Below are 114,156 nucleotides of genomic sequence, written 5' to 3'. Positions count from 1 at the left end.
TTTAAATTACTAACTTATCTTTTTAATAATATATTTCATTTTTCGTTTGATCCTAAGTACGCCCATGTCCAATATTTATAGTATTATATTATAATATTATTCTCGTCCCATGACACATGCCTTCATAGTTAGTTTAATCAATTTATATAATATTTTTTTATTAATGACTTAAAACGCCATTACTATATTATGTATAAACAAAAACAAATTCTATAAAATTACTTAATACTATTTAAATCCAATAATAAGAGTAATAAGACTATATGATTTGTGTCTTGAAATACGGCGATCAATTTAAATAATAACTAGTTATTCACCGTTCATAATAAATCGTAATAAACATATTTACTAATTCAAATTATTACAATAATATGTTTACTTATGAAATCTAAAACGCACAATGTAGGTACTATAAATCGTTGAATAAAAGAAAACCCTAACCTCATTTAAAAGCAACTTCATCGACGTTAATGTAAGTAAAATCACATACTAGTATTTATTAATGTACACTTACTTCAACGCCTTCAACCAAATAGTATACATATTTTCATCGCTACTTTATTTAAACTACACAATCTAAAATTGTCTATAATAATAATATAAATTTAGTTGTACAGCTAGTTGAAAAAACTAAGCAATAAAAATATTAAATTTAAAAAAAAAACGGAATATTCTTACATTGCACAAGTATTCATGTAAGTACCTATCGGTAATCACAATAATTGTTGAAGTTTAATAAAGACTTTAATATGAAAAATAATTTACCTCATTTGTCAGCGATTCATTTAGAACACGTGCAAGAACATACTGTGAACCTAACCTAAACTATGCTTCGAAGGATAAAAGAAAAATAGAATTCTTTTTTTGAATTTTCTTTTTTGAAGTATTATAGTTTTTTATTAATATTATTTTATAATTTTATCTAAGTTTCAAAAGTTAATTTGATTTTAATTTTTTTTTTTTTTTTTGTTATAAAATATATAAATAGCTTATGTTTAAGTTTAAAATAGAAAGAAAGTAGATAACTGCTCTACTACATAATAGTTGTCGATTACATCGCATTATTAGGCGAGTTACTGTAATCTATATGTTAAATCTGAATTAAAATAATAAATTATTGTATACAATAAAACTATTCTGAGCAAAGATGATCTGTCAACCTATATTATTAAGTATATTTTATGTTATAATTATAAATATTAAAGTAATTTATTTTACTATTAATAAGACAAGTTCGATAAGTTAAATTAATTTTTAAAAACATTACATTTACATTTAAATATATCATTGTGTGTATAAAATATCATACAATACCAATATACGTTAAAATGTCAAGTACTCCCAAAGAATATTTTTGAATAAGATAATTATAACAAAATAACTAAAATGGTGATTTTTTTATGTATTTAATTTTTTTTAAATCTTAACTTAAAATTTTTATTAAAAAAACTATGTTTTTGAATCACAAAAAAATAAAAATAAGTATGAGTAAAAACTTGAAACTTTAAACATTCATAAAAAAATATTTGCTGAATTACGCTCAATTTACTTTTTTAATTTTAATAATAACAGCTTATGAAAAACATTATACTAACTTTTCAAACCTTATGTATGGGTATTAAAAATGATATGCGTTTGTAACAACAAAATGATTTGCAATATCTTAACAATCTTAACTAACTTATTTGTTTTTTCTAGTTATTAACTCCAACTAGATCTATAGAAAAAATTTTTTTAAATTTAACCATTTTTAATGGCCCAAAGGATGATAACTGATAGAAAAAAATACATCATTGAATCCTTTTCTCTTACACATTTAGATAAGTTTCCTAATCATAAATTGCAACAACATATAACTACGTATAATAGTGATGTCGCTAATATTAACAGGGAATATTCTTATGCAATAGCGGCGTGACAAAGGCTCTATGAGACCAGGGTTTCATGACTGAGTGGTTGTCATTAGATGCCGTCTTACAGTCGGTACACAATATATATTTACACTCTACAGTTATATTATTAACATTATTATAAATCTAGTATACTCGTAAACTATTAATAATCAAAAATATTAGGGATGCGTATAACTATTTTTAATACTTTAACATTTTAAACGACAATTTTGGGGGTAGGCTGTCCCTAAAATTGTTTTTGTCTCATGAATGAAAAATGTTCACGCCACCACTGTTCTCATGGAGATTATTAGGTACTGAAAAGTATATTTTTATAATCTTAAAAGTAAACTAATTGTTTTATTTTGTTTATAGATTATTATAAATATATATTCATAATTTACACATAACTTATACGAAAATATTACATATTAAGTCTGCAATTTATTAAATTACAATTATAAACCAAACTCTAATAAAAAATATAAGTATAGTATAGGTTTAATTATTATTTTATAAGTTTATAGAAAACGCACGAGGAATGGTGATATAAATAAGATATAAATGACGAAAAATGTATAATATAATCATGTATAACTTATACATTTTTAATTCCAATACTGACAGATTTTTTTCTGATTGTTTTTTTAAAAATCATTATAATCAAAAATTGAAATATAATTTATGAGTAATAAAAAAACGTAGATATGTCTCATATTATTGTAAAATTAAAAAAAAAACCATTTTAGCTCTTGATAAATAATATGATTACAGTTTATAATTGTCATGAACTTTAAAAACATTTTCTTTTTATTATCATTATAAAATGTATTTTAATGTTGTACGCCAAGCTTAGAAGATACTGGAAACATAAAATCATGACAAAGATATAGTTAAATTGCCTATCTAGAACGCCGTGTAATCATAACATCAATATTTATAGAAATAAAACTAAGATAAATTGAATATTTCCAAGGACTATAAATATTAAATAACTCAAAAAGTGTCAAAATATATTGTTAATTTTATCATATCTAAAAAATTACAATTTAAACATTTGATAAAATTTTTAAGTATTTATATCGTTCTTTGTTTTGAAATTACAAAAAAAAAAAAATAGATTTTTCAAATACTAGTTTTTTTATAATAATTCCTGTTTTTCTCGGTTATTTTTTATAGGTAGTACTGTGAATCGTGAACACAAGCGCAATTTAAGGGAGACTCGGGGGACTATTCCCCCTCAAAATAAATTATTGTCCCCCTAATGGTTTGTATAATATTCCATTCTACCTTTATATATCTCAGGGAGCATACACACAGTAGTACAGTAAATACATGATACACACAAATTATAATAGCCTATTTGCTTTAACCGCATTTACCGCAGAATAGGTAAAATAGTGCTTTAATTATAGATGTTTTTCTCGCTGCTTTGCTTTTCTTTATTTCAGTTAGACATGTTAGAATGTAATGCACCCGTTGAAGTTGGACCAACAAATGATATAGGTTTCTTTATAAATCGAAGCTTGTCTGATATTGAAAAAAACATAGTGAGTGCATTTGTCACTGATAAGTTTAATCACATATTATTTTCAAATTTTTTTATTTAAAAAAATTTAATTAATTAAAAATCTGTGTAACTTAATTTAAGTTACTTAATGTACATAACATTTTTTAAGGTTTTAAATAACTTATAGACACCACCAGTAAATTATGATTCTCCAATATTAAAAATGAACTCTAAAAGAAACTTGAAATCTGTTAAATTATTTTAGAGCCGTCTTAATGCAAGATCTATAAAGAAGATCTTTATAGATCTTGGTCTTAATGGACTCATAATGCTATCAATCCATGGAGATGTGCCTCTAACAGCTGAGGAAGTGGTGGACGATCTGGCAAAAAAGCCTAGAAAATTAGACTTTTTATTATAATTTGATGCTAATAAATATATAATTTTTTTAAATAGTACAAAATTTATAATTAGTATGACTACGAGGGGTGTGGGCCTCTCACTTTTGTATTCTAGTAAATTTCCAGAGCCCCCCTCCCCCCATTGAAAATTCCTGAGAACGCCACTGATTTCATGCATATATTAATATTTAATATGTACATAATTTTAATTAACAAACTGCCAATATAAAATAAAATTGTTTTTATGTGTCTATACCTAGATTAGATTGAAAAAAATATTCTATTTTCTATGTCGTTAATAGGTTTTGAAATAATAATATTTGATACATTCGATACAAGAATCAAACATAATATAGTGTACTACAAAATTACAAATACGATAATGAATCGTTTTTGATGCATCCTTGCACATTGCACAATAAAATATGCATACAAATAATAAATAATAATATAGGTAATATTCACAGCGAATTATCTACTCATTCGACATAATCTATATTCTGAAATGTAATACTTTTTATCGGGCACTATCGATATAATATAATTATTAATTATTATTTATTACGCATCGCCAAGCTTTAAACGGCATGGCGTAATCATATGATTTACAAAAAACGAATGATAATATATTATACTATTATATACTAATCAATGATTGATATTTTACTATTGTAGTATTAGCAACAAATAATGCAATAATGAGTAAAATAATTTTCTGTCTTGTTTACAAATACGTATTTTTTAAACTCGTTTAACAGTATACAATTATTTCATTATAAGTAATAACTATAAGACGTTTCTATGTTAATTTAAATCGACCACAGCTAAACTCTAAACATATATGTGGCAGTAAGTACCTATAATCATTATGTTTGTTGTATATGCATTAAACACATACACATCGCCCATACGTTACAATACTCTTTATTAACATTATCTATTATTATCAATATGATTCTAATTATTTGTTTATATTGTAATTGAAGTTAAATATAATAGGTATTCGTAATTATTTACCGACGAACAGCCAAGAGTTCTAATTCCGAACTTCACAGCTCACAGTAATATTATATAAACGTCGTGGAAGTAGAGTAATTACTAATTAGTCAATAACAGCTAGAATACCGTGGATACATTTGTACTTTATTATATGTTAAAAATCTATGTGCAGCTTGTCAATAGCTATAATCTCTCTTTGTGGGCATGCTCGAACTGGCTTTATAATTAAAATTGTATGGCCTCTTAATTTCTATTCCTAGGTATACGTAATAGAATTGCGAGACAGTGCGATAACTACTAAACACATTTTTCGTTGCATAATAGTTACTGTATCAATTTGAATGATCGAGTGATAAAAATGCGAATTACAACAATACATCATGTTGGTAAATATTTATTTACTGGCTACTTCAAACAAATCTTAGAACACTGCAGGTACAACATTAGATAATACGTTTTGGCTTTTGAACTGGCCTAGAATTTAGGATTACCTATATTAACAACTACAACTGATTAATTTATTACAAACGTTTGATCATGAATCGTGATATATTAATTATGAACGTAGGTACTATATTCTATTTGGTATTTCAAATCAAAACCACTGATGCAATAATTGTAAGTCAAACGTTTTCTAAACAACAAATTAATTAATTTTAAATTATAATCTACATAATTAAATATCCATATACTTACTCGTTACATAACACAATTTCATGTTAATAATTCAAACCGTAATTAATTATCCCATATATCATGACTATTGCCTACTAGTTAAAATTTATATTTTTATATTATACCAAAAGTGTATAGAATAATTCGTTAAAAACATACTCAACCATTTTTTCCTTTATTAATAAATATTTTATCCAAATTTAAATTTAGATAAATGCTTCCTTAAAGACCGTAATATTTTCAAATATACTTATATAATATACATCTTGATCTCTAAGTATCTATAAAATATATTAGGTAAGGAAAATGGAAAATATCAAATGTATTAACACTGAAATAAATGCTAATGTATTTTTAGAAAAAGAGCACATAATTCTGTTAAAATAAACTATGAAGTATGCATGATACATCATACATGAGTACATGTACAATATTACTATAATATATGTTTTTTTTATTCTTATGACGTGGTAAAAAAATAATTCAATGAATATAATATATAATAGGCGAGTGCATATACTGCTATATGTTCTATAATCCCTCTCGTCTACAACGACTACAACTGATTTGAGCATATTAAAAATATGCTAGAATATTATAGAATTATAAAATTAACCGCTCCATTCGTTTGGAAAATAATATAAATACATTGCGTTCTTCTTTTAAGTATGCAAAATATTATTTTCCTATTACCGGAATTATTTAGCTGTATTTATCATTTAGTAATACAAAATTATTTTTGCCTGCTAATTATATATATATTTTTTTTAAAAAGATAAACTTTGGCGTGTATAACTATAAGGAAAATATGATCCAAAATGTATAAATTCATATTCTCATAATCGGTGACTTATTATAAAATAAATCCATATTAGCTTTAAAAAATGTTCTCATTTTCAATCTCCAATTTAATTTTGATTCCAATTTGTATTTGTATGTTGTACATTATTTTTTTTTTTTTTTTTTTTTTTTTTTTTTTTTTAATCTTGGTTTGGTCGAATACAAATGAGTAGTTTATAATATTATTACATGAGTATCTCGTAAAAATAAGCTTAAACATTTTTTTCGATTTGATATATATTTATCACCAGAATAAAAAATGATACTGTATTTTCCAAATTTAATAGCTAAAATTGATGATCCAACTGAAGTAATACATGACTTCTATGATTATGTTTTTTCAACATATATTTTATATTTTTACCTAATTTAAACTTCAACCCATCGCTAGGAACTAGAAAACCAAATAATAAACAATCAAATACAGCGAATGGAGCTGAAAATTTTCATTACGATTTTAATATTGAGAATGTATATTGTGTATAATATTATTAATATGTACCTAATGAGTTGTTGTTCGAGTTGTGATATAGTTTTAATTTTATTAAAATTGCGCAAAATAGCCCCCCTCCCCCAAAAAGATAAATAAATAAATAAAATATACTTATATATAGGTACACACGCATCCATGTGGACATGTGAAAATTCGACAATAAATACACATTGTCGCCAGTCCGAAAATTTGATAACTATATAATCTATAACTACGCTTATAGCCATAATCAAATTGTATGAAAATGTATTTAAAACACATGACTAAATATAAATAATTTATTACCATCCCAATTATTGTTGTTTCATTAACTTTTCCAACGCCAAATATCGGAACAATGGAACTTCAACAGAATCAAATAAATATATTATAATAATGAATAATGTGTTGCCTACTATTTATATGTAGTATATAATGTAGGTGGTTTTCAGCTTAACCGCCGCCCGCTAACGAAGATTACTTTGGTCTTTATAATACCATACCCATTTCAACAGAGCAAAATATATTACAACTACGAACTGCCCATGTGTAGCCGTGTACTGTGTAGGTATATTTTATACTTAATAATATTATAATATTACTCCAGATGAGAGGCGTAAGCACTGCAGCTCTCATATACACTACAAATGTGTGTGTTTAATGATAAATATATGATGACTATTATATATATATAGCTATAACATTATAATACGACATATATTGTGTATAATATTATTCGACTTCAAAGAAAACAGCTAAATTTGTGGCAACGTGTATAATATGGTAAACCTATATAATATTATGAAATCGTATGAGTTGCAACGCATGTGTTAAGTTCTACACGAATTGTTGTGAACAAGCCAATTACATTGAGTTTACACTCGTATATGAGTATGATATAATAATAACAATAGAACGCGAAAGTGTTATTGTGCCAAAAAGTAAAACCATTTTCTCATGGCATAGCCCGCATAGGTATAATAATAATATGTGATACAATATCGCGAAATGACGATTTAAAAAAAAGACGTGTTCCAAAACCGTGGATATGGTATAATAATTCTGTTTTACGTACAAATAAAGTATATTTTACAAATTAACAATACCTATATTTTAATCAATTAAAAAATAATTTTTAACCATTAATACAATGTGCAAACATCAAATAAACAATTATTGCACATAGACTTTTCGGATATTTGTAGGTAATCATAAATAATTAATTAATACTTTGATAAGATAAGTTTTAGATTCTAATCATCAAAGCAATGATTAAATGTTCAGGTGTTCCAAACAGCACATATTTTTTCTTATGTTAAAAGAGGAAATTTGAAAGGTCCATAATTCAAGACTGGGCACGTTTGATCGAAAATTAAAAATTAGACTTGTATTGTTATTAAAATAATTCAACAAATAAAATCTTAAAATTGTAATATTAACTAAAAATAATTTATTACATAATAGTATAAAATAAAATAAAATATCTAAAATAGATTACACTTAGATTGGAATAAATCTACATCCTATATTTGTATTTTCAAATAGGTATTCTATTAAATGGATTTCATTACTTATGACTATTTTGATTAAAGATAGTTAACTAGTGTGCAATTCTAAACGATAATGTGATTTTGAGATAACCATGCGAAATTGAGTTATAAAAGTGTGCAGTTTTTAATGACGACCGTTTTTCTAAATTGTGAGATTACGACGACCGCAGGGATTTACAATAAAATGTTTTAGGTTTGTGTATTTGTCTATACGCGATAAATGGTAGTAGAAAAAATACTTTTAACTTCAATTTTAAAGGTAGTTTTTTATAGCAAATACGATCTAGTTAATTATTTTGAGAGGTCAAAATTTAAAATTAGGTACCAGTATTCAAGGTTAGGTTTTAGGTTTGTCGATAAACCTAAAAATATTAAATATTAATCATATTATATTTAAATTTTAATATATAGAAGTCAATGCACTACTTAAACTGATAGATCATATAATACATCATATTATACAATTTCAATAAGTACCTATGAGTTATAATTGTATTAATATAAAATCATTTATAGGTACATATTTTAATATTTATATCTACTAAATTTAAAAAGTCCAAATTAATTTTAATAGTCACCACATCGTTTTATTATATGACTGATAATTTCTCTAATCACCCATACAACAATTATAAACACTCTTACCTACAAAGACATATTAAAGAAAATAAATACTCGCACATAATCAAAACATAGCTAAAATCTCGGGAAGCATTGCACATTACAGACAAATTAAAAGAAGTTAAAGAAATATTAGTAAATGGTAACTCCCATTAACCTATCCCGCCGAAAAGACATAATAACCACCAGAGCAAGCCATACCTCATCCACGTACAACGTACACCTAATCAAATACGAAGAAATACCCATATACAACCAATGCAACAAACAACTTACAATCAAACATATTACATTTTACATAACACTGTCCGAAATTTTCACAGTCAAGATCGATATTAAATCATCCAACCGCAATAAAAACAGCACTCGGAGAACATACCACATGTACTTGTAATTAATCTCTTAAGTCTGTTTCGAAGCTATCAGAATCGTCTCTAAAATGTAACATTTCAATTAAAATAATCTAAATACCCAGTTTTATTATACAAATTATTTATAAATGTTCTAATTTTAGCTATTACACGTCACATATATCACTACTCTTACTACTGGCTACTGCATATATACCATTAAATTGTAAACACAGGCTAATTACCAAGGAGTTGAAGCCTTTATTCCTTAATAAAAAAAAAAAAAATTCCTAAAAAGTATTGGTACCTATGTTTGGCATGTTCGCATACCCGCATAAATTTAGAATCTTCGGAGTGCATCCCAAAATTTACATTTATAATAACCCCAACAAAAAAATTGTATCTTATTTATTTTAATTAATATTTTTTTTACAATAAAATGTATACGTCTTAGTTGATTTAGGATTATCTAGTGCAACGCTATATTAACTACGAATTATACCTCCAAAGTTTATCATTTCGATATTTTCCAGTTTTCCTACATTTTCTTTTTACCAAGTGCCTTATATTAGGTAGTTTTTGTATTGATTATTTTTTTTATATGTCGATATGAAAAAACTTTTCCATTGATTTACCATAGACACTTAATGCTAGACAAGTGACCAGTGACGCAAATAAGAGGGTTTTTGGGAGATTAGCCAGCCCCCCCCACAAAAAAAAATAATTACTCAAAGCCCCCTCAAAAATTATTTTATGTGTATTAATCTTAATAAAAAATGTTTACCTTGTAATTAGACATTTTTTCCTTACACCAATAAGAAAATTTTTTTTATTAACTAATTAGCAAATTAAACAGCATTTGGCATTATACAATGGTAAAGTATTTCCAAATTTTTCTAAAATGTTTCAAGTAGCTATTACTCTTCCAGTAAGTACAGCAACCTGTGAGAGATCATTTTCTACTATGCGACGTATTAAAACATGGTTACGTACTTGTGTGAATCAAGATAGATTTAGTAATTTAAGTATTTTGAATATAGAAAATGACATAAGTATCAATAATGAAGACATTTTAAATATTTTTGAAAAAACTGAAAGACGTATACAATTACATTAAAATATATACCTACCTATTTATTTATATATTATGTTCAATTGTGTTACTTATTGAATTACAAATTATTATTATTTTTTTTTTTTTAATGAAACAATTCGGTTTATTTATAAAATTATAAATTTGTATTACTATAATATTAATACTTATGTCATATATGTGTTATATGATACTTAACTACTTTAACTCAGAATTGAAAAAATACAGGTATCCTTAAAAATATGTACTAATGTACATTGTACTAATATATTATAATTTAAAAAAAAATTTCTAGGGGCTTGAGCCCCTCCCTAAATATTTTTACTATTTGCGACACTGCAAGTGACCTATATGGTGCAAAATATTATTAAGTTTACTGTCAAGACGAATTATCAGAATCTATAGAAACTCGTCCACTGTCCAGTTTTTTAGTTTTTACACCAGTACAAAGTAAAATTATGAACTCACTAAAAATATATCAGCAATACCACTGCACTATCATAATTATTTAAAAGATGCAATTCTGTTAACCAAACTCACTCAAGCTATAATCCATGGGCACTATACGCAGTAGCATGCTACTTGAGGAAAAAATTTAATCTAATAGTTTTTTAATAAGTATTTTCAATTAAATATTATGTTAGGTATTTGAAATTACTATAATTGAATTATAGAATATTCAACTACGAGATAGGAATTAATTAGGCACATGTATAAAATATACAATATCAATAATGTATAAGTAGAAATCTTTATTTTAAGTGAAATATTACTCATACTAATTGGAAAAAAAAATAGAAAACAATATTATGCAAATTAATGAAAACATGAATAAATATCAAAATAGGTACCTACTATTTAATTGTAAACTTCTCATCAATTTCAGTTCTTGTTGTAAATTATCTATCATTTATAATAATATACATAAAAAAATAAAAACTTATACATGCATATTATAAATTGTCAATATGCGAATGCGAATACGCGTTTGATATATAATTATTAAACAATTGCACTTACGACCTCACAATTTCTAGAATTATTCCTTATTAGATCAAATAAAAATCCATCGTTTTTAAGTTAAAACAAAATACAGGTTCAGTCCACGAATTTTCACATTTACTAGGTACATTAAATTTGCCACCAATCTCCCACATAATTTAGCAACACTTTTCAAATCAAATGAATTTATTTTTAATACGTGTGGGTAATTGTATTTGTTTAGGTAATCCGTTTAAATCATTTATAAGGGATAGATATGTTATAAGTACACTTGACCTCGAAAATTAAAAAAATCAGTTTACCTAATATAGTAATACGTGTACGTCTTTATAACTGCCGCATGGTCACACATTTAACCCGGAAATAATAGCCTATCATTTATTTTAATAATGATAATAAGACAATAAGTAGATGTTCGATGTTCCAATTTATCAAGTTATTATATTTCTCTATCGCTATTGTTGTATGGTGATTTTTCTTTAATTACACTCCAGAAAGCCACTACGGTTGATGTAGAACTCACGTCTCGTGTGGGTAGACTGTACGCAGCGACACACAAACTTCGACTTGAACCTGTATTATTATACCGAGATGCAGTGGCCCAGTGGCGTTTGAATACCGCGGAAAATGAGACAGCGTAACTGTGCCAATTCTGACCACCAAACATAATATAATATGTTATGTGTTAAAATACAATAATTCGAAAGCCACCGAGAAATTCGGAACTGGACGTGTGCGACGCAACGTTAAAAATTAAAAAACGCTTTCACTTCTAATCCCCCACCCCCTTGCACAACCAACTCAAAATACGACGGTCGTCCGAAATCGTCATACTATCAGTTAAAAATTCAAAAACGCAATTTTATAATTTTAAGTATGAATTTAATGTTTATCTAGAATAGAAATAAAGAAAGACCATATTATTATGTACATGGACGCTTACGTACATATACACATAATTACATGCACACACACACACACACACACATATATTTACAGAATTTAATATATTGACATAATTTGACATAGTTGACATCTCTGCGGAACAAATATAAATTGGTAAATCACATAATAATGATTGGGTTATCGATCAATTAGGTCAAATCATCTTTTAAAGAACGTTTTATTTTACACTTAAGAATAAAAAATATTAGTAAAATATGCAACATAATACAAAATATTTGTAAATAGAAATTTTAAACGAATTGTCACTTAAGCCAAGTAACTATACGAATCTTTCTGTCCCTCGGTTCTCTCTAGGTACTCTTTTTCGATCAGGATGTCTATACACTTTTTGATAACATTGACTCTAGGCTTAAATCTTGATGACAGTTGTGTTAAAACTTCAGCTGTCAGCTGTTGGTGTTTCATGACTTTGCGCATTTTCATAATTCTTACAATAGCAGCTTGTATAAGCATTTTCCTGTCTTCCTCGATATGCTTGTGTGTACTCTCTTGTTCTAGTTTTATTTCTTGTTTCATTGGAACATTGATGTTTACGCGCAACTTCTTATTCTTATACCCGAGAAAAAGCTTTACATGGGAATTACCTTCCACATTCGCCTCATCTTCATTACATGTTAGGAGTTTTGCTTTCAACAATATCTGTACAACTTGTATCAAATAATCAGTTTTCAACTGTGTTGATTCTGATAGCTGATTAACTGTCCACGACTCTTGTAGGTTGAATTGCAATAAAACGGCCATTTGAAAAGTGGAGGCTTGTAATGTATACCGATTTTTAAAACAGTTAGTAACCAATTCACCTTTGGACATATTATACAGCCAGTTAAGTTTACGCCCTGAATGCTGGGCGCTATAAAATTGGGTAAACCTTTGAACGGATCGTTCCAATTCGGACGGCAGTGAAAATGTAAGAAGATACTGGAAAGGCCATGAACCTGATGATAATACTTGTATGCTAAAGTCGATATCATGAGGCATGTTTGAGTTTGATACGTGCTTTCTAAAAGCCTCATTAAGATCTTTAGACACACCAATATCTTGAAACATACGTTGAAGTTTTGAAGTGTACTCGAACCCACAGGCTTGTTTCAGCTTAGATATCATTGAGGCTTCAGCATCGTCACTGGCAGACATGTGTTGAACGAGTCGTTTGGCAAGCATTTTGCTATAGAACTTTTGGAACACATCTTTATCCTCGATGTATTTAAACATAATCATTACCTATATTAACAAATGGATAAATTAAAATAATTTAAGTCAACAATTGTTGTAATAGTCATACCCCCTTCCATGTGTTGTATCAACATCATGCGCAAAGTAACAAATCTAACAACAGAATTCTTACTATAGATTGTATACAGTTAATGTTAAAACAAATTTACATATTATCAAAATTGTAGAGGAAAATACAAACTTTGATTAAATGAAGTTTTTTTCATAAATTTATTTTAAAACAAAATATGAATTAAAAAATTTCAATTTTTTAAGTACAAATAAGTTATACCCAATTCATTTTAAAATAAAAATGTGATAAAAAATCTTTGCTTTAGCACAATTTATATTCTCTACAAATTGTATAGTAAACTAATTTGCTCTAACATTATAACTATAAATATTTAAAAAAAACTGTTGTAAGAATCTCATACTTATGTATGATTAGAAGATACCTAGAGGTATTTGTTGTATCGTGCTATGTAAGTCAGAAACAACACATACCAATCAACATCCTCTAAAAAAACTATTATTACTCACTTGATTTAATGTATCTTCAAGTTCGGCTTCTTCTGGGTTCTTGCTAGATTTTTTCAACAACAGATCACAAAATTTGGCTAACATTTCCGGACTTTTAGAACTTGAGTTGTATTGTCTTGTGACTAAGTTGTTATTGATAAATCCTCCACAAGCTTTATCCAAAGCAGCAACAAATCCTGAATCATTATTAAACGATATGGCAACCAGTGCATTGTATTTTTTGTGTACATTTAGGATAACACTGACATAGGTTTTTGGATCATTAAAAGCCATTTCTCCACATTTTTCGATAGCAGTTTGACCCTGTGCCAATATATGACATTCGAGTATATTTTTCAACTCGCCAAGACCATCTTGTATACGTGAAACTAACTGGTACATTCGACCGAGATCATCATTCTTTTCGAAATTTAATAAATTTTGAAATTCTGCATGGAAAATTTCCATGTGTTTTCTAATTAACACTCTTTCACAAGTATCTGCAAGACCAACTAATGTGGTTTCATGAAGATAATCTCGCACTCGCTTTTGTTCTTCTTGTAAACGTTGTTCTGCCTTTTTCATGTACTCTGTTACTGTATTATTAGACAAAAATTGATCACTTTCTTTAATATAAAAACATTTAGTTTCTTCTAAAAATGTTTTTTCAAAAGATTCTTTATAAATTGTCAAACTCTGACCTTTTAGAGTTGGCTCTTCTTCATTTAAGCCAAGCTCAACATAACAGTTAATTACACCACTAACCAGACGTGTGTTGATTGATTCACCATTTCGTTCACGTTCAATCAGCTTTAGGACGGCATTAGTAACACGTTTATGTAATTGCTGGAATAGACAGTCTCGCCATGCCACTAATGCCAATTGATAAATTTCATAAATACCTTTACGGCCTTCCTCGCATTCTCTGCGTACCCAATGTCGATTAAGATATGAACATACACCATTCAACACTTTTGAACTGAAACGATAGTCTTCCCACTCACGAGTATAGAAAGACAGTACATCTTCGTCCATGAAATTAGCACCACGGCTGATCAAGTCCACCAGGTAGTGCCTTAAGAACTCTTTAATCCTACGGTATAACTCTAGACCCACCAACTGAGCACCACCAACTTGTGCAGTGGACGTTGACGATGCCTTTTTGGAACGACTACTCGTTACGGATGCGTTTTTATTGGGGTTTAAATGCACACTGGTACAGTAATTGTAAACATGAGTATAGAGCTCCATGTAACGGGGCTTAGGCATCGACTGGCGATTGTACACATGCTCAATTCCGTTCTTCAAATCTCCCCATATGGTGTCGAGATCATAGATTTGTTTCGACGACATACCGTCGCGCCGATTTGACATAATCGTTACCACAGATTCTTGTTTTTAACACTACTGTACGTTACTAAAAATAACAAATAAAACTTATAATTTCGTCACTAACGAACACAACATACAAAGATTTTTAATTTACACAAAGAGGAATTAAATATTTAAATAAAAAATATAACAAAATATTACCTAATTTTTAGTTAAGTTAGTTCCCGAACAATGGATTCGCGGATAATGTATTAATGTGATAGGAAAAAGTTTTTTTTTGGAGAAACTGATGTAGTCATTTACAAGGAAACTGTAAATCGTATTATTCCCAAAGAGGTCTGAGAACCAATCCACTTCACCGTGATTGTTGACTGAGAGGACAAGCAATTTTATTATTTTTTTCTTAAAAAAAGACTCTCGTTAGTCATTATGAGATTTTAGAACTAGGAAATCGGTCCAGTACGATTGTTTTGAGATTTTCATAAAAAATAATGTCATCTAAAAAACCGTTCAACTTATTCGAATACTTTTCAACCTGCACCAAAAGTGAACCTGTTCAACTGTACAACTCTAAACTGATAACAAAATTACCTAATACAATCATTTTAATAATGATAAGAAATTTGAATGTTAATATTATTATTTATGTCCAACGAACGATGTCAACAAGAACGACTAGAACGAGCTGAGTTACATGCCTACACAAGTACAAAACTCCATATTAAAATGATTAAGATTATTGTGTCTTCGACTACGACAGACTTTGCTGTGTGAATATAAACTATTGTCTATTATCGTTTACATCGTATCGTTTTTTTCAAACAGTAATGTTGACGGAACATTGAGATGAAAGGGCAGATGTATTCTAAGCTGAAAAACGTTTATATAAAAGATACATGGCATAACGAAAAGGTTCCTCTGGACATTGTCATTACGGTGGAACAAACTTTTCGTGACAATGAAAAAGTAAGGAAGTAAGGCACTTTGTGATCTAGTCACAAATAGTTTCATGTTTTGTAGTATTCACATATCAAGTTTACTTTTAAATGCTTGTACTATGTACTGTTTATAGTTGTATATAAAGTATTATTCAACAATAATGAATAATATTACCAGCAATCTGCATAATATATATATATATTATTTATAATAAATATAAATACAAAATTTACAATTAAAATATACTTACTATTCCATTAATACTAATTATAAATGTTTTAATTTTAAATTTAAATCTAGGAAAAGCTGAAAAGGTAAACCTTTTCTTCTAATCCTATGATTAAGATTTTTTTTAATTCTGATGAACAGTTTTGAATGATTACATAAATGTTTTTAAATATAGTTAAACAAATATAATTATGTTAATCCGTTAGTTAAATACTTAACCTATATTTTAAATACTTTTCAGACTATATTTATCTCTGCTTCTGATGAAAATGACCCACTTTTCTACATCACGGCAAATGTTACTGAAGAGAGCTTTAGAACTATCAAAGAGTCTCAAGACTTGGTCGTCTGCTTTGATGGTTTTCCAAATCAAATAATTCAACTTTTAAATAATTCAGACGCAACTGGTGATGATGGACCTAAGTAAGACATTTTTAAGTTTTTAATTCTTATGTACAATTTTCATATATCTTATACTATCCTAGACAATATTATCCTCTGAGGTACACATTTGTTTAGTTGTAAAAATAAACTATCAATATTTTTCTTTCTCTAGATTTAAACTGTTAATTCAAGATGAATGTATGGGTAATAAAATTTATAAAGGACCAAAGTATGTATTAAAAATAATTGAACTAAATGAATTTAAAAACCTTTGTCATTTGGCCATTGAAATGTCTAAAGCATCCGATTCTGATGTAGCAAAAAACATATGCAAAAAAATGACATCAATCAAAGTAAATTAACTTTTTATTTAATTTTAGTAAGAAAATAATTTATTTTTATTTTAGAATATAATTGAATTAAAAGATAAAGAAACTGATAACTTGAAACGAGAACTTTTAAAACTCCATAATGAATTGGCAAACAAAAACATTGAGTTAGAAAAATGTCAATCATCTATGAATCATGAAAAAATTAACTTAACTACCAAACAAGAACAAATTATAGACCAATGGAAAGAAAAATATGAAAAAGTAATTTCATAATTTATTACTTGTTCAAATATAGTATTTGTAGATTAAGTTTTTTTTAAATATTTTGTATTTATTTAGTTAATTGTATATTGTTCACTCACTTAGTTAGATGCTGAACGAATGAAACAACTGCGTGAAATGCATGAAGAAATGATTGCACAACAGGAAAGATTAAGTACTTCTCTACAAGCCACTATTAAATCGCAAAATAAAGAAATTCAAAGTTTATTAACTCAATCAGAAAATAGATCTGAACAAATTAGGTAAATATATATTTAAAACTGTATACTATATCTAGTGTTTGCCCTGTTAACTTTCCATTTTATAATTAACATCTCTGATATCTGTGCTATCTTGAAAAATTTTAGATCTGCCGATCCTGACAGAATATAAAATGTTAGGGTTCTTAAACATGTATCTTCGACCTAAGACTATTCTTCTGTTTAGGCTATGTACTGTTCATTTATTTAACTCGTGATCGAGTATAGTACCATTCTTTAGAACCCTTTTACTACTACTGATTTTTATTTTATAGAAAGAGTTCAAAAACGTGTCTTCCTTCAATAGTCATTAGTATTGCACTAAATATTCTTCATCCCATTATCCTTAAGTTAGGTTTGTCAAACCTAGCTAATAGATAAATTTATGCTAACTTATGATTTTTACATAAACTTATAAATGGTTCTTCTAATGCTGCCTTGCTCCTTGTGTATGCCCAAACATAGTACAGTTTATTACTCAATCATTCCGTTGATTGTATCTAGCCAATTCATTTTCTAATCAGCATTCTGCCTAATTCACAATCACTGCTACCTAAGTAAACATTCTATATTGTTGTTCTCTACCGATTATTAATTATCAAATAAATAAATATAATCATTTATTTTAGTGAAATGTCAATACGCATAAAAACATTGGAATCCAAGAACAAAACTTTAATTGAGGAAACTACATCCCTAATTAATACTAATGAAAACTTAATATCAGACAGAGATATTAAGAAAAAAATTATTGAAAGAATGCAAAATCATATCTTATCTTTAGAAAATGTAAGTATTTAGTCTAAATAGCATTATGAATTTAAACTAATTTTGAATTATTTTCCAGGAAATTAAACAAAATACTAAATTGCTTCAGAAACAAAATAATTATTATGACATATCTAATAAACTTCAAGTATGTAAAATATTTATTTTATTTTATATGATACATATATATAGAAATGAATGTATTAAGATAACTTTAAATCAGTGACTGCTTGTAATAAGGGCACATAAACACTTGCTACACCTAAAACATTGAATAAAAAAAAAATTATTTATGAAAAACACAATTTAAATAAAATCATAATAATTATACAATGATGTAATGTAGAGCATAAACAAATTATAAAATTAAGCCCAAATTCAATTTTTTTTGTGTTTTTATTTTTTTATCTTTGTTTTTGTCTGTAATAATCACCAACTAGGATATATCGGGTAATGTACATTACACAAAAACAAAACAATTGGAATACATAAAAACCAATGTATTAACATGGATAATTGTTTGTCTTCAAATTTTGATAATTGGTCAATTCACTCTAATCTTTAATATTGGCAATATAATAATTGATTTTGCTGAAAGTAAATTTGCTATATTATGCATTTGAAGATATGATGTCCTCTTAATATTCAAAACATGTTACTATATTAGTAATTTGTTGACTCCATTAAATGACCACAAAAAATCACAATATTTTTTGTTACCAATTTTGTGATATAATTAATTTAATTTTTTCTATATCACCCTATATTGTTTTTAATTTTATTGATTATTAAGTACAGTTTTTTAAAAATATTTATCAAGTACATACAAATAAATATCTACCAATTATTACACTGTATTTTTATAATCTTTGACCTAAATATATATTTATATATATTTGGAAATGTGTTATGACAATTTTGTTTATCTATAATATTATATATTAATAAATATTATGTATCATTTTTTAGGAGCAGTTATCAATTGTTGTAAAAGAAAACGAAGAACTAAAGAAACACAATGAAGACAATTTAAAATCAATGTGTGATGAATTGAAACAAGCAAATAAAATAATTAAAAAATTACATGATTCCAATCAGGAACAGACACAGAAGGTTTTTGAATTTCCCATCAATGCGATTATGTTATAATTTTGATATTTTATTCATACTATATTATGGTTTTAGCTTATGTTAAGCAAAGACATTGCGTTGAAACAAAAAGAAGACATTCTTAGGTATCAAAGTGAAAACACAAAGTTGTCAAAATCTCTCGAAGAAAAAACTTCCAGTATTGAAAATCTAAATATTCAATTGTTGGAAACTAAAAATAGGCTCACAGTTGTAGAACAGAACTTAAAAGAAAAAGAAGAGCGTTTAGCCAGCAACGACAAGGGTAATTTTTATTTTTTTTACGATATAAATTATTAAGTATTGATTTTGAAGGAAAATAAAATCCATTACAATATTATTATTGTTAGTGATTCATTGGTTAAACAGCAAGTTAAACAACTGTGAGATTGTAGCAAAGTCATCTAGTAATTGTGGTGTGTTATCAGAAACAACTAATGTAACGAAAAATGCTAATGTCAAAAGTATGGAAAAATTTTCAACATCGACTCCAGCCACTACCGAAACAGTATGGCTATTAAATGGTATGTTATGTGGAAAAATCCTAATCTATATATTCATTATTTTTCTAGGACAATATTAACCTTAAATCCTCCAATGGCCGGAAACTGAACTCAAAAACCTTGAGCTCTAACATCAGGTTATTATTCCATTTCAATAATATTTATCAATTGAAATTGATAATTTATTGATTTATATTATTTTTAGTGAAACATTGACTAATAACACAAAGAGAAGTGCTCCAATTCGGCGTGTCATGTATGGACCACTCAGTTCTGCTCCTTATTTTGCAGCCTGAATATGTAATTTTTAAGATTTTAATGTTAAATAATTTTTATGAATGTATAATTTTTTATCACAATTTATGTAACTATATAATTTTATAATACTCTATACCAAACATTTAATCGTAAATATATTTGATACTATTTATTTACTATTTTTTAAAAAATTTGTGTATAAGACTGTTGACTTAAAATTATAATAATTGTCATAGTTGAAATATTATGGTGATCGGTTGACAAACAAACTCATTTCCTGAACTGAGAAAAAAACAAACATTATTGTGAAAAGATATGTTACAGAACAAAATTATGCTCATTAAAAAAGCCACATTTCACGACATATATAAATCCTATGGCTTTACAGTTGATGTGTGGATAAATTTAAATTTTTATCAAATCATCAATCTCTGCAATTTTATAACATTTTCACATTCATCACAAACTGATTGATTAGATAATAAACATGATAACATTTTTATTTTTTTTTTCCAATGATTAAAATTTAAAGTAATTAGTATTGAACTATTTAGTTTTGATTTTTTTTATTTGATATTCACAAGAAAGATGTATTTTGTTCTAATTAAAAAATATTAAGCTACTGATGAAAGTTTTTTTTAATTTCTATAGTCATGGACAATTATTACAAAAATGATCTGTGAAAATTACAATACAATAACAGTTTTTGTAATAATGAAAAGACATCTGACACAAAAATTAATAATTTTTCATGGATTTATCGTTGCTGTTGATGTATGATGTGGATTTGAAAAATTGTATAAGTATTGTGTTGATATGGCTATCGTGGAAATCAACTCTATTGAAAAAAGCCATGGTAAGGTGCGGGGATATAGAAAATATAAGGAGACATACTCAAATTTTTAATTTAATTATTTATTTGTTAATTTTTATTGTGAAAAAAGGGTTAAGTTACAATGTCATTCTATCGGGTGCTATGGAAGATATCAAAATGTGTCAAGTCAAAATTTGGATATAGGTACCTACTATTGAGATACTCCACACTTCTGGGCTTTAATGGTACGCAGACTGAAAAATTAAAGTTAACTTTGAGGATTGTCTGGTGAAACATTGTGAGATGCGCAGTTTTTATCATCAGTGACGACACTTAAGGATTAGTCTTTAATAATATACCCATATAACATGTAAGCATTAAACTCAAAACCCTAAATATGCGGTGATTAAAATTGAGATATTAAATCTTTGTAAAATAAATACAATCAGTGGCGTATATAGGTTTTATTTCGGAGCGAGACGATTAAGTATTTGGATTTTTTTTAGGAAAAGAGGGAGGAGACACACTATTTTAAATAGTTGTTATGTTTATGATTTTAATTTGGGGGGTGGGGGGGCTCAGCCACCCCCACCCAATAAATACGCCACTGAATACAATTTAAATATGAAAATTATTAATTTATGATATTAATCATAGACAAATTTCTATAAGTCTATGATATTATAATCCATAGAGTAATAAATATTACCTACTAGGTATACCTTAAAATAAACATTTATGATTTATCTGTATGATAATTTAACACAAGATTAAATAATGATTGGTTAATTGGTTAAGACAAAAATCCATTAATTAAAAAAAAAAAAAAGTTTTTTCTGCTAGAAGTTATATTAAATACATCAACTAAAGTGAAAATTTCACAGTAGTTAAATTTATAAAAACAATTAAGTATTATCTTAATAAATAGGAATGAAAATGTCAAGCCTAAACAATCTTAGAATAATTATTTTCAGAGTTACAATAAAAAAACAAAAAACCACGTGCATTTTCCATTTTTTTTTTCTGTTGAATTGCTGTAACTTGGTCAATTTTGGACTTAGAAAGTTGATTAAACTACTAAAATTCATTACAAAACATAGGTAAAAAATAATAAGTGGTTAAATTAGGTGGTTGCTAATTGAGAAAAAAAATTGTATTGCGCATATGTAATTAAATTTAAAAAGAAATGCATAGGTAGGCCATATAAATGTGTATGTTTATGTAATAAGAACTAACCAAAAAACAGAATTCAAATTGCAGGACTACGCAAAGATATTAAGTGTAGGTACCCAGGTACCCTCAATTAGCGTTTACACATTATTGTATAACAAAATATTCAATAGGTAAATATTTGTATTTATGAAAAAAAAATTCATTGCTAAATATAAATATACTGTAAAGATTACACTTGAATTTAAAAATAACAATTTTTTTATGAAACATGTTTAGTAATTAGTGTATATATTGGTGATTTTAACTCCTACGTTCATAAACTTGGAACAGATCCGACGTGTACGGAAATATCACTCAGGTTTCAACAAAATAGTAAATACCTTCATTAAATAGGATTTTTGTTAATAATCAAAAATTAGGTTTCTTATTAGAATACATAATTGTTTTTAATATTTGGCCGTGGTCTAGACAGTCTAATCAAATTACACTTCAAAGTTACCTCTTATAAAATTAATTTTAGAACATAAACATATCAAAACATTTTAAAGTTAATATATTTTGTCTCGGAGGAACTTAAGCCTATACTACTCTTATTCAAAGAATGGTTAAGAAACTGCTCTTTTTTTTGGTAATAATTTCAAAAATATAAATTATTTAAATACTTGTTATTAATAATTTATGATAGTTAACTATTCGAAAAAACATTGACAAACAACACAAAGATAAGTATCCTGACTAAGCATCAAGTATATGTAATGCAGAACCTCACTCGGTTCTGGTTCTGGATTTTGTAATAAATTGAATTTTTTAAAGTTTACTGTTGAATTATTTTTATAAATTTTTGTATTTTTTACAGTTATAAACATAAAAAAGTGGTGTATGTAAGTTTTTACACGGCGGAAGAGAGGTACATATGTAAAAAAAATATACTTATATACTATATTAATACAAAAAAATGTATGTTAATTAACTATCATTTATCCACAAAAATTTTAATTTTTAAGCTTAATATAAATTTCTAGGGTTAAGCAATTGCATTTGACAAACGTCGTTCACCACGCCACTGAATATATGCTTTCAAAAAATAGGTTTATTCCGAAATAATTAGACTATAAAAATAGACATTACACAACCAGTGGCGTATCCAGGGGAGGGGCCATGGCCCCCCCATCATTGGCCGTATTTACTATTTTTTGTTTTAAAGATCTTAGTTCGTGGAATGGACATGTCCATTTGGCTTTTTATTATTTTTTAACATTATAATATTATGTCTATGGTTTTTAACTAAAAAGTAAAAACGATATTTTTAAATTCGTAATTAACATTTATTCTGCGTGATTTATTCTATGGTTTTATATAATGTCTGTGTTTAAATCTAGTTTAGCGTGATTAGATAACATCACTCATCAGTCGTCACTGATTGGTTGAGAACACAGTCTTAGAATGATAATAACCCTTAGATAATACATACACACTTAACTATATAACTGATAAGATTAAAATTTAAATGGTTTTTTTTTAAATGATCTTAAACTAAATAATTTAATTGTAATTAAGTATTATAAGTGTTAATTCGTCGTTTGTGATTGTATACTGAAGTGTTTCATTCGTGAGTTTATAGATCCTAAGAGGAACACATTTTGTTTTTATTACGAAATATTGAGCAATCGTTTTCCAGTTTTGACAGTCATGGACGACCATCACATCAAAGTTGATCTATTGAAATTGTTGGACGAAAACTGTTTGACAGTAGCGCAAGGGACATCTGACCACAAAAACTTATTATTTGTTGTTAAAAAATCGTCGGCCATTGAGAAATTAGAAGAATTCGCTAGTTGTTATGCAGACAGGATTAACGTGAAAATTGCCATAGTTGAAAACTTGAATCTCGGTAAAGAAACAAACTCATATTGTTGGTTTGACTATTTATTTTAATATGTTTATTTTAGAAGTGTCCAAAGGGTCATTGTACAATGCCATTCTGTCAAGCTTTGATGTGGATGACAATATTTCATCTAATCTGAGCTTAATATCGACATACACCTCATTGCTGGTTGCTGGAGGCACACTGATGGCAAAAACCACAGTTGGCACCGAAGAAACACTGGTGAAGCATATGAAATTATGCGGATTTCTTAATGTTACAGTGAGCAAATCCATTCCAGGAATGGTCATTGGAAATATGCCCACATACAAAGTAGATACACATGACTAAATAGATAATAATATTCAATTGAAGTCTATCAAATGCTTTACCTGTCTATATGTGCTCATTCTGTTGTTTCCAGGTTGGTACCAGCGATAAAGTCACTTTGATTCCAGGGACAAAAGAAAATGTAATTTCAGCATGGAAGTTGGACGATAATAATTCAGAAACAATATCTGAAGACGATTTATTAGAAGCTGATGACTTAAAAAAACCAGATACTTCCTCACTCAGAGGTATGCATTTATAAGACGTAAAAATAACAAATTATCATTATTTTAATTTTTGTTACCTAAACATTCAGTGTGCGCTACTACCAAAAAGGCTAAAGCATGCAAAGACTGTACTTGTGGATTGGCAGAAGAACTCGAAACAAATCGTCTCAAGGACACACCCAAACCAGACACTTCTAACGCCAAATCATCTTGTGGAAGTGTAAGTGAAATTGTCATGTTCATTATATTATGTCATTTAAATATTAGCATTGCATGACTCAATTAAAACTCAAATTTAACTGATATTGCAATATGTTTTTCAGTGTTATTTAGGCGATGCATTTCGCTGTGCTAGTTGTCCATATCTGGGTATGCCAGCTTTTAGACCCGGTGAAAAAGTTCAACTCTCTGGAAACTTGTTACAGGATGATTTATAATTGACACATTCTGTTAACAGCACTCATAGAACTAGAATATTTATTTAATGGTATTTTAATTATATTGTGTATAAAAATATCAAAAAATACGGTGATTGAAATAAATAAACATGATTTTTTTTTTATTATTATTATTCCAATGTATTTTTTCCCCTCAAACCAAAAACATGTTAAGGGCATTACAATTATTATGGTTACAAATGAAAAAAAAAGATTTTAACATTGAAAAATGTATAAACTAAATTAATTAATATAACTCAGCAGTTTAATCCACTAAGCTATTGGCAGTCTGTCAAATGTTTATACAATAAGTAACATAAACATTGAAGCCGTGCGTACAAGATATATTATTATAACATAATATTGTATATACACATATAGTTATAGTTTTATAAATTAATATTCAGTTCAGTGATTTTTTTAATTATGTTTGTTTTTAAAGCGTTACAAATTCTGCATTATCAAAAAAAAAAAAAAAAATAAAAAAAAAATCTTCCCTTATATCTAAAAGTAAATGAACTTAATTTGATATTAAACATAAAATTGAATTCATTAACTAAAAATAGACTAAAATCTATTAGCAAATTGATATTACTTTAATCTAAACATAGGGAGTATTTTTTTTCCATTTGGAGCAAATAATTTATTTTAAGGATGATTTTTTCAGATGTTTGCTTTTTGTTTATTGAGAGCAAAACTTTCCAGGTACGTGTGTTGAGTGGGTTTATGTAGACGTAACATATTCAGTGCATCTTCCAATTTAAACCATTTGCGTTTACGACCTAAACAAATTAATAACATTAACTTTATTTTTACAAACAAATTTAATTTAATTTACTTATTACTAATACTAAAAGAAAATTTTTGTTATGAATTAAGGTACAAATAAATCAATATACAAATAATTAAAATGAGTTATACAACTCATTGTCATCACTTTATAGACACTAAAATTAAAATATAATTAAATAAATGATAATCCACAGCTGTCTCTTGGCATTTTTTTTTTTTTAACTTAATTCTTTATTTAGCAATCTGTTATAAATTTGAACAATAAGCTTAATTTATATAATAATAGAATTGGCATTTAAACTTTTAAATGTATTTATTTTTATTTATGTTAATTTTTTTTCTATTATTATTTATTACCAATACAATAAGTATGTTTAATGTTTGTAACAACAATTTGTGTAAAAAAAAATGTTCCCTATAGCATTAGCTATTTTAAAAGAAATTTCTATACTGTTGTGCTAAACAGCAAAGTATTGAATTTCAAAACATTGTAAACATCATTTTTTTTTTTAAGCACAATAACAAAAACAACACAATATCAATGTATACATTTCTCCAGCTTATAGTTCAATAATTTATTTAACTCGCAAGGTCACTTCCCCATGAGATTATAATTCTATTATGGATATCTATAACCTATTACTCACTTGTTATTGTGTTTACAATATGTTCTACCACCATACAAATAAACAGATATCAATAACAAAAATGATAGGAACATAGTTTAATGTGCTTGTATGTATACAGGACATACACTATTTTTGTATTGAGGTATTTTTTCTCTTGCTATCAACTTACATCAAACATAATTAATATTTAATAATAGTAAATATTATTTACAGACAAAGCATATTTTTGTTAACTTGAAGTTTGAACTGTTAATGTGCATAATATAGAGTTTGCCCCATTAACAATTTTTGAATTCTATGAAATTCAAAATAAAAATCTTAGAGTACACTTGATTACACTGTTACTTAAAAATGTATGATAGTCAATCTAAATAAGCTCACAAGTTAAATTATTAATATTGATTGAATAATTACTGTATAGTATAATATAGCAATGTAAGTTTTTCAAGTCGAGGTAAGATACTATAATAATAACTAGGAAAAATTATATTTTAACATTTTTAAATAATACCGATATAATTGATAATCATACAAAAAGATATAGATTAGTTGAAACTAATCAATTTATGTAAATACATAAATAAAAAGTGTTGAAAGAAAAATTCTTTAACAAAATTATCATAAATAATAATTTTTATTAAACAAAAACTTATTTTTGAGTGGAATACAATACTTCAGATAAAAATGCACTTACGTAAAATGTATCTAATAAGATATGTCATATACAGTTTTTGGTTTTGCTAATGGACCCTCATATCATGAAAAATGTATATTGAGTACAATTATGTTGCTTACTTTTACAATAATTAATATAATCCCTATTTAACTTTGTTTTACAAATGTAGTGTTTTTTTTTTTTTGTAGGATTAGGTAACCTAAATTAGGAACCAATTGGCTATGAAAATACTGTTAATAATAATTAAGTTTTAATCTTTAACTGAAATGAAAATAAAATATTGAGAAATTTACTTTGTAAATTAAGATTTGTTAATGGTTTATTACTATTATATTTATAACTGCCTTATTTTATATGCATATTATCTTAGTATTATGTTTGCTCACGTTTTTTTTTATTTTAGGTATGATAAGTATGACTAGGCGTATTTTCTAAATTCACTTCAAGACTAAAGTTAAAAATTCTAGACTATTTGGTTTTAATATTCTTTAAGTTACAAAAATAAAAGCTTATAAATTAACAATTATGTATAAGTATAATTTTTATTGAACTCAAAATATTAAAACAAATAATGCATAATTTATAGTTAAAAAGTACTTAATGGAATTTATATGATGAGCAATATTTACAAATGTTATAATATGATATATATGAAATATATATATATATATATCTTAATAAATTATTGAATAAGTAAAAATGTCAAAATTGCATGCAGCTCAACATAATTTTATGTTTTAAGAAAACTCACCTATGCCCAAAGAGTCTTCCCACTCAGCTAATTCTTCTGTTACAATCATAACAAACACATCTGTTCTATGCCGTCTGATATGAGTCTAAAACAATTAATTAAAAATTAGACACAAACCAACAGGCAGTTTTTTATTATAAAAAAAAGTAATAATACTAACCCTATCTTCAAATGTACCAAGTCTTCTATGTAATCTGCCCACAACACCAGCTTCTTCAACTACTTCCCTTAAAGCAGTGGCACTTGGTTCTTCTTCAGGTTCAATACCACCTCCTGGTACAATCCATTGTTCAGGTCTACTAGATGAAGTCACCAACAACACCTTCAACAAGTATCATATACCTATATAATGTGCACAATAGTCTGTTATCATTATTCATTATATACATTTGTGGAGATGTGAAAAAAGAGCACATTTTAATGTAGCATTACTTAAGTTTACCTTGAACTAGATATTTTTATCGTATAACATACTAGATGTAGTAGCAATGTAAATTTCATACCTAACTAATATACAACATAAGTTTACACAGGTTATTCAATTTTTAGTTCTTTTTTGGCACAATGTCCATGACCTAATAATAAAAAAAAAGAATAACTACCCACCTGTCATAATAACAAAGTGTACTCATGTTTCAATAGGCTATAGTCTCACAAACAACTAAATTATTAATACCAATATTAAATATTTATTGTTAATTATTGATTATTATGTTCTACTTCACGTTTGATACTATTTATAAGTATATGATACTTGAAAACCATAATATGAATCTAATGTATTTTAAGAAAATGGATAAGGTTGTAGTAAAACAAGTATTGTTATAAAATTTTAATATGCTCACAAGTCATAATTAATAAAACCAACCAATCAATTATCCCAAGTTACACCACTACAATACAATTGCTTATAGTTTAATAGAAAGGCAAAATTTGTATATCACAACAAGTTATAGGTATAATAATTGTTTCGCTTCTATGTTGATGCATAATAAAAACATTGTATATATTATTAAGGGTAATAAGTAGTGTTGAGCAATTGTATGATTAACTAATGATTAAAGTTTATAAATATTATACAAATAGTTACTGATAAATTTCTATAAATATACATTGGATATGTAAAAAATAAATGCAACTTAACTATAAAAAAAAATACTAGTTAGTGATAATAGTCATATTAGATTAAAAACACAATCATAGTTCATGATAATTAATATTGTTCCGTTTTTTTTTTTATGTATAACTAATGGGCTTTGGCCATTGCTAGATCTGCGAACCAATCTCTACTTTTAATTGTAATTTTAAATTAAAAAAAATGCATTATTTTGTTTTTTATTGTCTTAGCAATTATATTTATTGAAATTTAAAATACCAAAATACTTTTTAAATAATAATGAGAAATACATAGATTTTAAATTATATCCAGAATAATACGTACAAGACTTTAATTATCAGTACATTATTATGAGTATATTTTTTTTTTGCACAACTGGTTTTAAAAATAAATATTTTTTATTAATTCTTTTTAAATATACAAATTAAAGTTAATAAAAATTAATACGAACTCTTCAGTCACATTTTTGGTAACTTATCAAAAATAAAAACAAATAATTTAATTTTGTTACTTAAAAGTTATAGTTAATAAACAAGTAATGCAATCATCTGTTTTCGTTACAAATTAATTACCAATGCACTAGGTCCTAGTGCATTCCTAGTGACTAGGATATAGAAAGAAAATATTTCACTAACATTTAGTTATTAGTAATTTATAAGAATATTAGTATATAGTATAATACTCCATAATAATTATTATTTATATAATACATTGAGGCTACTAAATATATGTTTAACATTTAAACACTTTATCAAAAAAAAAAAAAAATTATGAACCTATTATGAACATACCAATATTGTAATACATTTTTTTTTTAATTAACAGATTATTTAATAGTTTTATTCACAAATATATATGTATATTGTATATATATATTATATATTTAAATAAAAGTATAAGTACTCGAATTTAAAAATAACCATTGTTTTCTAAATTATGTTTAAGTATATGTAGGTAATTTTAACTCCTACATTCATAACCTTGGAATAGATCCAACATGAACAAAAGTTATCACTCAGGTTTCGACAGAATACCTACTGAAAGTATGACTTTAGTCAATAATCAAAGGTTTCATTTTTGAATATGTAATATATTTTAATATTTGGCTGAGGACTATTCAAATTACACGAAAGTTTAAACGTCTTAAATTATTGATTTTATAGCAAGCACATATACTCTATTATAAAATTAATGCTAAATCATTACCAACTTTTATATATACATATATAACTTATAGATAGGTTACTACTTCGAGACTAAGCAAAAATCAAGATAATTTATCTTACTATATTATTAAAATAAATAAATCTGTAAGGAATAAACACTTAAAACAGATAAAAGGTTGAATACTAAAGTTAAAACTGATAAAAGGTTATTTAAGGTCAATAATAAACATCTAATATAAGTATTACATACATAATAATTTGTCACTAAGCAATATTAATAATAGATTTAATACAATTTCAACTAATTATTAAATAGTGTTATATTTTGGCATATCATATAACATGAATACAATATCAACATTTTAGTATAAGTTATAATACCAAAAACACAGTATGCTAAATATGTTACCTACTTTTCTAACTTGGCTTCAGAGTTTACTTTGACCCAAATGAAAATATAGATTACAAAATTCATATTATAAATATCAAGGACATTGTATATTGTACAATTAATAACTTATGTCAGTTATAATTAGTATTGAACATTCAGCTACTTTTTAGTTAAAGGAACAAAATGTTTTTAATTCCTTTTACATTAATATCTGTGCTTTTTTTAATACTTATTTTTATGACTTTAGGCGCTTAGTAGCTTAGTTGCCAAATCTTGGTTATAACTGTGGCATAAAAATATATTGTAATAGGACAAAGATTCAGAATAAATTCTCTATTTGTACTAGATAATATGATTCCTGTAAAATATTATAGATCAATGGCAGATCTAGGTTAAAAAATATTGAATAACTCTGTGTTTTTACTAATCTTTTTTGTTTTTTTGGTATGAAACTTCAAAGGTTAGTCTGAACTTTACTTTTTTATACTCATGAATATATAAAAATTTAATATTAATCTACTTACAATATAGATAGAATATGACTATTCATGTATCTTACAAACCACAAATTTACTTCGTGCTATATACTTTATAGAAGAATAATAATGTATAAAATGTTTAATAATTTCATATAGATACAGTTAGAATTAAAAGTGAAATTAAAAAAATATATATTTAATATCAGTTTAACCCAATCAAAATCATTTTACAATGTTATACAATTTTACAGCAATTAAGGCTTAATTACAATAATAGTTTAATCCAATTAATCTACATATTAGATAATGTAAATTAATATTGGAACTACATAGTAAGAGCCCAAGTATTTAGAATTATCTTAAATATAAAGATAATTTATTTATTACACAATATAATACAGGTTCCATTATATATCATATTACTTAATAATAGTATTAGATAAATATAGGTAATGAGGGAAATTTGTGTAAAATTTAAAGCAAGTTTGAGAACTAACAATATATTAATTCTTTCTTTTTAACTGTATAAATAAAAAAAATGTAACTTGTTACTTTTCAGTTAGTATTTAATACTTTTAAGTATATATTAAGTATATATATAAGTACATATATTCTGTTTATGTCTATTGTGTGTGTGTCAATTTAACACCAAAATTGGAATTTAGTTTGCAACATAAATATTAAATAATTACAAAAGTGCAATCAATTATTGGATTTCATTACCAAAGATAAGCACTTTATAATAGCTAAAATTGTAAATTTTAAGTATGTAATTAAACCAAAACCATTTTCAGAATTAGATACATTAAAGTAATATAATTAATAACTAAAATCAATTCTAAAATATATTTTTTTTCTAATTTCATAAAGTTATGTTTTATTAATATTTTTATAATTACATGTGTAGTTATTAAATTAAGACATTCAAAGATTTACCATGTTGAATATGTTAAGAATGATTTTTTATTAGGTATACTATATATTTATATTGTTATACAAAATTATTAGTTTGTTAGAATAAGTGTTAGGTAGGTAGAAATAAATATAAAATAATTAACTAGATACCTATGTTAGCATTTATATAATATACCTAGTAAATATAGTAATTTTAATAATATCAGTAATTTTACAAAAGCTTTAAAAACAAATATAACTGAGAACTTTAAACTTAAAAAAAAACATACAATTAGGAACCATAAACAACTCTATAGATTCAATTTTAAATATTTTATCATTTTTTATTAAGAATATATGGATATACTTACATATGAACTATACTACTAAAAATAAACTTCAGATAAAAAATTACATAAAGGTACTTAAAAATATGTCAAGTCTATTAGAACTATTTATCTTGGTATTTATAAGAATCATTTTTATGAGAATATTTAAATTTTATGCTAGTGTTTAGTTACATTACTTACATTACAACATTTCTATAATAGGTAAACTATAAAGATAATGTAAGTAGGTACCTTGATTTAAAGACAATTAGTTTATCTGCCCAACTTATTCAAATACCTTAAAAATGTTATTTTTAGTTAATACTTCTAAGAAATAAAAATAACCTGTATGATAATCAAATATGTAATACCCAGAGTAATACCTATCTAATCTAAATGACCAGTAAGGCTAATCAAATGTTGTGTAAAAATAAAATGAAACTAAATTTACAGAGTAAAAATAAGAATTTCTGTAAGTAAATCTTGTGAAATATATATATACACCAGTTAAAAAAATAACTCAATAATTATAAATATTGATTGATTTTACAACCCAGCCTAATGTTATGGTTTGTTTTAGCATATATTAACCCTTATAAATCACTTAATCTATCAAAATATTTTAATTTAGACAGTTCTTAACGGGGTTTTAAAGATAAATTGTAGTGTAGATACAGAATACTATGCATATTATGTAAATAGGTAGGTAGGTATTTCATATAAAATTTCCCAAGTACAAATACAATACATCAATACTATTTAGAAAAATTAATAGTGATGATTTAACAACGTAAAAAATACATTAAACTGATAGCTATGCAGTAGAATACATCTATATAAAAAAATATTGAATTCTATGAATCAAATTAACTTTGATTTACTTATTGGAATAAAACAGTGTAAAAACTAGAAACATACGTGTTATAATTGTATAAAACCGTGACGTAATATCAGAATGATAGTGCAAATGATGTACTAGGCACAGTACATTATTGACAACTCAAAAAACCAAATTAAAGTATAAAATATATAACAATATTATAATTACCTCATCGGAATCATTGCGCACACATATACAAGCAGCTCGCCTGCGAAATCCATCCTCGTCATAAATACGAGTTGAATTCGGTTTATCTTTCATATTTACTAATGAATTGATATCCTCGTAACTAGGAAATAATTCTATCGACGAATTCTTAGTATAAATAAATAAATCTAGGTGCAACTATGAGACGTATCATCGACGATTGACATTTTTCTTCTGAATTTGGAAATTGTGTTTTTGGAATACGAACGAGCAATTGTGACTTTTTCTTTTACTTCACGACGAATTGAAAATCCACCCGCGTGTATAAGAAACGTATATAATATTATAATAATATATAAACGTAAGACGACAGAGATGGTAGATTTTATGAGTTATATTAAATATACGAGCTAAAGTGGATTTAGAATACTAAGTACGAGTATACAATTTTCAATAAAAGTAGTTTAATTTAAAATTAAATTAAAATAAAGAAAATTAATATGTAGGTAATGTATATAAAAAAAAAAAACGTAAAAAAATTATAATAAAACAAAAAAAAAAAATAGAAAAAAAACGGGGAAAAAACGGGTATTAAGAATTAAACAATAAGAGATACATTAGACAAATGTCAGTTAGAGACATTGTAATCGAAACATCGTACCGCCGTTAGACGATTGCATATCGTTTCGTTCGCTGTTCGTCCGGACAACCATAATCGTGACGACGACGACGGCGGCGACGACGGGAATGGGTGTCAAAGTCCAAAAAAAATTTGATGAGGCCTGAACGCGCACGGGCGGCCAACGACGCGAAAAACTAGCCAATACAAATGCACGATTGTGTTGGTGGTGGTGTTGTAGTGGTAGTGGTGTAGGCCGTGGTGGGGATGGTAGTGGCGATGGTGGTGAAGGGTGAACTGTGCTACCTTTATGGCTGTATATTGTGCGCGCGCGCACGCGGGTTTGTATCTACAATCCGGTGCACACGCGTGCGCGCAGCCCGAATGCACCCGCCGCCACCACCGTACATATCATCATCATCCATCATTATTATTATTATTACTAAGTATCGTGGCATCGTGCGCGCCGTGGAGACGACCGCTCGAGCGCATAGATGTGTGCTGGCGGGCGGCGATCGAAGCGATTACGGAGCGAGAGACGGTTACTGGCGGGCGATGTTGCCGCGTTCGCGCCTGTACCGCGGTCGCCCCGCAGCCTGCGTATTATTATTATGTCTACTATGGCGCGACGGCCGACTGCTCTATGGGCCGCGTGGTGTGTGCAACCGCGTGTGAACAACTACCACGCTCGTCGCTCGACGTCATAACAAAAACGCGGTGGGACGAAAGTACGAGAAACGAGACACGCCATCGGGAGAATGCGAGCATAAGGAACGCGTCAACGCGATCGGTGTGGTAGCCACGTTGCGGGCTGCGGGTCACAACCTCGCTGTAAAAGAAAAATGTCATTTTATTTATTTTTTGCTACCCCCTCCCCGGTTCTGAATTTCCGACCAACACCGAATGCACTCACGTGGCTATCGAGAAAAAGTGGTTTTTTTCAAGTCTTTTGTTATACGACAATTATCATATATTCATATCATAAGTCATAAACTCGTAGTACATTTTTATGTCAAATGAAATTTAAAGAGAACATTATACTGACATATGATATAAAAAAATGCAGGATAATTTGTTTTTTTAAATATTTAAACTTTCTTGATATTATTTTGAGTGTATAATACACAGTAGATTATTATAGTACGTATGCGATGTATTATTTTACATTTCTCTTTCCTACCATCGTAGTCCGTAGATCGATTGTAAATATTGTTTTGGGTCAAACGACAAACACTCATGCGATATCTATAAATTACTATACTGCACTTATATATTTTCCTATAATGCAGTAGGTATTTTAAACCTTACATACACGAATTCAAGTTGTCATAATAATTTTGATTTTGGGTACTTGGTTACAAAAATATGTGCAATTTAAGATGGCGACGACGGACAAGAGATGATTAATAAATGCATGCGTGCTATGCTTGTTAAATTGCCAACGGGCAACGAGTTCGCCGCCTTGGTCCAGTTCTATTACACTTAAGGCTACAGCTAGCCTATAGCAATGCCGTAACTAGACTACTCGAAGCCTGCGTGCAAATCAAAATTTAGAAGCCTTCTGTGACAGTATTATACATTTTTTAAGCCCCTGCAATATAGTATGAGGCCTATAGCCCGTGTGCGATGCACAATCTGCGCACCCAGTTTTTACGACACTGTAGCCTAGAGTGATAGTCATTAGAATAAAATAATATCTGAATATCGTATTTTATTATTGCATATTTACGTGGCCGATGATTAATAGGTAGTTTATATAACGATAATTTACAATGAATAAATTTAATTTTTGTATTTGCATTCGCTTTATCAACTGTAATCGATCTACACGGTTAATACCGATAAACACAATCCCTATCTATCAATAAAATATATAATATTTGTTTTTCAAAGCCTAGATTCTTCACTCACTCCAAATCCAAACTAAACAAAACTTTGACAAAATTGACCATTATAATATCGGAATCGGATATCCTATAATAATCAAATTAATAATTGTATATTATATAATATGGACAATTAAAAATATATATTTCTAACTGAAAAAATTCAACTGCTCTTACAGTCTTGAGGTATTTAAATTTTAATCGATCTATTAAATGCCTTCATCTATTCAATCCTCTTGACTTTCACTTATATTAGGACTGGTCGTGTATAATATTTTAGATATAAATAAGCGTTGGACGTTAGTGTGTACAAATTATTACTATATAGAAATAGAAATTATTTATTACATTTTATTGAATTCTAATTACCATTTACGTTTATTAATTATTCTAAAACTGTAAATACATAAAACGTATCAACTTACTAAAAGTTGTAAAATTGTAAGTTAACTATTTATGGCTTTTAAAACTAAAATACTAAATCATTAAGGCTTTTTTGAACCAGATGAATATCGGTTCTTCCAAGCATACTCACGCGCAACAAACTGCTATTATGGAACTTGTCTTGGTGGCAGGGAATAGGGATACAATGAGTGAGCAGAATAGTGAATACACTATACAGAGTATAGAGTAGAAGACGTATCGACGAATCAACAATGTAATATATATATATATATATATATATATATATATATATATCAACGCAATGGCGAATAGTTTCAAGAACTGCAGTCTGCATGATTGTATGTAATAGAGCTATTTCTTGAATTACAACAAAATAACTAAAATTGTTGAAGAAAGATCGTTATTTTTCATTTTAAATTATTCATTTTTGTCAAAATGTAAATATCAAAATATCAAATGTTTACTTATAACTTAAAAGAATGTGTGACTCTATTTGTGATATTTTTACATTTCTGAAGGAATTACTTTAATAGGGAATTTTAACTTTGTATTACCAATTAGGTACGTTATTAAGCTTTTTGACATAGAAAAAAAAGTTAGCAAATGTGATGGTTATCGCTCTGCTGTATAATATAAGTACGTGTTAACTGTTGAGTGGATCGTGGATTATTGTTAAAGGTGTGTTAAATTTGATTTCAAGATATATCATTGTATAAGAATGGAGACGGTCTGCTTGCTGTCATCCTAATATATCACTATACTGTCTACACTTATAAGTATATTTTATGACATGAATTTTTGATATAGCTATTAAAGTAATTTATTTTACTTGTATAGTATTAGAATAGGTTGATAAACATTTTTCCGAAAACAATAAATTATTTATCATACCTATTGGCATTTAGTTATTATTACTTAATTATTATAACATATTAATATGTATTTATTTTATACTATATTGTATCAACTTAATATATAACTTCAAATTTAATAACATATTCCTGTAATTCTTTAAATACCGTAAAATTATGAAAATAGGTTCGTATTATAAATAGATAATATCTTAAAATAAATAAGTGTCATTACGTATAACAAAATTTATAATAATATAATAAACGTCCCCACAAATAATGTTTTTGATTTATTATAAAATAATAAACATCTTCATTTAAATACATAATACTTTATCAAATGTCTTTAAAAAATAACAGTATTTGTAAACATTTTTTAAATATTTTAGTTCCAGAATCCAGTATTAAATACTTATGACTTTAACATAGTATCAAATTTCCATACCTTATTAGCAATAAAATTTTTAAAGATTTTGTACATTTTTCACTACAAAACACTGTAAATTGTAAATTTTTATAAATTATATCAAAATGTATAGAAAATAAACTATGTACCTACAAACAAACTTATAATACAGATAAAACAACTATAAAATATATTATATTTTAGCATGAAAGTCATTAACAGAAGTAGGTACTGATTGTTGAAAGCAAATTGTGCTGAAACAACATAAATATTATGTTATTTCTGTGTTACTCGGATAGTCGGGTTAAATTTTAACACCGCCACTGCCATGCATGACAACTCATTGGTCATAATAAAGTTCGTTAAGAATTGTGTGTACGTGTGCGTGTATGTGTGACAGTCGTACGTCGACCTTAGTAAAGTATTTTATGTTTGCTTTAATGTAACAAGGGTGTTCCCGAGTTTCCAATTTAATGACCATAACGATAACACTACTGTATTATAAATTTCTATGTAATCATTTTACCTTCTACCTTAAATACTGATCCAGGCTAGGCAGAACCGTATTAACCTTTATAATCACTTAGTGTCTAGGGCCTACGAAAAAATGGTTAAAAATATACAAAAAATAATATTCAAAAGTGCCTATGTTACATAGGCGCAAATAAGGTGGGGCTTGGGGATCTTAGCCTCCCCTAGAATTGCTATAACCGTGAACTTATCCACCACAGAATAAATTAATATTAATATATTATTTTTGTATTCACAGGTTCGAAAATAAAAAAAAACACCCGTTTCATAGTTAAATGCTTCATTAATAGGATTGGGCGAGGATAAAAATACCTATTGTTAATATTACTTAATTCAATAGATGAGCACATTCATCGTTCCGCTCAGGATAACCTACGCACTAAGCAGGCATTAGTTTTGTCAAATTTTTTATTTAAAAACAAAGAATAGGAAGCAGTACTGTATTACTGATGCATACAACATTTTGAGCCCATGACTGATTTATTTACTGCAACGAAAAGGGAAAAAGCGTTTTGAAAAAATAAAATTTTAAATGAAAATAAAAAAAACTTTAAAATTGTATTGCTCTATTTTAAATGCTTAAAAAAATGTTATTATCAAACAATAAATAAATGAGAAACAAATTACTTGCAAAAGCTAAGTATATAGCCCTATATATATATATTATAAAGTCGTATACTCGTATGGAAATATTAGATATTATGTAACGGGTTTACTATTTTTTGAGTAAGTTTTACGCTAAGTATAATAATTATCATAATCGATAGACGATAATCATAATTTGAATTACATTAGTATAATGTTGGTAATGCATATTAAATACCTTATAGATAATAGGTACCTCACTTGAATCTAGAAAAAAATGTCCACGGTAAAAATGTCCGTGGTAAAATTGTCCAAAATAATAAACTAAGTAAAATAACTTATTTAAAAATATTTAAGACATTGATTATAATAACACTTAAAAAAAAAAATAAACAATTCTTACGTTATTCCTGTAGTCAGATATGAAAAGTGTATTTACATTGATTATAAATTATAACATAAAAAAAAAAAAATGAATAATTCTTTCGTTATTGCTTTATATTTAAAAATGTCAAAAAAAAAAAACAGTTATACACAAACACATATTGCCTAATTAAAATTTATAAATGTCAATGATATACATTTTAAAAAGTTTTCAATACTTCTTTCGTTAATTGTTGTACTCCTCACATATTTTTTTTAATTTTCCTTGCATATTAACATACATTTTTTTTCCGGAGGTTGTCCGATATCTCTGCCCAATTTTACAAGGTGTTTTTTTGACATGGATAATTAATGTGTTACAGAGTGTTCTCATTTTATTATGTTACGATTAATCAATTTTTCGATTTTGGAAAATTTTACCATGGACATTCTTGGTTTCGGACATTTTTGTCTAATACCACCTAACTTACATCAGCTTAAAAATGTAGTAATTTTTTCATATTTGTACTAATATACTTAATAGTATATAATATTATATATTTAAAAAAATTTAAAACATTATGTATAATACTATTTATTTGTTTTTATTAACTATTACTGTTATATATATATTTATATATATACTTATAGGTATGTACCACTTATTATTTCTTCCACAAAAATAAATATATATACCAATCGATACACCTATAGAGCGGAAAATGGTTATATATTATGCATATGTATAATAATATAAAGATTATATAATATAATATACCTACTGCATATATACTGTATACAACAAGGGTAATAATGTTGATATAATTGCTGCGTAAAAACTTAAAACAATTGAGACTGTAGTTAATGATGGTGAGTACCTTCAACCGTAGGTACTACGTTTTAAAATTACGCATTTAAGAATATGGCGTCAAGAGTAGGTTATATAGTATACCATTAATCATCTCCCCAGGACGTATAAACAGAGTTGTTTTTTTTATATTTCGTGTTTCGTTCCTATTATATTAGGTACTTACTATTATAATAATAATAACTACCTACCAACCAAGTACCTATGATTCGTCAATATTTATAACTATTATAAATGCAATTATTTAAATTTATATTATATAGTTGCCAGTAGGTACAGAACTGGTCAACCGGATACGTTTATCATGTTTAAATTTGGCTAACAGAACTGTCAAAATTTGTAAACACTGCTATTAAAGGTTTATTAAAAAAATAATATAAGTAGGTAGAATATGAATATATACATGACATCATTGACATTCCACCATTTATAAAATAATAATAATAAGTCATAAGATTATTATTTACGTAGGTACTAATCCTAGGTATCTACTATTTTTATTTATTAACGCTGTATCTTGTATGTACAATTTAAAATATTGGTTTATATATCAATAATAATATGTAGTAAATATTACAGCTATTTTATTTTTTATTATATATTTTTGTTTTTATCGCCAAAGCTATCAAAAGATTAACTAATATGGCAAAAAATAGGGTCAATAAATTATATTACAAATGGAAACCTTTGTTTTTTGTGGAAATTGTGAAATACTGAACTGGTCTCTATGTATTGTCAATAATATACTGGTATTATTATTTATTACTAAATAAAATGTATTTTTAGAATGTATTTATTTAATAAAAATGGTTGTGCAATGCTTAGTAACCATGAATAAAAAATGATTAGATATATTTAAATTAAATAGAAACAACAAAATAACATGTTAGGTAAGAAATTCGAACAAGTTAAATAAGTACCTATAGGTAACTATTATTTATCTAATATATTGCAATTCACAGTAGATACTATATAGGCATATAGGCATAAATGCATAAACTGGAATTATACTGTTGTAATAGAAAACAACATAATATGAAATATATAAAAATATACTTTATTGGATCTTAAATACATATTTAAATTGTAACTGGAATATTAATTATATTTAATTTTTATATGTTACAAGTAACATAAAATATTCACAGGTAGACCTTGGTATTTCAAATTAAAAATTATTGACATTTAGTTTTAAAATTAAGTATGACCTTTTCATTAGTAGGTAGTAGAAACACAGTTTTATTTTAAAAGAATTATATAATATATATAGCCGTAAAAGTATAATAATTAAAATGTTAAATATGCATAATACATGTATAGTTTATGTCTATAATATTAATATTATACCGGGCTAATTCGGCCGATTAAACTGTGATTAAATTTAATCGGAGACGGTACAGTGGCGGCTCTATGGGAGGGGCCCAGGGGGCCATGCCCCCCCTAAAATCCAAAAAAAAAAAGGTGAATTTAATAATAATATAATATGTATAATATGATACGTTTATATTATTACAGTTTATAATATTATATTATATTAGTTTACTAGATATCATTTAATTGTAAATTCTTGTTAGACGTTATCTTATATTTTCGCATAGTACACTAGTATGTAGTATTGTAGTATGAAAAAGGTTTTCCGATAGGGACTCTCGGATTTTCTATAGGTATATTTCTAATTTGGTTGATTTCTTATTATTAATATGATTAACCGTATGACGACTGTCGTGTTTAGACGTTCAGATTAATATCGTTTTAAATGTTTTAGTTTTTGTAGCTTCATTTTACCACAGCCATTTTACGCGAGTCGACGACCAAAATAGTTACCATTGTGAAATATTTAACCTCTGGCTTGTAATTTGCATTGTAATGATACATATTATTTCAGCGTATTAAATTAAAAATTATTTGATTAATTTCTAAACTGTAGAATTAACCAAATTTGATTAACTATTTTTTTTTATTAATACAAGTAAATACTCTATATTTTCCATTAGAATTGAATTTTATTTTTTATATTTTAATCTCAAACTTTACAGTATATCTATAAAAAAGACAATTTTAACCTTTTTTTAGAATTTATTTCAAAACAAATTGAAATAAAATTAAAATTCGAAATTTAATAATAGTTATAGTAAATTCTTCTTTCAAAAAAATAGTTAACAAAATTCGATAATTCCACGGGAAATTAAATTTTACCAAAGAATTCACTTTCGTTATTTTGTTAATATATTACATCATATCGTGAACCTCACAATATCAAGAAGTAGATTATAGAAAAATTATTATAATATTAAAATGACTACTAAAATATAAAATATAATTTTAAAATTTTTTTAGTTCTGTGGAAAATTTTAAAAATTGATAAATAAAATATTAGAATCTCAGAATAGATTACATCAGGAGCGATTCCAAGGGGATGGGGGCTAAGGGCCTTGCTCTCTAATTATTACAAACAAAAAAACATATTATACTATCAACTATCATAAAAACGTACAAGTATATAGATATATCAATATATCATATATAGACACATTTCTGTATAGATTACGAAGATATGCCAAGAGCCCAAGAATAATAAGAAAAATTAAAACAAGGGCCAACCAAGTCTCTGGAGCCACCCTAGATTACATTTTATCCAGTCTGTGTTAAAATTATTTATAGCAGATAGAAATAAATAATAAAATTTGTTAATGGTTATTAGCGTTATTACTCACATAAACTTTTATAAAAAACTGTATCCCGTGGCAAACTTAATCCAAAATTAATTGAAATTTTATCATCGAATTTTAGAAATATTTATAGACTATAGTTAATAATAATAGTTATTGATGGAACAATTAAATTTTATTAGAATGAATGAGTAGGATACAAAATATAAAAAATACAATTGTTCATTTATCATGGTCATATAAGTTTAGCAAACTTTTATACAATAATAAGTATATATATATAGTGCCTAGTGTAGTATCCATCGGTCACCCCATGTGGGATTCTATTTTGGATATTAAGCTTTTCAACTAGGTCAAGTGTCAAAATTTAAACATTCACAATTAAATACCTACTCACTGCGTTGTACTAAAAATAATATGATACCTACAAGAAGCCCTTAAGTGGAAATAATTTGTTTCTAAGTTTCTTCATTTAAAATATTTAAATGTTATTTCAATTAAGTGGATTTCTGGACTTAAAACAATATCAAATTTTAATTGACATACTCGACATAAATCCTTAAATACATTGTATCGATAACTAATTAGGTACTGATATAAACATTATGTATCTGTATATTGTATAACCATAGGCGTGCGCAGATATTTGTGGCAGGGTGGGCTAAGTCAATAAATATTAAGAATCCTGAACTCTGATGGAAGAAACAATTAAAATTTTACATACTTTAATTTACCTACTCATAATCACCCACTATTTAAAGCATAAATCATTCATAGGATTAAAAATAGATACATATTTTTTTTAAATTAAATAAGAAATATTGTAATTGCCAACACAGTTTAATACAATTTTGCAATCTGTAATGATAATATGACATAATATGATATCAATTTTATTTTTAAAGACATTTAATTCATTATTATTTATTATCATTGTGTATCGGTTATTTTTCACCTGCCTATTTAATGTTTTATGATTTTTGTAAAATCAAAAATCGTTATGTTTTGAACATATATTACTATGTATAAAAATTTCGGTACGGCCCCCCCCCCTGTAAGCACGCTTATGTGTATAACTATATAATAAGGTAAGGTAAAATAATAACAAAATATAACACCAGATTATTATAATATATACATTATATATATTTGAATATTTAATTATTGTTTATTTCATTAAAGCTATAGCTCAATGGTTTAGTTATCAAAATCTGATAACAGTGATAACTATATTAACTATATTCTCATTAATTTAAACATAAATTTTATTGTGTTACTATAAAAGTATAAAGTTTCAGGATAATTATCTATGTATGTAAGTTTAAATAATAATAAAACCATTAATAATTCATGAACTTAAAACTGCCACAAGAGTTAAATTTAAACCTTAGTTATTTGTAAATGTATCATATAATACAATTTTATTGCAAACCTAATGTAGCGTATTTATTGATATATTATAGGGAGCAGATATTAAAATACCTATTACAATTATTATTAAAAATCTACAAGTTAATACAAAAGTATAATACAGATATTATTAGGCATCAGAGGCATCACTGTGAAGCAAAATCTAAAATATTTGTCCAGCCAATCTAATTTATATGATAAACCCATTTGAGAAGTGAAGTGATAACTTAAAATGACATATGAATTGGGTACCACTGCTAGACATAACAGTATAACACATACAAAAAAGTGCCACAGAAGCAGATATTATATCTGTGTCATCTGCCTCTAAATCTTGGATTATATAGTGTATGAGTCGGAGCCGGCCTGGAGAAAATTGTATTTATTTATTTTGCCAAAAAATTATAGTACACAATAATGTATAATTTTATTAATGCGAGGCCCAAAATATTATACCAAAGCGTGAGACCCGGAGCATGGGCCACTCTGGCCCCTGCCTAAAACCGGCACTGATATGAGTAAATGATCCAAACTTTAAATATGCCAGTATGCCACTGGAAACTCTATAATTCAATATCTAAAGGGATTTGGGATAAAACAATAAAAGCAAAATAAACAATATTATAATAAAATAAAAAATAAAAATAACCACAATCAATAAATACCAATTTATGTCTAAAAATTACAATTCATTTTATTAGTTTAATATTTTTTATTAGATACAAATGTATTTACTTATCCCAGATAACTGAAGCAATGCGAATATAATAATAAGGATTTAATAAAACAATTATTCATTAGCTGATAAATTATTTACCAAGATAAACTATTAAAAAATTAATATTTATTTATTATGCTTAGTTTTACTTTTGATAGATTTTACAAGATTAAATAGTTCTGGATTAATAATTGATTGTTTGGATTTCTTTTTTGGAGGAACATCAACCTATAAATAAATAAAATAATTATAATACTAATATATTAATATTTTTTATTCCATTTAGTTCCAATATATTACTTTTAGTGCTTGTATACTTTTTTGTACATTAAGTTAATTGTATTGTTTGTTAAATTATATATATATATATATATATATATATATATATATATATATCAATAATAGTTTACAATACCATCTTGCCCCAATGACACTGAGAACACTGAAGTAAAAAGAATACTCATTCTCAGTGTCATATTTATATTTTTATATTAATTGTTAACATAATTGTAAATAATATTAAAATCTTACTAACTTTTTCGGTATCATACTGTTGCCTCCTTGATGCCTTTTCAGAAATAAATTCTTCCATGCCTTTAGTTCTTTTGAATTTTGGATCAGCAGGGTCAATATTAAATAAATGTGATGTGTATAATGCCGAAAATCGATCATCTTTTACATCCACCTAAACAGCAGGAAGATTTATGAAAAACAAAAAATAAAAATTTAATGATTTGATAACTTACAGAGAAACCATCACTAATAGATTTTTCATTTAAAATTTTCTTTTTATTCTTTTTCTTTAGGCCTTTAATTTCTTCTTCTTGTATTTTTTTCATATTAAAATGTTGTTTTTCACTAGGTTCTTCATCCATCAATAACAATTCTAGTTCTGCTTGTTGTTTGATTTGAGTATTTTCACTCTCTGAATCATTTTCATTATCTTTAGTTTTATTTGTTTCTTTTCTAAGTTTTTGCTTTTCTCTCATTCTCTCTTTCTTTTTTTCCATCATTTTCTGGAATGGTGTCAAATTTTTCTTTGATTTTTCATCAACTGACTTTTGTACCTTTTCTTGCAAACCAATACCCCACGAAATTTCTAATTCTGAATCTTTACTCGCCTTTTTTTCTTCTTCATCTTGTATGTTTTGTAATAGTTCTTTATATTTATCTATCGGAGTTTTTTTAGAACCACCATCTTCATTATTTTCCTCAACAGATTTATTACTTTCATCATCACTATTTTCATCTTCTGAACTAAAAGCTACATACTTCTGTAAATCGCTATCATTAATTTCACTTTTAGGATTTGTCTTCAGTTTATTTACTAATTCACTACGTCTTGGATCTGTTTCATCCCATGTAAGATTCACTTTTGCTTGTTGTAAAGCAGTAGTAGTGAATAAATGAGGTTTATACTTAGTTAAATCCGGTAATTTATCACAAATTTCTTTTGGTTCCTAAATGATATAACATATATTTACATAATAATTTTATTATGCATATTCATTATATCTAGACATAATACATATGCTGGGTTGCATGAAAAATATATTAATTTAATCATTTTATACAATTTAATGGACTTTAGCTCACTATTAATTAATTTAATGTTTAATAATTGTTCACAAAAACCCGGCAATAATCTTTAAAATTAAATACATCTAGACTAAAATATATACATATATTGGTATTTTAACAACTGTTAATACAATTAAGAGGACATTTCACTCTCATGTGTTGTCTTCTTCTTACATATGTACAATATAGTAAAAACCGTTTTACGTGGATAAAAACCACTATGGTTGTAGTCTAAGTTAAACAACCCGATTTTCACACTTTAAAAAGGAAAACATTTGGTTATGCAATATCGTTTTTAATTTTTTGATATTACCATTATGAAAAAAGTTCTAATCATTTCAAAATCTATTATTTTTTTGTTTTTCAAACTTAAATAAGTTTTATTTTTAAGTTCTTATATTGAAAAAAATAAAAACAATGCTGCAAAGTTCAAGATGTCCTCTTTTTAGTGTGTAAATTTGGTTGCTTAACTTGGGTTACAGCCCGAGTGATCCTTGCCTGCATGAAACTTTTTTTACTATGTTGTACATTTGTAAAATAGAGATAACACATAAGGGTGAAGCGTCTTCTTCAGATTATATAATAATATAATATTATATTTAAGTTATTTATTAATTTAATAACTACTAAATAAATAAAAAAAATTGAATAAAAATGCAATTGAATGCTATTAATTAAGTCAAAAATTAAAAATACATTAATTTAAGTTAAATTAAAAATTATAAATTATATTTAATTTAATCATTAATTGTTGTAGACGAGATACAATTCATGAGTCATGATTTTTAAAAAAATTTTAATTTTAAATAAATATTTATAAATATTCAAACTTATAATCCATCAATAGTTTAAGCAAAGTAGTTTATTAGTCTTTTAACATTCTCCTGAATACGTTCTGACATTAATGATAACAGTTTCACTTCTTTTAATTTTAATTAAATTAATTTTTATACTAGTTTAGACTTTTTTCTCTGTTTAATATTATTTATTTATTCTACTTTTATAATTCATAGTTATTTAAAAACAATTAAAAAATACTAAAAATGTTAAAGATCAAGCATGGATTTTTTAATATATAACATAAAATGCTATTAGCTTTAAATACATAGTAAAAGACAAATACTTATTGGACCTATATTATACTTGTCAATTAAAATAATTAGATAGTTACTTGATCAAATTCTGTATCATCTGGTACAAATCGTAAATCTAAACGTGTGGCACTACTTTCGTATTCTATACCATCACAATCAGTATATATTTTACCAGCAGTTCCAGGAGAGTCACATACAATAATAGCATAATAATATTTAAGTCTTGCTAGTTGATATTTACGTAGCTTTTCCATATGAAATTTACTTCCATCTTCTTCTTCCTAATTAAAAATTAAAACTATAACTTTTAATATGTATATTTTAGAAATTATCAACAGTACTTGATCACTATCATCAGATGAACCAATTTCCTTGGGGTTACTAGAAATCAGTTCAGGAGGCCCTTTAACTTCCTCTTCTTGCATTCGTTTCATACCAAACTCAGATGGATAAATCTAAATAAACATAATATATCTATGTAATTTTAGTAAAAATATTTGTTTATAAACTTACAGTTACAGATTTTATGTAACCATCACTAGGTAAAAATGAATTAAAAAGAATCATTAAATCAGCAGCTTGAATTCTATCCCAATCCATATTACACAATGCTAACCTAGACGTGGCTTCTTCAACATTATCAGCATCCTTGTCTAATTCTCCCCAACAATGTTCTACGTTTTCTGCATACAAATAATATTTATTAAATATAAAATTATAAAACAATATTAAAAACTTTTATAGATAATATATATACCTTCATTTTCTTCATCAGAAGATGTATCATCATCTGATGAGCTGTCAGACAATAATTCACCATCTCCTCTAGCATAATCTACTGTTTTATCTTTTAAGCGGTCTTTGATACTTTTACTGGTTATGTTACTGTTTGAATTACCATCATCATCTTCAATTAATGTTTGTTCTTCTGATTCGGATTCTTGAATAACATCATCACTAGAATTTTGCTCAGAATCTGTGTCATCTTTTTCATCATCAGACATATGGTAAAACTTTTTGAAGTCATCAGTAGTAGAACCCCTCAAGGGTTTTCCTCTTTTATCAATAGTATATTTAACTTTAAATCGTTTGTCATTAAATATTGATTGAAACCGTTTATCAATCTTAACTTTGCGATCAGCTTTAGGTATACGCCTAAACTTTGGATCATCACCAATTTTTGAAAATCGTTTATCCATGATGAATATAAAATCTAAAATCACTAAAATAATGACAAACAATGTTCTCAAAAGCTAATATTTTTTACCTAACTAACTTAATAATAAATAATTAATGAAATTTTGCGGTTAATCATTATATTGGTTAAAGCACTTACCAATTAATATATATATATTTCTTGAAGCACAATTTTTATAATTTGTGTGAATTTTTGTTTTTAGATTAGTACATATTATAATATTATTTAATTTTTAAGAACATAATTGTTATCATTTTTTTTTTTTATGTATTATAATCATACATGCACGTGTTATTTATCAACAATTCAAATTCATTCCACGGTTTAAGATACGGTCTAGATAGCTGCTGATAGACCGTGGTTTAAGATATACCTTATCATGATCTATTCTATGGTATAATCAGTAATTATAGAATTGCAAAGTAAACATAAATTATTATTATGCTTACAATTATATTTTTTGGTTAGGTTTGCGACATAATATAATTAATATTAATTAATAAAATCATGGATTCTAGGTAAAACACAGTTTTGTTGAAACATGAAATATTTATTAAAATATATGATTATAATAAGATACAAATACATAAAGTAAATAAATCATAATAAATATCTAGTGAAATCCCAAGTCATTATTAATTATTATATTACCAACTAAATTTAAGTCATTTAGTTTTATAATGTAATCATACTTATATTATGTTATTTAACATCAAAAATTATTAAACATTCAATTGTGTTTTTAATTGTTCAAGATTTTTATAACTTGAATAATATTGTAGATTAAAAATACATTAATTATCATAACATTGTAAATCATGCCAAATAAACCCAAAGTAATTTATTAATTAGTCTGAAATATGTTTTTTACTTACCTGATATAATTAATAGAATGGATAATAATTCATTTAAAATAAATTAAAAATATTTCTAGGCTTCCCTAAATTTTTTTTAAAATATTGATTTATTACTATAAAAAATGTATAAATTTGTAACAATTTACAAGTTATGGACTTTATATTGTGTTAAGAAAATTTTCCCAGGTGAACACAATATAGAATTTACAATACCAAATTTGGAGTATATTATATTATACATATAAGGTGCCATAGTTGTTCCCAGTCTCCCAGAAAGGTATAGACAAGCAACAGCAAACTCTAAAATTTACTAGTTGATTTACTATTGGTGGAAGAATCCACCATAGATTTATTTACATCATAATTAGATCACAAACTTTTAATATGCAACATTTGTTATCTTTAAACACTAAGAAGTGTACCCGATAAATAATGTAAATATTGTATTATTTTATTACTATTTCATACAAAGTAAATGTATGAATACATTTTACTATTTTGTGTTAAGATTTGAATAAATGTCATAAGATAATAAAACTTATGGAATACAACTTAAAAACATTTATTTTAATTAATTCAATAATTCGGTTTGGTTGTTTTCAAGACCAGTTAGTGTAGTAAGAATAATTGGCTAATAGCTTATTGATAATTAGTGATGTGCTACATTTGAATAAATATTTTATATTTTTGAACTTCTGAAATTATAATAATAGTGAACAACTTTTTTAGTATAAAATAAAATTGTAATTATTATTAAAGTAAATAACACAAAATTGCTTTTTAATTTGAAATCATACAGCAGGATTGGTTTTTTACATAGGATCTTAATTGCATAGTTCGTACATTATTTTTTTCCAGATTTCTTTATACCGCCACTGACCATTGGTCCCTTTTGGGCAGCTTTTGTTTTAAGATCATTCAATGCTTTTTGTTGTTCTTTTAATTTTTGTTTCATTTTTAAATCATCTTCATCTATTTCTTTGGATTCTTTCTTAGGGTTTTTTAAAGGCTTCTTTTTTCCTCCTTCACGTCCTGACATATTGCTGTTAGAACATAAAAATAAGAAATCAGATAAAAATGATCTATATATCATAAGATAAAATGAACAACTACTTGTATTTAATGTTCTTTTAAAGTGTACATATTAAGATGAGTATTATTTTTTATTAAACAAAAATAAAAACAATTCAATGTTGAAAAATGAAAATAAAAACTACATTAAAATGCGATGAGTTGTTACTATACATACAATTTGAAAAAAAATCTTCTGTGATGTACAATGGTTTAGTGGTAAATTATATACAAATTAATGAATTTAAATCAATACTTACGGATAGTTTTAAAGTATCGGTTACTGAATTAAATGTTAATGACAGTTATTTAAAAAATTGTAAGGACAAACTAACAAATTAATATTTAAGATTTAAAAGGACCACTACGAGCTATGTCCTACGAGTAACGAGTGTGTCACAAAATAAATATATTATAGTGTGCTGTGTGCGCTATGTGCAGATTTAAGATTTAACCCAATGCTTAATGCAGTATACATTATACAATACCAAAATTGGTAACCAGATAGTAAAAATCAGTTACCATAAATATGTGGTTAGAACCATTTTTCAATTCAAAGATAACAATTCAAGGATGTTAAATACTTTGAAAGCCCGGAAATAACGGATTTAAAATTGTTTATCTACATTATTATCAACACAACACAGAACGATAGCTATTATAACTTTGTTTTTATTGAAATATATGAAATATAATATTGCTATTTGTTAATTACTTTATTCCAATGCAGTGAGTTGCAAAAGAGTTTTTTTCGAATATGTATGGTGTATTTACAATCAGTTCAATAGATATAATAAGTATTAAGTACAACATTTAAATGCGATAGATTTTATGTTGAAATAATCAAAATTAGGAGAGAATTTACCATATTGGCACCCTCAAGTGAATACTTCTGAAGAGTATCTTTGTCACTGAGTAAGCTGTTTTTCTGTTTTCAGATGCTTTATGAATTTATGATACACATTAATTATAATTAAGGTTTGTACAGTTGTGCTGCAAATTAATGTAATAATTTAATTTAAAAAATCTTACCGAATGAATAAATATCTATGTTAACAAATTATTTCAATGATGTCATATATTTTACAGTCATAAGATTCATTTTTTATTTTTTTAAGCTCCCAATCTCTTTTTAATAAAATAACATATTGGTTATCCTTAATTTTATTATTTTTAAGTTATAAACTTGTAACTCGAAAGTATGTTTTTTCATTTTAATGAACACCTTTGATTTTCGAGTAGTGAAAAAGTATTAAACGATTTGAGTAACAATATAATAGATTGAAGAAAAAGTTTTAATTATACCTTTTTAAGCGAAAATAAAGTATTTTTTAATAAATTATTATAATGTATGCCTGTTGTACTTTCTTTCGGGCTGTCCAGCCATCCTCAAGGACACGGGTAAACTCGTTATCATGTTAACCAAATTAATAATAAATCGGTTAATAAACATTCATTTTGTTTCTATACTTAATTATTGTTGATTTAACGACATTTTTGAACAAAGATATTTTTTTTTACGACTTTTTCAATAATATATTTTATAAACCACTATGGTGCTTTTCTAACAATCTTCTACAACTTTGACAAAGTTGTGTAAAAATTAAAATCAGTTTATAGTCTTGATACATAAAGTGGGATTAATATTTCAACCATTTTTTTACTTCCCTAATGTTTTCTATTTTTTAGAAACATAGAAATCCAACAATCCCGAACACATTATACCTACATGAGTATAAAGTGAAAAGCCACTGCAAACGTCAAAAATGACATTGTATGCGTTTTATTAAATAAAATGTAGATATGTTAAAAATAGTAATGTTTTATAATTAATTTTAAATTCTACACACAGTTAATCGGTAGTGCACAGATTTATCCTGTCACTTTTATATTGCTGTTCTCGAGCCGTTCGCCAAGTATATAGAATTGTCCCCGGTGGCTTCAGGCTCATACCATAATCACGGTAACAATTAGCACTACAGAACAGAGCATTTATTCGATACTGGTTATAAAGTATTATAGTTCTCTGTCAGAAAGGTAAAGCAGGAATTCTGCACGGCGATTTTATGTCCGTAAACTTATTACTGTATTGTTTGGGGGTTGCATAGATTCTATTCGGCTCAAAGATGGCCAAATATGACTGTGAAAGACTCTTCAAAGTCTTCGGAGATAATTCATGCACATCGTTCTCGGATATTATTTGTCGTGAACTCCGGCGAGTATAGTTGGATTAGGTATATCAAAGCGCTGAGTTCTCATCAGCCGGCACCTTACTGCACGATCAACCGAACTGAATCCGGGACTGGATACCCACAAACGTCTTTAACATTCGTAATTATTCATGTATTATATAATTAGTGATGTAGTCCTAAAATTTTTATGGGTGCACGCCTGAATCATTGAAAAAAAAATGTGTGGGGCCATGCCCCCCACACCCCCCTAAACAGTACACGTTCATGTTATCTACCAGTAACTACCACATATTTGATAAACAAAACTAACATTTTCATTTATAAATAGCATGCTAAATCATTGACCAACATAAAATTATAGTAGACAAAATACTCAGGGTAGATAGCATATTGAACAAGTACCCACTATTTTGTTTATTTATCAGTTGTCTATAATATAATATACAATAATACCTAATACAGTATGATATATAAATATCAAAATTTAATAAATTTACATATTATTTACTGGGTGACGTTAATACATCTTATTCATGCCCCGTGTACCTGCGTATCATGATTTTCGTTAAGGGTACACGCATAATTATAAAATTAGGAGGTGGGTACACGCCGTGTACCCCCGTATACCCTCCACTACACCACTGTACATGATTGACTTGACGCTGACCGCGAATTTCGATAACGTACAAATCTGCAAAATTGAATACAAAATTAATTGTTTTCTGTGTTGTTAATTAATAGAATAAAAATCCCGTTAGACGTTGTCATGTAAATATTTTAATGATTTACGCGTTGATTGTATATGGATGAATAAACATTTTATAAAATTACTGATGACCGTATTAATATTATTATTGTAAAACATAATTTAAGATTATTTCTGAGAAAAAATTCTTGTTATAAATATTTGTATTATTTATGGAAATAATGACTAAAAACGAAAATAAAAATTGGTAAACAACTCATATTATGTATAGTGAAATGGCGTTTTATCGACTTACATATTCGTATAGGTACAAAAGAGAAAATGCTTTCTTTCACACACGGGGCGGCTAATATAATATGCATTAATTCTGCAATATAATATAATTTTAATTCATATCCAGTCGTCGTCGTTGGTTTGATCTAAGCGGAAATTGCCTGCACTGAATAGCCTAACCTAAACCTAATATAATTTGGCGTTATGTAATTTATTAATTCTCATATTATTCACTCCAACTCGTTAGATGAAATTTCTATAAAATAAAAATGTCAGATGTTATAGCGGTAATGTGGCATTGTTGTATCATATCATAAGCATTTTATCATATGAAATCTGATTTATAATGATTATAAAAATAATCATACTAATATTGAATCTCTATTAATTTCTAACGTCTCTGTAATCCTGAATCATGTTTGTTGTATTTTTAACACTAATTACTTTTATACCTAATGCATAATTATATAAACGATATTTTTTTTACAACGTGATCTGCAATGTTTTGTTAATGTGTAAATGTGTTTGAGCACTTTGAGCTGAGGAACTATAATAATTCTGGTGGGTATTTTTTAATTTTCGAAGATATAAAATATTGGTACCCGGCGTATTGAGTATGCAATATTACTACACATACACATACAAAAAGTATGTATAATAATGTAGTTAATATAGCCACAGAAGATAGAATACTGAACAATGTAGCCGGTATTCTGTTCTTCGGTTTTTATTAATATGTGTATAATTTTTTTTATAAAAAATTTAAACAAAATATTTTGGGTCAATAAATAAGAATCTTTATCAGTCTTTAAATAGGTATTTTTCTAATGTACATTTCCTACTAAAAATAAAATCCCTCCTAAAAATTAAAATGATCACTGATGATTATTATTAAATTACAGTTTAATGTTTATTATAGTATATTTTCAATTACTCAAAATATCCAGTTCAAGGATATAAAATATGAACACACACATCACGCTAACACACATGGGCGCGCTCATATAAATGAGAACGTTTATAATTAACGGATAAATAAAAATAATGAGTATAAAAAAAATAAAATATAAAAATGTAACATACAGATTGTAACTTAAATTATAATTGCAATATTAACGAATACTTATTAAATAGTTTTAATGGTTATATAGGATTAGTTTTTACTTGTTATCTATGTATTGCATAGTACGTTTTACAAAGAAAAATAATACATTTTACAAAAACCAAACATATAGAACGCAAGGAGTTTTCAGCCCTAAAATGAAATTTGCGTTCGAGGAACCGACTTTGTAAGAAACGTATACAGTGCAGTATAATACAAGAGTAAATTTAATCGTGATTGTCAATTTTCTAAGGAAATTGAATTCTCTGCATGTTGTTCCGTCTTTCCACAGTCAGTGTGATTTTGTCTCCGGCAGACGCCACCAATGGTACGGTCAGACAGCAATCGGAATCGTCTGTCCTGGTATTATTGACCTGTAGAAAATTACAGATAAATTAATATTCATATGTATCAATGTATCATATTATTATGTTCCTGAAAATGTCGATAAAACGTTTATGAATAATAACGTGTATTGTTTAGTAATAATATATTACATGTATAAGTGTATAGCATTTATATTGACATTGTAGGTATTTATATAGAACGAAGCGCGCTTTCACATTTTTTATAAATAAATAATTAATTATAAGTTTTTTTTTATAATACAATTTTTTAAATCATATTTTCAACGTAAAAGAAATAATCATTTTATGTTTTCTTTAAAAAATATTATTTTTATTTATTAATGTGTTTAAAAAAAATTATCGTATTAAAACGTTTTTAAAATTTTAAAGTGTAAAATATCGCATATTTTGAAAATTGTATACCTGAAATGAGTTGCATGTATAATATTTAATAGTTTCTTGTTGAATTGAAAAATATCAATTCAATGATATGTTATTGTGTACGAAAAATGATTCTGAGCGGAAACGGTCCATCAGCATATATTATCAAGCAATATATTTATTAAATAAAGCTATTCAAGTAATTTATTCTACTTTTAGTATTAAAATAGGTTAGGTGGTGCTATTGAGTACCTTTTCACCCTGTAATTTTTCGCTATTTAGTTTAATATAAAAATTACTTATTGCACAAATAAAAGTATAATTTTGCTTTTTAATAAAAGAAAAAATGTATTTTAATATAATTGTATTTGAAGATATTGCATTTATTTTATTATATTAGTTTTTAATTATCATAATAATATATATTTATATAAACTTATAACTCATAGTATCTATAAATAGATAATATTTTAAAATAAATCAAAAGTTTTATTGCGTATAGTAAAATTTATAATAATATAAAATACATAAAACTTGAAGTTTTTCCGAATGATGTTTTTAAATTATAACAAAATAATTAATATATTGTTATTTATAGTTTAAGTAAGTAATTTCGCCAAAATTAAAATTTAAAATGTTTGTGAAAAATAATTGTTTTTATATATTTTTTAGATTTTATGATTTCAGAATGAACTATACCTATGAAGAACTCCGTATTAAATTTTCAAAACTTTGATATAAAAAAGGTTTTTGTGCATTTTTAGCTATAAAATAGTTTCTAATTTTAGCAATTTTGAAGAATTTCGTCACAATTCTAACTTTAGATGCATAAAAAAAAATCAATTATGCCTATGCATTTTAATATATTGTACAGATTTAAGTATAACTTAAGTAAGATCTTGTATTATATTTTCAAGAATTTTTGTCCAGTAAATATATTTTTAATAACATTTATAGAAAAGAACAAGAAATTGTTTTTCTTTTAAGTATATAGGTTGAAAAACAGGTCCGTCTTTCCAGCACCCCTTCATTAGCCGTATTTACTATTTTTTGTTTTATAGATTTATATTTATAAAATAGCACAGTGAATAAACCTCAAACCACTATTGAGACTTTACCTTATTGTACAGATGTTGTGCCTAATATTAAATTTCTTTTACAAATATTCACAACTCTTCCTGTTATAACAATTACGTTAAAACGTTATTTTTCTACCTTAAAATGACTGAAAACATACTAAAGATCAACAATGACTGAAAATAGACTTAATGGATTAGGTTTAGTAAACATAAATAAAAAAAAAGAGATCATTGAGGATTTTGCAAAAAACGCATCAAGAAAATTGGATTTTACAGATGGGTCAAAATAATTTTATACAATTGTTACTGTTGTTTTTATACACTTATAATTTTGTATGGACTAAAACACCCGTCTTTATTATTAAATTACTGTTTATTATTATGTACATACATATTAACTTAATGACTGACTGAAAATATAAATAAATTATTTGCATTAAAAACATTAAATGTTTGGTTTATTTTCATTTTTCTTTTTGGTAGTAGGTAGTGTATATGGTAAAATTTTAGACAGCGTGTGCCCCCCTAAAAATTCTGGATACGTTACTGATAAAAGATCGGAGAAGACAATTTTTTCAATTTTATTATTAATTTAATATGATCTGTATTGTCGAAAATTTTTTCAAAGTCTATAAAAATTATATTGGTAAAATACAAGTAAATTTGTATTGGTGGTACCACTTAGCGTGAACACACTTCATGTAACATTGTATAGTAAATAAGTATATTAAAAAAATATTGAATGAACACCTACTTGAATTATACGGTCGTATCGTTTCAGCATGCCGCTCAAGTCAGCCGGTCCGCCTTTTCTGATATTATTAACGAATACTCCTCGCTCGTACAAACCATCTGATATACTAAATCCGAAATCTTCATACACTGCGTCTTTGAACAAAGTAACCTTTACAAAAGAAGGTGGTGTTATTTTATACCCGCAGTTCAGTTTATATATATATATATAGTGGCGTACTAACGGGGGGATAAACCCCCCCGCAAAAAAAAAAAAATTCAGGTCTAAGTACATCACTGTATACATATAGGCTAAAACTTTGTCTCCATTTATGTTACATTTAAATCTAACAACAAATGTCTTTTGTGATTTCGATACAATTTTAAAATAAAACGAATTTCTAAAGTTATATAGACTCACTAAAATGAGTAAATTAAAAAAATACTGTATGTAAATACTATTGAATTCTAGAAAATATTTTACTAACAATTTAAAAAAAAATTGTTCAACAAATGTCAAATAATATTGGTAGAGTTAATTGTATAGGTCAATAATTAGACCAGTGGAATTTATCTACAAAATTATATTAAAAATATAATAATTATCGGTGGAATTTATAATCGCCTAGTGAAACAGGGTGAAATCCTAAAACTGTGGAACTTAATATCGAGATTGTTTTCACTGTAATTTAACAAACATGCTGCGGTTAACCCCAATTATTTTCTTCAATAATGCAGTCATTCAAAATCTGATACATGGAATTTTTAAAATATTAAAATATTTTAAAATTCTTGAGACATCGAAAAATTCGAATTTTTACACATACACTAAATAATTTACAATAAAAATAAGAAGTTCTCAGTATTTACTATGTACCTATCACTACTAGACATTCCTAAAGTAGTAGGAAATGTCTTAAGAATTTGAAAATCGGTCTTTAAAGTATATTTTAAAATGTCAAAATCAGAATTTGAATTTATTAAATGAAAAGATGGGGTTATTATGTTTGGTGAATAACCTTGCTGTATAATATCAAACGATAAGTAAAATATTATTATAATATACATATTCAATTCTAATTCTAAATCAGAATGGCCGTCGACTTACCTGGAACAGGTCGAAATCGAGCAACCCGTCCCGGTCTTGGTTCTCGGCTATCTTGAATATGCTGTCAATGTCGTAGTCGGCGTGCTCGCGTATGTAGTACGGGCGAAGTGTGCCACCAAAATAATCACTGTCGAACTCCGGCACCTTTCTCTGAGCGCTCTTGGACCTGTGCCTGAACACAATGCGGTCGGGTGTTGGCTCGTGCAAGTTGGGCGCTGACCGGGTACAGGTGTCTGACTCGATGGCCGAGTCTTCTGCGGCGGCGGCGGAACTGGACAGCATACCAGCGCTGGTGTACAACGACCGTTGTTGCGGCCGTGAAACAGTGATAACCACCCTGTCATCGGTGTTCTGCAGCTGCGCTATGGCAGTAGACAACGGTGCCTCAGATAGGTCTGCGCCGTTAATCGCCAGCAAACGGTCACCCACATGTATCGCGCCCGTTCGATCAGCCAATCCACCTGCATAACAGTACGTTACAGTGATCACATTACGACCAACTATTGATGCGCGCAAATTTTAACACGATGCAAAATGCCTGACGCGAATATATTTAAAAATTCCGAATAATCAGATTTTGAATTACTACATAATTATGAAGAAGAAAATAAGATGAGCGCACTTTGTGAACTACCTTGTATATTTAAATAAAAATAAAATATAATATTTTCTATACTATCTATGATTCCATGTTAGGTATTATTTTGATTAAAAAACGGAAATTATGTACCTGCGATAAAATCAAAAAATAATACTATTATTTAGGTACTGTGATATTTATGTTGCTATTATAATTAGATTTTATAGTCTGCGTGTATAGCGTATTTATGTATAATATAATAACCGTAACTTACATTAATGAATCCAGTTATTATAGTGATTTTTATCTGTTGAATTGTACGCCATTATTTTTCTACGCAATAACACGCAAGCTATAGATATACGACATACATATTTTATTTGAACCAACGAAATAATACGTAGGTACTACAATGTTGTGTACTTGTGTATTGTCAAGTTTATACGACATTTTAAAATTAAACAGCTCAATTAATTAAAACTATAAGGAATACTTTATGAACGTAACTACATTAATAGCCAATCACGAACATTAGACCTAAACATAATATTTTAAAACCTGCAAAATTTTAATTTAACTTTGATTTGATTATTTTTTGGAAATTTGGAAAAATTAAAAATTAAATTAAGTATATAATTTATAAAATATCTAATCATAATTATTTTCAATACCTGGTGATAATTCTTGTATAGAAATTGGTAATCGAGAATCTTCCGAACCTGTGATGGTAATACCCAAAGGTTCACCTTTTTTGTACAGCTCTACTGTGTATTGAACCAAATCATCTTCATTTTCATAATCATCTATAATAAACCAAATCAAATAATCATATTTAATCCATGCAATTACAATTTATTATTCTACATTTATAATGAATCATAATTATTAAAAATCCACTAATTATGAATACACCATAGGTACCATTTATTAATAAATAATTTGGTATTTTAATACAAATAAATTGGGCATTATAACCTATCTACCTACCACATAAAGAATTTAATGAATTATTAAATAAAATGAAATAAGTAAATCATGTTTTTTAATTTGAAAAGTCATTACTCATCACCTACCTCAAGATTATATTAAAAGATTGTTAAGAGTAAAAAATAATTTAAACCTATATAGCTTATACGTACAATTTTGCTATCTGTACAAAACGACTCTCAAATAGTTATATAATTTTAAAACATTCTGCATTGTTACTTGAACCAATGCCACACACGTATCACTTATTCACATAGTATAATAATAAAATTAATTGAATATATATTCGAATAAAACAATAATTATTAGTTATTGTTTAAAGAATAATTTTAAAATATGTACTACTAAAAGTTAATATACAATATTATTTTGACTATTGTTTAATATTAAGTATATTTTTCATATATCTGAAGGTATAACAATTTATTTTATTTAAGGTGTTTGGTATTTATGTATTCTATCCATAGTAAATGTCTTTAAATTTTGGTCAAATAAATAAAATAATAGCAAAACAATGATTTAGAAACATAATAAATACAAAATAAATTTGTTTTCAAATACAAGTTTTAATTTCTTCATTAATAAAATATAATTAGTGTAGATTAAAAATATTAATTAAAATCGTATTAGAATTATGAAAAGTCGTAATTGTTAAATTAAGAGAAATACTTTTACGTTATAAATATTTATATATTATTTAAAAAATATTAATTAAATGACAAACATCAAACTCCAAATAATGAATATAAAATAATGCGATTAATTTAGAGTAATATGTTCTTAGTCTAGCAGTGCCAAAACGTATTATACATAATATTATCATGTACAATTAATAAAATAAATTCCAAACGGTTACTTTAATTATTTTTTATTTTTATGAGAGTTTAAGTTCAACTGTGAAATATTAAGTAATTTGGTGATTTGTTCTTAAAATTTTCTTTATTATAGTTACCCGTAATAATATAAATATATAAAATTGCCTTTAAAAATAAAATATTTATTCTATTAAAGGGATTTAAATGTTTTACTAAAATTAAGTAAAAGTAAATAAAAAATAGCTAAAAACTGATGTATATGAAAAAATTTAATTTTTAAATTTTTTAAATAATATTAAATACTATACATTTTTGAATATTTTTTTTTTCAAAAAACTTAATTTTGTTTGAAAATGTTTAAATAATTATTATGATATACGATTTTTTTTTCTAAACAATATTTTACACTCAAAATCAAATTGGTCCTATTTAAAATAATGATTATATATTATTGCATATATTATTGGTGTGTTAAGGCTAAAAGTATATTACCTATAGCTGTATTGGAAGTCCGTACTCGCAGCGTCACTATGTCTCCAGCCTCTTGAAGTATACTACTTGCTTCTTGTCTAGTGCAATCACTTAACAATTTATTATTCACAGCCAACAATGTGTCACCAACTTTTAATGTACCCGACCGATGAGCTATAGAACCAGGTACGATTTCCGAAATGCTCACTTGTCCATTGCCATCGTCTGTACAATATACATATAAGCACCGGTCAATGTTATAATTTATAAATATCCTTTATCCATGTATAACAAATGTTAAAAAAAAATATTCATTAAATAATATATACTAATGTACTCGTACATATTATTATTTATTATTCAGAATAGACGATTACGATTTACCTGTTATCGTAATTCCGAGACTTCTGTAGTCATTTTTCAGTAGTTTTACTGTAAATTCTCCTGATGTGGGTACCACAAAATCTGTTATATCAAACTCCACCTTGATGCAGGCATTTTTTACTTCAGGTCCTAAAAAATCGTGCAGTGGTTGTTGGAATAAAGGCACAAAACTGGTGCTCTTGCACCCATTCACAGATAATATGCGATCACCTACTTGCACACAACCGGTTCTAACAAAAAATAAAAATGTATATTATATTACTATACATAATTAAACGGGAAAATCGCTAGAAAAAAAAAATTTATATAAAAGCAACCTGTCAGTGGGTCCTCCCGGTTCAATATAACAAACGACAAGTGCTAAGTTATTCGATCGAATATCCATTCCAAACCGACCATTTTCGTCGGCGACTAAAGTCAATATTGTGTAATCTACTCTTACTACGTTATCTATGAACAAACCAATATTGTTAAAATTTAAAATATTTTATAATGATCAGATGATAAAGTCCTCGTAAATATTATATTATAATGAATCTTACGTGTTTCCGTTGGTTCCCAAACTATCGGATCTATAGGATCTTCGTATACGGAGTACAAATGTTGACGCGAATCGTATGACGAACAGTCTATAAATTTGAGGTAATACAAATGTATAATATTATATAAATATAGGTAAATACCTAGTCAATTGTATATTTTAAGAGCATACCAAAAGGGCAATCCCACCTCTTGAGATTTTTATCGTACTTATTTTCGTTGATTATTTTTATATAATTTAATTTTTAATTCGAAAATAAATAAATAGCGCAATTTTAATTTGGTAAGTTATGATTTCATATATCTACAACTACAGTTATGATTCATGGTTACAAGCCTCAATAGATTATTTGATGATGGTTACACAAAAAAAAGGAATATAGATATTATCTTGTAAACATGGATTTTTTCCATCATATTTTACATATTATATCATTTATATCTTAATTTTGTTGCTTTTTTGTTTGATAAATGAACATTCAAATACGCATATTGTTGTCGCCCATAATTGTAAATTAGAATAGATCTATGTGGAAAAAATATCGTTTTAAAACAACTACTAGACAGTGTCCCGTGAGGGTTTACCCATTACAATATCTTCTGAAATAATGGAGATATCATAATTATGTTTTTTTTAAAGACTCGAAGGGACAAGGACTACAAGTATTTCATATTTTAATTTAATTAAATGTTTTGATACAAAAATTTAACAAATAATTTTTGATTTAATTATTTAAAAAAAAATTGAAGATAGCCATTTAGTTTATTTAGACGTTATATAGAGTTTTCGACATTTTATTTTCATTAGCTTATGATTTTGAGAATATTTTTGTATTATTAAATGAGTACGAGCCCACGGGACACATATTTGATGACACTGGGCATTTAAATGATATTAAATAATTTACAATTTTTCTCAAACTAGAAAAAATATTAAAAATCATGAGATTAATGAAAATAAAATGTTGAAACGTAAATATTTTCTGAAAAATAAACTACAAAATTTATTTTTTTTCCTTTTTTACCAAAACATTAAATTAAGTTAAAATATAAAATACTTGTAGCTCTTGTCCCTGTGAGTCTCATATAAAAAACAAAATTATAATATCTCCATTATTTCAAGAGATATAGTAAAGGGTATATCCTCACGGGACACCTTATTATACAGCGTGTTAAGTACTATACTTAATTGTAAAATAGAACCACACATTTGCACTTACATTCGGCGTGTATTAAGTCTGCGGTAAATGCTGGTATTATTTCCAGTCTGAGAGTGGACTGAGCGCCTCCACATGTTCGTAGAAGTTTGTAAACGTCACTAGCAGCTGTCCTTAGCCCGGCTACCCTCGTATCATTGACTGCCACTATCTGGTCACCCGGATATATAGCACCGCATCTTTAGTAAAATATTATTTCATATTTTCATTTGGTAATGCATTTGCATTGTTAAAAGTATATGTTAATACGAATAATGGAATACAGATGTAATTGGGGTATAAGAGTGTCTAAGTGTGCTTAGTATTCCATTTGTAGTTAATTAGTTCATATTTTGTTTATAATACTATTTTCTATTTATCTATTAAAACCATTTTTAACGCAAGAACTCAGACTTACCGTTCGGCAATGCTACCAGGTTTTACATGATCGACTACAACCGCGCTATTATTGATTGTGTTTGTCAAACTTAGACCTAATTGATGAGGTCTCGGACTTTCGACTTCAACCAGCAGTGGACAAGTGGCGTTACCAACTCTTTCCGCCGCCGATACTTGGTATCGCACGGTCAATCGACACGCTCCGTCAGACTGCCTAAGTACTGCATCAGCATCAGCCAATATCAAGCCATTCAATGAAACACCATCGACGGCTAATAAATGATCACCGACCTTAATTGTGCCTTCTCTAAAAATAAATCAATATATTATTAATTTATATCAATCAATGTTTGCATATTTAATAACCTAATTTGTTATCATAAAACACGTTTATAACTATAAATAGTTTTAAGTAAAAACTTTTTAGTCCAGCAAGGTTAGGTATGTATAGAAATTTATAATATATTTGTATATATACTTATTACTTATTTAGTTATTATTATACCAATTAAATAAATTGCATCGCATACGGGGTGATTTATATACAACACGTAGTACATAGATACTTCGGGTTGATAGGTTGCAGACTAATTGCAAGAGACCTTTCAATTATTTCCCGAACAGAGTCTCCCATTAATTCTATAAATTAATGCTTAAATAGCCTTATGGCTAATTGTAAAAAAATTATTATTTAGCTGGTTGACATCTGACGGTTTGTTTTCGTCTGATAAGATTTTAACAAAAATGATTGAATCTCAACTATTATTTGAAGTTAAATGCTAAAAAAACGAATAGATCACGTGTAATTTGTGTAAAACTCATACAGTTAATTTATAAAACCAATTTGAAAAATAAAATTAAGAATGGCTTTTATTACCATGACATTATTGGAGGAAAAAGCGTTAACATAGGAAAAGTCAAGATCAAAAGAGGAAGAAAGTAATTTAAATATATTCTAGAACAGTGATGCTCGACCTTTTTTCTTAGGCAGCCCACTTTAGTAAATAATTATCTTTGAGCGGACTATTAAATATAAAAGTATGAATAATCTCAATCTTAATCTTTTGTTGTACATAGTAGATTATACAATTTATACATGTAGGTACAATTATAGGTACATATTAGATTATGAGGATTGGAACAACTAAATTTCAACCAAATGTTTTACTTTTATATAGTAAACGAAACATACACTAGAATTTTAGTTTTATTATTATTATTATTACTGTTATTATTACATTTTTTGAATACTTAAAAGAATACATAAATTTATAAAAAATCGTGTTTACAATAATTTTACTATTTTGTTTTATTTTAAAAAAAATGTTACGTGGGCCACATAGAATACCTTCAGAGGTTGGGCACCACTGTTCTAGACTTTTAGAGTATAAAAGAAAAAGAAAAATAGTAAATAGATATTAAAACATGAGTCACAGGTGGCTCCATCACAGGCATCATAATTAAATAGGGAGTAGTATGGGCTATTATAAAGACTAACTAATTTGTTTATTAAACATTTTGGAGTTAATTATTAGTACTTAATTAATTTGTCTGTTATTATTTTTTTTAGGAGATTCAAACGGAATATATAAATTTAAAAATGTACTTTACTAAATGTGCCAATGAATCTAATTAAATGATAATACATCTAAAAACAGATTTTGTGAATTTTAAACTACAAAATATTTTTCTAATTTTTTCGATTTTAACGAATTTCAAATGCATATACCCAAATATGCGTCTTGCTATGATGTTTTTAAATATTTTTATACAGATATAAGAATAACTTTTATAGGATCTTGTATTCAATTTTCAAGAATTTTGACCCAGCAAATAATTTTTAGAAAAAAAAAAATTAAAAATTTCTCTTGCATATAAATAACTCAAAAAGAGGTAAACAATTTTGAAAATTTTTATATAATGAAAATAATAATATAAACATTTGGCATAGAATATCTATTGTTATTTTTTATTTTTGCAATATAACAATATATTAAAAATTGTTTGAGGAGAAATAATTATTTTACGTGTGAATATCGAACATTTGAACTTGAAATGCTCATAAAATATTAATTTGGCTTTCTACTGGAATTGTTTTCATATATAGATTGAAAAACTAATAAATAACCATGCATTAAATTAAAATTTATATGAATTTTATCAAAATTCTAACTTTTAAACGTTTATAAATAAATATTGTGACTATAGATTTTCAATATTTTTAATTGAGAAATTAACAAATTATGAGGAGCTTTGTAATAAATTTTCAAACATTTCTACTCAGCAAATAATTTTTAATCAATATTCATAAAAAAAAATATTTTAAAGAAAATTTCATATACCTATAAATAGCTCAAAAATCGTTTAAATATTTTGAAAATAGATAATGATAATATAATTGTCTGGTTATGAATTTAAGTAACTATTTATCCGTTTTTGAGTTATATCAAAAAAATAAAATAAATTATGTTTAAAATTGGATTTGTGTAAAATTTCCAGTTTTACTTAAATTATTTGTTTGTTTTTTTCTTGACATTAAAAATAAGTACTGGGTTTGATCTATCTAAAGTACAAACTAAATTCAACTTTATATCCAAAACCACCCTCATTTTTATTATAATATAATACTCATCCAAAAATACAAAACAACTACTTCATTATAAAATTAATACTTTCATTATCAAGTTCAAAATCTAAAATTGTCATTTTTCAATTTTTAAAGAAGTTATAGCCTTATAGGTTATCAAAAAATAAAAAAATGTGGGAAAATCTATCTCAACTCTCGTGTAGACTTAACAACAAATTAAAATCTGTTTTCGAATTTCTTATCACTTCACTAGATCAATTGGTATTATAATATTATAATCCGGTTGAACATTGTTATACTTAATATTATTATTATTATTATATGGGTTATTTTATTTTTATTTTTATTCCACGTTACAATTTTTTATGTACATTATGTGTCAAAATGTGCCATATAATAAATAAATAAATTGGTATGTTTGACAAAAACACGTCTAAATTTATATGTTCTACGTCTATTAGACAAAGATAGAAATGGTCGGTATATCGAATCCCCTTATAATTACAATATTAATTTCGTTATACAAAAACAAGATGTATATTGGTTAATAATTGGAATAATAGAACAAATCTTTGTCATATATTCATCCTGTCATCCAGATGCAATGATAAAATCAAAGTGTCATTAAAGCCTCAAAGTCTAAACACGTCACAAGAATAGGACTACCAAGAACATTTTGCATATAGCCACGATATTCTCCAAGCCAGTCCTAATTTTACATAACAATTATTTAATCAGAATTATTATTATCTATTAAATTTATCATCAATTTAAAAAAATTTAAATTTCTGAACAAAAATCTAAACTTGATTTAAATATTACTAACCTATCGGCAGGCCCGTCGGGTCTAACATGCGTCACGGTCAACGGCTTGCACATGTCAGGATCCGGATGTGCACCACCACGCAGTACTATCCCGAGACTACCGTCTTCTCGTTCAATGAACACGTCGATGATTTTGTGCTTCACATACTGATCTGAAAATAAAGAATAAAAGCATATACACAAAAATATCAATTTGAATACCTTCAAAAAAATATGTTTTGAAATTATAAGAAACTTGAGTTTTATGAAAATTAAGTTGTAGATATTTTCTTTGCCTGTTTAAATATTCAGTATACTAAATTGGTTAAATACTATTAGTTTTTAATATGATAATACGCATTCCTCAATTTAAAATTACCTTTTCATTGAGATCTACCTCACTTTTCATTTATTGTTGATTATATTTAATCTTTATGTTTACCATAATTAAGTATCTATCTGACCATATATGCCTAAAACTACTATTTTGCTATAATTGCAAAATTTTCATAGGTATATATGTATATATAATATATATAAAAGCCCCTAATATTTGTTCTATAGCTATATAATTTTCCTAAAGCTCCATTAATAATTGAATTGTTACTGATTATAATAATAGTTAAATTATACTAAATAATTTGAACAATGGACTTGTACAATGATAATGTAGAGTGTGCTGAGTGGGTATAATACTATATTATATACTTTCTAGTTAATTTTCTGTTGCATGTATATTACATATTATCTATATTTAGTTCTACTTTACAGTCATATCAATATTATTATATAAATACACTCGTACATTGATCCGTGTAGTTACTGGACTCATAAATTGTGTGCTTGGACACCATTCGCTTGTCTTCACTCTTCTGGGTTGAACACACTTTCTCCAGCAGCCCTAAAACAAATTATGACAACACGATTGTGAGTTGGCTGTCGACTGTTTATAATATTATATTTGAACATACAATGTTGCTCACGTGTAGGCTCCTTACATTTGCTCGTAGACTTCCGGTTCTGCACGCTTTGTTTCGGAGACGTGTGTTTCTTCGACCGTAGCGTAGAAAACTTTAACGATGAAAACATTGCGCCACCGTCATGCTGATTTGCGGTATAGCGCAGTTAAAAGAGCGACGCGACGAGATGACGGCGCGGTGTACACTGAACTTGTACACTAGACACAACCGTGTCGGTGATCCATTTGGCTGAAGTTTAATTTTGGAACACACGACTCATTGCTGTATACTACACCCGCGTCCCTTCCACCGATACCGAAAACGATGAAAAGAAATACAATTTGGAAAAAATATCTTCGTATTTATTATGCAGTACTCACTTACGCCTCCGTCGTTAAAGTCGCCTTTTGCCAAACTACACACAAAATAATAAATATCAGCCTTTACGTGTAAAAACAATTACAAAAAAAGGACGGGAAAATAAACAAATTAAAACAAAATCTATATTTGTTTTTATACGTCCAAGGACTGGCGTTGACGCGTTTTGCAGTGGGGGAGTGAGTCTAATTATAGAGTGAAGGGATTGGAGACAGGCATAACGAATGAACGTGAAGGCTCAAATATACAGTGACGTATGTTAATAATATTCAACTGTGTAATACTAAAATTTTTAGAGAAAAAAAATACAGTTAAATTAATTGGTAAAATAAACTATTTTTGTCATTGAATTAATAAAAAATATTATTTTTATCAATTACAAAAACTATTTAACATAAATGTTATTAATTTTAATCAAATATTAAACTTTATTAAAATTTTATTTAAAAAAAAAACAATTATTATTTAGTTTTAAAATGTTAATATTACGTCTATGTATAAAAATCAATAAATCCTTTATCCGGCTAGGTCAATTTTAATCATACTAACATTGATAGTATAGAACTTGACAAAAAAACTCCAAAAAACAATGAATGCAAATATCTAATTCCAAAAAATATATAAATATGTCTTTAAAACAATCAAATTTGGCATTATAAAATCGTTAAAAATTTATATTCCTCATTATTTTAATTTTATATTTCATTCAAAATTTATTATTTTTTACAAAACGTAGTAATAAATTATAATATATTATTAGAAACTAAATACCTACGTAGTTCATATTATCGCATTCGTGGGAGTTGTTAGTTTGTGACACCAACAATAATACCTTATTATGTCTATTGTCTGTAAAAGCATGAATGAAACGCACTTGTGTTAACTTCTAACAGTTATTACAAACTGCCTTTGATTATTTTTATTTAAATCATAATATAGTTTTGTTGGATTATAACTTTATATCTAATATAATAGACCCTTAAATATAATATAGTTTCTTTTTTTATTACAAAATATTTTTAATGCCATTATAGGTACTTAACTTTTTAAGGTAAACTAGGAGGTACATAGTCTATAACAATTAACAGGGGTGGCCAACATGACTATGTACGCGAGCCGAATTATCTAATCTGTACTTTTATATCACAAAAATAATAAAGATAGCTAACATCCGATAAACATATTAAATTATGAAATATGAAATTATAAAATAATAATAATAATAAAAACATTTTTTTTTCATAAATGTATGCAAAAAAAATTAAAATTTTGGTTTTGTAAACAAGACCACGAGCCTCATACGTCGATGAAGAGAGCCGCATGCGGCTCGCAAGCCGCAATTTGGCCACCCCTGGTCTATAATATAACTCAATGGCGCAACAAGCGAGGGTGTTGGGTGGTACTTAAACTGGGACACCAAAGTACATGCCATTTTGGGGACTCCATTTGATGCATTTACATTTTTTGTATACTATTATAATATATAAAACCAATACAAAAATAATATATAATATTATGACGCATAGGTATATTATAATAATATGACATATTAAAATTTTAATAAACATTAAAAAGTGGCATTACCATAGAACAACGGTTCTCAACCGTTTTATATTCGTGTACCATCTACACAGTTTTTTTTTACTTAATAATGTATACGTTTATGTTACATGTGTAGAATTTTATTTTATTAGGAATTAAGTATTTAATGTACAAAAATAAATTAAATTAAATTAAATATATGTACAATTATTATTATTATTATTATTTATTATTACGATTACAAACGACCTCCACACCACCAAATAAACCAAATTATATTCAATGTTAATAATTATTTGTTCCAATTTTTTTTATAAAGGAAGATTTTGTTCGCGTACCATAGGTTGAGAAGCGCTGTCATAAAACATTATGTTCAATGTTATTATTATAACAATCATACAAATATTTTATGTTTTAATTTATTGTACCTAATGTTTTGGTTAAAAAGTTAAAAAATATATTTTTTTATTTAATTATTTTCAAAAAAATTGAAAATAGCCATTTTGTAGAGTTCATTTTTTTGAAAATATTGGCGTTTCAACATTTAAATTTCATTAATCTCTTGATTTTTAATATTTTTTTCTAGTTTTGAAAAAAACTGTGGCAGTTGAAAGCGTTTTCCGGCTCTACAAGCACGCGGGCCATATTATATTTGATACAATGATTTTTTTGAAATTAGAAAAAAATTAGGAGATTAATGAAATTAAAATGTCGAAACTTCAATATTTTCAGAAAAATGAACTATACAAAATTGCTATTTTTTATTTTTTTTAAAGAATTAAATAAAAAAATATATTTTTACTTTTTTACCAAAACATTGCAATAAATGAAATCATGGAATGTTTGTAGTTCTTGTCCCTGTGAATATTATTAAAAAACCAGAATTATGATATCTCAGGAGATATCGCAATAGGTAAATCCTTATGGGACATCCTGTATAATATATATATATATATTGCGGTTTGTTAAATGATGTGATATAACCACAGATTATCACCACTGATGGGGCACCATATAATTTTTTACACTAGGGCACCATAAGTTGTAGTTACGCCACTGATATAGCCATAATAATTGTTATCTGTGTCAATATCATTATATACCTACCCAAATAAATCAATAACAAAGTATATAGGAACCTTTGTCGAACACCAATATATATTTCATACACGCCAGATTGTCAGAGATAATTTGTTCGCGTTTTCAAAGCCATTATTATACCTAATACGTGCTGTGTATAAATACAGTCGATATGCTTAATCATTTTAATAAAAAGCAAACTGTTGGAGAAACAACATTAAAAATGTTTGACGGTCTGAATAACATAGAAAAAGTTGACACGTCGAAAACAAAGCTATTGAAGACTAGCATGCGTCTCCAGTTCAATGAATTTTTTAACCACAGTACATTACACGGAGTTAGATATATAGCACAAAGCGATCGGCCACTTCACGAACGGTATTTAAATTAATTTAATTAATTGTAAACTTGTCTTATAACTTAAAGTCAAGAAAAATTATCCAATATCAAAATGTAAATAAATTCATTATATATGGGTTATTGATTTACACCCCAAACAAATACGATTAGTAAAATATTATCAAGTACCTACAAGGCTACATCTAACCTACTACATAATTGACAAAATTCCTGTTCGTCGTCCAGTATATCTAAAACCATAAGCAACATTTGAAAAACATACTAGAAAGTGTAGAACGTAGAAATTGAATATTTTTAAATATGAATGTAAATTTAAGAAACTGATATCGATAATGAAAAATTGTATATTTTCTCTTGACACCACTACCCTGTTTACTTGTGTCAGGGAAGTAAAAAGTCTTCTAAATAGTCTAAATAATACAAGGGAATCTATTTCATCCTTCTGATTTCCATTCCCAAATTTCTGACTCCAGAAATGTACACGACACGTTTTCTACCCCTATAAATTATAATACATATATCACTCATATAAGTAACTTTAATTTATTTTTCATTTATGACCCAATCTATAACATAAACAGTTCTGACCATATTTTATATTATAAACTCTATAAAAATATAAAACAATGCTTAAAAATAGTAAAATAATTATATTTAAAAAAAATATACGTATTTAAGATACATTATACATATTTCATAGGTTCATGTGGTTTAGTTTCTTATCCGTGGGAATTGTTGTCACTTCTATCATTATAATATCGCTTTGGGAGAAGTTCCAAACAAGTCCGACCATTACTGGTTTAGATACAGACTTCCACAGTTGGGACGTACAATTTCCAGCCATAACGATTTGTCCTAAACGACCAACTTCCGATGAAAAAGTATGGGAGTACGTCACGAAGTAAGCAAAATTTTATAGTTTAACGAAAGTAATTTATAACTAATGATTTTTTATTTAGTTCACAAATATTTTATATTTCTATTGGCTATGACCTATGGTTGTATATTATTGTATTTATGTACGTATAGTATATTTTACCTGATTAATTGAAATAAAACATCATCGATTTATTTACCACCGATAAAAATATAATATAATTACAAATTACATTTTATAAATCATTGAACTTGATAATTTTACTGTTATTTAATACTTTAAGATAAACAACTAACAAGTCAATCATAATTATTAAATTTTAAATGCACTATGTAACACTATCTAATCTTAATAATTTAGCATGTATGTAAAATACTTATATGTGATGAAATTAAATTTAAATTTAAAAAAACACAATAATATTGACGACTTTATGACGTAATTAAATATTAATACATATTTGAATTGATCTACACTACAATAAGTTGAATATTATAAAAATATATATAGAAACGCTTCAACACTTGACACTGCAAATAAACAACTATGCGAATTTTGATAAATTGTCCAGTAATTATTTAAAATACGGAATATTAAGTATGATTATTTTTAAATATCAATAAGTTACATTAACTTTTGCTATTTATGATAACATTAACTGTTCATTATGTATTATAATTATTTAGTGTGTACGACAATAACACGGACAATGAACGCGCAGAAACATTTTTCAAATTTGTTAACGAAGTTGCTTCGTTCTCGTACGAAAATGTTCAAACGTTTAAACAATTTTCTGATTACGATTGGTTACCTAAGGATAATTTTAAAGATTTAGCTTACCAAGTAATATTTTTCGTTTTTATTATTATTACCTACTAGTTACTATAGATATATTAAAAAAGTACTTTAATGCTTTACATATAGGTAGTATATCATTGCGAAGACTTACTATACGATTGCACATTCAAAGGCGAACTATACAATTGTTGTTTGGGATTTGAGCCAGTGTTCACAGAATATGGATTTTGTTATAGTTTCAATGCTAAACACGTAGTACCTGATTGGCCATGGTAATTCAAATAATGCGATCCATTGCAATTAATATTTTACACAATACCTACATTTTATAAAAGTTGAATACCAGTTGTAAACACCGTTGAATTGATTTTATTTATCGTTCAACAGGATGCCCGAAAATTATTCAAAAGCCAATATAGAATACGTCTACGAAACAGACAATAAATTGACCATTACGTTTAATATGGACAATGTAACTAAAAACCCATTAAAAGTAAGAAGCATATGTACAATGACACGAAAAAACATATAACCAATTAAAGTAGCAATATAGCGTTATAGCCTATAAGTAGATGTTTCTATGGGTAAATGTAAACTCCTCTAAAATATTGTAAATTCCCCTAAAAACAAACTGTAAGTATTACACTTATATTAATTCCTCTAAAAGAGGTAATAGAGATAATTTAAATTGTATTTATATTTTATAAATTTTTTTACTTTTATTTAATCGTCAATTAATAATAATAATCAAATAGTTGTAACAATTGTGTATGCACAACAATAAAAAATTTCTACACTTCATTATATAAAAACAGTTTCACATTATAACAACAAAAAATATAATTTTAATTAAATTAGAATTATGGTGAATATGATTTTGTTTTAAATATAAAATATAAATGCAATTAATATAGTACAAAATTTTAGAGAATAACTAGAATTGTTTTCAAGTGGTATCCTCCTCGGTGAATAATGCTATATGGTTCGATTTTTTAAGATAGAAAAATGTTATTAGGGGAATTTATTATTGAGAGTTTACATTTGCAATCTGTTTCTGTATAATTTACGACTTATTTTCACGTAAATTTGTAGGGTGTATATGAGATACAACTATTAATGTAAATAGCTCTAGTGGATCTGAGATTTTTTTTTTAAATTTTATATTTATAATTTCTATTTTAATTTTATTTAATGCTAATTTGATAATATTGTATTATTATATAAATACAAAAAAATGTCCTAATAACAAGGAAGGGGGACGGATTCATATATATCCATAATACCCATAGACCATAGTACCTATCCTTCAAGTACACGGTCCACTATTGTGTCCTTAATAGTAAATACTTCCATATATAGGTACTAAGTATTAAAGTATACCTTTATTCCATAATCCCTTTGTAATTTTATTGTCCATGATGATGCGACAGGTATTTATACACAGCAAAGACGACATGTTAATCGTAGACTCGCTACCGCAACATCTGTGGACCAGGAGAATAGCAAAAATATTTTTTAATAGCAAACAAACGTACACCACCGAAGGCGCTCGACAGTTAACAATAAAGCAAAGGAAATGCGTTTTTCCAGACGAGATATCGTTATTGACGGATTCCAACTACACGTTTAGCGCTTGTATGATTCAATGCCGAATGGATACCAGCAGGAAACTATGTGGATGTGTCTCTTGGTTTTATAAATCTATAAGTAAATGAAATTTAACTTTTTTTTTAAATAAGTAGTATCATAGTATATTTTAATTCTTTTATCACCCTCGATTTATTTCCGAATTTTATATTTATTATTTTAGAATATTCAAATATTCTTATTGATTTATTTTTAAATAACGGAGAGTTAATCCAATTTACAATGCGGTCAACAGACAGGCACATATACAGGGAGGGGGTTCAAAAATAATAAACATAAAACTCAGAAATATACCTATAGAGTATAGGATAATAAAATGACTAAAAAACTAAAAATGTTCGTTCAGCGATCAATGATCCGAGTATACAGCCATACAGGCACGTACACAGAGGGGTAATTTGGGTGTTCAAACACCCCCCGAAATACTTCAGTTTTTGTATAGTTATTTACTTATTCAATTGTAATGTTAATTTTGTTATATCAATGTTTGGATTTAAAATAAAATATTTTAAGTATACCTAATTTTCATGAACAATTTTTGTACATTTATTAAAAAAAGTTCTACTTTTCAATAACTGATTTTCAAAAACACCCCCCAAAACTTTTTTCTGCGTACGTCCCTGCGTGTATAATAGGTAAATAAAGCATTGTGCGAACACGTATAACCGCAAACTTCACGAGGTTATAATTTAAAAACAAATGATTTTCCCCAATTTGTTTTTGGGCCATCATTCTTAAAAAGTTGCTTAAGTTAATTAGGCTTACTTGGGGTGGTGTTGCATAGCAAATCGAGGGTATTTTCGTTTTTAAATATACGAGCGATCATTTAGTGCCATGCTGCCATGCTGAACTGGGGAGATGGTATTTTGCATCAATTTTATTACCTGTAATTTGTGCATTATAATCTTAATAATTTTAAATTTAGATCTAACACGTTTTAAATTTTTTAGGTTTTCCATCAAATAATCAGCATATTATAATTTCAAATTTCACCAATTTATTGAACAATACAATTATATATTTTAATACTATTGTTTCAGATGGGTATAAATATTGCGATTTGGACGGACTAAAGTGTATTGGTAAAAATCTCAGTACGTATTTAATATTATTTAGATTTTATCGATGATGAAACATAAACCCAGTAATTTTTTTACAAAAATCTAAAAATTTTTATCTCCAATTAATCTACAGAATCGTTATTTAAAAGGATGTCGTACCTGCATTTGTTGTATTACCATACTAAAATATAAATACGTTCAGAAATTCGAATTTTGTGTGTTTAGCAGGTTTAATTTAAATATTAGAGTGAAATTACCTATTATCAAACTTAAATATAGAAAGATTATTTGTGTTCTCTAGACGGGTTTTTACGGTATTTATTTTTTAAATGTATATGTTATGAGTACCTATGTAAAATATTAAAAATGTTTATAGTGCACTAAGCACTTAAAAATTAAAATATCGTAAAAAACTAATGAGGGAACACGTATTAAGTACTTATCTTTAAATTTGTTAGTAGGTAATTTCACTTTTAATATTTAAGCTAAGCCTACAAAATTGGAACTACTGAACGTATATTTTAGTATAGTATGCCTTAATAAGATGGAGATAACACGGGTACGATGTCCTCATAATAAAATTTATTAATTTACTCAATATGTCTAGAACAAATATTAAACGGACTTGCCTGTCCATGTGAATTGGGGTGTATGAACACAGTTTACGAAGTAGAAAAACTTCAAGATGCTCAGTATGTTAATACATGATATATTAAAATAAAAAAATCTAAAGAAATGTAAATTGTAACTAATGAAAATGCTGAACTAATACAATTATTATTAGGTCTGATCAAATTGATGAACCACTAGAAATCAGTTTTGTATCATGGCCAATGGTGAGGTACAGAAGAGAAGTATTATTTGGCTGGGTAGATTTGCTAGGTTAGTCATAAACTTATTATAATTATTGAATAAATATTCATTAACTATTATTTTTACATTTCTTATAGTGGCTTTTGGTGGCATAGCAGGTCTATTTTTAGGTTTCAGTTTGCTGAGCGGAGTAGAAATTATATATTACTTCACATTAAGAGCATGTTGCATGGTGACAAATAACCCTACAGTATTAGAAGAATTAAGTCAAGAATATGATCAGAAAGACAAACCTATTATAAATTTAGGGTTAAAACCATTATGGACTGTTGAAAATAAGAAAACTCCTGTAATAACTAAAAATCACGGGAAAAAAAAGGCATTTGCTTTACCTTTTTTGCCTTAAATATTAGTACAATAATTAATAAGTGACACAAATATAATAGTATTATTTTATTTTAGGATTATATATAATACACTAATGTATTATGTATATATATTTATCAATAACTATAACAAAAGCGAACACAAATAATTGCACAACAAAAATATTTTAACTAAATTTTAAACAAAGTATAAATTTTCTAATTTCGACTAGATTATTTCAATTGAAACATTTGTTAACACTAAATTAAAATACATAGTAAAATTGTAATAAATAATGATGTTAAAATTATTAACTTAACTAATCTCTTTGAATAACACTATTTATTTGTTCATATACACAATTTGGACAAGCCGAATTACTAATATCTTGTAGAACTGATTGAACAGCTGTAGCAGTATTGGGTAAATTATCTAAACAAGCAACAACCTGTTGAGAATCTTTATTAAATTGTTCATTTGAAAAATAGCGATGGCCACAAGAATATGCCAATAATGTGTTCCCCAAAATTTCTGTGTCCTACAAAATAAATTTAAATTTATTAAACATACAATTCAGGAAATAAATTTATCATTTATACTTGAAATTCTAAGTGCATAAATGGTTGCAGTTGATCGGTATTAAGTATTTGTATTGAACGGTTTAGTAAATCTTCAGTTTTAGTTTCTGATACTGGTTCAATCCAAGCAGAACCTGGTGAATTTGTAACAGTAGCTAATAACTGTATAAAGTCTTTTTGATCTTCAGCTATAAAAATAAATATATTTTGTAATATTTGTAACAAATAATAATGATATACAAACATTTGGTTTGTATGTTTTTAGAAACAGATGAGCATAGTTCCATGCAAAAATTCACAGAAAAACATCTTATGATTTTTTTTGGGTCCATAATTTTTATATTCAATTCATTGAGGTCACACGCTTTTGATACGTCATTGTTACTGAAATTAATAAAAATGTGATTAAAAATAATATATTTATGTATAATTCATACAATAAACCAACTACCACAACATACCATAATAACAAAATTCCTAATGAATGATTAAGTTGATCCCATCTATCCATTAACAACTGTTCTAATGCATCAACTGGGAAAGATTTAGTCAACCAGTATGTAAGATACTAAAAAATAACAATTTTTATAATAATATACATACAATATACATATATTTATTATAAATACTGGATTTAAATTAAATAATTTTTTTTTTTATTAAACATACTTCATGTAAAAATGAAACCAAATTATCTTTTAGTAGGAATTTGAAATAATAATCAAACATCTGAGAAAGCTTAGTAATTCCAGGCCATTCTTTTACAATGGTTTCTTCAGTGGCCATACGTAATGCAAATGATTCTGGTAGAGAAGTTAATAGCTCCCCTTCTTCAAGATTAATAGTGAAGCCCTCAGATGGTGTAAGAGGAGTTGAAGCCCGCTCTTCATGACCACCTTCAATATTAAACCCAAACATTTCTCCATAGTCTCTTGATTCTACAAATGCTTCAAATTGATGAAACAATGCTGTAGAAGGTTCATTATTAATCAATCGAATTTTGCTAATCGCTTGATGGTTTTTCATGTTAAGACACTAAAAAAAAGTTTTATAAGTAAATATACTATATTATTTTAATTTGACAAATTTACCATTGATATAACAGAAGAAATATTATAATAAGGATAAAACCATTCTATTGCATACTGTAACAAATAATCTATACCATATAAACTGCTTAAACTATTCAAATTTTCAAGAAAACACTCAAATGAAGTTAATCCAGGAAAATTAATACACCGTTTAACCTATAAAACCAATCACAAAAATAATTAATGATTGTTTTTAATATTAAATAAATGATCTAAGTATAAAATAAATATAACTTACCTGAATCGAAAGTATATCTTTGATGTTGGAAAATGAAAATCTTAATTGTGGCAATACTATTTCAATTGGAGAGTCCAACTTATTTACAGTGCCATGCTGAATTTTAATAACTTTATTAGTTGATTTTATCATAACCATTTTACCATCTAATAATGTCTTGGCTAAATCTTCTTCTGGAATTTTACCTAACTAAAAAATAAATATGCAATGACTTTATAAGTTATAATCATTACTTAAAAGTTGATTTAAAGAATAAATACTTACTTGTCCTTCATGATTACTTCCCCAACCCCAAAGTTTATTAGCTGCATCTAAAGCTAATGTAAAATCAGCCCCACACCTAACTTCTTTTATTAGTGAGCCGCTAGTTGATGATGAGTCTACTATAACTGAAGGTGGACCAACTAATGTTAAAGTTGGAACAATTCTCTCACGTATACCTGACACTCCTAATTGTCCATCTAAATTAAGTCCCCAAGTATATAATTGCCCCGCTGTACTAATAACAGCTGAATGGTGACAGCCACAACACATCTAAACATGGGATCATTATATTATTAAAATAATAAAATTATATTTTGAAAATGTGTAATTATACTTGAAGAATGTCTCCAGCAATATGAGATGTATCCACAAGTGTTGGACTTAAATGTAATAAGCCATCATCCGCAGTCAAGGCATCAATTTCTGTATCATCTGCCTTAAAACCAATTATTTATATATAATTAAAAATAAAAAAAAATAATAATTTACAAACTTACTTGATCATTTTCATTTAATACAAGTTGATTTCTAGCTCGTTTTTGTGATTGTGCATGAAACCGAAGTACTTGTGGACTACTACCCCAAGTATATAAACGACCAACATCACTCAATGCTAACTAGATGATTAAAATAATAGATAATAATTAAAAATATTACTTGTTTATAATGATATTGTATCTTATTATTTATAAAAAATATAACTAACCATACCATTACATTCAACATTAAATATTTGTTTATATTTAAATAATTGATTTTTTTTAAATATTTTGTCATTTTAAAATAAATTAATAATATATTTAGCTTAAGATAAAAATGATTTTTTTAAATTTTAATACTAATATTATTGTTACTATTTCTACTGTAAAGTTTTTAGTTACTTACATTATGAAAATAAGCTGTATAAATACACTTAATTGGTTCAGGGAGTCCATATACTGGAACTGGGCTAGTAATTTTTGTTGTGCTGCCATTACCTAACTGACCAAATGAACCAGAACCAAAAGTGAACACTTTTCCATTGTTTGTAAGAACAATGCTATGTGAATAACCTCCATATGCACTAATTATATTCTAAAAATATTTAAATTTTAATTAATTCAATCTATATTTTTATAAATGATTAAAATTACTTCATTTTCTAAGGTCTTCAATAGTTTTGGTTTTTCACAGTCATCAATAGCTCCATGACCTAGTTGACCATAAACACCCCAACCCCAAGTCCACAATTTTCCACTTGCAGAGATGGCTAATGAATGATATTGGCCAGCAGAAACACTTACTATCAACTCGTTTGATAAACTATCCACTAACATTGGATATGGAGCTTGACCACGACGGCCAGTACCCAATTGCCCATAATGATTTGATCCCCAAGAATAGACCTATGCCGTTTATAATTTAGTTAAATTATTTAAATATTCAAAATTACACTTACTCCATTTGTAGTTAGAGCTAATGAATGATTTCGACCACATGCTACTTGAATAACTTCAACACGTATGTAAACAAACCAAGAAACTGGATTTGGAGTAGAAGTTTTAGTCATATGTGGTCCAACACCCAAACAACCGTATGATGAATGTCCCCACGTATAAAGCTTATGGTTACGTATATGAGCTGCATGAGCCCATCCAGCTCCAAGACTAGACTTGTGTTCTATCTCATTTTCAGAATCAGAGACATTAGAAATAGGTTTATGAGAATATAATACCGATTCTACAAAATTATCTGAATATTGATTTGAAGATAGTCTGGATATAATCATTAGGTAAGTGGTTAACCATTCTTTAATAGAATAATTCAACTGAAAAATATTTGGCCACATAAATTTTCAAGTAAATATTATTAAAAATTATTAATTCAATTTATTAAAATAAAATTAATTATACTTAATTTTCAAATTATAGAAAGATTTAAATATGAATATTTGATTGTTTTTATAAGTTTTATTAACATTTTTAAAGTAGTGTCCTAAAAAGATCGCTTTTTTTAAATTAACTAAAAAAACATTTTATTTTTCAAAAAATTACAAAAAAAGGATATGTACAATATCAGTATAACATCTAGTTTATGTATGAAAAATAATATTATTCAATGTCCTCCAATAGCTTGTTGACAGGCAAAAGTGAGATCGAGAAAATTAACAATAACTGCCTCAGTTCCCTCTGGTGAGTTTCACAAGGACACTTTAACCTAACCGGGGCTTTTGAGATCAACAGTTGAACCGGTTTTTCGAATTTCTAATTAACCAATGTATTGATGACACATTAGAAGCAACATCCCATCTAAGTAAAATACAAAGTCGTTTCACAGTCTCCGCACCACTTTCATTAGATTGGTAAAACCAATACATGTGTTTCAATTGACATTTGGTCCGTGGTGACACTTGGAAAAAACTGATTATACAGCAACAGACCGAAATTATAGTAGATTAAAAAAATGATAAAAGCAAAGTTGTAAACTTAAAAATAAAAAATGACAACCAATTTAAAAAAAAGCGTTTTTTTGGAACACCCTGTACTTAAGCAGCTTGTAAATAGTAAACTTATACAAAATAGATTCAAATTAGTAAAATGTACTTACGTTATTATCTTGTTCAGATATAGACTCTGTTTCATTTTTAAATTGGAATACCTTACGTAAAATTGGTCGCAATGCTGGGTTGGTTGGGTCATAGAGTATTTTAAGTTTCTAAAAAAGAAACAACAATGTAAAAAAAAAATTATGTTATGCAATGTACCATTATAAAAACTTACTAAAAGAACATCTTGAGAAACATTATGCAAATTTGCCTGTACAAACTTAGAATGAAGTGTTGTAAATTTATTACAGGCAACTAATACTTCTGTAAAAATTGATTCAGACACCAAATCCCAAAATCCTTCAGTTACTAAAACAAAAATTTATTTTTAAAAATATATATCAAAATTATTTAGGTCAAATTACTAAATATTAGTTATTAATCTTTATTTTTTAAAAACTCTGTAGTACATACTAACATAATTTCCTGGTTTTAATATTAAGTATAAATTGCTCGGAATGAAAAAATTTCAGAACCGGAACGCTATACATTATTATTGAATATACATAAAAAATATTTATAGATTTATATTCATATTAAAATTACAATTTCCATCAATAAATAAATATTTAGTTACACAGATAAGACTCAAAAACATAATTAACGTATTAAAATTAACCTAAGTATTAATTAATAATTTATAAAAATATAACCCACAATGATTTATACTTGTTTTCTATTTTTTTTTATCTTTTACGGCTATCAGTGTCATCAGCGGAATGTTAAGACTATATGTACTTTTGTGGTTTACTCAGTCGATAAATACATTTTGTATGGATAATGAAGTTCTTAACGGTGAAATGATTTCATTCAAAGTGCTAAAATTTTGTTCACATTAGCTTATTAAAATAAGAATCACAGCCATTGCTTTGAAAAGTGGTTTTAAATTTTTTGGAATATCTTCTCGTCCTAAATTCATTTTGAAAACTCTAAAGTTTTCAATTATATCATGTTCATTTAAATGAAACTGTTGACACAAATTTCAAATATTTGAGTTATTAGTATTTTCTATTTCATCATCATTTGATCTCTAAGATCTCTATACAGTCTATCAGATTTATAAAAGTACTCACATTTTCCTGGCGATATTTTTCTTTTGAGACTGATATATGATGAACTAGAAGTCATCATTAAACCCAATTTAATAAAAATGTACTCTTTTTTTAGCAGATTTAGATTAAAGAAAGCACAGATATCGATTGATATCTATTTTTGTGATCTACAATCGATATTATTTTATAGCATGAAGATAAAATGTATAGTATAAACTATTACTATACTACTACTACGACTAGTAGACGTGGCTACAAAGGTATTATCAATTAATAATATTTATTAATTTATTACCTTTTGGCAATAGGTAATAACTAATAAGCATAATTTTCCATTTTTCAAATACATACAATATCCAAATATTATTTTTAAAATATTAAATTTTCAATGAAATGGAAGGCTAAAATTGATTTTTTTGTGAACCGGACGTTTAAATAAGTGACATACTCGAACTGCATTCCAGTCCATTCCGAGCACTGATTTTAATGTCGATAAAAAATACTTAAAATCAAAATGGAGTTCAAAAAATTATAATTAAGTGATTATGGTCGAATTGATTTTGTTTGCTAAATAATTTTCAAAGATTGTAAATCTATAAAAATATAGGCAAAATAATGAAAAATTTAGATTCAAATATATGTAAAATCACGATCAAATATTTTTAAAAATGTAGTATGTTAGTCTATTAGTTATTTTTAGTATGTTAACAATGTCAGTGAACCCAGTTTATAAAAAGCAAATTTAAAACATTAGAGTAAGTTCTTTAATATTTTGTGGAAATTTACTTACAGTGCAAGTATTGACTATCGGTAGATTGTTGACTCATTAAACTGACTAAAACTGTAATAACTTCATTGTGTAATCCTCTTTCAACTGCTAAAAATCTTAACACATTGCATAAACGACTTTGACCAACAATATTGACACATAAAACTTCATCATAATGATTGTTCTCTGATAATAAGCGCCTATATCATAAAAGTAATGTATTAAAAATAAGTTTCAAGATAATTAAATCTGTATGTCTATTTACAAAAATTTAGCTTCAAGTCTTGTTTTTTCGCGGCTGGTAGCACGTAATAATTGCTCTGTATAGCTCATTACAGCTAAATTTGAAATATGTAACCTTTCTAAAGCAGTGAGATCTCTTGGATGTGCTTGTTCTAAAAGTGTACTGACAAAAAGAACAACTTTGTCTGTATTTCCAGAAGAAGCTAATCTAAGAACACGTTTTAATGGATTTGTCTGTAATATAAATGAATAGATTATACATACATTTTTCAAACAGAAAAAAAATTGAATCATAATTATATTTAACTAGTTTAGTCTAACAGTACTCAACAGTCACTAAAATAAATAATAAAAAAAAAAAGTGATCAGAAAATTATACTTTTTCCAATATAATATAGTTTACAGACCACTGAATTGTTCAAGTCTTAATGGTTTCCAAATATCAAGATGAACTAAACACGTTATAAACAAGTATAAAATAATCACTATACTTTATTCAAAATAATAATTCACCTAGTAGCAAATAAAACTAGTAGTTAGCATGTACTTATCCCACCATGAATAATAATCGTTACTATGTGCTGCTGACAACTCTTACAATGTTGACAACTTTTACACCATCAATAGGTAACTACTAATCATAGAGTAGCTTGCCAACGCCAAGAATTAATAATTTATTTACCTTTGATAATCGATAAAGTAAAGTGGCTTCTTCAAATTTCCTAGCACTAAGCTGTTGATCAGCAGCTCTTTCCAATATAGGTCGGATATCAACATCAAATGCTTCTGACAAATTATTTGCATGATCTAATGCACCAGCCATAATATTTTTAAATATTATCTCTTCTGGTTTAATACTAAAAAAAATTTAATATAAATACACAAATTATTATTAAGAATTATAATGTTACATTTAATTATAAAAAGGTTATTTGCCATTTTTACCTTAAATTCAAAATATACAATGTACAATTAGTAACAATTGCACATAATTCAGATACAGTATTATCTTTTCGAGTATGTTGTCGATCACACCTTTTTTTTTTATTAATTGTGGAACGATTTTTATTTTTAGGAGATATACTTTGAGAAACATCTAAACTTTCTTTTGTCTAAAAACACAAATAAATATTAATTCTAAAAACAATATAATAATTTATGTAATTATTACTTTTCGTCCTGATACCCTAAACATATCCAAAATTATTTCTCCATTGTTAAAATTAAAAGTACCTAACTGGCTTTTTTCTTTGTCATCTTCCTGCAAAATAATTTCAATGATACAATTTGTACAAAATTATTAATGTAAAATGCTTAAAAACTAATTACCATATCACTTTTAAGTTGGCAAAGATTAGAAGAAAAAACACTCAACTTAGTACCACCATTTTCAGAAGTAAATATAAACTGATCAGTATATAAAAACTTCTCAATATCTCCTCCTTTAAATAACTTATACACCAAAGGTTGATTAGAATTAAATCCAGAAGCATGTACCTATAAATAAGAAAATGTATGACACAAAATTTATGGGAGTAACAAAAAAATAACATATTTAATTGAATTGTTAAAGAAAACTACATTTTACTTAATTATTATAATTGTTTTTAGTAAAGATTATTATCTTTTATAGAACATTAAATTTATTAGCTTACCAAAATATGATTAGAACAAAGGCTCACAATAGTTTGTTTACCACAATGACTTTGTACATTAGATTTCATATCAACCACACTAGTAATAGGTTCAGGTGATGGGCCAGTACTAGGACAAGAACACCCAGAAGTAATTGTATCAGATGAAAAACTTCGTTTTGGATGTTTTACTTCATTTGGCACTAAAAAAAATTACAAAATATATTATAACTACATTAAGTGATAAAAATGTTAACTAAGAATAAATATACAATAAATACCACTTTGAACACAATTAATCACGGATTTTGGTTTTTTTGGTGCGGATAATTTTTCTATAAATAATTGTCGTAATCCCAATAATCTAGCTCTTGTAGAAGGAAAATTTGATATAACAGGTACAATGGTATCAATATTTAGTGCATTAGTTGGCCTTAATTGTTTTATAAAAGTATTACAATAAATTAATTAAATCAAACTATAATTAACTAATAAATCGTACTTGGTTGTTTTATCATGTACACTATGTGGTTTGGGATTTAGCCAACAGTATCCAACATCTAAACTTTCAAGCAATAATTTCCAACGATCTCCATTACTACAGATTATCTAAGAACAAAATTACAATAACAATAAAAATTATATGAATAAAATGTAATAAGTAATATACTAAACTTACAATCAACCAAACTGTATTGGAACATGATTCATTTAATATTTCTAGAGTTTTTATAGAACATTTTACACAAGTTGATCCAAGGCAAGCTCCAGTACGGAGATTAACAAAAACAATTTCTCCTATATTTCCTCCAATAATACCAATATCACTAGAAATTATAATTAAACAATAATTATTAATTAATACCAAACATTATTTATATACAAATTAATATGTGTCAAACAAATAAATTTACCTTGAATATGTAGGAACTATAGGGGTCCACCAAGTAATTGCGGTTGGATTTAATGAACTAGTAGGTTCCCCAGGAGCGGGTCTAATAATTTTTACCTTGTTTCTTCGATCACCATCTTTTGGTTCAAAAATTTCACGAACAAACACCAAATATAAAGTGCAATCAAACCCTAAAAAATTATAAACATATTTATCAATTATCCAACAGCAGTTTAAATAATTTTATCATTTAGCGTTTAAATATAAATGTGACAAGATATAAACTTGATTGAAGTTTACTAGTTTACAAATGAATATATCTAGAATAGCATGAAAGCACTTACCACATACAAGAAGCTTTTCACTAGTAGATTTGAACGCCAAGGAAATAATTTTTTTCCCGTCATCTTTGGGCCAAGGCAACCATTTGAGAGATGGAGGAATGTGGTCACAATAAAGTATGAGATCGTTGCTACTGTTAACATAAAAACAAAACTATATACTAGAAAATGTTTACTCCTCGAGTCATATTTTTATCGTTTTATAACATAATGAAAAATTAAAATATTGAAACATTTACCTGAGTACCAGTGCAAAAATATTACTGTTATTCGTTTGAAAACTGACAGCATTCACAATATTGTCAACTCTCAACAGCTGCTTTAAGCTCAATACGTTTCCGTACAAGCAAGTCATTTCAAAAAATTCTAGTATAGTTTATTCTTTCATCATTGATTACGCAAGCAACTACCAAACGTGTGACTGAAAAGGTTTGGGATTTATATTTTAAAATGTATTCTATATTCAGGTACTCTTATGTTAGTCTGAGTTTGAAACATTTAAAAAAATATATAATAATGTTATCACTTATCATATATCGGAATTGTAAATACACAGAATAAATCTATTATTCTATGGAATACGGTGTTATCATATCGGCGGGCGGCATATAGAGTACATCATAAATAGACATATAAAATTATCAATTATAATGGATTATGTGCCAATTGTAGAGTGGCAGTGGCATAGTCTCATTCTCAGTCTCATAGAGTATTATAGACTAAGGCACTAAGCGACTAAGCTATAGGCTATAGACACAGGTATGTGCAATTAATATATTATCGTGGTCATGATCGCGGACTAAGATATTATATCTTAGTCACAACTCACAATGCAGAGTAGATAATTTCTACCAGCATCCCTACATTATGTAGTAGCCAGTACATAGGTTTCCTATTAATTATTATAATAGGGGCATTACTCTATAGCATTGAATTAAATAGTTCAATGCTCTTTAACCTATAGGCGGGCATCAAGCACTTTTTCATAAACCATAAAAAAAAATGATACAACTATCAATAACAATTAATTTTGATCAGGATTTTTATCATAGTTCATGATTACGTTTTCATTAATGGTCATAAACCATAGTTTGATAGTTCATTGTGTTCATCATAGTTGAACTCTATGTTTTAGAGTGTAGATATAATATAGGTACCTAATTAATAATTATATATATTAAACAATATACATCATATTCTTTATGTCCGTGGACTAGAGTACTTACTAGATGACTTTATAATTCTGTTGCAAATTGCAATTAGTAATTTACAATTAATTACTGAAACAAAGTTACGTTCCTTTCCTACTGTTACATGATGTAAAAATATATATTTATTAATGTAATACTAGAGACATTATTGGATATTCAGTGACATTGTAATTTGTAGATATTTTAGCTAATTACTGCTAATACTTATGCAATAGTCAATTATTGTTTATGGGCATTATAAATTATAATGTGTGATATTTGTATATTTATATTTTTTTACATATATGTCTCATGTGTTTATCTCTTTTAATCTCGTTTAACTAAGTGGTGAATATTACAAATACATACTACACACATCACTATTAACAATTAAAATCTTAGTTGTTTGCCCACTTAGTCCACTTAACAGTTTCTAGATACATTATAACATGTTACATGTATAGTGTATACTCAATATTAATATAATGATATGGAAGAAACTCATGATTTATGAATTTTATGAAAAGATAATGTTATTAAGAATATAATATTCTTATGCTTTAATTATTAATTTATTTTATAAACTAAAATGGCACAATAACATGACCAATATTTAATGTAATAGGTATTACATTTGCACTATTGAATGTAAAATATATTAAATAATTTAATCAAATTATAATATTTTTACATTTATAAAAAATAATAGTACCTACAACATTTTAAGCTATCATTAGATTAGATAAATCATAAGCTATTAAGTACAATTTATATTTATAAAAATAACTTTTATTTTAACAAAAATAATCTTAATAAAATATAACATAATCTCAATTGGAGATAACAACATACTTTATAATCCCCTGTCAGTAAGCTAACAATTATTAGTTACATGTTTTATAGAAAATAAAAAACTATTTAATAAAGATTAAAAAGTAAATATGTCAGCGTATAAAAGTAACAATTCAATTTAATTGGCCTTAATTTCAAAAATATTTCTATAATTAATATAAGCTATGATGAATTAAAAAGAATAATTAATATTATGATATTGTGCAACATAAACAAAATAAACAGTCTTTACAAAATATAATGTCTAAATATAATACTTTTAAAAGATCATAATATACAATGGAATTTATTTGTATATAGATGTATTTAGTCTGTGTTAACTGTTAATAGTAGAACTAAAAAAAACTAGTAAGTTTAAATTAAAATAAATATATGACAAGTTTTATAAAAAAAAATAATAAAATAGAATTTAAATTACTTTTTATAACATAAAATAATAATTATGTACATAACATTTATATTGCAATATTATCCATTTAAAAATTTTAAAGAACTACTTATTTTAACATTATTTTAATAGAAAACTCAACAAGTAATACAATCCAAAAATAATAATACAATAAGTTTATGGATGAAAACATTAACAAAATAAAAACATATATATTAACAATCTTATTGTTAAATTAAAAAAAAAATGATAACTATATGGAAGCTGTCACATTTAAAAATTATACAAATAATGATTTATTCCCATTAATATAACTGGAATTTATGTTACCATTTTGCCAAAGTGTAGAATTATTTGTGTGTTGGTATGTCATTGGCAATATTACTCGTTTCTGATCTGTTCGTCTTGCATCATATTTTGCCTAAAATAATGAATTTAAATACATATTTTTTTTACAAATAGTTATTTTAAAATACATACCTTATTGTATGCAATAACACCGAACAGAGCCAATGCCATACCACAAACATTATTAATAGTTACTGGATTTCCAATTACAAATAAAGATGCAGCCACAACAAAAATTCTTTTTGATGAACTGGCTACAGCATATGTTAAAGATGTAACCATTGACATAACACTAAATGCTAATATATTTTGCAACCAACTAAGTATACCATCAGTAAACAGCAAACCTATTACTTTGTATGATTCATTATTCATCTGAAATTATTTTTAACAAAATTTATAAATATAGTAATCATTTATTGTTTATCAATTATTTATTATATCAAATTACTTTAAAGTTTGAAACTGTTACTAGGTGCCAAAAATCAAAATAAAGCCATACGGGTAAGAACATCATCAATGCTAGACGACCAAGTATATGTAAGAGTCGTAAATGGTGAATACCAGTATCATGAAGTACTTTTTTAGAAAATATATTTTGTAATGTATGTTGTAATGTAGCTGCCAAGGCACTCATCAAACCTATTACATCAAAAGATATCTCTGTGAAAGATGCGATAGCAACTCCAGCAATTATGGGTACTAATGATAAATAGACCTATAACAAAAGTTTTAAATAGTAAATTAAATATAACATATATTATTTTCAATAACTCACTTTTAAACATTGTTTTTCTCCTAGTATTATTCTTGATAAAACAACACTAAACAGTGGCATAGTAGCTTTTACTGAAATGATAAAAATAAACATTAATAAAAACTTAATTCATATTTCCATTACATGTATTATATTACCTGTGTGTGTATAAGAGACCGGTACTTTCCATAGACTGACATGTGTGAAAACTGATCCAACAAACTTTCCAAGAGCAAGTGGAACTATTAACTTGAAATAATAGGGCCAACTTATGTCTACAAACCGTCTTACACCCCACAAATTGAAAAATGGACCTGAATAAACAGCTATGGATAGGAGCTGTACCATGGTCACAGTCATTGGATATGGGAATTGATTTAAAAGTGTCTTGCCGACTACATTGCTACCGGAACTTACTACGTACCATATACAGCACAACAAAGCCACTGAAAAGACTTCCTTGGATGCTAAGACCATAATTACTAAATCCTTTAAATTTAAGTATATCTCATAATATTCATATTTTTAATTGTTTAAAACTATAAACTTAAACATTCCCATATAAATTATTGAAAAAGACATAAATTATTTATTTTTGAACTAGAAATATTTAGATTCATAATTTTATCAACTATGTTAAAAATTTAACTTAGAATATATTATATAATTTTTTATAATAAATTTCATTATAACTAACTTTAATAATAAATTTCTACATTTCGTGTTCGTGTTCACATTCATGAATTGGTATGGAATTATTTTAGATAAGATGATAGGTGACTGGACATGAAGTGATAACCTATGATTGACCATGTGGCAAGAAAACTTGGAAAAAAAAATCAACTAGACGTCCCCGTGGCCTAATCTTTTCAATAATGAAAAAATTGACAACGTAATCTCGAATCTATTCTAATTGCCATTTGCCACTTGGCAGTAGATTTAAATTTCTAGATAAATCTTTAGTAGTTCGTGATTTCATGTTATACACTTGTCACATATTCTATATAAGTAAAGCAATGCTGAATATGTCCAAGCGAACATTAAAATTATAAGTCCGGCATAAAGCATTGAACAAAATCATAATAAGATTATTTTTATATTTGATAATAATACAATATTAGTGTTACAAATTGGTTTATTGTACGATTGAAAAAATAAAATAAGATCATAAAACAATTATGCCAATGCCCATTGAGAATGAAATTCGATGAATTAAAAAATAATATTAATTAAGTACATCTTATTCAAATAAGTCAGTGAATAAAAAGCACTACATTATCATATTCAATTATTCATTATTTGTTAGAAATCAGTTCTTTGTTTTTAAATAACTACTGTTTAGAGATAATTTAAAAACAATACAAAAATTAAAAATAATTACATAATGAAATTATTTAACGTACAATTACCACTGCACACTGTATCCACAGACATTGACGTGACTATGATGACAGCCTAGGGTGCCTGGGCTGCCCCTGCAATTTTCGGAAGGCGCCAGTCAACCGAATTTTAAATCTAGTGGTTTACAACTTTATTCAGAAAAAACCCACAGTAATTTAAGGGGGGAATGGGACATTTTTTGATTCAGGTGGCGCTGTTCATTAGCTAGGCTGCCACTGCGGATGAAGTCTAGTCACGCCTATGTCCACAGATTATAAATTATAGGTAAAATAAAATAATATTATAGACACAATTAATAATTCAAGTTCAATATAATTTTTGAATGCTATAGATTGGGAAGAAAGTATGAGAATAAGATATTTTAATTAGGCATGACAGAATTAATTTTAATACTATGTTACAATAATAGACTTAATACCTAAACAACTAAATATTTACAAAAAAAAAACCCATGTAACAATAGTCAGCTTCAGGTATAAAATAGTTAAATAAATTATTAATATTCTTAGAAGCAATATACTTCTGAATAATAGAATAATACATATATATATAAATAAAATAGTTTAAATAATAATAAAATAATAATATAAATGTATAAATTTTGAATGATAAAATTATAACTTACATAAAATTGTTTAAATTTGTCGTCTCACAACAAAACCATACAATATGTTATAAATTCAGAAAAAAGGTAATAAACCCCATATCAATTAATGCAAATAGTATAATACATATACTTATACTGAGGTTTGATCCAAAAAAAATGATTTCCTATATAAATGTTAAAATGTAGAACTTCTATATTTAATTGCTGTATTATAAATTTATAACCAGGAGTGCATTGATAAAAATGGCATTCATTTATCTATAATGGATAAAAGAAAATTAAAGGTGGATCAGCCTTAAACAAAAAATTAAATCTAGAAAAGATTCAATATTTTTAGCACAAACTCAGTGCTAGATATGAAATTTTCCAATAATAATTTTACGTTGATGACTGACGATTAGATTTTGAATGGCTAATCAACCATTGCAAAGTAATATCAATATTTTCTTGTTCTTTGCAAGATATTGAATAGCAACAAATTTCTCGATCTTGAATTGCATTTAAATTCCTGAATAAAAAATATAATTAAAATTTCTTAACAATACTAATAAAACTTCAAATATTTTACTAACATCCTGTCAATCAGTTCAACTTCATCTAGAGCATTTGGCAAATCTCTTTTGTTACCCAAAACTAAGACAGGTATACCAGCTAATTGTGGTTTATCTATTAAATTATGAAGCTCATTTCTTGAAGCTTCTAATTTATCGGTGTCAGCAGCATCTACCATATAACTGTAAATATTTACAAATTAAGAATGAAATAAATAATTATATATTTTAATTTTATGTACACATACACAATAGCATTTACTCCTCGGCAATACCTCTCCCACATTGATCTGAAACGTGGCTGACCACCTATATCCCATATTTTAATAGTAACATTATTTTTTGTCACTTTTCGCATATTGAAGCCAACTGTTGGTATCATATCTTGATTAAATTGTCCAGACTAAAAATGTAATCATATTTAATTATTATTGAATAAAATGTTATAATTAACAAATAACAACAAACCTTAATAATATATATGATAAATGTTGATTGGGAACTTCAGTTGTTAATTTTGCATATTATTGTATATACTATATATGCCTAAGGTTAACTATGTTATTTAAATTTAAAATTTAAAATTTAAAATTTTTCATAAGCGACATAGTTTGTATATATATTAGGTATGTTCCTAAATAGATAGATAATTTATAACCCTAATCATTATTTGGAAGAATTTTTAATATCGCTATTATCATATTAATAATAACTATACTGTAATATTTTATCCAATAAATTTATAAGAATCAGCCTTGATCCAACTTTTATACAATATTTGTTATTATTTAAGTAGACAAAATTAGATTACTCAATAGTCTTAATAGATATAAATAATAAAACAAAAACACAGAACAATGTTTATAGACCCCTCCCTTATTATGATGAATCACTCAATAAGATACTCAATATGTACTTGTATGGTTAACATAAAAAAATATCTTGTATGCGCTCATAAAATTTTCCCCGTCATTATTTATAAATCATTAAAAATCTATTTAATTAATATTTTTAGATTTAAATGTATTCAAACAGCTGTACATACAACTTAATATTATCCACATACAGTGGGGAAATTAATAACAATATTAAGGAAAAAAAAATTATAGTTTAAGGAAATCAAAGTTACTTACTGCAATTACATGAACAAATGTAGTTTTGCCTGAACATTGTAGTCCAACGAGAGTGAGTTCCATTTCTTCAGTCCAAAACTTACTCTTAATCCAATCAAGGATCCGATTTATTAGGGTCATCATTTTTATCGGTTTTTATTAAACTTTTATTCTGTAAATATTTACGGCTAAGTTGAATGTAAAGATCACACTTATAATAAAAACCAAGTACTAAAAGTAACGAATAGTTTAAGAATATAGTAGATACTAAATCGCAATAATAACCAATAGGTACAAAGGCATTAAGTAATCAAATATTGTTATATTATTTAATAGTCAGCCCCTCGCTTATCAATGTTCAACAAACAGCTGTCAGATAACAGATAATTATGAACATTATCTTTGGAATTTACTCAATGTATAATCACAAATCAACAATCAACATCAGCTATAAACTGTATTAATTGTAGTTTATTCTGTATTCTGTATACTGTACGACTGACTAGTAACTAGTAAGTCAGTATTACTACTGGTACTGATGCCTGATACTGAACCGTCTAAACTCAGACAAGCCCAGCTGTAGTAATTGAGCACTGGGCAGGTAAATTGTAATATAACTAATAAACCAACAATAATTTATAATCTATTAACTAATATACTTAAAAATATGTTAAAGATCGTAAAACATTTAATACACACAGTATAGATAATTTTTCAGAGTTTATCATTCTGTCACACACAAAAATTAATAAATCAAACAAATTAAATTACATCTATAACAAATTTTCACTTAAAGACAATTACAGAAATATAAAAAAATAACTCATAATAATGTGTTATTTTTGTACCTACCTATACCTATATCTACAGAGTACAGATTATAAATATATATATTAGTACAACTATGAAAATATTTCCTATTAGTAGTCTATCATACAAAAATAAATTTAAATGTCTTTACTCTTTGTCTCATTAATATTGATTATTAAACAATTTAATATATTAGCAGACATTGCTCCAGTCGTCCCTTTAAAAATAATTTAATATTGGTTATTGACGTTGTATTATAATTTTTATGAGTTTTTTTTATAAATTAATCAAATTTTTATATATTAAATATATAACCCTGCTTCTACACACATACACATGAGTACATTGTTCATTTATAAATGACTATGAAAATAATATTGTGTAGCCGTGTAGGTACTTATTAGTTATTACTATTGATTATAAAATGTAAATTCTAATACTCATAATCAATGCTATTTTATTAAGTAGAAAATTTTTAATAATAAATAATAATTGTACCTATCTAAATAACTATAAAACTTTAATGTATATTAAAATTACAGTTTAAGATATAATTATATGTATGTATATCTTAAATCGTGATTATTATAATAATAATATAGTACCTACTACCTATATAGTACTTACGCGTAAACAAGTAAATTTTATATTTGCTATTTTTTTTAAATAGTCAATTATTATCACAGTTTAATTAGTAAGAATATATTTTGGTTACCAAGTTTTATTTTTATTGTTTACAAATAATAGGTAATCTAAATATTTGAACATAGCTGATATTACATAATTTTGTTACATTTTTTTTTATTAACTAACTACTTCAATATTACTGAAAATTTATAATGGTATAACAAAAAAATAAATATGAACTTATTTAAAATTATTTTTTAATTTTAATTTTATAATATTCTAGGATTCAAAACATAGTGACGTTGAATGCCCTACATGTAAAGGTCTAGGAAAAGTTCCTTCGAATGGTGATGTAATCGAATTCATAATTTCTTACAAAATAATATTCATTAAAAATATAAAAATTTTAAACACAGGATGATTATTTTAGACTGTTATTTTTATTTTTATTCATTACAAAATAATTTTTTTTTTATTATTTTGATTAACATAGTATTTTACGTTTTTGAACTGTAACAGTAATCCTCTTAATTTCAAATTCCAAAGTGGAACATTTTCTTAGAATTATTTTAATATTTAAAAATCCTAATAATTTTAAACTAATAAATATTTTGAGTTATGATGAGTGGATTAACAATTAATTGGTTTCCCCTATGCCACTCCAATAATTAGAAGTTAAAATACTTACATTATCGAAATTCGATTTCTAAAATATAATTATGTATATAAATTCATATGCTATATAAATAATGGAATTCTTAACAAAATATTTTACGTCGATAAAATATAAATGTATGCTATCATTCAAAATGTAAGAACTTAAAAAGTGATATCCATATAAAAATAGAATAAATAATTTATTTTTCAAAAATACTGTTCTATAATAACTTCATTTTAAAGTGAAAAATATATTTCTCCAAAAACGTCTATTTTGAGATATTGAGTGTTTACTAATAAAAAAATCACCTTGGATATAATTATTTACGCACATGCATTATATACAAAATTAATTCTAAAGTAAAATTTCTAACTATGGTCTTTAATCACAATAAATGTGTAAATCATATATAGTTGTATATTTACCATTTTGTGGATAAATGCATACATTCCTAAAATTTTAACTCGTGACTTACAGTTTAATACTATGATCAATGTTTGTTATATATTATATTTAATATAACTGAAATTTTTTAAAATTAAATAATTTTTAAAAAGTCATTTGTGAACAAACAGCTTCATCTCAAGATGTCCTAGATCCACTTTGCAAGGGTACCTTTACCTTTTTTTTTTAAATTAGTGTCATTTACTAAAAAATTACAATCTATACATTATAATATGAGACATGTAGTTGCCACTAGTTTCAAAACCAGCCGTAACCATTTACAATGATTTAATATGAATCATATACAGTATCAGTATAGTCAGTTTAGATACAGTATGTCTTATAAGCTAAATAGATCTATGCAGCAATATTATGTTTGAGACGTCTTATGACTTATAAGGTTATCTGGGAATGTCTTTAAATTATTTGTGAGTTGAGGTGGCTTGAGTTTATAAAGAATTTCCCGTGAAACCGTTTGTAGAAGATGGTAGAGGATGGTTTTAATTTACAGTAGTTTAGTTTATTCATTACGTAGGTATTTGCTACGCTTCCTTTTACGCTTTTGCGATGATACTCAGACAAATATATTGAAAAGATTGAATCGCTTGGATACCTATTTGATTTTCTGGCTTGGATCTAAAGTATAATATCATAGGTCCATATGCGACTGATTGAACTGAAGAAACTTTTGTAAATAAGAAGTTTTTTTAGAAAAGAAATGTTGGACCTGAGGAGGGGTCCAACTAGATAAAGTCTGTTTATTTTTTATGTTTGTCTTTGAGATGAAGACCCCAAGTAAGTTTTCTATATGTAGTGTGAATCCGAGATAATTGACTAGAGAAATGGGGTATGGGTATTGGGAACCCCATCACGGCATTACCCACCTATATGAATTATGATTAACACACTATTTTAGTTACTATTAGTGACAACTATTACAAGTAGGTACTTAAGTAGCATATATAATATGATACAAATTATGTATAATGTAATATATTATAGTATATAGATTGGTACCTTGTATATTATATGGAGATATAGAATTTACAAATAACTAAGAAATTTAACACCATGTAGTGTTAAATAACACTACATGGTGTTAAATATATAATAAAAAATTAGTAATAAATAATAATAGTCATCAATCATCATACTATATGGTACCTACCTATTGACTATTGAGTATTGACTATATAATAATTATGGAAATATGACCAATAGAGGTGAATTGTGTCATTGTAATATTTAATATTACGTTAACTATACTTATACTAGTATACTACCTTCATATTATAATAGTAAAACGTGTAAAACTTTTTTTATAATTTTTATATTTACCATCATTGTAATAAATTTACGGTGAAGACTTATTAGTCAATTAACTAATATCAAGTATTTAAATCAACATTTTTTTTAAACTATGTAAAAACCAACCTATTGTAAATAATATTTAAAAATTTGTTATTTAGATCCAATTCTGAATCAAAATGAACATCATGAAAACTATACGTTTGTAGTAGGTATACAATTATATAATATTTTACACAATATGATTTATAAGACATGTCACATGTCTATTGTTCGGAATAGGGACTATAGTGCATTAGTACAATCATAATCGAAGATATTGCCGCCTTTTAAGAAGCATTAGAAATACTTGAGTAGGCTGAGCAGAGCATTGCCGTTAAGATTTAAATTAAAAATTAAAAATATTCACCCCTTATTTTATTTATCATTATGCGTTTCAATATTTTTGGCGCCCCTTTAAACTAGGCGCCCGGGGCACATGCCCCCTAGCCCCTTCCACGGCACGGCTCTGAGGCTGAACCCTCTTCTCCGATTTTAGAGCTTATGGTAGTCATGACTTAGACTTTTTAATTTTAAATATTTTAAGTCCATAAGTTCAAAATGTACATTTTTACAGTTTAAAATTACTAATACTAATTGAAAAATAAATTATAGACTGTAGTTCATATTTTTAAAATTAATTTAATGTATTTTTTAAAATTAACAATTTAATTTTTCTACAATAAAAAAATTTAATATTATATAATTGTTGTTTAGGAATCTAAGGCATTTATACACGTCGGAAACCAAACAAATACAAATATGGCATCTGATTTCAATAACTTGTATAAAACATTAAAACATGTATATTTTAAATACATTTAAGTACGAATAAAAATACCAGTCTATTTTTAGGAAATTATTAACAGAAATGGATACTATTATTGGTTGTGTAACAGACTTATTGCCAGAAAAATCACCACTTGATAATCCAAAAGAAGTTATCAAATCAGTACAAACTCGTTTGAAAAATACTAATTCGTAATATTTTAAAAATTACTCGGCAAACTTGCCTAATTAAAACGTATTTAAATCAATAATTTTAGAGAAGAACACATTAGAGCAATTTCTGATGCGGTGCAGGTAGCACGAAATCACCAGAAATTATTAAAACCACATATAAACTTGATTAACCAAAAAATTGTCCAATTTCTTAACAGTCAACGAATTTTTTATGTCCGATTAGCGTGTCAGTCAGCTGGTGAACTTTTTAGGACAATGCGGTGTACAGATCGACCAGTAAACTCATTACACCTATTATACCTATTTAGTTTATAACTAAATTACTTTCCAAGCCGTAATTGAAAATTTTTTTAGGGAGTCCCGACATTTTTTTTTAATACATATAGATATCGAAAATTTATAGTCAATAAACTATATTCACCACAAAAATTTTTCTACTTTTAAAATTTTCAGGGGGTCCAGGTCAGGGGTCCAGTTACGGCCTTGACCTTGACTACTTTAATATAATAACTTAATTAAAATTGAATACTATTAAATGTGTTACGACTATGTATTTAGTTATTTGATAGCATTGTTACTGGACTTATGAACCGTACAGCGGATAAAAATCAAAACATCCGTATTGATGCGAATTGGGCACTTGATAAAATGGTGATCAGCATCCCACCGTTATATTCCATAAATTCAATAGCTAACTGTAGTCAACACAAAAATCCGGCTGTTAAAATAGCACAGTTGCGACTGATGCATTGTGTTACTGTAATTGCAGATCCAATTAAAATATTAAGTGGAATAACCGGACTAAAAAAAGCTAGACAATTAATTCTTAAAAATTGTGTAGCAACAATAGAAGATGCAAACGCGGAAATCAGGTAATATCACCTTCTTTGTAAACATTTCCGATTTCCGGAGTTAAAAATTATAATTATACTATATATTTATTATATATAAACCGAAAATTTAAACTCACAATGCAAAAATTCGGTACTTCTTAGTTATAGAATACAGACTATACTGATTATATATACTATATAAATACTAAGAATACATAATTTTTTTTAGTTACATATCTAGGTGATCACGATTATAGTATACAGTGACGTACGCAGGGGGGGGGGTGTCAGGGAGATGTGACATCCCCTTTAAAAATAAGTATCTGTTCAAATTATGAAACAAGGACAAAAAAAAAAGTCAATTCGTGCATATAATTATGATATGACACCCCCCTTAAAAGAATCCTGCGTACGCCACTGATAGTATACAGCAGGGGTGGGCAACTTGGGGATTTCGTCATAGTCATATACTCATATAAGCCTCGCGCCTTTCTTATTTATAAAATCAAAGTTTACTCATTATTATTATGGATTTTATTTTTTTGGTATATATTTATTACATAATATAAAATGTAATTATAAATAATATTTTGGTTCCTGGTATCATTGTATTTATCCATGTAGTTTGCAATCGTATTCATTTTGACCACCCGTGGTTTACAGTCAGTGGCGGATCCAGGGGGTGGCGATCGCCTTCCCCCGTTCTCTCTCAAAAAAAATAGTTTGAAGTCCCTGATTTTAGTTTTTTACGTAATTATACTTTAAGAGTATCAAAATTATAGTGATATATTTTTTTTTACTATTACTATAAAAAATATTTTTTTTGTTCTGTACTAGACTGTGGGAAAATAACATATGTATGTACCTATATAAATACTTTATCAAAATTAATGTGTGCCCTTTAAAAATCTCCCCCCCTCCTGTTATCTTGGTCTGGATCCACCGCTGTTTACAGTAACAGTTTATACAATAAACTAAAAACTATAAATCAACTACCAAAATATCAAATAAGTATACAGTATCTATCTCTTATATTGGACGAGAATAATCTAGGAAAATAATGCTTTTAGCGATAAGTACATTTAGAATTTAAGGAAGAAGAAAATTATAAATATTACAGTTAATAAATTAAGAAATGAAATGTGAAAAAGTATCAGAGGACACAAATATATTTTGTGTAAGAACTGTGTTAATTGGTTGTTATAGTAGCTTCTGCATACGATTTGATTATGGATTTGTTACAAGAATCAATCAGGGACCATGGCTGATTCTGGAACCATTGGAATGAATATTTTAAAAGCTGACTTAAATACTGGGAATTCTTTGAAGTTGGCAATATGGTTCTTTGAGTAGAGGATACATTTGATGAAACTGTTATAGTCTTAATGCACTCATCCGTATGCCGTATGGTGAATTCACTACATGTTTGCCGTGTTAATTTTGACAAAATACAAGCTAAACAGCGTATTAGTGTTAGACACATCCGTTGTTACCGTGCGTTGCCATCAAACTTATTAGAGGTTTATCTTATTTGAGACAGAATATAATAGCTCAAACCCGAAAGTATCAAAAATGCATAGCTTAATATAATCTATTTGAAAAAATCAAACGATAGTTAACTAACAGACATTAGAAATTAATAATATAAAATGTCAAATACCTACCTATTTACATAATATAACTACGCGCAATCATTGTTAAAACCCACGTCAATTATAATAATATAATATCGCATAGTGAAAATACCTAATAAAAATATATTTGTTTGCTTAATACTCAATATTCAAACTTCAATTATAACTTATGTTTATAATTATAAATATTCAAAAAATGTTAAAGGTTTCTGTCAAAAAAGCTCATGCAACTTTTAAAAAGTACTTGTTATGAAAGTTTCTGCTCTTCATTAGTTCAAGATATTAGTTGGGATGAATTGAAAATTGCTGAAAAGGTATTTATTTAAATAATTTATCAAAAATATATTTAATTATAAATAATAAGTATTGACTATATAAATGCTATAAAATTATAATTATTAATTATCTTTATGTATATATAATTAAGTGCCTTTTTATGTTCGGGATAATTTCGTAAGCTACCGAACGGATTCGAACGGATTTTTTTCGAATACCCTACTATAGTAAATTATAGTTCTAGTTTTGTGGGATTAACTCCTGTTTATGAAATATACAGCGATATAATAAAAATACCATGTACACCAGTAAAATAAAATTTAAAAATGTTCCTGCAGACAGTCGTATTATGGAGCTAGATAAATTTTCAATATTGTATTAACTTAAAAATTTTTATTTAATTTTAAAATAACAGCAATGAAAATCTATGAAAAATTAAAGATTTACTGGTGAATTGTGTAATTACTAAACTCGTGATATGTTACAAAGATACAACTAAACCCAACCTTATTAATTAAAGAATATATTTTTAAATTATTTATGTAATATTAATGTAACAAACCATAACGTTTTTTGTATAGAATTTAAATATGGAAGATTTAGCTGATATTTTGAAGAAAAATATTAAATGATCCAGTTTTGCAGTGGTATAATGTATGTAACTATTTGATTATTTGAATTAGGTATCTATTAAAATGTTTATTGAAATACATACATATTTTCTGTTGTTATTAGTAGATAAATTATTGTAATAATTAATAATATTTTTAATTTTTAAGTAAGTACCGAAAAACTTAAAATTGTTTTTAACTATTTAATAAGAATCTGGGTAATAAGATAAATAGTGGTCAACTGTTGAAAAAGTTATAATTTACAATTTCGGTTTATGGTAAATGTTAGGTTCGACAGCAACATAAATAGCTGTCTAATAAATGCTCAATAAATTATAATGACATAATGTAAGTATAGATAATCTGAATTTTGAGTTCTCGTTGTAAGGATTAAACAGTTAGCATACAACAGTTATTATTTTAACTGTTGATTATTAATAAAACTACTAATATATTTATTAAAACAGATGATATGATAAAACCCAGACTAAATTTTCACGATATTTAAAAGCGCATTTTACAATTTTAATCAAAAAGCGTACCTGCTGTAAAGAAAAAAAATATATTATGAAATAACGTTAGTTACTTATACTGTTAAAACACTTATACATAATTTATTCTTAAGATTTGTTCAAATATTCGTCCAGAATCTAAAATAATTGATAAAAAAAAATAACAAGTTAAAGACGGAATTTAAATTGAATAGTTTTTATTATAAATAAGAAATAATTAATGAATTATGGTAAGTAATTATAATGGCATTATGAGAAAAGAACTAGAGTTAAAATATTTAAATATAAATTGATTGCTGAAGAAAAAAAATCTATGAATAGAAAAGGAACGAGAGTAAATCTTGAAAATAATATTATATTATCTTTGTAATAATAGAAATTTATTTTAATAAATTTAAATCAACTAATTTAATTTTACGTATTTTGTGAGCACATCACACGAAAACCACCGAAGAAAAGAATTTTGTGTACTTACTTAAAATTTAAATCAAATATTTTTGGCGGTGCATCAAAAATAAAAATAAGATTTTTATCCGTGATAATAGTTATCTGGAAACTGATATTAACACTGTTTTATGGGTAGGTCGGTCGGTCTATGGCTTACTGTAATATAGACGATAGTCTGTAATCTGTATTCCGGTTGCCATAAAAAATATTGAAGATTACCTACTAACTATACTACTATAGTTACTACCGAATGACTAGAATCAATAATCATCATTTATTATAAAATATTTAAATAATTTTAATTTATAATCTTCTGACTATTAATTGTGTAGTGTGTACATTATTAACTATTTTTATGTTTATCAGAATATGTATAATATAATTTAAGCTTTAAATAAAAAACATGGTTTCCAAACTTATATTTATTGTCATATTATTTTTATTTGTATTTACTGTCAACGGATTGTACGAAGACCAAGCTGGAAAATTTGACTGGTAAGTACTGTCCATAGTGTACTGCTATACAAATTCGTATGCCCAAACCAGTGTGATAAAAACACATCAGAAGGCATATGTAGTTTGTTATACCAGTGCTTGTTTATTTTACACTAGTTTAGACTAATACATTTTTTATACAACTATAAAAACAATAGTGTTAAATTTCTCTTTAAAAATTGAGTTTTTATCAAACATTAAATTTATCGTTGGAAGTGCCAAATCTATTTTTCCTACCAGTTCAATATGCCAAACAACAATCATAAACTAATTAATCAAATCAAATTATAAAATGAATACTATATTTTTAAATTTTTGAGATTTGTTTGTACTATTTAAGGAATAAACTGCAGGAATACAAAATTCTATTTTTTAAATAAGAACCCTTTTCTACCATAAATTATGTAATTGATAATTTTTCTGAATATATTGATGTTTCAAAATCAAATAAACAAATACATTTTGAGCTATTTAATTTTGTGTATTAAGGACAATAGGTGCATAATAATGAGTTAGGAAGTTATAAAGGATATGATGGTTTAAACATTTTAAAAATTAATATTAATCTATTAACATGTATAATTTGTAAAAATGGTCAAAGTATATTAAATACTAAATCTAATATTACATCTATATTATATTTTTAAGAACTATTATTTTTGTTATAAACATTTCAATAACTGAAAAACCACTTTTTCTAATTTTGAATTAGGTATATTGACAATTTAAAAAAAATTGTTAACTAAATAATTTACAGTAAAATAACGGGTTCTTATTTGAAAAACTGAAGTGTGTACTACTTGAGTAATTTAAACATTTTCAATAATATGAAAATATGGTCTTTAGTTAATTTAAGAATTTTAAAAGTCAGAATCTAAATAAACTTTTTATGATACGAAAACATGTGGGTGTGCATGTTTGGTGAATCAATTTATATATTAATTGTATTTAAGTAATTATATTTATCTGCTTGTCAACCTATAAATTGTCTTAATTATTTGAATGAATTAGCTATTATTATATTCAATCAATATTCTTCTTAAACTATTGAATAGTTTTCTATTATTTAATGCTTCTTAATATATTTAAACAAAATTATAATCACTATTATGATTTTCAGGAAACAAAATTATGTTGGCGAAGTTAAATTTTCATCAATTGATGTTGACGTAACAACAAAAAGGTTATATGTTGCAACTAAGAAAAATGTTGTTGCTTCATTAGCTATAGACACTGGTAAGTAATCAATAAATTACTTGTATATTATTTTTCTAAATATGGTTAATTACATTTAGGTGATATTATTTGGAGACAAATTTTGGAAAAAGGCCCTGAAGGTAGTGTTGAACTAATACATCCTACCAAATCTAAAATCATTACAGTTAGCGGAGTTGATATAGTCAAAGTACGAGGATGGGATGTCAAAGATGGATATTTACATTTTGAATGGAGTACAGAGACTAGTAATGTCCTGTATTTGTTTGTTTTTAACGGACTTCTCCATAATGTGTATTTATCAAACAATTTAATAGCTGTTGATACATACCATTTAGAAACAGGTGTTAAAGGAAAAGCTACTTATACTTTCCCAGCACATTGGTTTAGTGGTTCTGATCGGTACTGTGATATATTTATGTGTATGTGTTTTATATTTATGATTATATTTTAAATATTTTTAGATGTGCATTATCCTCTGGGAGTCTAGCCTGTCTTGATGTAGCTGGAAAATTGAATATTGGATCATTAATTAAATCTAATAATGATCGTCTAAATCTTGATATAATTGGAGATAAAATTGAGGCTATCCCTGGAAGCCCAATACCTGCATTTATTATTATAAACAAAAATGTAGAAAAATTAATTTATATCAAAGAGAATACAATTAAAATACGATCTTTAACAAAAAGATCATCATCATTTATATATACATATATGGCTGACAGACATATTTTATTACAAATTTCTTCACCTATGCAAGTATGTACTACTTAAATTCTAAAATTTGTTATAGATATATAACATATAATATATTTATATAATTAACAATCAAGTTATATATTTTTTAGTATTCAATATAAAATATAAATTAATTAATAATGATTTTATTAATTTATATTAATTATTATTTTACCTTAATAAGATAACAGGAGAATGTACTACCTTATTTTTATCAGTGTCTGCTTATTGCTAGACTGAAATTATCACAATGTGTTAAAAAATAAAGATTATATTTTACAACCTGTTCCAATATTAGTTTTAATGGCTAATTACAATATAACTATTTTGTTTTATTATTTTAAGATTTATACTTATTAATTATTGTGTAATTAATAGAAGTTTAAAATACATGTGAAGTAGCAAAATTATTTATTTCCATGTTTCTTTATATATAATAGTTAAATATATTTAAAAAAAAAAAATTAATACTATTGTTAATATTTTTTTAGGATACCATTTTAACAGAAGGATCAATATTGGAGGATTCTACTGTTATTGAAAGTTTGTCATCAAAAGAGTCTAAGAGTACTTTAAAAATTTCTAATCCAAGAATATCTTCTGCATTTTGTGGTCGTAGTAAAGCAAATACTGTTAATTGTGTTGCTTTAGTTTCAACACAAGATCAATCATTGATGCTTCTTAAAATGCCAGGTAATTCAATAGTCTTATAATTATTATGTAATACCTATAATATAATTATGTTTCATGTACATTTATACATTATAATTTATCAAACTACTAATCTAAAATCCAGGTATTAATTTTAATGTCAACTTTGATAAATATAAGTAACTAGTAAGTCATAATGGGTTGGTCAAAGACACTAAAAACAATATTTTATTTTTTTAGTTAAAATTAAATTCATCTTTGTCTTATACTGTTGTATATCTACCATTTTTTTCAATTTCTTGCAGGTTGAAAAAATAAATAAAATCAGTCTAATTTTAACCAAAAATAAATTATTGGCTAATAATTTTCTAGACTGGTTATATGCTTGTGGGACTGGGACACCAGCATATCTCCCGGTAGGCCGCAATGAAAATGAGCTTATGGATGGGGGCTGTTGTAAACTATTTGGGGCTTGTAAAATGTTAATAATGAGAGGAGCCGGTTAAAATTTATTTCCTGGTTTGTTTGTATGAACTATTCCAACCCTATTATTTACTAAATTATATTTATTCTTAAGGAAGTACATTTATAAATATTTTTTCCATCTTTTTATGTATAATTTAATTAAAACCTTTATACTTCATTCATTATGATAACTGTTGAAATAAGAGGTATTATAAAGAATAATTACACCATCTGTAATTTTTTACATTTTTATTTTTAAGAAAGTTTACAAATAATTAAAAATCAAAAAGAATTAAATACTACAATATTTATAACTTTCTTAAAAATCTAAAAAAATACTTATTCTTTATAATTGTTATGTTATAATAGGTAATTATATCTTAATTTCAATATTGTTATCACAATAAGTAAAATATGGAGAGATTTTTATTCTACATATGTCTTAATTCAAACTATGTAGACATACATTTCTGATTTAAACATAGATGAAATTAGTTACCAATAAACAAGTGGGTACTACTCTGTTTTACCTTGTGTATTAGGTATTGAGTTTAGTAGATTATTGGGTTAATTACTAAAATGGATTTTGTTAAATTTAAGTTCAATGATAACTTATTGTAAATGAATAAAATCCATTCTGAGCGAATATTGTCTAAATTTTGGTAATCATGAAGCATGGTTACAAAACAATTATTAATAATAATATTAGATTTGAGTAAAAATAACAGTTTTTCCTTAATTTTCGATTGGTTTTCTCGATTATAAAAAAACTACTAGGAATTTTTAATTTTGACTTCTTTAAAGTATAAACCAGATTCAATTTGCTATTCAAAACCATCCTCAAAATGAAAGTGTAACATTTTACAGACTTTTAATCGTGTTTACAGATATAAAACCACACATAATTGTAAAACTAATACATTCATGGCTTGCTCAGAATCAAAAATACATTTGCCTATATATTTTATTTTATTATAAAATAATTTAAATAAAATATATAATAATACAAAACATTTGCATTAATTAGGTTCAATAAAATGGCATAGAGAAGAATCTTTAACTAATATTATAAATGTAGAGCTGGTGGATTTACCAGTTTCTGATATTGAAGCAGCAATTGAAAAGGAATTTGGAAACAAAGAATGTAAGTATTTTATATTCTTTATATAATATAAAGCCATGATGAAAATTAATATACAAGTTATGTTTAAATATTTATAAATGTTTGTGCTCAAGCATTTTTGGATCACAGTGTATCAAGTGAGTGATGATGAGTGATATAAAGGTTTATTTGTAGTGTTGTAAAAGTTTGAATTTTTGTGTTCAAATATAATTGTTTTTTTTTCTTTTAGTTTTTGATATTTTTTTTTACATTTATTTTGTATAAATACATTTAATTTTTGAGGAAAAAAATTGTTTATTATTATATATTTTTATGTAGCTGGCGCTTTCAGTATGTTTGTTCGTCGCTTGTTCAGTCAATTACAACAATTACGCACTCTATTTGAAACTGTTCTTGGAATCATAGAATCGCCATCTGAAACAACTGGAACCAAAAGTAATCTAGTCCGGGATCAGTTTGGCTTACATAAAATTATTGTGGCTGTTACTAGTGCAGGAAAGGTAATTAAACTATGAAATATTTCAGTGTATAATTATTAATTACAATTACTGAACGGCTATTTTTTTCTAATGTATTAGATATTTGGTATTGATAATTTAAATGGTGAAATACTTTGGTCTGTCCTGTTGTGTGGTGTTGGAACATTTTATGAAAACAAGGTTAATGGATTGCCATCAGCTCCTATGCATTTACAAAGAAATTCAAAGCATTTATCATATTCACCAATGTGTACATTATTGTTGAAAAACGAAGTAAACGTTTGTTATTATATTCTTATTATACATAAAATAATTTTAAATTTTGTTATTATTTTAGGATTCGGAGAATACTGTTTTGTTTACATTTAACCCCATTAATGGTGAATCCAAAAGTATGTAATTTAAATATCCCATTCGGTTTTCACTAAAATTATAATTGTATTAATTGTTGTTACTTGTTTTTGATTAATTTAGATGGTGTTACACAACTTCCATATAAAGTTATACAAGCTGTTCCTCTTCCAGTTTTGAATATTGAATCTGTCCGTACTCTTATATTGTTTGACAGCTCCAATTCTCCACATCTTTATCCTGCTGATATACCATTATCTTCAAAACCCCCTCCTATTTACATATATATTGCTAATCCTACAAACGGCTTATTGCAAGGATTTACTGTTGATGTACCAATTTCAGGAAAGGTTAGATATTTTAGTAATACTTTTAGAAAATTAAAATTATTTGTATACATTTATTTTTAGGAGTTTTCTGCTAAAGAAGTTTGGAAAACACAATTTAACAAACCTACTCAAATTATAGCGATTGGCTCACGAGATGCTATGGAACATGTACATTCTCAGGGTAGAGTTCTGAGTGACAGAAGTGTTTTATACAAATATATTAATCCCAACATGGTGGCTATTTTGACACTGGCTCCGGATACAACACACAAAAGTATGTTAAATTGGTACTTTTCTGTTATACGAGACTACGGCTATTTTCGTGTCTACCACAAGGTTAGGATAACCTCGGGTGACGGAAAGTAGACTGTTTTGGAGTCATTTTGCATTAGTTTAGTCGAGTGAAAGTTGTGGTTTGGTTTGTGTTTGCCGTTTAATTAATTTTAATATGAAATGTGGTCTTTACCACAAAGTGTAGAAGAAGCAGTAAAGCTTCTTCAGGAACATGGAATTTTACACACCCAAAGAACCTGTAAGAAGAATGGTCATGGCGCAAAATTATACTTCGGAAAACTGATATTTTGGAAGTGTAACATTAAAAGTTGCCAAAAAAATGTAAGTTTCCAAAATAACACTTGGTTTGAACGTAGTCATCTTCCATTTGTTACTGTTATTCGATTTATTTTTGCTTGGACTGAAGAGTCAACTTCTATAAAATGGTGCGAATGAAATTTTAAAATAAACAAAAATACTGTAATAGACTGGAATGACTATTTGTGGGAAGGTTGAGTTCTCTGTATTGAAACCAGAAACCAAGGAAAAATTGGAGGACGGGGTAAAATTGTTGAAATAGACGAAAGCTTATTTTCCAAGCACAAAAATAATGCAGGTTGAACACTTCCGCAACAATGGATTTTTGGGGGACTATGTCGGAAATCTAAGAAATGTTTTTTGGTCCAGGTTTCTGATCGCACTATGTCTACTCACTTAAATGCAATATAATTAAATTTTAAATAGGTAACAACAATTTATTCACTAATAGTTAATTTGAATATAGCCATTCCAACAATACCTACTAATTAAAAAAAATATCAAAGAATTAAATATGTGGGTGTATTATATATATATATAAATATTAAATAAAAATAAGGTAGTCTTAGATAACAGGATTGTGATGTTTCACAAAATAACCACGGTAGTTTTATATAACAGAGGTAGTCGCAATAATAACCGTAGTCTCATATAACAAGAAAGTACCGTTAAATTTATAAAATGTATATTGTCTTTAACTTAGTTACTTTTAGGTGTTTTAACGTTGCATTTGTTGGATGTAGTCAGTGGTATAATTATTTACTCAGTTGTTCATAAACGAGCTTCTCATCCTATACATTTAGTTCATTCTGAAAACTGGTTGTTATGTTCTTATTACAATGACAAAACTAGACGAACTGAAATAGCATCTTATGAGCTTTATGATGGAAATCAACTTTCAAATTCTACAGGTATCATTCATAAAATACTTTTTGATTTTATAATTAAACTATAGTTTGTTAAACTGTTTAATTCAATATTATGTCTATTTTAGATTTTTCTTCTGTCGGAGGTAGTTTAATCCCTCCAATTGTAGAAAAGCAAGCTTACATACTTCCTGGATTTTTACAAGCCATGAAACCAACCATCACTGAGAAAGGAATTACAAGCAAACATATATTAAGTGAGTTATAATATTGCTTTCATTTTTTCTATTAAATAAAGATTTTAGTATCTATAGTTTAGCTTTAACCTAAACTGTAATCAATAACAATAAATAAATTTTTAGTGGCTACTACTACTGGTCATTTATTAGAAGTTCCATGGGCATTTTTAGACCCTCGTAGACCATTAGGTGAACCTAAAGAAGAAGGAGCAATACCATATATCCCCGAACTTCCAATGCCATCTGAATCTATGATCAATTATAATAAAAGTCTTATGAGAGTTGATGGCATTTATACTACACCTAGCAGTCTAGAGTCTACATGCTTAGTTTTTGTTTATGGATTAGGTAATTATATTGTTGTTATTGTTTTTAGATAATTTATGCATATTGTTTTAATATTTACATATTTATTTTTTAGATCTCTTTTATACAAGAGTTGCACCTTCAAAAACGTTTGATGTACTGAAAGAAGATTTTGATTATTTAGTAATAATTATTGTTACCACAATTCTTTTAGCAAGTGCGTATGTGACAAAAAACCTTGCCTCGCAAAAAGCATTAAAACAAGCATGGAAATGAATCAATACAAAAATATAATCACTTAATGTTTTAATGGTTAATTAAATCATAAATCTTGATAACATCATAAAGATTAATTAAATTTTTTTGTAATATTAAGGGTTTTTGTTTTTATTTATTTATTTTTTCTGTAAGAACTTAATTTATTGTATAATATTAATGTTCAATTATAATAAATCAAATCGTGGATTTCAAAAAAATTATTGGTGTGTATATTGTTTGCGTGATTTATATTTCCCAAAAAATATTTTTCTATGTATATTCTTTCTTATTTTATTGAATGTGTTTATGATGTTTCAAAAATCATAATTTATTTGTTTAATTAATTAACACTTATAAGCTTCTACGACTTATTACATAGCTTTTCTTATGACATTTTATTTAATTATGCAAACAATTTTATAATAATAAAAAAGAAACTTATAACTATTTATTTCTCTATTTTGGTATTCCAGAAAAATGAAATGACATTTATTGGTTCTTCAGTACATTATTCTATTTTCTACCTTGTTCATTGGAATTGCATTCCATCATTTTATGTTTTAGAATCTGTACCACTCATAAAGTGCATTATATAAGTATTAAGTAGTTTGTTTTGTATGAGATGTCTGTATTATGTATTATGGTTTAGTTATTGTCGGCTTTTAGTTGATTTATCATGATTCTATCTTTAGATGTTTTAAACTATTGCCAGGGATTTATATTTTGTATCTTGGTTTGACCACTGATTTTATAAAATATGTGCAGATAATATTTTTTTTCCTTAGTAATAATAATAATTTTTTATTAATGGAATCAATTCCAATTGCAAATATTCTGTAAAGTATAGTGATTGTAGAATAATACAAATATACATGTTATTTTTTTAAATGATATTAAGTAAAATGAGGTTAATAAATAAAATTAATAAATAAATAAAATGTATGAGGAGTTTAAAGTTTTTAATGCCATATTATCATAAAAATCTATGCACATACATTATAAAAGACCCAATTTCATAAATAATTAACTTTGAATATAATCACGGACTAAGATATCCGTGAATACAATCTACATGCTTATTAAATGTCAATTTTGAATCAAATATTATCACTCCTAAGTCTTTGATGGTGTTGTTATGAAATAAATATAAATTAAGTTAATTTATAGAAAAATTAAAATATGAAGTTGATTTTTTTAATGAAAAAGATACAGTAGAGCATTTGTAATTTTGTTTTATGTTTCATTATATTTTAATTTGGGAACATTAGATAAATATTACTGTATAAATGTATTTTAAGTGTATTGATTAACTAAATTGTCACCGGATTTATTAACATACGAATGTACCGGTGTCCCAGATAAAGTGGACATTCTTGTTTTGTGCTTTTAAGTATTGAACATTATTATATTGCTTGCTATATTGTTAATATGGAAATTATTTTGAATACTATGACAGTGCTGAGTGCTCAGTGAATATGTTATACTTTTCAAGTTTATTTTTAAGAAAACATTTTACCCACATGTGACGGTAGTCTTATGAACATAAAAAAGAATATTTGCGTTCAGTGGAATCAATTTTATGCTGTTAGCTTTAATATTATAGTAAATTTACCAATTATCAAACTTAAAGGTAATAGTTTTATTTAGGGCATCGGGCATCTGTGGCTTTTATTGATATTTTAATTGTAAATTGAGTCATAAGCATTTTTAAAGTTTTAATATTTTACATAACCATAACTCACTTAAAACTCCACTAACAGAAAGTTTTGTATTTATGTATTTATTTTGATCGGCCACGGAGGAATTTGAAAAAATGATAAATAGTATATTTTATTGTTTGAAAAATTTAATTTTTATTTTCTAGTAATCTATTTGAGGTGGTCTGTTATTAATATTAATAATAAAAAAATGTATAATGAAAATATAATATCGCATTTTTGTGTATACTGTGTAGTCAGGGGTGACTTCAGGGGGGAGGACAAATAGGACAGTCACCCCTCCCATGGTCTTTCTTCAAATTGTTGTAATTTATATTTTATATCATAGCTACTTGGTAAGCTACCTAGTAATTTGTGTGTTTAAATATATATATATATATATATATATATATAATGTATGGAGTTACCCCCCCTATAAAATGTTTAGAGACGCCACTGTGTGTAAGATATTAGTATATTAGTATATGGTATAGCCACTAACCAGTATAGAACTTGTCTGTTTATTAGTATAGAAAATGGCATTACAATATTATGTCGTGATGTAATAAATAGAAATAGTTAAATGGAATGTTTTGAAAACTACAGGGATAACTAAACAGTTGCATACTCAAACTTAATTAGTATTAAAATCATAAATAAAATAAACATTAAATCTTACAGCTCATAACCATTTATATATAATAATGACGGTCAACGGGGGTAACTAAAAATTAAATTTATTCATACGTTTACTAATGCAAACAATAGCACTTTTAATAAAACATGTAGGTATCTACCCTTTTTTGCTTTACTCTTTGTTGAATAGGTACTTGAGTAAGTTAGTGTTTTGTCACAAGTTTATATTATGCAAATTATACTCTGGCTATATCTAGTATCTATTCATAACCAAACATGTCCTTGACACAACAATGAATCAGTAGTGCGTCTAAGGAAATAGACTCTTTATCAGAAATTTTCCTCCAGAAATGTGTCAAATGATAAATTTAATAAAAAATCAAAATTCTGATT

At 26.5% G+C, this 114,156-nt stretch overlaps 13 protein-coding genes across 18 annotated transcripts; 5 read left to right on the top strand and 8 right to left on the bottom strand.

The window, feature by feature from the left end:
- Positions 1-12,265: 12,265 nt before the first annotated feature.
- LOC113551292 (cullin-1) lies at positions 12,266-15,697 on the bottom strand. The gene is made up of 3 exons (XM_026953454.1): positions 15,636-15,697; positions 14,124-15,519; positions 12,266-13,592 (listed from the first exon to the last, which is right to left on the bottom strand). The coding sequence occupies exons 2-3, from the start codon at positions 15,474-15,476 to the stop codon at positions 12,618-12,620; spliced, it is 2,328 nt and encodes a 775-aa protein (XP_026809255.1). The 5' UTR covers positions 15,477-15,519; positions 15,636-15,697; the 3' UTR covers positions 12,266-12,617.
- A 128-nt stretch (positions 15,698-15,825) lies between these two features.
- Positions 15,826-20,655, top strand: LOC113551293 (spindle assembly abnormal protein 6 homolog). 3 transcript variants are annotated; one of them, XM_026953456.1, is made up of 13 exons: positions 15,826-16,140; positions 16,260-16,400; positions 16,843-17,024; positions 17,158-17,338; positions 17,393-17,578; positions 17,684-17,841; positions 18,468-18,627; positions 18,686-18,754; positions 19,576-19,719; positions 19,792-19,999; positions 20,085-20,242; positions 20,307-20,374; positions 20,443-20,655. In XM_026953456.1, the coding sequence occupies exons 2-13, from the start codon at positions 16,281-16,283 to the stop codon at positions 20,531-20,533; spliced, it is 1,725 nt and encodes a 574-aa protein (XP_026809257.1). In that variant the 5' UTR covers positions 15,826-16,140; positions 16,260-16,280; the 3' UTR covers positions 20,534-20,655. The 3 variants fall into 3 exon arrangements, with proteins under 3 accessions (XP_026809257.1, XP_026809256.1, XP_026809258.1); XM_026953455.1 differs by having other exon boundaries at positions 15,838-16,400; XM_026953457.1 differs by lacking the exon at positions 15,826-16,140 and having other exon boundaries at positions 16,270-16,408.
- Positions 20,656-21,439: 784 nt separating this feature from the next.
- LOC113551457 (anamorsin homolog) lies at positions 21,440-25,471 on the top strand. Of its 2 annotated transcripts, none has more exons than XM_026953707.1 (6): positions 21,440-21,554; positions 24,161-24,373; positions 24,432-24,679; positions 24,771-24,924; positions 24,993-25,123; positions 25,227-25,471. In XM_026953707.1, the coding sequence occupies exons 1-6, from the start codon at positions 21,452-21,454 to the stop codon at positions 25,338-25,340; spliced, it is 963 nt and encodes a 320-aa protein (XP_026809508.1). In that variant the 5' UTR covers positions 21,440-21,451; the 3' UTR covers positions 25,341-25,471. The 2 variants fall into 2 exon arrangements, with proteins under 2 accessions (XP_026809508.1, XP_026809509.1); XM_026953708.1 differs by lacking the exon at positions 21,440-21,554 and adding an exon at positions 23,964-24,091.
- LOC113551458 (diphosphoinositol polyphosphate phosphohydrolase 2) lies at positions 25,446-34,362 on the bottom strand. The gene is made up of 4 exons (XM_026953709.1): positions 33,613-34,362; positions 28,349-28,510; positions 28,189-28,273; positions 25,446-26,122 (listed from the first exon to the last, which is right to left on the bottom strand). The coding sequence occupies exons 1-4, from the start codon at positions 33,703-33,705 to the stop codon at positions 26,004-26,006; spliced, it is 459 nt and encodes a 152-aa protein (XP_026809510.1). The 5' UTR covers positions 33,706-34,362; the 3' UTR covers positions 25,446-26,003.
- A 10,651-nt stretch (positions 34,363-45,013) lies between these two features.
- LOC113552268 (ESF1 homolog) lies at positions 45,014-48,968 on the bottom strand. The gene is made up of 8 exons (XM_026955059.1): positions 48,914-48,968; positions 48,335-48,799; positions 48,091-48,260; positions 47,919-48,032; positions 47,655-47,858; positions 45,649-46,362; positions 45,438-45,587; positions 45,014-45,130 (listed from the first exon to the last, which is right to left on the bottom strand). The coding sequence occupies exons 2-8, from the start codon at positions 48,774-48,776 to the stop codon at positions 45,029-45,031; spliced, it is 1,896 nt and encodes a 631-aa protein (XP_026810860.1). The 5' UTR covers positions 48,777-48,799; positions 48,914-48,968; the 3' UTR covers positions 45,014-45,028.
- Positions 48,969-50,170: 1,202 nt separating this feature from the next.
- On the bottom strand, positions 50,171-51,158 carry LOC113553574 (translation machinery-associated protein 7 homolog). Its single transcript, XM_026956961.1, has 2 exons — positions 50,964-51,158; positions 50,171-50,675 (listed from the first exon to the last, which is right to left on the bottom strand). The coding sequence occupies exon 2, from the start codon at positions 50,669-50,671 to the stop codon at positions 50,477-50,479; it is 195 nt and encodes a 64-aa protein (XP_026812762.1). The 5' UTR covers positions 50,672-50,675; positions 50,964-51,158; the 3' UTR covers positions 50,171-50,476.
- A 3,601-nt stretch (positions 51,159-54,759) lies between these two features.
- LOC113550997 (glutamate receptor-interacting protein 1) lies at positions 54,760-68,746 on the bottom strand. Of its 2 annotated transcripts, none has more exons than XM_026952981.1 (13): positions 68,358-68,746; positions 68,192-68,287; positions 67,409-67,559; positions 64,015-64,302; positions 63,621-63,796; positions 62,403-62,489; positions 62,178-62,310; positions 61,861-62,090; positions 61,498-61,701; positions 59,875-60,006; positions 58,624-59,084; positions 57,538-57,687; positions 54,760-55,350 (listed from the first exon to the last, which is right to left on the bottom strand). In XM_026952981.1, exons 1-13 carry the CDS (start codon positions 68,473-68,475, stop codon positions 55,225-55,227), a joined length of 2,352 nt encoding a protein of 783 aa, XP_026808782.1. In that variant the 5' UTR covers positions 68,476-68,746; the 3' UTR covers positions 54,760-55,224. The 2 variants fall into 2 exon arrangements, with proteins under 2 accessions (XP_026808782.1, XP_026808783.1); XM_026952982.1 differs by having other exon boundaries at positions 68,385-68,741.
- Positions 68,747-71,568: 2,822 nt separating this feature from the next.
- Positions 71,569-77,428, top strand: LOC113550998 (sodium channel protein Nach-like). Its single transcript, XM_026952983.1, has 10 exons — positions 71,569-71,723; positions 72,406-72,606; positions 73,269-73,425; positions 73,507-73,652; positions 73,768-73,873; positions 74,811-75,087; positions 76,068-76,121; positions 76,696-76,780; positions 76,873-76,970; positions 77,039-77,428. Exons 1-10 carry the CDS (start codon positions 71,569-71,571, stop codon positions 77,305-77,307), a joined length of 1,548 nt encoding a protein of 515 aa, XP_026808784.1. The 3' UTR covers positions 77,308-77,428.
- A 22-nt stretch (positions 77,429-77,450) lies between these two features.
- On the bottom strand, positions 77,451-87,443 carry LOC113550996. Its single transcript, XM_026952980.1, has 28 exons — positions 87,193-87,443; positions 86,957-87,087; positions 86,635-86,803; positions 86,400-86,547; positions 86,223-86,329; positions 86,002-86,153; positions 85,742-85,923; positions 85,416-85,583; positions 85,258-85,347; positions 85,032-85,198; positions 84,769-84,943; positions 84,109-84,320; positions 83,865-84,043; positions 82,198-82,331; positions 82,025-82,132; positions 80,877-81,245; positions 80,572-80,823; positions 80,324-80,512; positions 79,936-80,055; positions 79,773-79,874; positions 79,439-79,708; positions 79,175-79,363; positions 78,937-79,092; positions 78,515-78,880; positions 78,307-78,413; positions 78,090-78,229; positions 77,867-78,033; positions 77,451-77,805 (listed from the first exon to the last, which is right to left on the bottom strand). The coding sequence occupies exons 1-28, from the start codon at positions 87,306-87,308 to the stop codon at positions 77,587-77,589; spliced, it is 4,884 nt and encodes a 1,627-aa protein (XP_026808781.1). The 5' UTR covers positions 87,309-87,443; the 3' UTR covers positions 77,451-77,586.
- A 2,127-nt stretch (positions 87,444-89,570) lies between these two features.
- Positions 89,571-91,120, bottom strand: LOC113553202 (solute carrier family 35 member E1 homolog). Its single transcript, XM_026956405.1, has 5 exons — positions 90,647-91,120; positions 90,510-90,580; positions 90,183-90,449; positions 89,864-90,106; positions 89,571-89,804 (listed from the first exon to the last, which is right to left on the bottom strand). Exons 1-5 carry the CDS (start codon positions 90,963-90,965, stop codon positions 89,664-89,666), a joined length of 1,041 nt encoding a protein of 346 aa, XP_026812206.1. The 5' UTR covers positions 90,966-91,120; the 3' UTR covers positions 89,571-89,663.
- Positions 91,121-92,316: 1,196 nt separating this feature from the next.
- On the bottom strand, positions 92,317-94,475 carry LOC113553203 (ADP-ribosylation factor-like protein 8B-A). The gene is made up of 4 exons (XM_026956406.1): positions 94,181-94,475; positions 93,296-93,450; positions 93,069-93,230; positions 92,317-93,004 (listed from the first exon to the last, which is right to left on the bottom strand). The coding sequence occupies exons 1-4, from the start codon at positions 94,301-94,303 to the stop codon at positions 92,875-92,877; spliced, it is 570 nt and encodes a 189-aa protein (XP_026812207.1). The 5' UTR covers positions 94,304-94,475; the 3' UTR covers positions 92,317-92,874.
- A 222-nt stretch (positions 94,476-94,697) lies between these two features.
- On the top strand, positions 94,698-102,383 carry LOC113555097. Its single transcript, XM_026959427.1, has 9 exons — positions 94,698-94,730; positions 95,880-95,943; positions 98,168-98,214; positions 98,763-98,830; positions 98,901-99,026; positions 99,092-99,284; positions 99,567-99,880; positions 101,681-101,789; positions 102,333-102,383. The coding sequence occupies exons 1-9, from the start codon at positions 94,698-94,700 to the stop codon at positions 102,381-102,383; spliced, it is 1,005 nt and encodes a 334-aa protein (XP_026815228.1).
- Positions 102,384-103,522: 1,139 nt separating this feature from the next.
- LOC113551375 (ER membrane protein complex subunit 1) lies at positions 103,523-111,579 on the top strand. Of its 2 annotated transcripts, XM_026953585.1 has the most exons (16): positions 103,725-103,816; positions 104,937-105,052; positions 105,112-105,433; positions 105,496-105,793; positions 106,264-106,465; positions 107,916-108,032; positions 108,125-108,148; positions 108,330-108,511; positions 108,590-108,763; positions 108,828-108,882; positions 108,965-109,191; positions 109,252-109,444; positions 110,475-110,672; positions 110,756-110,884; positions 110,990-111,214; positions 111,288-111,579. In XM_026953585.1, exons 1-16 carry the CDS (start codon positions 103,725-103,727, stop codon positions 111,446-111,448), a joined length of 2,715 nt encoding a protein of 904 aa, XP_026809386.1. In that variant the 3' UTR covers positions 111,449-111,579. The 2 variants fall into 2 exon arrangements, with proteins under 2 accessions (XP_026809387.1, XP_026809386.1); XM_026953586.1 differs by lacking the exon at positions 108,125-108,148 and having other exon boundaries at positions 103,523-103,816; positions 111,288-111,448.
- The last annotated feature ends 2,577 nt before the right edge of the window (positions 111,580-114,156 follow it).

Source organism: Rhopalosiphum maidis, chromosome 2, assembly GCF_003676215.2.
Source record: "Rhopalosiphum maidis isolate BTI-1 chromosome 2, ASM367621v3, whole genome shotgun sequence".
In the NCBI taxonomy this organism is placed as follows: Eukaryota; Metazoa; Arthropoda; class Insecta; order Hemiptera; family Aphididae; genus Rhopalosiphum; species Rhopalosiphum maidis.
The sequence above is the reverse complement of the archived record's forward strand: the minus strand, read 5'-3'. Positions and strand labels throughout refer to the sequence as shown.

Coding starts and splice junctions, on each gene's coding strand:
- LOC113551292 (XM_026953454.1), bottom strand. CDS start 15,476: ATGTCAAATCGGCGCGACGGTATGTCGTCGAAACAAATCTATGATCTC. Junction 13,593..14,123: donor TTGAAGATACATTAAATCAA/GTGAGTAATAAT, acceptor TTGTTAATATAG/GTAATGATTATGTTTAAATA.
- LOC113551293 (XM_026953456.1), top strand. CDS start 16,281: ATGAAAGGGCAGATGTATTCTAAGCTGAAAAACGTTTATATAAAAGAT. Junction 16,401..16,842: donor CTTTTCGTGACAATGAAAAA/GTAAGGAAGTAA, acceptor AATACTTTTCAG/ACTATATTTATCTCTGCTTC. Junction 17,842..18,467: donor AATAGATCTGAACAAATTAG/GTAAATATATAT, acceptor CATTTATTTTAG/TGAAATGTCAATACGCATAA.
- LOC113551457 (XM_026953707.1), top strand. CDS start 21,452: ATGTCATTCTATCGGGTGCTATGGAAGATATCAAAATGTGTCAAGTCA. Junction 21,555..24,160: donor CACACTTCTGGGCTTTAATG/GTACGCAGACTG, acceptor ATCGTTTTCCAG/TTTTGACAGTCATGGACGAC. Junction 24,925..24,992: donor AGATACTTCCTCACTCAGAG/GTATGCATTTAT, acceptor CTAAACATTCAG/TGTGCGCTACTACCAAAAAG.
- LOC113551458 (XM_026953709.1), bottom strand. CDS start 33,705: ATGAAAGATAAACCGAATTCAACTCGTATTTATGACGAGGATGGATTT. Junction 28,274..28,348: donor TTGGTACATTTGAAGATAGG/GTTAGTATTATT, acceptor TAATTGTTTTAG/ACTCATATCAGACGGCATAG. Junction 26,123..28,188: donor GGAAGACTCTTTGGGCATAG/GTGAGTTTTCTT, acceptor TAATTTGTTTAG/GTCGTAAACGCAAATGGTTT.
- LOC113552268 (XM_026955059.1), bottom strand. CDS start 48,776: ATGGATAAACGATTTTCAAAAATTGGTGATGATCCAAAGTTTAGGCGT. Junction 48,033..48,090: donor GTTACATAAAATCTGTAACT/GTAAGTTTATAA, acceptor ATGTTTATTTAG/ATTTATCCATCTGAGTTTGG. Junction 47,859..47,918: donor CATCTGATGATAGTGATCAA/GTACTGTTGATA, acceptor ATTTTTAATTAG/GAAGAAGAAGATGGAAGTAA.
- LOC113553574 (XM_026956961.1), bottom strand. CDS start 50,671: ATGTCAGGACGTGAAGGAGGAAAAAAGAAGCCTTTAAAAAACCCTAAG.
- LOC113550997 (XM_026952981.1), bottom strand. CDS start 68,475: ATGTTTTCATCGTTAAAGTTTTCTACGCTACGGTCGAAGAAACACACG. Junction 67,560..68,191: donor CAGTAACTACACGGATCAAT/GTACGAGTGTAT, acceptor CTTTATTTTCAG/ATCAGTATGTGAAGCACAAA. Junction 57,688..58,623: donor TCGATTTCGACCTGTTCCAG/GTAAGTCGACGG, acceptor TCTTTTGTAAAG/GTTACTTTGTTCAAAGACGC.
- LOC113550998 (XM_026952983.1), top strand. CDS start 71,569: ATGTTTGACGGTCTGAATAACATAGAAAAAGTTGACACGTCGAAAACA. Junction 71,724..72,405: donor GATCGGCCACTTCACGAACG/GTATTTAAATTA, acceptor CATATTTCATAG/GTTCATGTGGTTTAGTTTCT. Junction 72,607..73,268: donor GTATGGGAGTACGTCACGAA/GTAAGCAAAATT, acceptor ATAATTATTTAG/TGTGTACGACAATAACACGG.
- LOC113550996 (XM_026952980.1), bottom strand. CDS start 87,308: ATGACTTGCTTGTACGGAAACGTATTGAGCTTAAAGCAGCTGTTGAGA. Junction 80,513..80,571: donor TGAAGACCTTAGAAAATGAA/GTAATTTTAATC, acceptor AAATATTTTTAG/AATATAATTAGTGCATATGG. Junction 78,414..78,514: donor TGGTTTCATTTTTACATGAA/GTATGTTTAATA, acceptor GTTATTTTTTAG/TATCTTACATACTGGTTGAC.
- LOC113553202 (XM_026956405.1), bottom strand. CDS start 90,965: ATGGTCTTAGCATCCAAGGAAGTCTTTTCAGTGGCTTTGTTGTGCTGT. Junction 90,450..90,509: donor GAGAAAAACAATGTTTAAAA/GTGAGTTATTGA, acceptor CTTTTGTTATAG/GTCTATTTATCATTAGTACC. Junction 89,805..89,863: donor GTGTTATTGCATACAATAAG/GTATGTATTTTA, acceptor TCATTATTTTAG/GCAAAATATGATGCAAGACG.
- LOC113553203 (XM_026956406.1), bottom strand. CDS start 94,303: ATGATGACCCTAATAAATCGGATCCTTGATTGGATTAAGAGTAAGTTT. Junction 93,451..94,180: donor CATTTGTTCATGTAATTGCA/GTAAGTAACTTT, acceptor TTACATTTTTAG/TCTGGACAATTTAATCAAGA. Junction 93,231..93,295: donor CGAGGAGTAAATGCTATTGT/GTATGTGTACAT, acceptor AAATATTTACAG/TTATATGGTAGATGCTGCTG.
- LOC113555097 (XM_026959427.1), top strand. CDS start 94,698: ATGCCTGATACTGAACCGTCTAAACTCAGACAA. Junction 95,944..98,167: donor AGGAAAAGTTCCTTCGAATG/GTGATGTAATCG, acceptor TTTGTTATTTAG/ATCCAATTCTGAATCAAAAT. Junction 99,027..99,091: donor CGTTTGAAAAATACTAATTC/GTAATATTTTAA, acceptor CAATAATTTTAG/AGAAGAACACATTAGAGCAA.
- LOC113551375 (XM_026953585.1), top strand. CDS start 103,725: ATGGTTTCCAAACTTATATTTATTGTCATATTATTTTTATTTGTATTT. Junction 103,817..104,936: donor CAAGCTGGAAAATTTGACTG/GTAAGTACTGTC, acceptor TATGATTTTCAG/GAAACAAAATTATGTTGGCG. Junction 108,512..108,589: donor CTGTTACTAGTGCAGGAAAG/GTAATTAAACTA, acceptor CTAATGTATTAG/ATATTTGGTATTGATAATTT.